This window comes from Mytilus californianus, unplaced genomic scaffold (assembly GCF_021869535.1).
Source record: "Mytilus californianus isolate M0D057914Y unplaced genomic scaffold, xbMytCali1.0.p SCAF_11, whole genome shotgun sequence".
Classification (NCBI taxonomy): domain Eukaryota; kingdom Metazoa; phylum Mollusca; class Bivalvia; order Mytilida; family Mytilidae; genus Mytilus; species Mytilus californianus.
In genome coordinates this window covers 9,404,741-9,548,919 of record NW_026262593.1, presented here as the reverse complement: position 1 = coordinate 9,548,919, position 144,179 = coordinate 9,404,741, and the positions used below count along the sequence as shown (strand labels likewise).

The window sequence follows — 144,179 nt, the reverse complement described above, 5'->3', positions numbered from 1 at the left end:
ATGGTACCCCCAGATAGACCTTGTACTGACAAAAAAACTATAAAAATTAAGCATATCCTTGACTGGCCATTGTCGGTTATTACAGTGACACCATTGTATTGTTTTAAAAAGTCTAACCAAACTTCTAAATCTGCTTTCATCTGCTTGTTTACTCTAATTTTGTTGTATGATTTTCTAACCCCCATTGTTATATTTATGAGTCTGCGGCAGAAGGTGCGGCCTAGAGCAACCACCTTGCAAGCAAAATTCAGGGGCCCAAGAAGAGGTAGCATGTCTTTAAGAGTTATTTTAGAACTGTCTAAGGTATCTCTGATTTTTTTGTGAGAGTTTGACAAGTTTTTCATTTGGAAGCCGCATGATTAAATTTTGCGTATCTATACTAAAAAAAATGAGTAATGTAGTAGGCAAAGTAGTCCTGTCACTACCAAGAGGAATACCGACTTTATCGCATACTTCTTGGAATATCTTCAAAGTATTGCTAACTTTTGATGTTTGGCTCAACTCGACAAAAAGAAAATCATCTAAATAATGGAGGATATTATCAGTTCCACTTTTTTGCTGTATTATCCAATGCAAAGCTTTTGCAAATTTCTCCCAAAGGGCACAACTTATTGAGGCCCTTATTGGCAGCATTGTATTAAGATAATATTCACCCTGAAACTTTATCCCCAACAAGTCAAAATCCTGCGGAGCAATTGGCAATAAGCAAAAAGCCGCCTTTACATCACACTGACTTAAACGGGCAAATGTTTTGTGTCTATTAATCAAACATGCTGCTTCGTCTACTGAACTGTACTGCACTGAACAAGGATCTTTATCAATAAAATCATTTATTGAATTATTCTCAGGATAGGATAAATGTTGAATAAGTCTAAAATCCAAATACTTTTTTGGCACTAGCCCCATCGGTGATACCTGAAGTGTGGGAAAAGGCGGGTATCTGAAAGGACCAGCAATGCGACCAAGTTTAACTTTCTTCGTAAATTTTTCTTTAAAAATGTTGGATAGCTGTATTGCAATTTTTAGATTGGAACTCTCCCTTGGTACCCTAGAGCCAAAATATTTTAATGAAAAACCATATTTGAAACCAGATATAATTTCATGTGCTACATTGTTATGTGGGTAAAATTCTAAATAATTTTTCAAGACAGATACTTTAACAGGAGTATTTCCTAATGAATAAAAATTAATACTTTTTGTAACTTCTTCCTGGGGCCCGGTTATTACATTGGGCCTTTCTGTGTTTATTACTGCATATTTCACATACATGTTTAAACCTACAACGAGGGAAGTAGGGACAGTCATTACCATTATTATAGTATTTACATGACATATTTGCACTACCACTAGTTACCTGTGATTGCTGATGTGTTCTCGTGTAAGTGTTTGAAAGTGTAGCTGCATTTGATTATAATGACCACGATTTTGTGTATTTGTTCTATAACCCTGTGATTGCACTGACACATTGTTTTGTACTGTGGGAGATGTGATGTGTAATAGCCAATATTCACCGTGTGTGTTTCCCCAAGATAAATTTCTTTTCTATTTTTAGCCTAAATTGCTCGTCATAGGTGGCCCAGTTTTCCGACCTCGTTGCCGCTAATCTTATATCACGCATATATTTTAACAATTCCTGTGCCCGAGTTCTGTATTTCTCAATGTAAACACTCATACAAACCATAAGTGCTGAAGTCAATTTATTTATGGACAAATAAACACCCGACGATCTTTTTTCAATGCAAATTTTCCCCTTTTTAATTTCTAATCGCCCTCGTCAACCTCCTCCATTTCTTTTTGCGTTCTCGAAAGATAATGTAGCTCAATAAACATTCCCTCCAAAATCTTTTCCTTAATTTTGAAAGGCACGTGTTCCCCCACTGTGTCACGAATGCTAGCCTCTTGTGTCGGGGTGAAATCAATTGAATTATTTGCCATTTCAAAATTTTTGTGTGACGGGTCGTGTCTAAAAGGGGGAATGCCACGCATCCTCCTCCGACTCATTACCTGATGATATTTCAGCATTTTCTTCTGGTCCTTGTGTCTCCACGTGATCCAACTCCTGTCTTTTCCTTTCCATTCGTTTACGTCCAACTTCGTCCTTCTTTTAAGTGACGTCTACGTTCCGTACCCCCTGTCCTTCTTTCCTGCTGGTCGTCCTCCTCTTCTTTCCAATGGCCCTTGATGGCGATCCCCTTGCATTTTTTTGTTTGATATCTTTTAGTTTTTAATAATTAAACTATTTTCTGCAGCACCTGCTTTGTTGTCGACAGCAAATTAACAAGTGCCCGATACGGGAATTCCAAAATTCAAATTCCACCTGAGAGCGCCATCTATGGCCATGCCATACATGGCAATGAGCTAAAGGCTGCAACACCCACACACCCACACAAATATTTGATTGAAATAAACCAGATTATTGAAAATATAAAATTTTGATAATTTCTATTGTTATAGTTATGACAAAAAATATGGAGGTTTGTAGAATTCTATATTTTACCTTTTGCCTTCAGATAAATTTTGATAAAAGTAGAAGAACAAGTTACTGCCATGTTTAATTTACCAACTAACACGTATAATCAAAAGTTCATGGTCAAAGGTATGTCAATCTAGACAAAAATATACTGCACCCAAAGAAAGTTGTCGTCATGCAACAAACAATATTCACACTTATAAGTAACATAACAATAGCGAAATCAAAAGGTCACAGGAGTCCAGATTATACTTTCCTTTGAAGTTTTGAAATGTATGTCAATCTGCAAAAAAGAAATTGAGGTAGAAAAAATAACCGTTAAATGGAATCATAAAAATAATTAATTGAAAGAACCTTATTCAAAATTATAAATAAGAGGCAGCGGTGGTTAACCGGTTTTCAAATCTTTAAATCTCGTGAATCCTTTAACAATATACAAATCACGGTCAAAAACAAAAAACTGAGGAAATCACATGAACTTAAAGAAGACAAGAACAGTTGCTTCAACAGGATAAGCGTATCTTGCTATGAATACATTAACTGCCATGTGAATATACTAATTTCGAAATGTCACAATCGACAATAGGACACAAGTGGCAAATTTACCGATCAAACTATTGTTCTGTTATCTAAAGATCTAAGACTGCGAAAGCATATAACTAGTGTCTTGAAATAGGAACTCGTCGTATAGGTCATCTAATTCCTGATGATGACCCTTAAACGTATTTAGCGTCGATTTCAGTCGTTTTCTCAAACCTCTGTTTTTGTCAGGAGCACACCCCTGTTAATAACATCAGTGTTATGTAAATATACATGAACTACAGTGTAGACATACTTACATACAAAGAGCAGTACTTATATATATTCAATAACTATTTTACAAATATCACTAAAAAAATCCTAATTTACTTCAGACTCCAGCAACATTTGTTCTGCAAAACTTAATAATTACATTTCATGACGCATACCTGAAATTGTCCTTTTTACCATACCACAAATAACTAATGAATGTGTACTTTATCAGTTATTCACATTTGATGAGCAAAAAGCAACAGGTCTTTATAATATAAGTGCAGTTCCAGTATGTCACATTTTTAATTTAAGCATTAGAAAATATGTATACCTATCGTTTTTCAAACTGGCTAATAAAAAAGGGCAATAGTAGAAAATTATACCAGTTTTAAGGATGAAGGTTCAAAAACTGATGTATTTAGTTACAGACGTATTGTAATTTTACCATTAATATCTAAAATTCTTCAGAGACTCGTGAAGACTCATTTAATGAATTTTCTAAACAAGTATAGTTTTTTGTATGTCATGAATCGGGCTTTCGTACAAAACTTCTCTGTCAAACTGCTATGACATCTTTGTAAGATTAATGGTCAAAAGCAATTGATTAAGGCAATTTAGTAACGGGTGGTATTGTTTGATCTCTGCAAAGCTTTTGACCTTCTAAATCATGAACTGCTCCTTCCAAAATTACAACAATACACATTTTCTTATACATCACTACAAAGGGTAACTTAGTAAGGTTGGTATTCATTTCAAATACTTTTTAAAAATGTATCAAAATTAAAAACAGTTGAACCCCACGGGTCAGTTTTAGGTTCTATATTATTCTTTATAATTATTAATGATTTGCCATTATACAATCCTAATCATAACACTGATCTTTTTGATGAGGAAAGCACTATTTCTGTGATTTAGAAAAACAAACGTTATATATAAGCTATTCGAAAACAATATATTCAACTATTTAGGGAATCTGGAACTATTCCCGTTACTAAGAGAATATTAAACCAAAAGTCATTATCCCCTATAATGGCGGTCTCCATGTAATTTTTTGGAAGCTAGGGAAAATCAACAAAATACCCATTTAAATGTAATTGAAAAAGCTATAAAGTTGCAAAAATCAAATCAAACAATGGTTTAGAGGTTTTGCTCAATTAGTAGACATTTTTTATGCATTTTCAATCGTGATATTCATTATTGTGACATTGTTTCATCGTTTCATACATTGTTTACCTGTTTACATCATACATGTACATGTTAATCAAAAGATAACATTGAAATTGATACACGAAATACTGGTATCATCATGACAAACATTTCAATTACAACATTCGAAGATTTGAAAACTCTTATTTTGGGAGAAGACACAAACGTAAACAATTTTGTGATAAATTAGATACAATCGAACATAAATTTTCAAATCTAGTACAGGAGGTAAAACAGGACAAAGAGGGATTGTAGCTATGAAACTAAATGTAAAATCTCTAGAGGTAGAAAAATTGTAGTCAATGAGTCATAGTTTTGAAACAAAAACAAGAAATTTGCAAGAAACGCAATTACTGCTTGAAAAACTTGACCGAAAATATAATGTTTAGTGTATTGCATGCCAGAAGCGAGTGATGAAAACATCTAGGCAGTACTTGAAACCTTATTATCAATCATTTAAAAAAAGATGCACCTAAGGTAGATAGTTCCCATTGGCAACTATGATAATAAGATTTATGCCTTATGCTGATAAATCATTTTTCCTATCGCATGGGTCTAATTTAGCTGGGAAAATGTCTGGATGAATGGTGATTTCCCTCCGTGAATGAAAGAAGCCCGGAATGAACTTCGCCTAAAAGATTAGATCAGAAGAAAAACTCAAATCACGTATCCGTTTCTAGGGACTCTGAAACTATTCTTATTACAATAGGGTTTGGGCGTTTTCTTTCTCTTGTATTCTCTAAAACTAATTTTGTGATAAATTAGATACAATCGAACATAATTTTTCAAATTTAGTACATAAGGTAAAACAGGATGTGACACAAGTAAAGTTGATAAATCATTTTTCTTATCGCATGGGTTTAATTTAGCCGGAAAATTGTCTGCCTTAAAAATAATTTGCTTCCGTGCATGAAAGAATCCTGGAATGAACTTAATAAATTCGCGTATAAGATTAGGTTAGAAGAAAAACTCAAAACACGTATTCGTTTTTAGGGACTCTGAAACTTTTCTTATTATAATAGGGTTTGGGCTTTTTCTTTCTCTTGTATTCTGTAAACAAATTTTGTGATAAATTAGATACAATCGGACATAACTTTTCAAATTTAGTACATGGGGTAAAGCAGGATGTGACACAAGTAAAGTTGATAAATCGTTTTTCTTATCGCATGGGTTTAATTTAGCTGGACAAATGTCCGCATGAATGATAATTTGCTTCCATGCATGAAAGAATCCCGGAATGAAAAAAACCAAATTCGCCTCTAAGATTAGGTCAGAAGAAAAACTCTTACAAAAAGAAAACATCATGGAAACCAAATGTTTCTATAAAGATTTATATTCACAGAAAGATACAATATAAAATGTTGATCTCAGTAAGGAAATTCCATATTTACATGTTCCAAAGCTAACAAATGAATTAAAAGATATCCTTGAGGGGAAATTTCTTATTCGGAATTAACAGCAGCTATAAAAAGAATGAAAAATAACAAAAGTCCAGGATCAGATGGATACACCATTGAGTTTTCTAAAACGTTGTGGATAGATTCAGGCAAATTTGTTCTACGGTCAATCACCTATGGGTATAATATGGGTGAAATGACAGTTTCTCAAAAGGGGTAATAATCACTTGTATACCAACGGGGGCTAAACCAAGACAATATATGAAAAACTTGCAACCTTTAAATCTTTTACACACAATATATAAATTTGGGTCTAGCTGTATTGCAGAGCCATTGAAGTCTATCTTGTCACTTCTTATAAAAAATGATCAAACAGGGTTTATTCCTGCAAGATATATTAGTGAAAATACTAGATTATTTTATGATATTTAATTGTAAACAGAAGAAAATGACAGACCTGGTATTCTTCTCCTTATTGATTTCGAAAAGGCTTTTGACTCAATTTCTTGGAATTTTATAAAAAGCGTATTGGACATTTTCAATTTCGGACCATCTATTAAACATTGGATCATTACTTTTGATACTAAAATTCAATCTGCAGTAACACAAAATTGCCATCTTTCAAAATGTTTTGAGATTCAGAGAAGATGTAGACAAGGGAATCTATATACTTATACGAATTAATGACCAAATTAAAGGAATCACAATAGATGACTCAGAGTATCTCATTTCACAATATGCATATGATACTTCTCTTACTCTTGGTGAATCACCAGAGTCTTTGTGTACTGATAAGTCGTTGAGAGATCAACAGTTTATTGGTATACAGACCCCCGGAGAGGGTGAAAAACTGAAAGTACAAAATAACACTAATAAGCTTATTATTTAAACAACACTTATACAATAAATATCAAATAGTAGTACATTCACAAAGGAAATGGTTATACAGTTCAATACAAGTAACTCTTGTTCACTACACTTATGATAAATCAGAAAAACCTTCGAAATACAACATAAATATATCAGAAAAAGATTGCACACACGTATCTAAATAGGCAAGAAAAATGATACGTTGCATCTGTGCTTGGCTGTACTTTTCATAACACGCACGATATAAATGTGTACGCACGTTGAGACTGTGCGGTACTGCATTTCTAGAAAATTCGAGCGTGACCCTTGTCTACATGTATAAATCACAAAAATAAATCCTAACTTGTGGGATTGTCAAATAATGAATGGAATTTAAGAGAAAAATACATACATAAAAAATACAAACATTACTGTTTACTCACAGCGGCAACATTTACTCATGGCGGGTGTAAATGAACACCAATAATCAAATATGAAGGTACATACAATGTATTATTCAACAATTTGTACTGTGTTCTTTTATATTGCACAACGATATAAAAAATAAGCACAAATATAAAAGGTTAACTTACTCTAGTGGTGGATTAAACTCCAAGTAAAAAAAATCAACGTGTTTCATTACGATATAAAAAATGAGCACACATATAAAAGGTTAACTTACTCTAGTGGTGGATTAAACTCCAAGTAAAAAAAACAACGTGTTTCATTACGATATAAAAAAAAATGAGCACAGATTTAAAAGGTTAACTTACTCTAGTGTTGGATTAAACTCCAGTTTTGACAATAATCGAGGGATTCATGAGACTGGGGAGTGAAATGATCAGAATGGGACAACTATACAAATTTAGCACTCAGACCAAAATAGTACACTTTGGATGTATCTCTCCGTACTTTAGACAAATATGCAGGTTTATCAGGCCTTAATATAAATTTAGACAAGACCAAGGTTGTTTGGATTGAAAACAAAACAAAAAGTTCAGCCAAGAAACTATGTGTGTAAAGTGGGGATTGGAGTGAGGTTCCTCCAGATTACATTCCTTGTGATAAATTTCTTTGTGGATCTTAATGAAATTTAAAATTAAAATCCCAAGATGAAAGAAATCGAAAATACTATAAAAACATGGATAAACCAAATACTCTCCCAAATTTAAAAAAATAACAGTAATAAAGCACTTTTAATATCAAAATTAAACCATTTATTCCTATCAATACCTAGTTCAAATAATACAAAACTTAAATGTTTTACTGATAAAATATTGTTGTTTATCTGGGATAACAAACCAGATAAAAATAAAAGAGATACTTTATCCAAACCACAATGTGCAGGAGGTCTAAAAATGACAAAAAATTGAAAACTACACGAAAGGTTTAAAATTAAATCTGGATAAGTTTTAATAGAAACAATTCAAAACTTGTGAAATTGTTCCTCTTTTCAGAAATTTGAAATTTGTTTGGAAATGCAATTTCTGAAAAATCCAGTTTGGAAAGAAGTATTTGATGCTTGGAATGAATCTTCAAAATATACAAGATAAATCGTAAACTAACTCAAATATATGGAAGAATGATGAAATACAGATTGGTTATCAATCAGTTTCATATAAAAATTGGACTAAAAAAAGGGGTTCGGCTGAATAATGACTTGTTAGATGAATGTTGAAATTTATTGACTTTTGATAACTTTAAAAATGTATACAATATCAAAATTAATTTCGTTGCATATCAAGTCGTCTTAATTTCTGCAATAAAAAGTATTTAAAAGAATAAAATATATGTCCCAATGATTTAGTGAGAGAACAATGTGAACAAAAACGGTCCTTAATTCTCAATACAAACTGCAATTGGAAAAATATCCATGTATTGCCCTTTTATATTACCAAGAATTCAAAACTGCAGTGGTTTCAATACAGAATAATACATTGAATTTTTGACACGAATGAATTTCTCTTCAAAATAAAAGTGAAAGATACAAATAATTGCAGTTTTGGGTGTGGAGGGTCGAAACAAAAAACATATATACTGGACTTTTCCGTATAAATCAAAATTTTGGGAAGACCTTAACTCCTGCATATTTGAAAAGACAGAAATAGAACTAACTTTAAATATAGATTTGGTTTTATTTGGGTCTGCTAACTAAAACCGATAAAAATGACATAAGAACTTAATAATTCTGTTAACAAAATTCTACATTTGTAGAAGCAAATTATCATTGGAACAAACAAATATGATATCGTTTAAAAAAAAATTAATTAAAAGAAAATCGGTTTACAGAAAAATATATATATAATTAATAAATAAAAGACCCAGTGTGGTGGAGAATTGCTGGAACCCCTGGACTCTTTTAGTGACATAACAACAAAGATATACAACAGACACCATATGTTGTATAAATTAAAATATGTACTATCCATCAAAGCAGCCGTTGTCTTGCAATCATATTCTGCAAACTAGTTTTTCCTTACAATGTCCTGTACCAAGTCCGGAAAATGGCCATTGTTATATTATAGTTTGTTTCTGTGTGTGTTACATTTTAATGTTGTGTTTCTGTTGTGTCATAGTTCTCCTCTTATATTTAATGTGTTTCCCTCAGTTTTAGTTTGTAACCCGGATTTGTTTTTTTCTCAATCGATTTATGAATTTCGAACAGCGGTATACTACTGTTGCCTTTATTTAGCTGTGTTTATATAATGTTACTTTCTTATATTCGTTTATTGATGGTTGACTATTAATATTCATATATTATATTATGCATAAAATGTGTATAACTTACTATTATGTTCATGTGCAAATAAAAAAGAAATTCATTATAAAAAAACATGCCATTATTAATGTATAAATCAAAACGTGAGCTTGCACCGAAATATTTATCAAATCTAATTGGGTCTACAAATAGCAAACAATCATACAATACTCGACTTTCATGATCAGACAAATTTACTGTTCTTAAATCAAATACAGAATTATACAAATAGAGTTGTTTTTCTTTTAGTGATCCAAAAGTGTGGAATTCACTATCCAGTGAAATAGAAAGTCAGAAAATTGTATCTACATTCAATATTCGTACACGTCATAGTATTTTTATATATATTGTTCATAATTGTGTATTGGTAGATTGATTATGATTTAGTTATGTAGTTAATGTTGTATCAAAATGAACTACTCTCTTTAAATAACGCTATTATCATCATTACACTATACAATGGAGCAGAGGATTTCGTACTGTGGCAAAATGCGAAGTTGACATGTGAGAAGTCGAAATCATTACGTTTGTCATAGAAACTATTTCGAGTCGTCCGTCTGTGTCAATATCGAGCAAAATATAAAGATATGAAGCAGACCTTCTAGTTTCAATAATAATCTTTATCGCAATTTCACTGCGATTAATGAGATATAAGCACTCGCTGAAATAGGGGTTATTGAATGACCGGACATCATCAATATATCTGAAAGTGAAATTGCAGAACTTTGGAAGATGTTTTTGCCGTTTGTCTTTGAGCCAGTTCTGTATGAACAAATCAATATGAAACAATGCTTTGATATATAAAAAAAAGCTTGACATTAAATAATGCCATTTACTCTTCTTGTTTTTTCATTGACAGCGTACCAACCTATTACAACGATGACGACTCCAACGACGATTACAACAACAACTGGAATGGATATGATAAGCGGCAGATTAGCAGTATGTGCTGTCTGCAGAGCTAGATGCGACTGCAATTGTTTAAGACGCACTTGTGTTAATACTTCCAGCTGTTGGCAGGCAGGAAGATTGAGACTAGTAACCGTATCTACAACACTGCAACCAACGGATAATGGAATAACTTTAAGTGTCCGACTTCAAACTTTCTTGTATTTCTGCGAGACGGAATTATGGCAATTTATCATAACTAATAAGTATTTAAAAAGAGATCTGCTTGTCTTGTTTAAAATTGTTGTTCAAATAGGTTTTTACAATGTATTTATAAACAGGCATTTTTAATCAACACATGGTATTCACTGAACTGGATATACGATAATGATGTATGATGTATTATGTTGCGTATTATGTGATAACAATTATTCGGATAGTCAAACAACTAAAACTATGGGTGATTTCCCCTTGTTAAGTGAGGTGGTTGAAAATACAGGGGTCCCTAAGTATGCGACTTGGGCTACTTAAGTATTTGTTTTCTGTAAAAATAAATAGAAAGAAGATACTACTGGATTTAGATTAAATTCACTGGGCAGTTCGGGGCCAAACATGACATTTCAATGCTATATCAATCTGATTAAAATACAGATCTTGTATTCCAGCTTCGCTCACTAAAATAAAAAAAACACTCCCTCTTGTAGTTCCTGGCTACACATATTGAAGGAGTTTATTAATACGACAAAACCAGAGGATTCTGAACGGTCTTTGAAACAGAAAGATTAACAGAGCGTTGTCAGATCCTTGTTAGCCAAGCACTGAAACATGATCTTTATTTTATTCAGATTACTGCTACATTTGACTCGTCACTGATGAGTCTTTTGTAGACGAAACGCGCGTCTGTCGTACAGAATTTTAAACCGGGTATCTAAAATGAGTTTATTGACAAAACAAAAGATATATTTATTTTACAATATGAGCACAAGATACATAACAACCAAAGATATATAATAATATTACAATATTAGCACAAATTACAGAGGAAACAACGTCAGGTGCTTAGAGTATGGACCTTTTACTTTCTGTGCTATTGATCTTTTCAAAAATCATTTATTATAAGAGTAGATTGGACTGGGAGCACAAACAACAAATTAAAGAAAGGGTGTGTTAGTAAGAGCAAGAACACATTAAATAAGGGAAGATTAGCTGAAATACTACAGGTTTTTATTAAAAATATCTATATATTAGAGGCAACAGCAAATTGTCGTTTTCAGATCTCGTAAATCAATTATGAGGATATACATATCAAGAGGAGTCCAAACTTGGTGCCTCGACGCGGTAGGAATATCATGGTATGTATACACCAACGGCCATGCGCAGTCAATTATCTTTATAATATTTTTTTTCAAAATTTTTGTTTTCATTTCCTCATACTAAGCCACACCAGTAATTGATCATACAAGAGTGACATGGTACTGAGATTGGGTTTCTTCCAAAACATGAATATGTATCATGAAATTTGGGTGTATTGTATAAACGTAATAACTGTTTACAGAAACGTAAATGAACTTTATCAAGAGTATTGTTATTTTCGAATCCCCATTACACCCACAATAACATGAATAAGTATAGCAACAATAGCTTTATCATATATGTCTAGTACGCGATCGACAAGATATTAAGTCGCATTTTATAGATTTATCTGGGAGTGGGGTCAATTTTTATAATTGAGTAGGAATTTTTCAACCCTTCAGCGAGACTTGGTCATTCCATTTTTTCGTTGTCGACATAACAAAAATGTTCAACATATCGTTATATTTAATAGTTAACTTGTCTTTTTAACTATGATGGTGTTGTATTTCATTACTTAAAAAATTGTAATATCACTTTAGTAGACATGTATGAAAAAACTATTAGAAGATATCAAGTGGACTATAAAAAATCATGGGCAAAAAATACGAATAACAAACAAGTTCGTTTTCAATATCTAATGTCACAGACTTATTTCTTCCAATATTAAAAATTTCCATGCATCTTCGCAGATCGTTAAGGTTCAAAGAAAAAAGCAAAATGTTTTCCCCATGTCTAAATCCTGTTTCAAAGAAAAACTATTTTAAACTTCCGTTTTGATTGCATCTACATACTTTGAATACTTCTCAATTATTGAGAATTGAGACACGGGCATATACTTTCGTTCAACTAATGTGTGCGTTGGTGACAGTACCACTTATGTAGTATCGATTTCAATTGTTTTTCTCATAGCTTTGCTGGAGCAGCTTATGCATCTGGATCTATCCCTTTTCATTAAGTTTTATGATATATAGAAAAAGCGAAAGTTACCAAAGGGACAATCAAGTGGTAAAGAAAACAGAAAAAAGGACGAGAAAGAACACAACAGTCAACAAAACACTACATCAAAAGCAAAACGCTGAGCAACAAAAAAAACATTAAAAACCGGCCATGATCTCAGGTGCTCTAGAAGGGTCTTCTTCCACGTGTGTCACCTATCGAGAGATATATACTCCATATGCAGGAGCTGAAGGACTGGTGTTTTCATAGAAATGAGATGAAAAGTTCACAATAGAAAAGCTGAAACCATATCTTTTGCCGTAAAGTTTTGTTCCCAACCGACACTTGTTGTCAATGTTTAGATTTAAGTCAAGATATGAGGCTTTTTATATAGATTAGACCGTTGGTTTTCCTGTTTGAATTGTTTTACACTAGTCCTTTTTGGGGCCCTATATAGCTTGCTGTTCGGTGTGAGCCAAGGCTCCGTGTTGGAGGCCGTACTTTGACCTATAATTGTTTACTTTTTACGCATTGTGACTTGGATGGATAGTTGTCTCATTGGCACTCATGCCACATCTTCTATTTATATTAACTGTATGCTTACTTCAAATATGATGGGAAAGATGCGTTCAACATAGGTACAAAACTATGAATTATTTAATCAGAGGACATCATTTATAAAGCAGAACGTTAGCGAGCGTAATTTATCAATGCAGATATGTTAACGCCATACGATTGGTCAGAGTTTGTACTGCTAAAAAATAAGGAGCTGCTAATGGGAAGGTTGAAATACCATTAACGATACCAAGTTTACTGTATCAAATGCGCATTTCGACAATCAATGTCTTTTCGTTTATGCTGGAGGCCAAAATATTTGAAAATCCAAAACCTATTAAAAAAAATCGTCGCGTTTGAACAATTACCGTTGGAATAAATACTGTTAAAAACACACACCTATCAGATTCTCTAAATACAATACACAACTTGATTATGGAATTGTGACAACAAAAATATGTTAGGGATTCACAAGTAGAATACTATTTTTTTTTCAGATATTTCAAAATTATGTCTCATTTAAGTTATGTACTATTAACTATACTGTTCAATAAATCAAAATAATACTCAATAAATTTTGTGCGTCCGAAGCTCTTTATGGATTTAACCTAACATTTGAAAGCCAATGATGTATAACACATGACTGCGTGAAGAGCTACTAGTATATGACCAAATGTTCAAATATTTCTAGATATTAAATACTTTCAATTTTTTAGATAATGATTAATTATTATTGCAATTTATTTAATGTTTTTTTTTAAACATTGGATAATTTCAAAACGTTTAGCAATTAATCACAGACAGAGAGTAACAAAATTGATAGAACGAGATGTCACTGGACACGTATTCTTATATTACATATACAATAGTGCAAAAAATCTGATACTAGAAAAAAGCTAACTATATATAAAAAATTGTCAAAGCTGATTTGTGCCTTCTTATTTGTGACTTTTTGTCCTCTGACTTTCGATCCTAGGTTCTTCATCAGAATGTTATTTTACCATTTTGGATAAAATTCCACAATTGTTAATATGTTCATGACACTGCTATGCTATTTACCTCATTTTATTCTAGTCATGGGTCACATGATTCTAAAAAAATAACAAAAAAAAATAGAAAATGTATGCGAGGGTATCACCAGCCCAGTCGCTGGAAACTAATTAAGACTAAGGAATGTATCCCCTCATGCAAAGCTTTTATTCCTTGCCAGCTTTTGCTATACATTTTGTTCTTTTTGGTTTTATCAGCTCTTCAATAACCCGGATTTGTTTTTTCTCAATCGATTTATGAATTTCTAACAGCGGTATACTACTATTGACTTTATTTATTCAATATTTGAATACGTTTTGAATTATCGGGTTTTTGTTTTGGCTTCGAGCATCACTGAAGAGGTATTATTTGTGGTACAGTAAAAGTGGTACCGTTATGTTGTACCTGTCTTTTTCTTTTTTTATGATTTCTGTTATACTCTTGTTTGGGAAACCTTTGGTAAAATTTGCATTCTTCAAAAGAGGAGAAGGTATGATAAGGCCACCTTTTTGACCACTTGAATTCGAAAATAAAAAAGTATTACGTTTTAAGAGTACTCACAGTTACGGAAAGCTACAAAGCCAATTCCAACTAGTAAATAAACCATGTTTTCCCAGACTAAAACTTCAATCGGCACTTATACAAAGGATACTTTGGAATTTTCACAAAAACTTTTATACGAACATAACTGGCCATATTCCCTTCTAACGGATACTTAAAACAAATGTCTATTAATATTCGATATCTCTAAGTGGCTCAATCTATGTTTTGGTTTTATTTTAATATTTGGGTAAGGTTTGTTTTTTTGATATGTTGATTATATGATCAATAGTCTAAAATATTACTTATTTAAAATAATTGATTGTATTACATTGGTTGCAATGAATTACCGTGATTTCCCAGTGAAATAAAAGCCGATAATTTCACTCCTCTGACTTTATACAACAATGAAGTTTGTCAAGACGTTGTCGGTGACGTTGCATCAATACAATTGAGAATGCGGACAAAATATATATTTCCTTTCATTTTTTTACTTTATTTCAATCAAAAAGACCATGGTGAATGTAATAAAATGAATAACTAATCAAAGAATTAAAATATCGAAAAATATTCAACTCGTTACCGAACAACTATGTTAATTAACGCATGCACTACACAGGCTATTTTTTCCAACATGTGCTAACGTTTATGCTCATCACGTGAGAACTACGTTTTCCCCACGTGTGTTTCACACCGGTTAAATGTTAATACAACATGTAATTTACACAAATAAGATTCTCACGTGATCTGCTCACGTGATTTTCACGTTTAAATTTAACATTATTATCACATGTAAAATTCTTAACGTGATTTTGTTTAATGTGTTAATATTGTGTAATTTCACATGTAAATTTTTTCACGTTATTTTAACGTGTAAAAGAGGGACGAAAGATACCAGAGGGACAGTCAAATGTAAATGTTGTGTTATTTTCACATTTTTATTTTTGACGTGATTGTGACAAATTAATATCACATGAATAACATATGTAAGTGCAAGTTGTTTTTGCATTGGCTATGTTGGATGTTTATGTTTCAATTGAATATTTATAATAATGAATCTGTCAAATAAATGTTCAACCTTAAAATATCTAATGAGTTATTTTGCTGAAATTTGATTTGATATGGGCTGATACAGTAATTCATTCATAGAATCAATTTCATAATTTCACAATTAACAAACATTATCTACATTTCAACAGCATATTAAGATTATTTTACACTTAAGCATCACATTCAGTATCGGAAATGGTGTTAATAATATATACTACTGTCACAGGAAAAGTAATAGCCTACATGTACATGTACCTCGACCTTCAGTGCAAGCAACACATGTTATTATCACTAGTGCTGTGTTGATTTTAAGCATAAGTTTTAATTTCTGAAGTTTTATTAGTATTTGATTAAAAACAGGCAAGTGTAACCATAGTTATCTGGTGACTATAGTAAAACATAAAAATTCACCAATTGCAAAAAATGACATTGTAAATGTATTGTATGTTGTTTACTGTATAATATTATTCCTTCACATGAGTAATTCTGAATTTTAACTGACTAATTAGAAATATACATTGTGCTTTGTTATGCTCTTAGTGATCGAGTCTTTTCCTTTGTTTCCTGTTCTATTCTTTAAAATCTTCCTTTACTTGAAGTTGACAATGGTCTTCAATAGAATCACGAGAGATATATTCTGTAACAAGTCTTTTAACTGAAAGAATTCTCATAAAATCAAATTTAATTGATTTAAAGTTCTGATATCTTCTTTTCACAGTCCTGTTGCTATGATTGACTGCTTCAGACACTTATTTCCTCGTTTTATTCCTAAAAGATGTTTCACTCTGCCAATTTTTCCTGCAAACATAAGAAAAGTAGTAAGAACAAAGAAATTGGAATAAAAGGTTATCAATTTTCTGGTTGAATAAACGTATTTACACTTTTGGTATTTAGCTGAATTTTGTCACCGAATGACCTTAGATCTGTTTCCGAATAACCTTCTTAAGTAAAGCAACAACCACGTTTTAATTATGACATCATATATATGTTTTATTTATTGATTATTTTATTTGAACAACTGACTCAAATAGGATAATGATATGACAGTAAATGGAGTATGCATTATTTATTTAATTCTAACACGAGTATAAGTTAACCCATTTGAAAAGTAGGGCTCAGCTTGATACGACCGCAGAGGTCGAACGCTGAACAGTTGGGGCAAGTATGGACACAACATTCAAGCTTGATACAGCTCTGAATTTGGATTGTTATTAAATATATGACACAGCATAGGTTTCTGACACAAAATGAATGTGGTTTAAGAACTTAAAAATTTGAAATTGGACATTTTACGGTGGACCTAGGTTTAAGTCGCGTTATGAGGAAGGCTCAAGTTAAGTATTGACTCTTTAGTTTTTTCAGTATTGTTTGTAGTATACATTGTTTGATTGCTGTAAAAAAATATTCTTTATAGAAACATCTGAAATTTAAAAGAATTCTTGAGAACGTTATTGTTTATATCAAATCTAAAATGTTTGTGTACTGTTTTTGAAGAGTTAAAGGAATCTAGTGTAGATGTCCAAGTTTAGAAATTATTTATACATTCTATTTCGATTCAATGTAATTTATTTCTATCGTTTTAAAAAAAGTAACTAAACATAAGTAAAAGTATAATTCTTCTTAATAAATATTGAGACTCCTTAAAATAGATTAAAATACCTGGAATTTGTAGTTGTGATATTATATATAGTATTTTCAGATATTTCCAAAACTATATTCCCTTTTACTAAAGTTATTATTCCCCATACTGTTGAAATGATGTCATATCATAATGAAATTTAATTGCTGGATAATAATTAATTATGAGTGCAATTTATTGATACGAACAACATGATAAAATGTGTGTTCGACAATTATAAACCCCATCAAAATATTAAACAATCACAACTAGTAAATTTCAAAACTGTAAAGTAATTGAACCAACCACGTGCATGCAAATGCCCTTACAATTCGATAGACAATTATGACGTTTCGATTCTCTATACTAAATTTCCGCACAATCTGGAATTTTTCTTCTGCTATTAATTAGTTCTTTAAAAGTTGGACTCCAAAATTATTTGCTGTAACTCATATAAAACTTTCTTCTGTTATCAAAGAGTCAATATGCAAGAAACTTTTACAAGAATAGATGGGATGAGTGAAGCTGTTGATTAATTTCTTGATAATATCTATGTACGTTTCGACAATAAAATTGGTTGACATGTTGTAGTTCTTAGGTTTCATAATAGCACACGTATGATAGTAGACTTGTTCAGTACAGTTTAAACTGAGTAAAGATCCGTTTCAATTTCATTTCATAAAAAAATCTTCGTGTTTGGTCTTAGTTTTTTGTCGTTTTTGGTTTTATCGACTCTTCAATGTTTGTTTCAAGTTTGGGACTTTCGAAAGTTTTTGCTTCGAGTAGCACTGAACAGACATTAATTGTGTTATTTTAACACTGATCGTAACATCGATGATATGTTTGCTTCAAAAAGGCAAGTATTAATCATACTATGAGGTTTACCCAAATCAACTGACTTTAAACAAAAGTAATATAAACAACAATCTAGTTTAAGATATTACAGTTTCACACGGGAAACTCTATGCACAAATTTACAATTGAGACTTTGTGTCTTTTTTTTATGATTTTCCTTTCTCGAAATTTTGTGTCTTTTGTCTTAAAGTTGTTTTTGTTTGTGCTTCGCGTCGATCTGTTGAGTGAATTCCTTTCCAAATTTATTTTTTTATCGTTTGTTCTTATATTCAGCTGTTGCATGACCCACGATAGAAACCTGATATATAGTGGTTTTCGTTCATTTCCGTCTGTCATATTTGTTTATCATAAATGAGGATGTATGCAAAAACCAGGCTGTTGGTTTTATATACTAGTATTGAATAGTTCCAGATTTTCTTAAGCCGGGGACTTTAATAGCTTACTACTTATATGTATGGTATGGTTTTGGCTCGTTGTTAGAGGCAGTGCAGTGACCTTAGGCTGTCCGTTAGTCATTGGTGGATATTTAGTTGTCTCATATTCAATCGTACAACATATCTTAATTTTTATCTTTACCACAATGTTTCAAATCTTTTTATTCCGTACCGAACGCACGTTTTATACCGGCATTTGCAATTCATGACTATATTAACGATATTAAAAATTTTATCATATTTCTATCAAGAAAGTTTTAAAACATTCAAAAGATAATCCATGGATGTCTAGTTATGCGTTTTTATAACGAGAAAATATGAAATTAACTTTATACAAGATATTCGATCGATCAAAATAAATTCAATTACAAAATAGCGCGACATGATGAAATACAACACTATGAAACGATATGAATTAAGTGTCATCAGCAAATTCTTAAACTCATGATTATATTGCAAGATTTAATTAGATGCTGGTCATTAAAGGAGACATTACACGATTTTCAATTTGTGTTTCAAAATGTTTATTTATACTTAACTTTCCCCAATAATACATCGATAACAATATAAGTGTCAACTATTTGGTAAAATATGTATTTTAATGATATTTTAATGCAACGATTTGTCGACCTGTCAAATATGCATATTTCCATCCCGGAAGTCACTCAGAACGAGGCTACTACGTCACTGGTTATATTCATTCATATTGACATATGGGTACAGCACAAATTTAGTTTCGATTATTATCCAACAAAACGCATGACAGTGATAAACAATGATTATGTGTGATGCCGATGGATTCAACAATATAATTAAAAAGAATATTGACATAATATTTTCTGTTTTTCGAATGACACGAAGACTTAAAAGGTGTAAAGATGGGACTTTTTAACAACCCCAAACTACACTTCTTTCCGCCCACTTTCATAAGGAATCCACAGTTGGGGTCTCGGGTGCCATGCCATGAGTTCATCGTAGGTACAGATGTACGGTACAGGTGATTGAGTTTTTCAATTTCAGGTCTCTTTTGAAGTTGCAAACTTCAGGTGTCACGCCACATGAGGGATTGATAAGACATAGTTATTACGCAATATTACTTATAAGCTCTTTGTGTACATCCTGGATGTTGGTTTTGCCGAGGGCACAGGTGAACTTTGGAATATATTATTGTTACAGTAATACAGGTACAACTACTTGATCAAATGTTTAATGAATACCTGTAGTACGACCATACAATACCTTATGCACCACAAATTAAATACCTTAACCAGTGTTGATAACTAATAGACAACCTGTATATAGATCTAATTTTAATTGCTTTTAAGAATATGCATATATAAAAAGGTTTATAACAGACGCATTTTTTTAATTGACTTCTCGAGATGGAAAAGTAATATTCCTGTATGCTTGCAAGTCTATAACTTCATAAGAAATTGTTAGACAAAAAGCATAAAAAGAAAACAAGGAAATGATACGAGAACGTGAATCATAAGTCTTTTACATTCCTTTTCTGCTGTTTGGTCGGGTTGTTGTCGCTTTGACACATTCCCCATTTCCATTCTCAATTTTATAATATTGAACATCGAATATAATTATTGACAACTATTTAGTTGGTAAAGATTCAGATGATGAAAAACATTTCTTTTTAAAATGGAAACTTCATAATGAATGAAGAAAGTGTCGTTTACAATGCCGCCTCCAACAATGAGAAAACTCCTACCGTATATTCGGCTATAAAAGTTCTCAACGTGAAAACGTAAAACAATTTTAACGAGAAAACTAACTTGTTTATAACAAAATAATTTCCGCAGAAAAAAATTTGACAGACACGATCCAACGATAACCACTGATCTATATGCTCCTGATTTAAGACAGGCACATTCAAAATGTGTCGGTGGTATATGTTTGTGAGTGACTACCCTCTCCCCCATTCCAACGTGTGACAGTGGCCTTACAGCAGTATATAACAACTATAAAAACCAGTCTAACTCAAACGCTCGGTACGAAGTAGAGAAACAACTAACGTAAAAACAACGCACAAATACTGAACATTAGCTAGATCAAAGCCAAGTACAGCTAATACACAACTCATGTTCTCGAAGACTGAAGTATGTTACATGCAAACATTTTCCTGCTCAGTCCGATTGAAAATCTAACATTTATTCAAATGACCCCTTTTAGAAGAAATATTTTGAAAAAGAACATTGTGTGTTGCGAATATTTTCCTGGACTCAAGCGTTTTGCTGGTAGTAATAAACAAATTGATTGCTAAATGATATTTGGAAGAGAGGGGTGGATTAGTGAATTTGAATTTACTTTGTGTAATTCCTTAAATTTGAAGTTAGATTTATAAGGGTCTGGATTGAATAGCATACTTTAGAAGTGTAGTATAACTATATTAATTATTTCAACATAAGATAGTTTTTCTTAAAAATGTATGGTTTTAAAAGGTAAATAACATAGATATATGGAACGCCACAGCTGTCTTATGTGGAACTCTGATATTACTTTATGTTGTTTTATTATTACTTGATGATATTTTGTCTTTACTTAATATGGTTTTGACATTACATAATAATGTTTTGATATAACTCAATATGGAATAATCATTACTTAATGATATTTCGATATTACACGATATGGTTTCGTATTGACTTGATATAGTTTTGTCATTACTCAATATGGTTTTGTCATTACTCGATGTGGTTTCACCATTATTTAACGTGGTTGTGTCATTAATCAATGTGGTTTTAACATTACTTGATGTGAATGTGATTTGACGTTATGTAGTTGTTTCATTACATGATGTGGTTTTGTTATTTCGTAATGATGATTTGCCTATTCTTTATATGGTCTTAACATTACGTAATGATGATTCAAAATTTGACGATTTTACACTACATGATGTGTTTGTTTCATTATTTGATATGGTCCTGTCATTCTTTGATGTGGTTATCCCATTACTTGATGAGGTAAAATCACGTGACCAATTCGGAAAAACCTGTTCTATTTTTAGATAGATTTCCATGTTGTATGTACGTGCCTTGGATGAGTGTGGCCGTCCATCGAATCAGAGTTCAAATTAAAGTTCAGGTTACTGTTTGAGTTAAACTTTGAGTTAGTCTTCGATTTCGAATTCAAGTCATTATTAGAATTAAGGTTTTAGTTAGCAGTGGGTTTCGAGTTGGACTTCGAGTTTGAGTCACATTTAAAGGTAGAGTTCTAGTTACAACATTAAATTTGAGTCACTTTTTGAGGTAGAGTTTGAGTAAGATTCGAATTTAAGTCTCATTTAGATTAATGAAGATTTTGAGTTGAAATTCGAGCTATCTTATATGAGTTCGTAATTAAATTTTCTATCGCGGAACAAGGACTTTTGCTCGGGCTTCCGAAAAGAGAGCTCCGGGGTATGCGTACAAAAGATAAACAATGTTACAGTATACAAAACGCAACATAGAAGTTGAAATAAAGTTAGATGTGGTGTGATTGACAATCAGACAACTATCCACCAGAGTTTAAATGCAGTAGGTGTAAGAAATCATGTATAGGCAACCGTACAGCCTTCAACACACCGTATAGTCAGCTACAAAAGGCCACCATGCACCATGTGAAAAAATTCAAACGAAAAAACAAACGGTCTTATTTATAAATAAACAATCTACAAAAAAAAATGACACACATTTATACAACGACAACAATTGAACTTCATGCTCCTGACTTGGGGCAGGTACATAAAGAAAGTGCACGTGGCAGAGTTTAACATGTATGTGAGCGCTAAATCCTAGCCTTACATCGGACTGTTACAGTTGTGTAACAGCACAATACGATAAAAAAGTGTAAACTAGACAAAGTGATGCCCCGCACTCAACTCATTTAACCGCTTATACCCCAAAAATGACAAAAAAAAAGTTCAATTATCTCCCAAAAGAGCAAAAGATAATAAAAATAAAAACCCTGACCACAAACTGTAGGAGGAGTTATCTGGAAACGCTCTTCTTATGTAAGTAAATTTCCCAAAAAATTACAAAGTTCAACTATCTCCCAAAAGAGCAAATATTATTAAACATTAAACCCTGACCACATGCACACCTTCAATATATGTACAAACAGACAGTAAAGAGAAAACTTCCTAGGATTCAAACTGTAGGAGAAGTTATGCGGAATAACTATATACCCATAATGGGACGGACAGACGAACGGACGGACAGGGGTAAAACAATATGCCCCCCAACTTTCAGTTGCGGTGGCATACAAAACAGCTTCATTTGGCTGATTCAATAGATCGGTATGACTGGGTAATATAAATCCATCGGGGTGATCTCGGATGCTCCAGAAAGGCACCCGTTGTGTTATTCGAGAAAGTACAAACCCAGTGAATTGGTTTTATTTGGTAGTTTACAAAGATGACGGTATTATGGTTACGACCACTGGAACATGTCCGTCGTCACATGCGAAACAGATATTCCAAAAAGTTATTTTTCAATTAGTGCGAGGTAGATCAGGGAATTCAATTGATTACAAATAAAAGATTGATATTCGTATAAGTTCAAATGATCATTTACGCTAAAAAAACAAATCGGAGAATTCTTATTTTATAGTATTGATGCTTTGTCGCTTAGTCCGAGCCCCTCTCCCCCTGTTTCCCTGTAACTTTAGTGTGAGTTGATTTGAAGTGTTTCATTTGTTAACAATAAAGTTCAAGTCTTTTGATTTGTGTCGAGACTGCGACATCAATGTAGCGGCAGTGAGACACAACAAACCTATATTTCGTCGTCGATAGTGGCGTCGGCGTCTCCATCTCCATTTTTTTTATTTCTATTGAGTTTAACCTTTCATTATACATGTTACTAAACATGTATGCCATCATAATTTTGTACTTTTAGAATATCATACTGCATTTGTTTACCTCGACTATTGTATCTGTATTTATATTGTATGTTTCTCTGTAAACTTGTATTTAGTTTTTAGAGAATAAAGTATCTATCTATTTATCTATAGATCGTTAGGTTTCTAGTTTTTTTACATTTTTCATTTCGGGACCTTTTATAGCTTACTATAGGGTATGGGTTTTGCTCATTGTTGAAAACCATACAGTTTTGTTTTAGTTTAATAAAACCGAATTAAACTGTTTTGACATGATAAATTTGTAAACCTCCATGAAGTGTTTTAAAACTTGTATAGGAGTTATTCCTCAATTTCAAGAAAAAGCATCTACAGAAAAACATTTTTTTTAATTTTGTTTTTACCGATAAATGTATAGATAAATGTACAGCCGATCAACATGACGCTTTTACACTTATAGCAGCAATATCAGGCGAGACACAGGGTTCCGTGGAATTTTTACAAATTTATTACAAAAATACTGCTTCCGTTTGAGAACTTAGTATAAAAACAACAGGACCAAGTGGTTTGGGGATATCCCAATTATGTCCGAAATACTGTAAACACTGTCCACTCTCAATGGATAGCGATACCCATCCAAAGCACATCAAACAAACGATATATTGAAATCTGTTTAAAAATAGAACATATTTTTTTCCGAATTGGTCACGTGGTTTTACCTCATCAAGTAATGGGATAACCACATCAAAGAATGGCAGGACCACATCAAATAATGAAACAAACACATCATGTAGTGTAAAATCGTCAAATTTTGAAACATCATTGCGTAATGTTAAAACCATATAAAGAATAGGCAAATCATCATTACGAAATAACTAAAACCACATCATGTAATGAAACAACTACATAACGTTAAGTCACATTCACATCAAGTAATGTTAAAACCACATTGACTAATGACACAACCACATTAAATAATGGTGAAACCACATCGAGTAATGACAAAACCATATTGAGTAATGACAAAAATATATCAAGTCAATACGAAACCATATCGTGTAATATCGAAATATCATTAAGTAATGACTATTCCATATTGAGTTATATCAAAACATCATTACGTAATGTCAAAAACATATTAAGTAAAGACAAAATATCATCAAGTAATAATAAAACAACATAAAGTAATATCAGAGTTCCACATAAGACAGCTGTGGCGTTCCATATAGATAGTTAGATAGATAGTTTATTAACGTCTCACCATTAATATACACAATAAAATATTTACATATATCATAAAAACATAAATAGATATTAATGCCAATCTTAAAAGAATTATGAGAGACAAAAAGTAAAATTTCATCAAACAATAAAGGACTTTATAAAACTATGTACTTATTAAAATTTCTAAAACAAATTACGAAATCTTTAGTCTAAAATTTATCGATATAAAAAAACGTCTCCTTCTGTCTAAAATACGAACCTTCTTACCTTTCACCTGGTCAAGTATGCTATAGGTGTCAACATTTAATTACTAAAACAACAGCCTCCAATAAATGTTTTCTATTGTGTAATTTTATACATAAGGTGAGACGTAAATAAAATATTGAATTGAATTGTTTACATAAAGGGGGGGGGGGGGGGGGGGGGGGGAGTAATCAAATTGTTAATTGAATATTCTTATGCAGAAATAGTGTGATAAATGATTTTTCACTATACAAATCCTTTGTGTGATGTATAAGCATAACTTTTGGTGATAATTTATACCTATTCAAAGTCTCTACGTAACCAAAACAAAAAACAAAATAAAACGGACACTTTTACGAACGCCTAATTTGACTTTTACTATCGTTTTTTTCTGCTTCCGGCGCACACATAATTATAACATTACCGTAACAGAGAGAAAAAAAGAACAATGTGATCATCAATAATTAGAAATTTATATTTTCAATCATGATTAAAAGTAGTTTTATTTAAATTAAAAAAAAAAATGCAGAAAACGGTCTATTAAATTTATTCATCAGACAAATCATTTTTATGTATGGTAACAATCCGATCGGTACTGTCAGAAAAATCGTCGTTGTTGGACTCTTCGCATGAAGAATTAACATCATTTTCTTGGTTATTTTCCACACACAATGGCTCAAATTGATGAGGTCAATTGTCTTTATAGTTTGTCAGTAATCGGGAAAAGTGCTGGCTATACCGTCCATAGTGTCTCGACATCGTCCAGTTAGAGACATGTTCCCAGCTTGTAACCACTGACGTAAGCACGATCACGTGATCGTTATCTAATTAAAAATCATTCATTATGACAAGCGGTGGATTCTTTGACCAGAAAAATGCCGATTGAACAGGTTTTGACCAGCAAAACTGTACAAAACATGTTTTAAGACTAATATTTATTAATTTAATAAAAAAAAAAAAAAAAAGAAAAATCGTGGTGTCACGTCTCCTTTCAGTTAAACGATTATTGAATTTCAATCTCAACAAAAAATATAACCATAATATAGCAATAATATAATGGTATCGGCCGAGCAGTACAAAACTTAACTACTGTGGATTTATCTATTTTAGTGGAGGGAGGAAACATTGTATTTTCGTGGATATTTGATTCCTTTGATTTCGGTTGTTTTTCAGTTCTCTTCAACTTAATTGTTTTGGTTTCGAACTTTTTTTTATTTGAGCGTCATTGCTGAGTCTTATGTAGACGAAACGCGCGTCTGACGTAATAAATAATAAGCCTGGTATCTGATGATTATTTAGAATCAAACAATTGGTTATTGGGATGTGCCTCCCGATCATATTGCCGTCGTTTTTTGTTTTGTTTTATGTTTTTATTTATTCTTTGGTAAAATGGACGGAAATTAAGTTACCTACACCTACTTCCAGGTGTTAACCCCTTTTGGAAGATTTCTTGATCAGCGCTTAGAACCATGGTAGCAAGATTGTCTAAGAATCTAATCATGTGCACACCACTTAGTATCAAGTCAAATATACTCTGTAAAAAGACAAAACAAATTAAATAAATTGAAAATAAAGTAGATTATTGACTTTCAAACAACGAAAAGAATATTGTTCATTCTCCGAACTGGGAAGTACAGATAACGGCCAATGAGACCATCTATAAAGTTTTACACTTATTCCTCAATTATAAAGTTTTAAAAGTGCAATAAAAGTTAATATCTAGTACGTTTTCTGTCATTCTGATGTCACTTTCAGTCATACCTTCTCGTTGAAGAATGATGTTCGTGATTCTAATAAGACACGTGGAGCTGTCAACATATAGTTGTCCCTTGGAAACCTTGTTATAAACAATGCCATAATACGCGTTCCGATTCTTTACCCGTTATTCCATAAGGAACAATACTGTAATATTTGTTCCCGTGCAAATAATATGACAGAATATATATTCCGCTTGAAGCTTATATTATGAAGGAAATCTCGTTTCATGCCACAACCAATCATCATTGATTTGTTTCAAAATTCTCATTTTGCTTATTTGGGTAAGAAATAGAATCGAAAGATGAGTGTGGGGGTTAAATGCAATTCCTAAGATCGAAACAGTAAATGATATAATTCCCATGAGCACTCTGAAAAAACATCTAATGATTACAATGGCTTTGAGATGCCGATTTCCATGTGCGCGACACAGGTTTTAGGAATAATCATCGCTTGAAGATACCCTCAGATATGTAAACGTTCGAGAGCATTAAAAATAAAGGGCCTAAACAGAATATCAGAAAACTTATAAAAGATTATAAATTATTGTCATTCTCGTTTTAACTTGAAATAATTAGCTTATTAAAATTCCAAATTATTGTCATTCTCGTTTTTACTTGACATGATTTAGAGGTTTGAAGTTGTTAAATTGTAAAATGCTTTCTATACACGGAAAAGTATAAGAAAGTGACTTGAGAAATTAATGGTGTGGTAAATAATATTTTGACCGATGTATTAAAACAATAAATGTAATTTTGATGTTGTTGTTACAGCGCTTAGGAAACATATGTAATATCCTTGATTTTAATGTCAGTCAGAGATGGCTGAAACTAAATTTCAAATTATATTAGTTTTCATATCTATAATTTGTGGATTTGTCAATTGTTACTGTTATGATAAAAAATGTAAGTTTGTAGTATTCTATATTTTGAGTATATTATATTTTACATTTTACCTTCAGACAAATTTGAAAAAAGTAGAAGAACAAGTTGAGCAGGATCTGCTTACCCTTCCGGAGCACCTGAGATCACCCCAAGTTTTTGGTGGGGTTCGTGTTGTTGCTTAGTCTTTGGTTTTCTATGTTGTGTCATCTGTACTATTATTTGTCTGTTTGTCTTTTTATTTTTGGCCATTGCGTTGTCAGTTTGTTTTCGGTCAATGAGTTTGACTGTCCCTCTGGTATCTTTCGTCCCTCTTTTACTGCCATTTTCAATTTCACAACTAGCATGTATAATCAAAAGTTCTTGGTCCAGAGGTACGTCAATCTAGACAAAAAAAATAAACTACACCCAAAGAAAGTTGGCATGCAACAAACAATATTCACACTCATAAGTAACATTACAATGTTGAATACGAATGGATCCAGACATTCAGATCCTACCTTCCGTTGACTTTTTAAAATGTATAGACGTCGCGTACGGTGTTGGTGTTAGTTCTGGTAACGTTAATTTGACATTATTTTTCATGCATTGTATAAATAACTTGTCAAGTCATCAAAACGAGTAAAAAAGCATGATGTGACTTTACGACTAAACAAAAGTTATTGTTACACTTTATCAGCACTCGTTGGTTTATCAACGTCTTTAAGTACGGACATACAGTTGTGACAAGGACTAATTATTAAATGGAAAAAGTCATGTTTGAAAAAATGAAAATCTTTTAAAACGTATTGCCATTTAAGCTTTGCCATTAAATTTCAGCTTGGCATACACTTACTACAGACATTAAAAACATTCTTGGATTTTTGCACACACGGTAATTTGCTCAGCCATAGTTTAATGGTTAAGGGAAATGTTATGAAAACATAGGGAGTTTCTTTAATTTTTTCTTCTGTGGATTCCCGTTGGACAGGTTTATTCACTACAACCAAGGTTCTTCCAAGTCTATAATGAGATGAGTATCAAAAATTAAAATAGCAAAAATACCGAACTCCAAAGAAAATTCAAAACAGAAAGTCATTTAGTAAATGGAAAAATCAAAAGCTCAAACACATCAAACGAATTGAAAACATCTGTCATATTCCTGACTTGGTACAGGCATTTCCTTCAATAACTTCCTCCCGTACACAAAACTCAGGACTCAAATATAATTTTTAGTAACTTTCAATAGTCTCCCATTCTTTCAAAGTTGGTGTGGTTATGCACATACACATCCTGTGTGTGCCTGTCCCCAGTCAGGAGCCTGTAATTCAGTGGGTGTCGTTTGTTTCTGTGTATCATATTTGTTTTTAGTTCATTATAATTTTGTACATAAATTAGGCCGTTAGTTTTCTCGTTTGAAATGTTTTACATTTGTCATTTCGGGGCCTTTTATAGCTGACTATGCGGTATGGGTTTTGTTAATTTCTGTTTCATTTGGTCTCTTGTGGAGAGTTGACTATTGTGTTGTTGGCAAGTATACCACATCTTGTTATTTTTATATTATCAACATTTTTAAAGCTATATTTTCATCAGATAACAGTACAACAACAGAAAATCATGTAAATACCATTCTTATAACGGAATTACAAAACTGTATATGCCAATACATTGAATAATGGAATAAAACAAAAGAATGAAAAATTACTGATTAGGCTCAGTATGCAGAAACTGTATTTTTTCATTGATTGTTACTAAAATTGCAAAAAGGCCAAAGCAGCTATAAATATTCTAAACGAACAGGATATTCAAAAACCATCTATTCAACCTTTTAATGAATCTGGAATTACTCCCTTAACTAAGAGAATACTATTGCACAAACCATTATTAATGTATATATCAAAACTTGAACTGACACCGAAATATTTATCAAATCTAATTGATAGGAAAAAAACGGATATAAGGTATCCATCCATGACACAAATCAGTATATGCACAGCAGAAAACACAAAAAGCAAAAAAAAAAACAGCGCTTTTATTGCTGTTCTTCATCTCAAAGTCACAGTGAGGCCTTCAACACGGAACAAAATTAATTTAACCTCATTACAAGTTACGACGGTCCCTAGCACCGGTTTGAGCGGAATTGTTTGCAAGCTGAAGAGCACGCCACAACTGTAAATAGAAGTACAATAAAATTGAGAATGGAACAAGCCCATGAAGTAATATCAATTACAAAAATCTGGCAAAAAAATCAAACATGTACTGTCATAGTTTAGCCCCACAATCACACTGAAGCGTGCAAAATACAATGCAAACATTTCGACAATCAAGGGACACATCAAGATATATGTTAAATAACTTGGCAAGAAATAACATACGTATAGTGCAAATAATTCGAGTAGACTATGTAAGATGTAACACCACCAACTTAACTGTATCAAATACAAATATCAATCAATCATACAATACTCGACGTTCATCGTCAAATGATATAAGTGTTCCTAAATTAAATACAGAATCATACCCATTTTTCTTTTAGCGGTCCAAAAGTGAGAAATTCATTATCCAGTAAAAATTTTAAAAAAACAAAAACTTATTTGCATTTGAATATTTTTACATGTCATCATATTTTCAACAATGTGTTTCATTCGTACCTTTATTTAACCACAATATATTCTATTGTTATTTTATTTTTGTTGTTTATTATTGTGTATTGGTAGATTGATTATGTTTTATCCATCTAGAGAGCCTTATTGAAAATTGACCAATCCAAATGAGCGACTCTCTTAAAAAAAATCTATTGAAAGTGATATCTAAAAATTTAGCAAGATGCTTTTCTTCATTTTGTCTTGGAAACGGTTCTGTATGAACACCGTAATTTGAAAACATTGTATTGTAAGAGAAAAAAACTTGACTTTAGATAATGCTATTTACTCTCCTTGTTTTTCATTGACAGCATACCAACTTAGTACATCAACGACGAGTACATCAACGACGAGTACAACAACGACGAGTACATCAACGACGAACACATCAACAACGAGTACATCAACCACGAGTACATCAACGACTGAAATGGATAATCCTATTCCCAGACGCTGGGAATGCGCTCTCTGCAGAGCCAGATGCGCATGCGATTGTGTAAAACGAACGTGTGTTGATACTTCCTGCTGTGGGAGGGAAGGAAGAAACGCTATACTACCACTACAACACCACAACCCACGGATAATGGATTAACTTTAAGGGTCCAACATTCAAATTTTCTTGTATTTCTGTGAGACTGAATTTTGGCAATTTATCATAACAAATAATTATTCATAAAAGAAAATGCTTGTCCGATTTAAAATTGTTGTTTAAATAGGTTTTTGCGGCGAAAGATACCGAAGGGATGTCCAAACTCATAAGTAGAAAACAAACTGACAATACCATGGCAACAAACGAAAAGACAAACAACAATACACAAAACACAACATAGAAAACTTAAGACTAAACAACACGAACCCAACCAAAAATCGTGGGTTATACAATGCTTTAAGAAGGTGTCTTCAATTTCCAATGTTACGTTCAACATATGGTAGTCACTAAACCGGATATACGATCATGATGTATGATGTATTATGTTGCGTATTATGTAATAACAATTATTCGTTTCTTTAAACAACTAAAATTAAAGGAGTTTATCCCTGGTCAAGTGCGGTTGTTAAAAATACAGGGGTCCCTAAGTATGCGACCTGGGCTGCTCTGGTATTTGTTTTCGGTAAAAAAAAAATAAGATCAAGAACAAGAAGGTACTACTGGATTTAGATTATCTTGGTGGTAATAGGAAATCAAAGGCTATGGGGTATCTATCCATGACACAAAATCAGTACATGCACAGAAAAAAAACACACAAAAAGCAAAGGAACAGCGCTTTTATTAGTTCAGATTTAAAAATGAAAACCACCTAATAGGCCAACATGACAATTCTATGCTACATGCAGTAATATGATTGAAACAGATCATGTGTCCAAAGCTTCACAAGGATCTGACCAAACTCCGAAACAGTGGTGACGTTGCTTCGCTAAACTATCAACGTAGCGTCAGTAAGGAGGACGTAACCGCTGTTTCGGAGTTTGGGATCTGACAGAACTCCCTCTGGTAATTATTATATCAGCCAATGAAACTCATGGCTACAAATTTGTAAAGAAGTGTATAAATACGACAAAACCAGAGGATCCCGAACGGTCTCTAGAACAGAAAGTTGTCAGATCCTTGTTATCAAAGCTTTGACACAGGATTTATCTTTTCATCAAATTGACGCTACATTTAGCACGATAAAAGATGCATTTATATAACAATATAAATACAAGATACAGAGGAAACAACGTCAGGCTCTATTGGCATGGGCACCTCTGCTTTCTGTGGTACAGATATTTTCAACAATCATTTCTTATAAAATTAAATGGGGTTAGGGCACACAAATATTGTTCTCTACAAAGTTAAGTTAAGGTGTGATAGTAAGAACAAGAACACATTAAATAAGGGAAAAAATAGCTGAATTACTACAGGATTTTTATTGCAAATATCTATAGATTAGAGGCAACATCGGTTTACCGATTTCCAAATATCGTAAATTAATTTACAATATACAAATCAAAATTGAGGGAATTACATAAACTCCAAATGAGGCGAAACGTGGTGCATCGATATGGCAGGAATCTCCTTTCTTATCGACACAAGAAATGAATTTTACGTGACATCATGGTACTGCGAAAAAGGTATCTTTCCAATTCTGTATAAATCATGAAATTTTGGTATGGATTGTATAAACGTAATATATGTTTACAGCAACATAAATAGGATCTATCAAAGATATCTTTATTTTCGAATCCCCATGCAGTGACGGATCCGGGGTAGGGGGAGGGGGTTCCGTGGGTTGGAACCCCCTTTTTTGACGATCAATGCATTTGGATGGGGACGTATATTTGGAACTCCCTTTCTCCTTGGTTAGAATTGGGTAGGAATTTTTCAACCCTTCGGCGAGACTAATTCATGTCATTGCATGCGTTGGCGACATAAAAAATAATGTTAATGTTGGTGATTAGGTAACACAGACAAAACATATCTCTGTGTTTCACAGTTTATTTTTTCTTTTCAACTATGATCTTGGTACATTTCATAACTTAAAAAGTTGTATGCTAACTTGTGTAGGCATGCCTATATGAAACCAAATAAGAATACACAAAGTCGACGATAAAAAATCATGGGTAAAAATGTACTAATAACAAACAAGTTCGTTTTCAATATCTGATCTCCCATACTGATTTCTTTCAAAAATGGAAATTTCCATAGATACTTGCAGATCGTTTAGGTTCAAAGAAAAAAGCTAAATATTTTCCCCATATCTTAATCTTGTTTCAAAGAGAAAAATATCATAAACTGTACATGCATGTGCATACATGTGTTGAATTCTTCTCAATTATTGTGAATTGAGAAACAGGCACATAGTTTCGGTCAACCAATGTGTAACTTTGCTGTGGCAGATTTACGTCTGGGTCTACCTTTCTTTTTGTTTAGTCTATATGATATAAAAAAAAGCGAAAGATACCAAAGGGACAATCAAAATGCAGTTGTCGAAGAGAAACCGACAACACTGTGGTAAAGAAACCCATAAAAAACGACGAGAACAGTCTACAAAACACTCCATAGATAACTAAACGCTGAGCTACAAAAACACCACCAAAACCGGTCACGATCTCATGAATGTGCTCCCGAAGGGTCACAAGATCTAGTTCCACATGTGGCACCCATCGTGTTGGTCATGATAAGTTCAATGCCAGTAATAAGTCTCATTCGGCAATGCTACAATCGAGGAAAAGAGGAAGGGGATGGTTACGACAATTGGAACATATTCGGGGCCAGATATTTCATATCAATCGATAAACTCATGATTCCGTAAAACTTTCAAAGGGATATATAACCTCATAATTGCTAAGCAACAAACCTGTATCAAGAAAACCATGATTTGGAAACGCAAGCTCTGGAATATCGTAACAAATGAGAGGTATAAACTCAATATGCAGGTGCAGCTGGACTGTTGTTGTATAGAAGTGGAAAGTTCACAATAGAAAAACTGAAATCATCTCGTTTGTCGTTAAGTTTTGTTCTCAACTGAACCTTATTGTCAATGTTTAGATATAAGTCAAGATATGAGACAGACTTAACTGTATCTTTATTTCAAGTGTGATGGGATAGATGCGTTCAACATAGGTACAAAATCAAGCGTAACGTGCGCGCGTGTAATTTATCAATGAAGATATGTAAACGCCATACGATTGATCAGAGTTTATACTGCTGAAAAATAGGGATTTGCCAATGGGAAGGTCGAAATACCATTAACGGTACCAAATTTACTGTATAAAATGCGCTTTTTGACAATCAATGTCTCTTCATTGATGCTCGGGCCAAATATTTGAAAATCAAAAACCTAGTTAAAAGACCGTCGCGTTTGAACAATTAAACCATCCCTTCGTAAATTTTACGGACGCCATCACGAGTTGGTCGACCGTTATGGAATATCTGTTACACAGATCACGGATATGTTCCAATTTTCGTAACTACAATCCCGTCCCCTTTTCCCCGAATGTGACCTACCAAATTAAACTTATTACCGGATTTGTACTAACATGAGCAACACGACGGTTGCCATATGAGGAGCAGGATCTTCTTAACCTTCGGAGCCCCCAGGTTTTGGTGAGGTTCGTGTTGTTCAGTCTTTAGTTTTCTATGTTGTGTTTTGTGTATTGTTGTTTGTCTTTTTCTTTTTTAGCCATGGCGTTGTCAGTCTACTCTCGACTTATGAGTTTGAATGTTCCTTTAATATCTTTCGCCTCTCAGATTCTCTAAATACAATACACAACTTGATTGTGGAATTGTGACAGCATAAATAAGTTTGGGAATCTCAAGTAAAATACTATTTTGTTTTTCAGATATTTCAAAATTATGTTTCATTTACTGTATGTATCATAAACTATACTGTTCAATAAATCAAAATAACACTCTATTGATTTTGTGCGTCCGAGGGGCTTTTCTTGATTTTCCCATGGTCAATGGAATGGTCAAACCCAAACATTTGAAAGCCAATGATGTATAAGACATGACAGTGTGAAGAGCTACTAGTATAAGACATGACAGTGTGAAGAGCTACTAGTGTATGACATGACAGTGTGAAGAGCTACTAGTGTATGACATGAAAGTGTGAAGAGCTACTAGTGTATGACATGACAGTGCGAAGAGCTACTAGTATAAGACATGACAGTGTGAAGAGCTACTAGTATAAGACATGACAGTGTGAAGAGCTACTAGTGTATGACATGACAGTGTGAAGAGCTACTAGTGTATGACATGACAATGCGAAGAGCTACTAGTATAAGACATGACAGTGTAAAGAGCTACTAGTATAAGACATGACAGTGTGAAGAGCTACTAGTATATGATCAAATGTTCAAATATTTCTAGATATTAAATAATTTCAATTTATAGATAATGATTGATTATTATTGCAATTTATTAAACATTTTTTTTAAATGTTGGACAATTCCAAAACATTGTACAATTAATCACAGACAGAGAGTTACAATATTGATAGATGTCACTGGACACTTATTCTTATATTACATGTACAATAGTATACAACATCTGGTTCTAGAAAAAGCAAAGTAAAATATTTTTTTTATTATTTTTTTGGTTTTGTCCTCGACCTTTTGTGCTGTGAATTTTGATCCTGCGTTCCTAATCAGAATGTTAGTTTACCATTTTGGAGAAAATTTCGCAAATGTTGACATGTTCATGACACTGCTATGCTATTTACCTTATCATATTCTAGTCGTGGGAAACATGATTTTGAAAGAATTTTAAAAAAAATAAGAAATTTATGTGTTAAGTCATTGGGGAGTCAAAATGGCTCTAATATACCTCTTTGTAATTACTACTAACAGGCTGATACCTCTGCTGGTGGACTGTTAGTTCCCGAGGGTATCATCAGCCCAGTAGCTGAAAACTATTTAAGACTAAGGAATATTCCTTATGCAAAGCTCTTATTCCTTGCCAGCTTTGGCTATACATTTTGTTCTTTTTGGTTTTATCAGCTCTTCAATTTTTGAATTCTCAAATTTGTTAGCTTCGAGCATCACTGAAAAGGCATTATTTGTCGAAATGCGCATCGGGTACAGTAAAAGTGGTACCGTTATGTTGTACTCGTCTTCTTCTTTAACATACCATACCATACCATACACTGTATATAACTGTTTAGAAATGTAAATGTTTTAATGCTCTTTGTTCAATGTTATGTCAATTGCTATAAGATTAACTAGATACTGACAGTAATGCATAGTTACACCACTATCCCACGTTAGGGGGGCGCGTTCAAGCTAATTTAACCCCGCCACATTCTGTATGTGCCTGTCCTAAGTCAGGAGCCTGTAATTCAGTGGTTGTCGTTTGTTGCTGTATATCATATATGTTTTTCGTTCATTATTTTGTACATAAATCAGGCCGTTAGTTTTCTTGTTTGCCTTTCTACGGTGACCTATAGTTGTTAATTTCTGTGTCGTTTGGTCACTTGTGGAGAGTTGTCTCATTGGCAATCATACCACATCTTCTTATTTTTATATAGTATTTATAGCTAATAATAAAACATCAGCTATGTATTATATTAGTAAAGCATGAATTATACTTGGTACGTTGTCTTTAGATGTGGTATGAGTGCTAATGAGACAATTCCCCATCCAAGTAAAAATTTGTAAAAGTAAATCTTTATAAGGTCAAAGTACGGCCTGTGAGATTTTAATCCAGGATTAATTTGTGTGATTTGGGTAATACTCTTGTTTAGGAAACCTTTGGTAAAATTTTGATTCTTCATTGAAATGAAAAGGTATGATAAGGCCACCTTTTTGACCACTTGAATTCGAAAATAAAAATGTATTTCGTTCTAAGAGTACTCACAGTTACGGAAAGCTACAAATCCAATTCCAACTAGTAAATAAACCATGTTTTTCCAAACTAAAACTTCAATCGGCACTAATACAAAGGATACTTTGGAATTTTCACATAATTTTATGTACGAACATAACTGTCCATACTCCCTTCTAACGGATACTTAAAAAAAAAATCTATTAATATTCGATGTCTCTGAGCGGCTCAATCTATGTTTTAGTTTTGTTTTAATATTTGGGTTAGATTTTTTAAGATGTTGATTATATAATCAATGGTATAAAATATTACTTATTTAAAATAATTGATTTTAACACTTTTTAACATTTTATTACAATGTTAATACATACTTACAATAGGTTACATAATGATCAAATCAAATTCTCAAGGATATTGTCACCAACAAAGTCGAAAACTTGTGCAGTTGTTAATAAATTAAACACATGGCATATTTATTAGCATACATTGCACTTGGTTAGCACATGTTCAAGAGTAATGCCATAAAGTTCAAATTGTTATTTCATTGGACCTGAGGAAAAATCAGATGGAACTTTCTGATACATTTTTTTTAATTTCATATAAAAAAACGCACACATTCAAAACACACGATAACGAAAAGCAATACATAGAAGATTTACCAAAATTTTCAAAAAAGGGACACTTAATTTCAAAGTAACAATGTGAAAAATAACATATGGGCTTAATGACACGAAGACAGTACATTAACACCAGAAAAAATTCAGATTAAAAAAATGTGTGAAAAAATCAAGACATTTAGAGAGAAAAAACGCCAATCTAGAATATTTATTGTTTCGTTTCTATAGAAACCACATATTGAACATATATATTTTCATCAACAACAAGATTGTTATCATCAAGATACATTTTATTCAGACCTGAATTATTTATAGAAAATACAATTTTGAGATCGAACTCATTCAATACACTCAAAATGCCAAGCAGATAATTTGTCAGAATTTTGTTTGAATTTCCATATTTTTCGGTTAAAATATTATGTACGCAAATGCATACTAAATTAGAATATACTGTATTTTCGAAACCAGTTGAGATATCATCATAACATTGTGTATACATGGTAAGCATATTAGTAGCATTGAAAAAAGGCAAAAACAAATATGTATATAGCTCATCTGGACCCATGTTGTCAGTCACGGTCACATATGATTACTATAGACGCAGAATAATGGATAATTTTAAGTGCGTTTTTTTTCACTGAATAATATGTTTATGTATTCATCCATTCATCCATTTACTTTCGATGCAAAGCTCCATAATACAAGATTGATTGTCGTTTGCTTAACGTCCATTGGGAAATATTTCATGCATATTAAAGACAACAATAAACTAAAAATAAATCGGAAAGGTATGTTTACATGTAGAGATAGCGGACGTCAACTCTACCACTGGAAAATGAGAATATGTTTGAAAAACCATCTACGAAATCTTCAACTGAGAGTCGTCCAAATGACGTGGATGTAAGGAAAAATGTTTTATTAATCCTTTTTTATTCCTGGACCAAAACTATCATAATAATTATTATATTTTGGGAGGAGGCATGATGTCATGCATTAAAAGTAAGAAACAATTGTCACTGTAACAAGCATATATAGTATTCTGTTTGTGGTCACCTCCAATCCCGATCTGACAAATATTTCATCTACTGTCCTGTCCGCAAGCATTGGCATCTTATTCAAAATGACTCTTCCTCAAAAGAAATTTTTCGACCACCTCCAGTTATTGCTTATCGCAGACCCAAAAATCTCAAAGACATACTTGTTACATCTAAATTAAAAAAACAAGAGACCTCTAAAATCTAAAATCGGGTGTTACAAACAATGCGGAAGAAGTAATTGTAAATGCTGTAAAGTCGCCAACACTGAAAACTCTTTCACCAGCACAGTAACAAATCATCGATACAACATCTGTGTAACATCTAATTGTAAAACGGAAAATAGTATTTATATTCTTACTTGTGGGACTTGCAAGCTGCAATATGTTGGCGAAACAGAAACTAAATTCAACATCAGACTTAATGATCACCTGTGATTTTTTATACCAAAGGAAGAAACTGCCCAATATATATATACATGTCAGTTTTATTGTTTTCTGCTTTATTTAATAACAATCTGGTTGTTTGGATTTAAATTATATTCTTTTTCTTATGTGGAGAAAGCGCGGCAGGCGTCGGATTTTACTGGCGTCCCCTTTCCAACTGGACGTGGATTTGTATTAAATACATCTCTCACAACCAAACGGAAATTCTCTTTAGCCTGGGTTTAACTGCCGGTTTGGAAAAATTAGGGAATAACCATTGTTGTGACTTACCCTTCCCGAGCATATGAAGGCTCAGACCTAATGGAGTTTATGTTGCAAAGTTTAGTTTTCTGTGTAGTGTTTTGCGAACTTAACTATCTTTTCGATGTATTTCGTTTTTTTTGGTCATGGCGTTGTCAGTTTCTCTCGACTAACGATTCCTGAATGTCCCCTTGGTATCTTCCCACTCTATATTATAAGATGTAAATCGTGTTAATTATCGATGTTAAGTCTCATAAATCTTATATTAACTATTAAAACAGCATGTTTCAATAAACATTTTTTTAGCCTAGGTGTACTAAAAATTGTACTATTTTTAAATGTTTAAGAGTCAATGAACTATGACTGAGGGGACGGAACCAAATACTCTCTATGAAATGAGGTGTGCCAATTGCTAATAAAACAGCATACTTAAAATTGTACCTACTAGCAATAGTAGTAGGCCCCTTTAACTGACCTAATCGTAAACTGTAACACTTCAATACTTATACTTATCGATCTGCATACTAGATATCATTTACAATTGAAAAAAATTATTATGCTATGATTACCGTGCGCACAATGTTTCTGGTATAGCCTCCATCTGGTAGGCTCGTGACCAACAAATTGGAAAAAAAACAAAAGGGCTAAAAACGTACAATTAGATCTTGAAAATAAGCTGATTTACAATTTACCAATCGTACATTTAATATAAGCAGTATTTGTGTTTTAAACGTTTTCATTCTTACAGCACCATGCTTGAAAATGTACTTTTAATTCAGGTTGTGTGTTGTTCGTAACTTTGTTGTCATTGTTGTGCAGCGATTGTTGTGATTAAAGCTAGCGAACAATAACTAGCGAACAATAAGCCAGCGAACAATAAGGCGATATATCTAAAAACCGAAAAAATGAATAAGACAGCAACGGCCGTTAAATGAAAAATATTTAAACAGGCAGAAATTCCGTCCAAATATTGCAATTTCAACTCTATCATGAAATGGTATTTATCCCATCCATTGATAAAACTTGTCACATCTCTTTTTAGGCTAATATTCAGTACCACAGTAAATCTGCATCTGTCAACGGATTATTTGTAGGTGTAAAACCACCTATGCACCCGCTTCCATTTAGTACGTATGTAAAAGTAGTCCTTCCCTGTAAAATACAGCACCTTTGATGTCATTGTTTAATTGAACTAAGATACACATTTGCAGAAATGGGGGTTGGCCTATTCCATGGCTTCTTGAGAAAAATAATGAGGGGTGTCACGGGGTATGACTATATAGGTCTTGTAGAGGAGAAACAGGCGCATCTTTTGCGCAAGGTATTGAAGGGCGCTATGTTCAAAAATCTGAAACTAGAGCTCAAAATTTGAAAAAAAAAAATTGTTAAAAACAGGGGGTTGGCCTATTCAATGGTTTCTAGGGAAAAATAATGAGGGGTGTCACGGGGTATGACAATATAGGTCTTGTAGAAGAGAAACGGGCGCATCTTTTGCGCAAGGTATCGAAGGGCGCTATGTTCAAAAATCTGAAACTAGAGCTCAAAATTTGAAAAAAAATGTTAAAAACAGGGGGTTGGCCTATTCAATGGCTTCTACAGAAAAATAATGAGGAGTGTCACGGGGTATGACAATATAGGTCTTGTAGAGGAGAAACAGGCGCATCTTTTGCGCAAGGTTTCGAAGGGCGCTATGTTCAAAAATCTGAAACTAGAGCTCAAAATTTGAAAAAAATTGTTAAAAACTGGGGGGTTGGCCTACTCCATGGCTCCTAGAGAAAAATAATGAAGGGTGTCACGGGGTATGACTATATAGGTCTTGTAGAGGAGAAACAGGCGCATCTCTTGCGCAAGGTATCGAAGGGCGCTATGTTCAAAAATCTGAAACTAGAGCTCAAAATTTGAAAAAAATTGTTAAAAACAGGGGGGTTGGCCTATTCCTTGATTTCTAGAGAAAAATAATGAAAGATGTCACGGAGTATGTCTATATAGGTCTTGAAGAGGAGAAACAGGCGCATCTTTTGCGCAAGGTATCGAAGGGCGCTATGTTCAAAAATCTGAAACTAGAGCTCAAAATTTGAAAAAAAAAAATTGTTAAAAACAGGGGGTTGGCCTATTCAATGGTTTCTAGGGAAAAATAATGAGGGGTGTCACGGGGTATGACAATATAGGTCTTGTAGAAGAGAAACAGGCGCATCTTTTGCGCAAGGTATCGAAGGGCGCTATGTTCAAAAATCTGAAACTAGAGCTCAAAATTTGAAAAAAAATGTTAAAAACAGTGGGGTTGGCCTATTCAATGGCTTCTACAGAAAAATAATGAGGGGTGTCACGGGGTATGACTATATAGGTCTTGTAGAGGAGAAACAGGCGCATCTTTTGCGCAAAGTATCGAAGGACGCTATGTTCAAAAATCTGAAACTAGAGCTCAAAATTTTAAAAAAATTGTTAAAAACAGGGGGAATGACCTATTCCATGGCTTCTAGAGAAAAATAATGAGGGGTGTCACGGGGTATGACTATATAGGTCTTGTAGAGGAGAAACAAGCGCATCTTTTGCGCAAGGTAACGAAGGGCGCTATGTTCAAAAATCTGAAACTAGAGCTCAAAATTTGAAAAAAAATTTATTAAAAACAGGAGGAATGGCCTATTCCATGGCTTCTAGAGAAAAATAATGAGGGGTGTCACGGGGTATGACTATACAGGTCTTGTAGAGGAGAAACAGGCGCATCCCTTGCGCAAGGTATTGAAGGGCGCTATGTTCAAAAATCTGAAACTAGAGCTCAAAATTTGAAAAATAATTGTTAAAAACAGGGGGAATGGCCTATTCCATGGCTTCTAGAGAAAAATAATGAGGGGTGTCACGGGGTATGACTATATAGGTCTTGTAGAAGAGAAACACACGCATCTTTTGCTCAAGGTATCGAAGGGCGCTATGTTCAAAAATCTGAAACTAGAGCTCAAAATTTGCAAAAAAAGTGTTAAAAACAGGGGGGTTGGCCTACTGTGGATTCATTTTTATTCGTGGTATACCAATTTTCGTGGGTTTCGTGGGTCACAGTGAACCACGAATTTAAGAATTCAACGAAGAATAATCCCGAGAAATGTGTATGGAGTCGGATGTTTATTTCCGGTTATGTTATGCAGTTCTAGTATAGTGTTGACTAGCGATAAACATTGTAACATAACACGTGTTTTTATTGAAAGAAGATACTTGTATTTTGATTAAATCAATAATAAATATATCGAATATCAGTGATAATTTACTTTTTAAAATTGATTAAAACTCTTCATGGAAAATAACTGCAAGTTGTAATTACCGTGTCATAGTTTGGTTTACTGGTGATTAAAAATCAATAGGATTAAGTACAGGGATATTGCCCGTAGGTAATATTGTTTATGACAGGAACATTTATTTTCACACCTTTTACTTAAATGACTGTTTATTATATCGTGATTAGGGAAATGAGCTTTCAATCATAGAGTTTTGAATGCCTTATAAAATTCCGACAAGAATTTTTAAATTGTAAAACAAACAAATAATTAGTTGTCTCTGTCCATTATTGTAATAGAAGTTTTCAATAAACACTTTAGCCTAGAATGACCAAGCGAGGATTTTGACAATTCAAAACTTTTTCAATGAATTCCTTCTTTTTTGTTTGTTTTATTATTGATCAAACTAAGGAGGTTATATGATCTCCTAAATCAAAAAGAAATCCACGAATTACGAATCTGAATTTATTTTTTTTTTGTAATCAGCGATCCACGAATTTACGTATACCACGAAACGTCTTTTTTTCTCTTTCCACGAAAATTGATACCCACGAAAATAAATGAATCCACAGTATTCCATGGCTTCTAGAGAAAAATAATGAGGAGTGTCACGGGGTATGACTATATAGGTCTTGTAGAGGAGAAACAGGCGCATCTTTTGCGCAAGGTATCGAAGGGCGCTATGTTCAAAAATCTGAAACTAGAGCTCAAAATTTGAAAAAAATTGCTAAAAACAGGGGGGTTGGCCTATTCCATGGCTTCTAGAGAAAAATAATGAGGGGTGTCACGGGGTATAAGTATATAGGTCTTGTAGAGGAGAAACAGGCGCATCTTTTGCACAAGATATCGAAGCGCGCTATGTTCAAAAATCTGAAACTAGAGCTCAAAATTTAAAAAAAAATTGTTAAAAACAGGGGGGTTGGCCTATTCCATGGTTTCTAGAGAAAAATAATGAGAGGTGTCACGGGGTATGTCTATATAGGTCTTGTAGAGGAGAAACAGGCGCATCTTTTGCGCAAGGTATCGAAGGGCGCTATGTTCAAAAATCTGAAACTAGAGCTCAAAATTTGAAAAAAAGTGTTAAAAACAGGGGGGTTGGCCTATTCCATGGCTTCTAGAGAAAAATAATGAGGAGTGTCACGGGGTATGACTATATAGGTCTTGTAGAGGATAAACAGGCGCATCTTTTGCGCAAGGTATCGAAGGGCGATATGTTCAAAAATCTGAAACTAGAGCTCAAAATTTGAAAAAAAAATGTTAAAAACAGGGGGGTTGGTCTATTTCATGGCTTCTACAGAAAAATAATGAGGGGTGTCACGGGGTATTACTATAAAGGTCTTGTAGAGGAGAAACAGGCGCGTCTTTTGCGCAAGATATCGAAGGGCGTTATGTTCAAAAATCTGAAACTAGAGCTCAAAATTTGAAAAAAAAATTGTTAAAAACATGGGGTTGGCCTATTCAATGGCTTCTAGAGAAAAATATTGAGGGGTGTCACGGGGTATGACTATATAGGTCTTGTAGAGGAGAAACAGGCGCATCTCTTGCGCAAGGTATTGAAGGGCGCTATGATCAAAAATCTGAAACTAGAGCTCAAAATTTGAAAAAAAATTGTTAAAAACAGGGGGGTTGGCCTATTCTACGGCTTCTAGAGAAAAATAATGAGGGGTGTCACGGGATAAGACTATATAGGTCTTGTAGAGAAGAAACATGTGCATCTTTTGCGCAAGGTATCGAATGGCGCTATGTTAAAAAATCTGAAACTAGGACTCAAAAGTTAAAAATAAAAGGAAAAAACAGAGGGGGTTGGCCTATTGGTGTAATACCTCCATTGATTTTCTTTTTTTTTTTTTTTTTAAATATGCAGTTTTCAAAAAAATGTGGAGAATTTATCTTTGTTTCAAATTAAAAAATTAACATAACATTTCATTGCATATAAGAAAATAACTATCACTGTCAGTTAACCAATCAAATTTGCCCCTTATTTAACCTGTGTACAAGCTTTAGTAACCATGCAACCTCAAGTTTCCAAAATATTCTATAGAAACCCCAAATAAAACAATAATGATTCTTTGAAATACCCAAGATACATGTATATGTTTATGACCCAGAAATATTTTACTGCAATAAAATGATGGATTAATTACCTACAACTGTCAAATTCAAGGGAATATTTTTTTCGACCTATTTTTGTATGCAACCGGATGTGACGTGCCATGATTTGGTGGTATTACACCTGAAGAAGACATTTTTATTCAATAAACTGAAAGGGATTTTTTCCTTTGTAATACTGTTTTTTTCAAGCATTCCTGTCATGTTTTGTCATAATCATTTCAATAGTTTGAGAAAAATCTAGTATAATGTACGACGACATCTTCAGCGATTCGTGCAAAATTTCTTCAAAAATCCAAACCAAGCCGCATCATGATAGAATATAGTGTGGACCAATAATGATTAAATATTTATCTCATCTGTCTACAAACAGTTGAATTTGATACAAAAGATGACTTTAGGATGATAAATACCACTAATGGATCCTTTGTCTTCTTGATAAGGTCTCTTTTGGTCCATTTATACATGTCATTTCCTCAAAATTTCAACTTTTCAGGCCAGTAATTAAAAATAATGAAGTAACTTTCACTCATTTATGATAGAAATGTTATAATAAATTACATTGAGTAATTGAAGTATTCAAGCAGAATGAACAATCCATATAAAAGTTTACTGGAGGTTTTAATAATCCTTACGTAAAACTTAAATTTACGCTGCGTTCCAGAGAGGGACATAAAAAGCTTCTCTATTAGTGAATAATTTGTTGGTACTGCTTTAAAAAATAATCACATTTACTTATAATTATATATTTATTAAAATATTTCTGAGAGAAAACTTTCTAATATAGCAGAATATAAGAAAAAAAGGAGAAAAAGCTCCCCAAAACACCATGAAGTATGGCTTGTTCTGTTAACTAATATTCATGGTAGAGTTCAATTTCAAGGAAATGTTCTCATAAAATATGTTTTGGAGACTCAATCCACTCAGAATATTTCATTATTTGTAATATTTCACTTGAATAGCAAGAAATTTTAACACATGAGAGTACTCACAAGGTCAAAGGTGCATATACAGCACCCCATATTAGGTATAATACCACCATTGATTTTCCCCTATTAGTCTTTTTAAAATTTGCACTTTTCAAAAAATTGTGCAGAATTTATCTTTGTTTCAAATTAAAAAAATACTTGGGATGAGTAAAGTTTTATCCTGTCCAGTACTATAGAAAAAAATTCACATAAAATTTCATTGCATATAAGAAAATAACCATAACTGTCAGTTAACCAATCAAATTTCCCCCCTTATATAACCTGCGTACAAGCTTTAGTAACCATGCAACCTCAAGTTTCCAAAATATTCTACAGAAACCCAAAATAAAAAAAAATGATGCTTTGAAATACCCAAGATACATATATATGTTTATGACCCAGAAATGTTTTACTGCAATAAAATGATGAATTAATTACCTACAACTGTCAAATTCCAGGGAATATTTTTTCGACCTATTTTCGTATGCAACCGGATGTGACGTACCATGCATTAATTGGTGGTATTACACCTATTCAATGGCTTCTAGAGAAAAAAATAATGTGGAGTTTCACGGGGTATAGCTATATAGGTGTTGTAGAGGAGAAACAGGCGCATGGTTTGCGCAAGGTTTCGAGTTGCGCTTTGTCCAAAAACTGAAACTAGGGCTCGGAATTTCAAAACAAATTTGGGAAAAACAACTGGAATTTGCCTATTCCATAGCCTCTGGAAAAAATAATGAGGGATGTCGCGGGGTAAGACTATAAAGGTCTTGTAGAGTGCACACAGGCGCATAGTTTGCGCAAAGCTTCAAGAGGTGCTATGTTTAATTATGTCGAAAGGAACTAAAATTTAGTGAGGAACAAACCCAACTCAAATGTCAGACAAGAACGTGAAAATCGTGAAAAAGACATATCAGAGTCAGCAAAGAAGAATTTCTTGTCATATGAAGTCGAAATGAAAATCCAAATTCCCCAATCCGAATTATATGATGAAAGAGATTGTAAAATGTGTTATGTAAGTACTGATAAAAAGAAGGCTGAACACTGGCTGAATTTTTTTCAAGGGTATTTCGAAAAAGAAAACGATGAAGATGAAAGAACTTTAGTGCGAAGGCCAGCTGGTATACAACCTAAAAATCTATATACTATTACAGACTTAATAGACAGTCTACTTTGTATTATTTTCAAAAGTCTATTTATATCAGAGGTTTTGTACCAGAATAAAACAAAATCGACAAAGAGTACTGAGTTGTTAAAAAGATATGATAGTAAAACTACATACAGACCAGTTAACTTAATCATTGACAATCCAAGCGCCACATTCTTAAAGACGGTATAAGTACCATCGTCCACGTGCGTGCATTGTCTGATATAAATAAATGTTTACTAGGCAAAAATAGAAACGTTACCCTGGTTTTTAATTAAAAGAATTTACATATATTAATTTATAATATTTTCAAGATTAAAACTAGTGACCTGAATGATTTATCTATCATTTACTAATTTGTTAAAAATTCGAAGACGACGTTACGTCATTTTCTGATTTTAATCAAATAAGCATTTTTTCAAACATTTACCTGTATCAAGATGGAATTGAGTTGTCCTTTTGGTCATTAAATGTGTCGAGCACTATTGTTAACAAAAGGCCGCATTAAAAAATTGAAAAAGTTACACGTAAGTCAATGCCACGTCTACGTCATAATGAGAGAGAACGAGCTATTGTGTTTTTGGCAGCAAAAATGACTCTAATACAGGTTGCAAATCATCCCAATGTCTCTAGAATGAATATTGAAAGGCTTAAGACTCGTCTTAGAGATACTGGCACGACAAATAATCGTCCCCGAGGTTGCAGGCAACGTGAAACGAAGTTACGGCAAATCAGTCACATCCGCATTATTCATCTCCGGAATCGATTTGTAAACTTGTCACAAACAGCACGACAAACTCATGGAAGAAACAAAAACAGGCTTTATTCTCTAACAGTTTGTAACCGACTGCATCAAGTTTGCCTAAGAGCTCATCGTCCGTTTAAAGGGACCTATCCTTACGCAACGTCACAGGATGTCACGACTTGAATGGACTCGGATACGGATTCGATGGAATAGGCTAACATGGAGACAAGTCCTTTTTACCGATGAATAGAAACTCAACTTGACATTTAGCGACGGCAAAGCCAGTGTCTACCGGAGGTGCAATGCATGATTTTCTGATGCGTGCGTACAGGAAACGGATCTGTTTGAGGGTGGCGGAATTATTGTATGGGACGGAATAACCTACCAGGAACGCACCGATCTGACAATTATTGAAAGTAACCTAAATACAAAAAGGTATAGGAACGAAATTCTGGGTCCACTCGTTCTCCCGTTTCTCCGAAGGCATCGTTTTGACCACGTTTTTCAGCAGGACAACGCCCGTTGTCACGTGGCACACATTTCAATGATTTTTTGGAGAATAATCACATTCGTGTGTTGCTGTGGCCAGCAATGTCTGCAGATTATCGCCAATGGAACATTTTTGGGACGAACTTGGACGACCCATCAGAAAGAGCCAAAATCCATTGGAAACGCTCGCCAATCTCCGAACAGCATTTTTCAGGGAATGGAACAACACAAACGGCCATTGATAAAGAGGGATGATCATGGGTAGATCCTTCAAATACTGGAACATGAACGACAACCATATCACCATTCTGAAAGCTCCGAGGGCCAGTTCGGATGCTGTAATGAAATGGTGGGTTATTAAAAAAGTAAAAGACAGCACGTATGAAACATAGTGCGACCAGATTTAAACGGATATAAAATGAATGAAGATAGAATATGATGCAGCAATCAAAGAACATGAGAAAAAATAATGGACAAGCTGGAAAAGTGTGACCACAAACTCAAACATGCAGAACCATTTGATTAGTTAACTTCACGAAAATAAAATGGCAGAGGACAAGGTGATGAATTTTGGTATGCAAAGAAATAGTAAGAACAAGAAAGAGAAATTCAATAGATTGACGGAGTGAGATGTGTTAAAATAAACTAGAGTAGATATCGAGATCTTAAAAATTGAGGGTAATACGTTGCATCATAATCATACCTCTCGTAAATACCACACACATGACGTTTACTATGTGTCGCACTTAATGTAATGTCACGTCACTTTGACATGTTACTATGACTAGTACATCTATCACATAGTCAAGAAATCTTTTATTTCTATCTTAAGAAGGGAAAATGGATACAAAGCTGAAAGCCATTCGTTTCGGACATAAACGAGCACTTACAAGACTTTGGAAGAATTTTGGAGACATAACTGCAGAGATAGTTTCGATATAGAAATTGAGGAAGTCACAGCTATTTTAGATTCCGTGTCACAGAAAAGTGATATTCAGAAAGGTCTTAATGATAGAAGCTTGCTCAGATGAAGACGTGGTGGAAGAAATTCAGCAAACAGATCAGTACATGTTCGTTTACATTAAAAAAAACCGTCAAATTAAAAACTCATTCAATCCTCACAATCAACTAGTCATAATTTACCCGTCAATACTACCGTTTTTCAAGCTAGTCATTTTACTCCCTCTGATACACCCATACATATCATGATTTCACCTACAGGCAATAATGTAACCGCAAGCGACTCCTCTCAATAGAACCCGCACGCCAATTGATTCAGGTCGACACCTCTTGTACAATAAAATGCAGCATAGTTTTATACTAGTAACCCTGCTATATCAGAGAAAACCGTTAAACCCATTGGTTACTAGTAACCTTTACATTCTCATAACCTTTACAGTCTTGGAGAATCATCAAGAATAAAGACCTTCTAGAGAAACTACCAACGCCAAATGAGGGTACCATTCATAATCTATGCGGATTTTGAGTGCTTTACGGAAAAAATGGACACCTGCCAGCCAGATCCATCACGAGCCTTCACCAAGGCATATCAACTGCATCAGCCATCTGGATTCTGTTACCGCATAAAATATGTCCACGATGACTACAAAGATTCAGTCGTTTACTGTGGAGAAGATGCAGCCAAGACATTTGTGGAGTGTATGAAAAAGGAAATCGGAGAAATTGCCAAAACCTATGAAACCAAAATTGCGATGGTAATGACGGATGAAGATAATGAGAATTTCGCGGCAAGCACACTCTGTCACATTTGTGGTAACACTTTGGGTGGGGATAAGGTTCGGGATCACAATCATCTTACTGGCAAATATCGAGGTGCAGCACACAATGAGTGTAATTTAGCGTTTCAGCTACCCAAATTTGTCCCCATCGTATTTCATAATTTGAGTGCGTATGATGCCCATTTATTTGTGAGGGAATTAGGATTCGGAGAAGGAAAGATTAACTGTATCTCCAATACCGATGAAAAATATATTAGCTTCTCCAAGAAGGTTGGAGATATCGAGATGAGGTTTATTGACTCCATGCGATTCCTACTCTCCTCCATTGAAAACTTGACAAAGAATCTGACCAAGGATAAATTCAAGGCAACGCAGAATTGTTTCGGTGATCACACCGAACTGATGATTAGGAAGGGAGTATATCCATACGATTATGTAGATAGTCCCACCAAGCTGGAGGAAACACAGCTACCACCTAAGGAGGCGTTTTTCAACAAACTTCGCGGTGAACATATTTCCAATGAAGATTACGCCACCGCCCAGCTGGTGTTCAAGGAATTAAGTTGCCGGACGATGCAAGAGTATCACAATCTTTACTTGGAAAGTGATGTCGCCTTACTAGAAGATGTTTTCGAGAATTTCAGGGATAACTGTATGAAAACTAACAAGCTCGATCCCGCACACTATTTCACATCCCCAGGGCTATCGTACGAAGCGATGCTAAAATACAGCAGGATCCGACTGGAACTTCTGGCCGATCCGGATATGCTGTTGATGTTCGAAAATGCGACTAGGGGAGGTGTGGCCATGATATCTCACCGACTCGGAAAGGCCAATAATCTATATATGAGTAATTACGATCCATCGCAGCCAACCAAGTTTATGACCTACCTAGATGCAAACAATTATGGTGGGGCTATGGCACAACCCCTTCCCACAGGAGGGTTTGAATTGGTAGATCCAGAGGAGATCGACGAGATGTTAAAATATTCAGAAGATCATAAATATGGGGCGTTAGTAGAAAGTGATCTAGAATATCCTCAACACCTTCACGATAGTCATAACGACTACCCTCTCGCGCCGGAAGCCATGGAAATCGACGGAGTTCGTAAATTGGTACCTCATCATCTAGGCAAAAGCGAAAAATATAGCCTTCATCTTCAGAACCTCCAATACTATATCTCCCAGGGAATGATCTTGAAAAAGGTTCATCGGATCATCAGATTTGAACAATCCCCATGGCTTAAACCGTATATCGACCTGAATACCGAACTCAGAGCTCAAGCTACAAGCGATGCTGAGAAGGGTTTTTACAAACTCATGAATAACTCAGTGTTTGGAAAAACGATGGAGAATATTCGAAAGAGGGTCGATGTTCGACTGGTGAACAGTGAAAAACAAGCCGTAAAACTGGTGTCTAAGCCCAATTTTGATCGCCGGGTCGTATTCAATGAAAATCTGGCAGCCGTTCACATGAAAAGAACCAAGCTGAAATTCGACAAGCCAGTCTACTTAGGAGCATGTATCCTGGACATCTCAAAGCTCCTGATGTATAAATTCCATTACCGTTTCATACAGGAGACGTATGGTGATAACGCCCGGCTACTGTTTACCGATACAGATAGCTTGGCCTATGAAATTCAGACCGAGGATTTTTACAAAAATGTTACCCCCCCCCCCCCCCCCCCCCCCCATGTTCAGGAAAAAATCGATACCTCGAACTATCCAGCTGACCACCCTTCAGGAATTCCATCCGGCGTCAACAAGAAGATAATTGGAATGTTTAAGGACGAATGTGGTGGTAAAAGTATGACTGGCTTCGTGGGACTTCGACCAAAATTATATTCGTACAAAATGGATGATGGAGACACTACCAAGAAAGCAAGGAGTTACAAAGGCTGTCATCAAGCAGCATATTACCTTTGACAACTATAAGAGATGTTTTGACACCCAGCAGGAAATATACCGACCGATGAAAATTTTCCGAAGTTACCGCCATCAGATCTACACTCAGGAGATCAACAAGGTTGCACTTTCGGCTAAAGATACCAAGCGACACATTCTCCCCGACGGAACTAGCACCCTTCCTCACGGACATTATAAAATTGAGGAGCAACACCGCCTGCAATAAATAAAGTATGGGTAAAACTCAGAAAAGAATTAAATACCTCGAGGTGCAAAATGTAGTTCTTCCCCACAAGCCTCTGTCGAATAAGGAATTGGAGAACGCCGTCACAGCCCTAAGTTTTAGAGGGGTGTTTTTGCGAGATACCCTACCACCCAGTCCGCGCCGCATCGAATGTGGAATCTTGAATCATGATAGATGGGAGGGTCCTGGAACGCATTGGACTTGCTGGTATAAACGTGGACCGGTAAAGTATTACTTTGACTCTTATGGATTGCCACCGCCTGCAGAGATGGTGAACTACTTACAGCCTGAAATTCGATATAGCACCGACAAATTACAGCAACGAGGCTCGGTGGTGTGTGGTCACGTTTGCCTATTCGTGTTGAAAGTGTTGGCGACTGGAAAATAGCTGGAAGATACAATCTTCTCACTCTATAAATAAAAGGATAAGTTTGGATCTCATGCAAGAAAGCGCGCATCCCTTTGGCGAATGCTGCAGGATTTGGATATGAACGACAATCGCATTACTAGCCTAGGATATCCCAAGGACAGCTCGGATGCCGTGACAAAACGGTGGTTGACCCAACAGTTGAACGATGGTATACAAGACATCAATGATCTAGAGGCTGCGCTAGAAGCAATCTCGAAAGAGCTTGAGGTGGAGAAGAAACGTTTAATCGGCATCGAGAATGATGTGGCGAAGTGCTTGCCTTCGACCGGGGGAAGGGTAAATGGTGAAATAGATATGCTGGGACACCCAATCACCAATCTCCCAACTCCAAAATCAGCCAATGAACCTGCGACTAAAGGCTGGTATGCAAAGAACTGGCAGGAACTTGTCATGAGCCTCACCGGTATGATAAACGATCTCGAAAAGAAGATTAAGAGAGGAAGGTCACGGCGCGAGCTTGATGTTGCGTCTGAAGAGGATAAACACATTAATAGGATTAAGGAACTCTTGGGGTAACCTCAACAACCTTTCTCGTCCTGATTGAAAGGATGGGAAAGCTTGAAAGCTTGACATTATTGTACATCTGACTTTTTGATCCAAGAGTTAAACTCTGCAGGATAACCCTTCCACTTCACAAACACCTCATTAATCCTGTTCTTGGTTCGCCTGCGGAGGATCTTTTCTATGCGGTAGACGTCCTGATCAGTCTTCTGAAGTTCAGGCTCATAGAAGGATCCCTGAATTTCCTCCCCATTTAAATCCTTGAGATGATAAGTGGGTGGCTGGGTGGAAAGAACTTGAGACACCTCGAAAACTTCCTTGGTCCAGCGCGGTGTGTGACCCTTCTCAAATGTGCCTTTCTTCTTGGTAATTCGAACCTTATCACCTATACGAAACCGTGCCTGCTGCATGGGAGGGAGGTCTCCATACAAATTCCAATACACCTTGTTTTCATGTTTCTTGAGGCTTGCAATCACAGGAGTCATTTTAATGGATCTATGTTTGACGGTATTGTACTGGTGAACAAGATCATCCAACACATTGATGTAGGTGCGTGTAGAGTTGGCTGAGAAATATTTGAACATTTTCTCTTTCATGGTGCGATTCCAGCGCTCGACAACACTCGACTTCTCTTCATTCTCAGTGGAGTAGAGCTCAATATCATGCTTTTGGAGCAGCTGCTATACATCCTTGTTGTAAAACTCAGTACCTGTGTCTGTCCACAATTTCTTAGGAACGCGCTCCTTGAACACCGCTTGAAAGGCATCCCGCACCGTGACCCCCTTCTTGTTTTTGAGTGGTATCAACCAGCCATATTTGGAGAAGACATCGATGATGCTCAGGATGAACTTATTTTCTTTGCTGTCCCTGGAAAAGGCACTCATATCAACAAGGTCGGCCGCCCAGGTCTCATCCACACAACCCACTACCACACGGCGTTTCTGAAACTTGCGTCGAACAGGTTTGTGCAACTCCTCAGCTAAATCATCGGTCCGGTGAACTTTTTTTTTTTAATACCCAGACCAAATCGAGCTTTGGTACCGATGATGGGTCCGACGATACTGCGGTCCATGCGTTCGCGTGTGGTAGGGTTGGAAATGGTGTTAAGCGAGGCTAGCATAGCTTTGTCACAGATGGAGTTGCGTGCGGCTGTATCCTTGTGCTGGGCATAACAGAGATCGTGGTGATATGCAGCATGGTGAACTCGATTAATGGGTTTTGACTAAGCCTTCGGTGTGCCATCGGGAAGTAGCCGCTTGCTAAGTTTAGTCCCTGGTCCGGTGAAGTTGTGTCCGGGCAGATGCATTTCCATGGGTAATCGGTTGATTAGTTTGTTCATGAACCCTGCACCGGTTGTAACAACAAACTGAGACTTCTTGGCACCGCACACCATGCAGTTGCCAAACTTCCTCCATCGCCCGTTGCTGGTAATTGTCTCGCCAGGGTTAACTGTGTCCGTCTTCCTACGATATTTCACGCAGAAGATCATCGCTATTTTATTTAAATAAATGAACGTCGAAGACATTTCCTACAGTACTAAGCCCCCAAAATGAGCAATCACTACCTCCTACCGCAGCGGTCGATCAGAGTGTTGATCATTGGGAAGTCGGACTGTGGTAAGACAACGCTGTTGAACAACCTACTCCTGCGTGATGGATGGCTCGACTACGATCGATTGTACGTTTTCGGAAAATCGCTTCACCAGCCCATCTACCAGCTGTTGCAGCAAGCGCTGGGAACAGGCTTCCCTAAGGAAGATATCCGAGACCTCCTACAGTGCAAGGGCAAGTCACTCTACTCGTTGATCGATGTGGTCAACGCCTTACCACAACCACGACACCCAAATGGTATCGACACTTTTTTCTTCGAGCAAGGGAGCGATGTACCAGACCCCCGGGAACTTGACCCCAGCTGCAAGAACCTCATAGTGTTCGACGACTTGATGCTAGGCAAACAGAACACGTGTGAAGATTACTACGTGCGCGGTCGCCACAACAACGTCGATTGTTTCAACCTGTGCCAGAACTACTTCAAACTGCCCCGACAATCGATCCGAGAAAATGCCAACTTTATCTGTCTCTTTCAGTAAGATGCTAAGAATCTCGATCATATCCGGCGTGACCACTGCAACGATCTTACCAAGTAACAATTTGACGCTCTGTGTAAGCATTGCTGGTCCCAACCCTATGGATTTGTAACCATCGATCTCACGAGCCCCAAGTCAGCAGGGAAATACCGATACAAATTAGATGAGTTCTATGAGGTATAAGATAAAGAATGGATCAGTTTGAAGATTTCTTCCTGGAAATGGAGTATGAAGACACAGAGGAACCCCAGCCCTACAAGTTTTAGTTGCCCTGCAAATGTAAGTTCGAGTGGGACTGAGTCGATATGAGGAGTATGTGTTGGAAGTGTGGTCGCGCGATCCCCCGCCCGATGGATAGCGGTGTAGGTGATTTCGACGCATGAAACTCTGGCCGCCAGTATGGTAAGGTGAGCGCTTTCCTCTACCCCAATGCCCTACCAAGACGATTCGAGGCCACCAGTGTACACACCCATGCCAACCGCGTAAAGACCTATGCCTAAGACACTTGAAGCTTTCGAAGAGAATACAATCATACTCGTTACCCCCATTGTTTCAACAACTTTTTAAACGCTAAATGAAAGATATTTTTTCAAACGCTATAAGGTGTTTGGAAAAACGTCTATAAACGCTATGGGGCGTTCACACCAAGGCTATGAGGCGGTTAACAACGTTCGCTCCTATAAATAAATGACGTTTATCAAGATTACCGACCCTTAGCAGCGTGAGGCGCTTGCCAGGGAGTTGCAAGACACCAAGCGGAAAATTCAAGCCAGTAATATGCAGCATCGCCTCGACAAGATTGGACTTAGCCGAGACCTTTCCAAGGTGTTTAAGCCTGTGGTTGAGGCTCCGCGAGAGGGAGCTTCACAGATCACCAAAACGATCGCAGACCTTCCTGCAGCAGTGCCAGCCATTCCTCCTCCACCGCCCGAGTTTGCCGACCCACTACCCATCGCACCAGCTACATACACCGTCCTTGGACCCCGAGCACGGCAGTATTTGCAGCTCAGTATGACTCCTTCCGCCGACCACACCTCTGGATTGCGATCTGAAAACGATAGTATCTTTATCGGAAGCTCACCAGTTACTTTTGACGGTGATGATATTTTCGTGGATGGTGTGAGGTACAAAGGAACCCTTGGTCTCTGGTAACTCATGGTGAAAAAGAATTCTGAATCGTTCGAGCCCGACGACCTAGAGGACTATGCACAGATTCTAAAAAGTTCCGGTGCCATGTATCAAGGCAATTCCACCCTCTCGAGAACCCCGAAGGGGAATAAGGGTTACAAGTGGAAGAAAATCGTGTCCCACATCTACCAAAAGAATAAGTTTGGCAGTGGGCTGCAAACCGTGTTTTTACCTTCAAACTTCAAACAGCTTCTCGATCGCTTGATACTGTGTGCCGCAGCATACCGAGCAGGAAATAATGGTGTGCGCAACGAAATTGTGTCGATTATCGATGCTATGAGAAAGGGTAGACATATCAGCATCGAGGAATATAAGGCGCTTCATCGTAGCATCCTATAAATAAATGTTGTAAATCAAAAAAGGTTACGCTCGAAAGTACGCCTACGGTGGTAGAGGACTGTTTGACACAATCGCCAGTTTGGCTTGACGCATGTTTACTTCCTCTGCCGCCAAAACCCTAGGAAGTAAGGCCGTGAGTGCTGCCACCAATGCAGCCTTGAAAGGTGTTGAAAATGGGGCCTCCAAAGCCGTCGACCATGTGGTTGATAAAGTGACCCGCAAGAAGCCAGAGCAAGTTCGGTCTTATCTCCGGCCCTGGTATCAAAACCATCCACGACTTCGTCCAACGCTATAAATAAATACATTATGACTGACATCCTTACAATCACCGAAGGGTTGACCTTCCAAGAAAGTCTTCAGGAATATCAGGTTCGAGAATACGAACCACAAGCCGGTGCCCAGCTGAACAGTGCCGGTTTTGAAATCCGAATCAACATCGAAACCCAGGATTTGTTCCTACACCCCGACGAGAGTTATCTCTTGGTAGAAGGACGGCTCCTAAAGAACGACGGCACTGCATATGCCGACACTGGTCTCGTGTCCCTCGTCCATAATGGTATCATGTATCTCTTCAGAACCATCAGCTATCGACTCTCCGGCCAGCAAATCGAGCACATCAACGACTCCGGCGTCGCCACCACCATGATGGGAATGTTGACCTACCCCGACGACTTTTCCATATCACAAGGTCTCAACCAACTGTGATTCAAGGATTCCTCCATCGACGCCCATGCAAACAACACCGGCTTTGTAGCGCGCCGTGGCTACATCATTGCCAAACAAAGGGTCGTTTTCATTCGCCATCCCCCTGAAGCACATTTTTGGGTTCGCTGATGACTACGACAAGATCGTGTACGGGTTCAGGCATGAAATCACACTCGTGCTCAATTCCACGCCGTCGACGTGTGAAAAGTTGTCCTGCGTAAGATCTCATGGTTCGTCCCCCACGTCACTCCTTTAGACGAAAACAAGATGCAGCTATACAAAACCATTCAGAGTAAAGCGAAGATCAACTGTGGATTTCGAATGAGACAGTGCGATTCCATAGCCGTCCCCCAAGCCTCACAGTTCAGCTGGCGCTTATCTGCCAAGAGCGGTCGTGAGAAGCCCAGGAACATCATCGTTGCCTTCCAAACCGAGAGAAGTTGGAACCAGGAGCGCAAAGTTGCCGTGTTCGATTTCTGTCGATTGCAAAACATCCATGTCACTCTCAACGCTGAACGCTACCCGGCCGTCGACTACAATGCCGTTTTCACCGAAAATAGGGTAGCCAGAGTGTTCAAAGAGGCTGCTGACTTCAGGAAGAAATTACACAACATGGACACCCTCCTCAGCAACGGTGGCATCAACCCCTCTGACTTCATCAATCTGTACCCCTTGTTTGTCATTGACGAGAGTCACCAGTCCGAGTGGCAGAAAGAATCCACGGTGGACATTCAGATCCGGGCCCAGTTCGAGCGTAACGTGGAGGCAAACACCAGAGCATTTGCACTTATCATTTCCGACAGAATCCTACAGTTTGAATCCGATGGTCAGAAGATGAACGTTGTGTTCTAAAAGTAAAAAATGGATAAAATTTACTCCTCTTTGCAGCCGCCCTGTCGAAGTCTATGCGATCGTGGTGAAGGCTGGTAGACAACTCAAGGAGCAGTATGACGGTATCGAAGAGTGGAAGCAAACATATGTGACAATGGTGTACCATAAATAAATGGATAAAACATTTTTGCGACGAATTGCAAACAACACTGACCCCAAACAGGGGTTCTCGTTCATCGTCTCTGGAAACGATAGTCAAATCCTTACCTGGTTCAACCCCCCACTGGAACTCAAGGAATCCAAGACCTATGAGATGACATTAGTGAACCTGGAAACCTATAACTCCATCCCCAACATTCATACAGGTAACAATTCCTTCCGCTACTCCCCCGACGATGGTGCCAACTGGTTTCCCATCGCACTGAGCACAGGTTTCTATGACATCGAAGACATCAACAATGAGATCCAACGGCGGCTACGGCTCAACAAACACAAAACAAAGATCATCATCGATTTCAACCGGGCGACCCTAAGAGCAACGCTAACCCTCGCCAGACACTATCAAGTATACTTCAACGTTGTCAATAGCATCAACACCGTCTTGAGATTCAAGCGGCAGATTTAAACATTCGATATGATCACAGATGGCTATACAGAAGGTGAACACATTGTAAATATCATCAGCATTTCGTTCTGCTTCATTTCACGATGTGCTCCGTTTAAAGCATAAAAAAAAAAAAAAAAAAAAAAAACTTTCCGATCCGGCAGAAATGTCGGATTGCAAAATTTTTTTTGGGGTTTTTGTACCTCACCCACCCCATTTTTTATTTATTTTTTTGAATTAATTTCTCACAAGATCGCAAGAAAAGTACTCCTGTTTGGTCTTTTTACTTACTTTTAAGCCTGTACTTCTCACGAAGGCTCCTTCCAAGGGTTCCTTCTCTCTGTTCAGACTACTGCAGGCCCATACCCTTGTCGTTTCTCCTTCTTTGTTTTTCAAGGTGAGGATCTTACTCCTCCCAAACTTCCCATCTACTTCTACCACTTCTAGGATTTTATATTTTACCCAGGTTGGGAGTTCCTTCCATTTTAGGGTTTCCAGGCTCTGGTCCTTTGCCTTTTCCTCGAAAACATTATCATTAATAAAATCGTCGTCTACGATTTTTGAACTTCTGAGTTCCTCCATCTTTTGTACGAAAGCCATATTTTTGTATCTACCCCTAGGATTACATCCCTTTAAGGTGTCTCTACTATTGTTTACAAAAAGCCATATTCTAGTTTCCACCCTTAGACTATTTGAAACACAATGCATTTGCATTTTATGTTTGCGGTTGAGGTCCCTATGCAGGATTTGTGTTTAAAAATGGCAAGTGCGGCAGAATCCCCCTTTTTACACTACAATCCACCATTATTTTTCTGTAGAAGCCAAAGAATAGGCCAACCCCCTGTTTTAAACATTTTTTTTTAAATTTTGAGCTCTAGTTTCAATTTTTTTTAACATAGCACCCTTCGATACCTTGCGCAAAAGATGCGCCTGTTTCTCCTCTACAAGACCTATATAGTCATACCCCATGACACTCCTCATTATTTTTCTCTAGAAGCCATGGAATAGGCCAACCCCCCTGTTTTTAACAGTTTTTTTCAAATTTTGAGCTCTAGTTTCAGATTTTTGAACATAGCGCCCTTCGTTACCTTGCGCAAATGATGCGCTTGTTTCTCTTCTACAAGACCTATATAGTCATACCCCGTGACACCCTCATTATTTTTCTCTAGAAGCCATGGAATAGGCCATTCCCCCTGTTTTTAACAAATTTTTTTTCAAATTTGAGCTCTAGTTTCAGATTTTTGAACAAAGCGCCCTTCGATACCTTGCGCAAAAGATGAGCCTGTTTCTCCTCTACAAGACCTAGATAGTCATACTTCGTGACACTCCTCATTATTTTTCTGTGGAAGCCATGGAATAGGCCAACCCCCCTGTTTTTAACAAATTTTTTTTTCAAATTTTGAGCTCTAGTTTCAGATTTTTGAACATAGCGCCCTTCAACACCTTGCGCAAAAGATGCGCCTGTTTCTCCTCTACAAGGCCTATTTAGTAATACCCCGTGACACTCCTCATTATTTTTCTCTAGAAGTCATGGAATAGGCCAACCCCCCTGTTTTTAACATTTTTTTTTCAAATTTTGAGCTCTAGTTTCAGATTTTTGAACATAGCGCCATTCGTTACCTTGCGCAAAAGATGCGCTTGTTTCTCTTTTACAAGACCTTTATAGTCATACCCCGTGACACCCCTCATTATTTTTCTCTAGAAACCATGGAATAGGCCAACCCCCCTGTTTTTAACATTTTTTTTTCAAATTTTGAGCTCTAGTTTCAGATTTTTGAACATAGCGCCCTTCGATACCTTCCGCAAAAGATGCGCCTGTTTCTCTTCTACAAGACCTATATAGACATACCCCGTTACACCCCTCATTATTTTTCTCTAGAAACCATGGAATAGGCCAACCCCCCTGTTTTTAACATTTTTTTTTTCAAATTTTGAGCTCTAGTTTCAGATTTTTGAACATAGCGCCCTTCGATACCTTGCGCAAAAGATGCGCCTGTTTCTCTTCTACAAGACCTATATAGTCATATCCCGTGACACCCCTCATTATTTTTCTCTAGAAGCCATTGAATAGGCCAACCCCCTGTTTTTAACAATTTTTTTTTTCGAATTTTGAGCTTTAGTTTCAGATTTTTGAACATAGCGCCCTTCAATACATTGCGCAAAAGATGCGCCTGTTTCTCCTCTACAAGACCTATATAGTCATACCCCGTGACACCCCTCATTATTTTTCTCTAGAAACCATGGAATAGGCCAACCCCCCTGTTTTTAACAATTTTTTTCAAATTTTGAGCTTTAGTTTCAGATTTTTGAACATAGCGCCCTTCAATACCTTGCGCAAAAGATGCGCCTGTTTCTCCTCTACAAGACCTATATAGTCATACCCCGTGACACCCCTCATTATTTTTCTCTAGAAACCATGGAATAGGCCATTTCCCCTGTTTTTAACAATTTTTTTTCAAATTTTGAGCTCTAGTTTCAGATTTTTGAACATAGCGCCCTTCAATACCTTGCGCAAAAGATGCGCCTGTTTCTCCTCTACAAGACCTATATAGTCATACCCCGTGACACTCCTCATTATTTTTCTCTAGAAACCATGGAATAGGCCAACCCCCCTGTTTTTAACAATTTTTTTCAAATTTTGAGCTCTAGTTTCAGATTTTTGAACATAGCGCTCTTCGATACCTTGCGCAAGAGATGCGCCTGTTTCTCCTCTTCAAGACCTATATAGTCATACCCCGTGACACCCCTCATTATTTTTCTCTAAAAGCCATTGAATAGGCCAACACCCCTGTTTTTAACAATTTTTTTTTTTCAAATTTTGAGCTCTAGTTTCAGATTTTTGAACATAGCGCCCTTCGATACCTTGCGCAAAAGATGCGCCTGTTTCTCCTCTACAAGACCTATATAGACATACCCCGTGACATTCCTCATTATTTTTCTCTAGAAACCATGGAATAGGCCAACCCCCCTGTTTTTAACAATTTTTTTCAAATTTTGAGCTCTAGTTTCAGATTTTTGAACATAGCGCCATTCGATACCTTGCGCAAGAGATGCGCCTGTTTCTCCTCTACAAGACCTATATAGTCATACCCCGTGACACTCCTCATTATTTTTCTCTAGAAACCATGGAATAGGCCAACCCCCCTGTTTTTAACAATTTTTTTCAAATTTTGAGCTCTAGTTTCAGATTTTTGAACATAGCGCCTTTCGAAACCTTGCGCAAGAGATGCACCTGTTTCTCCTCTACAAGACCTATATTGTCATACCCCGTGACACCCCTCATTATTTTTCTGCAGAAGCCATGGAATAGGCCAACCCCCCTGTTTTTAACATTTTTTTTCAAATTTGAGCTCTAGTTTCAGATTTTTGAACATAGCGGCCTTCGATACCTTGCGCAAACGATACGCCTGTTTCTCTCCTACAAGACCTATATAGTCATACCCCGTGACACCCCTCATTATTTTTCCCTAGAAGCATTGAATAGGCCAACCCCCTGTTTTTAACAAATTTTTTTTTCAAATTTTGAGCTCTAGTTTCAGATTTTTGAACATAGCGCCCTTCGATACCTTGCGCAAAAGATGCGCCTGTTTCTCCTCTACAAGACCTTTATAGACATACCCCGTGACACCCCTCATTATTTTTCTCTAGAAACCATGGACCCCTCATTATTTTTCTCTAGAAACCATGGAATAGGCCAACCCCCCTGTTTTTAACAATTTCTTTTCAAATTTTGAGCTCTAGTTTCAGATTTTTGAATATAGCGCCCTTCAATACCTTGCGCAAAAATGCGCCTGTTTCTCCTCTACAAGGCCTATATAGTAATACCCCGTGACACTCCTCATTATTTTTCTCTAGAAGTCATGGAATAGGCCAACCCCCCTGTTTTTAACATTTTTTTTTCAAATTTTGAGCTCTAGTTTCAGATTTTTGAACATAACGTCCTTCGATACCTTGCTCAAAAGATGCGCCTGTTTCTCCTCTACAAGACCTATATAGTCATACCCCGTGACAATCCTCATTACTTTTCTGTAGAAGCCATGGAATAGGCCAACCCCCCTGTTTTTAACACTTTTTTTTCAAATTTTGAGCTCTAGTTTCAGATTTTTGAACATAGCGCCCTTCGATACCTTGCGCAAAAGATGCGCCTGTTTCTCCTCTAAAAGACCTATATAGACAAACCCCGTGACACCCCTCATTATTTTTCTCTAGAAACCAAGGAATAGGCCAACCCCCCTGTTTTTAACAATTTTTTTCAAATTTTGAGCTCTAGTTTCAGATTTTTGAACATAGCGCCCTTCGATACCTTGCGCAAGAGATGCGCCTGTTTCTCCTCTACAAGACCTATATAGTCATACTCCGTGACACCCCTCATTATCTTTCTCTAGAAGCCATGGACTAGGCCAACCCCCCTGTTTTTAACAATTTTTTTCAAATTTTGCATTCTAGTTTCAGATTTTTGAACATAGCGCCCTTCGAAACCTTGCGCAAGAGATGCGCCTGTTTCTCTTCTACAAGACCTATATTGTCATACCCCGTGACACTCCTCATTATTTTTCTCTAGAAGCCATGGAATAGGCCAACCCCCCTGTTTTTAACATTTTTTTTTCAAATTTTGAGCTCTAGTTTCAGATTTTTGAACATAGCGCCCTTCGATACCTTGCGCAAAAGATGCGCCTGTTTCTCTTTACAAAACCTATATAGTCATACCCCGTGACACCCCTCATTATTTTTCCCTAAAAGCCATTGAATAGGCCAACCCCCTGTTTTTAACAATTTTTGTTTTCAAATTTTGAGCTCTAGTTTCAGATTTTTGAACATAGCGCCCTTCAATACTTGCGCAAAAGATGCGCCTGTTTCTCCTCTACAAGACCTATATAGTCATACCCCGTGACACCCCTCATTATTTTTCTCTAGAAACCATGGATAGGCCATTTCCCCTGTTTTTAACAATTTTTTTTCAAATTTTGAGCTCTAGTTTCAGATTTTTGAACATAGCGCCCTTTGATACCTTGCGCAAAAGATGCGCCTGTTTCTCCTCTACAAGACCTATATAGTCATACCCCGTGACACTCCTCATTATTTTTCTCTAGAAACCATGGAATAGGCCAACCCCCCCTGTTTTTAACAATTTTTTTCAAATTTTGAGCTCTAGTTTCAGATTTTTGAACATAGCGCTCTTCGATACCTTGCGCAAGAGATGCGCCTGTTTCTCCTCTACAAGACCTATATAGTCATACCCCGTGACACCCCTCATTATTTTTCTCTAAAAGCCATTGAATAGGCCAACCCCCCTGTTTTTAACACTTTTTTTCAAATTTTGAGCTCTAGTTTCAGATTTTTGAACATAGCGCCCTTCGATACCTTGCGCAAAAGATGCGCCTGTTTCTCCTCTACAAGACCTATATAGACATACCCCGTGACATCCCTCATTATTTTTCTCTAGAAACCATGGAATAGGCCAACCCCCCTGTTTTTAACAATTTTTTTCAAATTTTGAGCTCTAGTTTCAGATTTTTGAACATAGCGCCATTCGATACCTTGCGCAAGAGATGCGCCTGTTTCTCCTCTACAAGACCTATATAGTCATACCCCGTGACACTCCTCATTATTTTTCTCTAGAAACCATGGAATAGGCCAACCCCCCTGTTTTTAACAATTTTTTTCAAATTTTGAGCTCTAGTTTCAGATTTTTGAACATACCGCCTTTCGAAACCTTGCGCAAGAGATGCGCCTGTTTCTCCTCTACAAGACCTATATTGTCATACCCCGTGACACCCCTCATTATTTTTCTGTAGAAGCCATGGAATAGACCAACCCCCCTGTTTTTAACATTTTTTTTCAAATTTGAGCTCTAGTTTCAGATTTTTGAACATAGCGCCCTTCGATACCTTGCGCAAACGATACGCCTGTTTCTCTCCTACAAGACCTATATAGTCATACCCCGTGACACCCCTCATTATTTTTCCCTAGAAGCATTGAATAGGCCAACCCCCTGTTTTTAACAATTTTTTTTTTCAAATTTTGAGCTCTAGTTTCAGATTTTTGAACATAGCGCCCTTCGATACCTTGCGCAAAAGATGCGCCTGTTTCTCCTCTACAAGACCTTTATAGACATACCCCGTGACACCCCTCATTATTTTTCTCTAGAAACCATGGACCCCTCATTATTTTTCTCTAGAAACCATGGAATAGGCCAACCCCCCTGTTTTTAACAATTTTTTTTCAAATTTTGAGCTCTAGTTTCAGATTTTTGAACATAGCGCCCTTCAATACCTTGCGCAAAAAATGCGCCTGTTTCTCCTCTACAAGGCCTATATAGTAATACCCCGTGACACTCCTCATTATTTTTCTCTAGAAGTCATGGAATAGGCCAACCCCCCTGTTTTTAACATTTTTTTTTCAAATTTTGAGCTCTAGTTTCAGATTTTTGAACATAACGTCCTTCGATACCTTGCTCAAAAGATGCGCCTGTTTCTCCTCTACAAGACCTATATAGTCATACCCCGTGACAATCCTCATTACTTTTCTGTAGAAGCCATGGAATAGGCCAACCCCCCTGTTTTTAACACTTTTTTTTCAAATTTTGAGCTCTAGTTTCAGATTTTTGAACATAGCGCACTTCGATACCTTGCGCAAAAGATGCGCCTGTTTCTCCTCTAAAAGACCTATATAGACAAACCCCGTGACACCCCTCATTATTTTTCTCTAGAAACCAAGGAATAGGCCAACCCCCCTGTTTTTAAAATTTTTTTTCAAATTTTGAGCTCTAGTTTCAGATTTTTGAACATAGCGCCCTTCGATACCTTGCGCAAGAGATGCGCCTGTTTCTCCTCTACAAGACCTATATAGTTATACTCCGTGACACCCCTCATTATCTTTCTCTAGAAGCCATGGACTAGGCCAACCCCCCTGTTTTTAACAATTTTTTTTTTTAAATTTTGAGCTCTAGTTTCAGATTTTTGAACATAGCGCCCTTCGAAACCTTGCGCAAGAGATGCGCCTGTTTCTCTTCTACAAGACCTATATTGTCATACCCCGTGACACTCCTCATTATTTTTCTCTAGAAGCCATGGAATAGGCCAACCCCCCTGTTTTTAACATTTTTTTTCAAATTTTGAGCTCTAGTTTCAGATTTTTGATCATAGCGCCCTTCGATACCTTGCGCAAAAGATGCGCCTTTTTCTCTTTACAAAACCTATATAGTCATACCCCGTGACACCCCTCATTATTTTTCCCTAAAAGCCATTGAATAGGCCAACCCCCTGTTTTTAACCATTTTTGTTTTCAAATTTTGAGCTCTAGTTTCAGATTTTTGAACATAGCGCCCTTCAATACCTTGCGCAAAAGATGCGCCTGTTTCTCCTCTACAAGACCTATATAGTCATACCCCTTGACACCCCTCATTATTTTTTCTCTAGAAACCATGGAATAGGCCAACCCCCCTGTTTTTAACAATTTTTGTTTTTAAATTTTGAGCTCTAGTTTCAGATTTTTGAACATAGCGCCCTTCGATACCTTGCGCAAAAGATGCGCCTGTTTCTCCTCTACAAGACCTATATAGTCATCCCCCATGACACCCCTCATTATTTTTTCTCTAGAAACCATGGAATAGGCCAACCCCCCTGTTTTTAACAATTTTTTTTTTTAAATTTTGAGCTCTAGTTTCAGATTTTTGAACATAGCGCCCTTCGATACCTTGCGCAAAAGATGTGCCTGTTTCTCCTCTACAAGACCTATATAGTCATACCCCGTGACACCCCTCATTATTTTTCTCAAGAAGCCATGGAATAGGCCAACCCCCATTTCTGCAAATGTGTATCTTAGTTCAATTAAACAATGACATCAAAGGTGCTGTATTTTACAGGGAAGGACTACTTTTACATACGTACTAAATGGAAGTGGGTGCATTGGTGGTTTTACACCTACAAATAATCCGTTGACAGATGCAGATTTACTGTGGTACTGAATATTAGACTAAAAAGAGAAGTGACTTGTTTTATCAATGGATGGGATAAATACCATTTCATGATAGAGTTGAAATTGCAATATTTGGACGGAATTTCTGCCTGTTTAAATATTTTTCATTTAACGGCCGTTGCTGTCTTATTCATTTTATTCGGTTTTTAGATATATCGCCTTATTGTTCGCTGGCTTATTGTTCGCTAGTTATAATTGTTCGCTAGCTTCAGCCTGGTCTTTAAGGTCTTACAGAAGTGTTTCTCATAAATTATTGTACGTTTCTATAGAAGAAGATATTATGACTACATAGTTGCGTTATTTTATCTTATTAACACCTTAGATTGTACATGTACGTGTGAAGGTAGAACTTTGTTTAAATGTAATTATCAAATAGCCACTGGTCAACGGTTTACATCAAACGATTGTGTAATCTGATTTTCTTTGGTGAGTGAATTGAAAAAAAAATCGTTAATCATTTGTATAAATTGTTGGCTTACTTATCACCTTATCCTGGGGATTTAAAGAAGCCTGGGAATGAACATGGATTGTAGGGAGGATCGATCTAGTGGATATAATTTTTACTTGTTCTCGTCCTGAATATGCATGAAATATTTGTCCCTGAACGTAAAATAGTAATCAATCAATTAACCCAAAAAGGTAATAAAATAATGCACAAAAAAACAAACGAAATGCTTGATTTAACTCGTAATTCTAAAAATGTAATTATAATACTTAAATACTTCTGTATTTAATTTAATAGGGTCGAAAAGGCGTCGAACAATGTCCACATTGTATGTATGAAGCTCCGCGCTTCATACAAAATGTACTTCAGTCAACGCTTTTACGCCCACATAAAATTCCAAAAATAAGCATTTAATTTTTAAATACATATACGGGTAGAATTAACACTGATCATGCAAAGGATGAATTGCTTCATTACTTTCGGGAAATCATAAATTTTAATTGCTGTCACGATTACAAAAATAGAAGATTGTCCAAAGAAATAATTTTAAAATATATCCTATGAAAAAATTTAAGTCTTTTCAAGATGTATCGTAGGTGTTCGGAATTTTCAACCAGTCCCATAAAACACGACCGCAAATACCAAATGAATACTTAAAAAATTGAAATTTGACTCCGACAAAAAATAGCGTTTCATTTTTATATAAGAATATCTGTATATGGACCAACTATAAAGGTAAATATATGAGAATTTAATTTAATTTAAGTATCACAGATGATGAAATATTGCACTTTATATTGTAGTTTTGTTTTTCAATGTCAGCACATGCTACCATGGTCGCCAAACATTATCATTCATTGGAATACTCATAGAATTTGGTGAATTGTGACTGTTTGATGTTGGACTTTTGTTGTTTGCTGCGGAGTCACGGCCTCTAACAGGGGAAATTAAGTTTTTTGTTTCGCTGTAATACGTCAGTCTTCTTTCTGTAGATTGTTCTTCTGTTTTTACACATAACGACGAGTTGCTCGAAGAACATTTGTATCCCGACGAATGTGTAAATGAATCTCTAGTTTTGTTCACGTGGTACTGGATATTGTTACTCAAGTGACTTACAAGTCTGTTGTTTATATTGCATTCATTGTGACTAGATGACTCCGTTACTGGACAAAAATTGTTCTGATTATGGGTGGATGGAACATCCGGGTATCTGGTTTCCATTGTACGACAAACAGCATCTTGTTTATGGCTGACATGCATATCAATCTGTTTATCTTCCTGAACACGTGGGTTTATTTCTAGGAAACGAGCTGCTTGTCCTGTACATAAAGTATATCCCATTTGATAAGGTGTTGTTATGGTAGAAGTTACGTTCGATCGGTTTGATAGTGAACTCTTGTGAATGCTTTCCAAATACTGGACCGTCATTTCCAAAATATCTGCTTTTTCCAGCTTTGAGTTAAGTGCACTCTGAAGATAGATGCAAAAATTAAAGATGAAATACTTTAAAATATTATATACAGTTTTTGATAAAGCGTAATGTATAATCAGAAGAATCAGTCTATTGTCAAAGACCTTATGCTGACCTATAGATATGTTTGTATGTTAAGTATATCGCTGGATTGTCTTATATTTCCTTTTATTCGCATTCATTAAAAAAAAATCAAAAAAAACTAGCACTTCGTGGCTTTGTTATATCCCCCTTTTTATATATGTGGCGGCTGTGCGGCTGGCGTAGCAACAAGAGCACTAGCACAGTACTTCATTTAGAAATGTGTATGTGTTGACGTACCAAATTTTTGTTCAATTTGATATACGTTATTCTGATAATAACTGAAATTTATCGGATAGCAGTTTTGAGCCAAATGTACATCCACTGAAGACAATTCATAATAGGAAAACAAAGGATATGGGGTATCATGTTTACATTCTAAGGGAAATAACTCAAATTAAATTACTTAACTAGCATCTTACGCAATTCAAATTCAGCAATGGTTATGACCAGAGTCCGGAATATAATCTAATAAGCTTGATAAATACAAGTGTTAAGTAAAACTATGACCAAAAATTGTTTTGACCTCTTCAAATTATACTAAATACAACATTTGAGCTGTTAGATATTGAGCTCATAGTGTTCATAGATACGGCGTAAAGCAATCACCAATCAATCAATCATAGTGTTACTACTGTAAGATGTATGTTTTGTGCCAACAACCAAACACTTTTGTTTGTTGTAATAAGAACTTATTTCCTTTTTAGAAAGTCATTGTCCTCTGGTCATTGATGGAAACCGATAGTTGCGAAATGTATAATAAAAATACTATAAAAAAATGTTTTAAAGTTGTGTAATTGAAGTCATTCTTACCTCATTGTTTCTTCCTGTTGCCTCGAGCACCAACGTTTTCAACTGTGACAAACAATTGTTGATTCTTGCTCTTCTCTTCTTCTCTATCAGTGGTTTATTTATCTAAAATAGAATTAAAATTTATTTTTATAGATTGTAATCATTTTTTCACAATAATTACCTTTTTAATGATACCGAAATCAATCGCTCCATCCTAAAACCGCATTTAAGCCTTTTATCTGGACCTGCGGCATATATTTCTCATTTTTAAAAACATCATTTGCATGTAAATAAATTCGTTCTATGGGACACGATTTTACTAGAAAATGCAGACATAAGACCCTAGAGATCATATAGACTCTGCACGCTTTGCGATATATCAGAAGATGGAAAACATTTCTTCTTAAGTTGTAAAAAATATAAAGAAACTTTAGAGAACTAATTAAAGTACTAGTATTTGAAAATTGTGCATAATGACGTCTTCAATTTTGATAAATCAACTAAAATTTATGCTTAATAACCCTACATCTCACAGTCAAAGTAAAACAATATTTTTCTTCATAAACATCCATTGAAACTGAGGTCAGGAAACTATTTTTTTTTTAATATTCACGAAATTATATATTCAACCTGAGACTACAATAACACTGTTATAATAGTCTCAGACTCAACTAGCTACATATACATGCTATATAATGTAAGTGATATATATTTGTTGTTATTTGTCCCAAACCTAAATGAACTGTCTAATGGCAATAAATTATTGAAATGGTTTGAATTGCATACATATTCGTACAAAAATGTGTTCAAATTGATATATTAAAATATAAGTTAGCTGCCTACAGGAATGTTTTGTTATTGAAATAAAACTATAAAATAAACCTTACCTTTCTTTTTCCAGATGTGGAATCTACTTCAACAATATTATTCACCATATTTACTCGATCTTCGAAAAATTTGTTTATAAACTTTTCTCGGTGCTCTTATATATATATCACTAAAACGCGTGTGACGGCACGCGTCAAAAGACACGCCCCTTTATCAGAAATCAATTGGAGATTGAAAATATTTACTTAAGTGATCTTTAATCTTTTTATCAGATTATCGGTTTACATCTGATTGCTTATTAAGTGATAAAACTAACAACTTTGTCGGGAAATAGTTAACGGTCCTTTAAAGTTCCGACCAATCAAATACGGATTAGGATGTACACGTTTTAATGCCGGTAAAAAAAGAAAAGAACCGCCAATCTTCACTTACCAGTAAAACTTAATCTCACGTTAAGTATATGAAAGTTCTGTAAATATAAGCAGGAACGTAATATTTTCTCATTAAATCGGTAAATATTTACGAAAGAAATATAGTTTAAAGCAATTTTTGGGGGGGGGGGAAACAAAAGACATTACAAAATTTAAAATACTCAACTTAAGGTAGACCAATCTGCAAGGTTTAATTGTTTATACGACCATTTTCGTCTTAAAATAAAAATATGATTTAATGATACAATTTTCAATAAATAACTACATTAAAATCGTTTCATAGCATTGAAATAATATTATTAGTTTTTTAGGCATGGTTTTTATTAATTCAAATTTTCCTTTCTGAACATTTTTACAACCGATTTACTTTTTAACCTCTTTTTTTGTGGTTCAGCAATTTAATTTATTTTTATCATATTATTCTAAAATATATTCAATAAAATCTGTCTCAATAAATTTAATATCATAAATTTCTATTAGAAATTTACTTTCCATTCAAACAAGTTTTCCGATATAAAATAGATTTTGCACAATCCATAAATTGTAGCTTAAACTCAGGAAAGCGAAATTAATGGATAAAGCATATCAATATCAGTTTTTGAATAAATAAAATTGAGAATGGAAATGGGGAAAATGTCAAAGAGACAACAACCCGACCAAAGAGCAGATAACAGCCGAAGGCCACCAATGGGTCTTCAACGCAGCGAGAAAATCCCTCAGCTGGACCCTAAATAAAATTGTGTACTAGTTCAGTAAAAATGGACGTCATACTAAACTCCAAAACATATAAATGAACTAAAATAAAAAAAAAAACATACAAAAATAACAAAGGCCAGAGGCTCCTGACTTGGGACAGGCGCAAAAATACGGCGCGGTTAAACATGTTTTGTGAGATCTCAACCCTCCCCCCTATACCTCTAGCCAGTGTAGAATAAGGAAAAACACAGCGATACGCACAGTAAAACTCAGTTTAAAAGAAGTCCAAGTCTGATGTCAGAATAGGTAACAAAAGAAACTAAGCAAAATGACAATGATACATAAATTAACAAAGGACTACTAGCAGTTACTGACATGCCAGCTCCAGACCTCAATTAAACTGATTGACAAATAATGTCTTCATCATATGAAAATCAAGTACAATCCCTCCCGTTAGGGGTTTAGTATCATACCATCATAAAATATATGAGAAGAACATAACCCGGTTTTAGAATAAATGTGTTTATTTCCGATGCAAAGACCCTATGAGTGAATCAATATTAATACCAAAATATGCAATCCTTAATGACTTGACAACAGTATCGTATCAATATATATGAATTTTGGCAAATTATGAAAAAAATCAGTGAGAGTACTTAAGTCATGATATCAAGCGCTATTTCAATCACTTTGATCTTTAAGAAAATCATAAAAGTAGCTTGCTTTTCTCGGTGAATCGCAAATATGCAGAATAAGAGTCTTATATTCAACGTATAGAACAGTTATTAGAATTGATGTTACAAATATTTTGGTCTTTTGGAAAATTTTGTTTGTGCTGTATTCAGCAGGGTTTAAGAACATTTGGTGTTCGACCTGTTAGTCAAATGCGTTTTGTTAAAATATACTTTTTCACTTTTTTGGTCTTTTGGAAAATGTTGTTTGTGCTGTATTAAGACCCCTCTAACAAGAAATTTGTTTTGCATGCACACGTATAAAAATTGCGGTTTTTATCCAACGCAATCATAGGTTTGAACGTTGTTGTCAATTTAGACTTAAGTCTAAATTGAAAACAACGTTCAAACCTATATATATATATACAAATTTAACAGCTTCAGTGATTTAAACAAACAAACAAACAAACAAACAAACAAAGAAACAAGAATGTATATATGCCTTTCCATTCGCCAGAATTAAAGTTGTAAACAGGAAGTCATAATTTTGCAAAAAACATTAATAACATATATTTATATGAAATAGTTGCTATGTCCATTTTAAGACTTATAATGACCTCTAATGAAATGACTAAATCGATTGTATCTCAAGTGATATTAATTTGAGAGACACAGTATTAAAAACTTGTAGCAGTTTGTTTATAAGTATTTTGTATAAAGTCTTGGACCAATAGTATTAGTCCCAGATAAAGATTTGTAACAACATGAAATTATTACATCACTTATATCGCCAATATCAGAAACCATATATATTTTTTCTTTTCAGTTGAATTTTACAGTGAATGCCTCTTTCCCACGGGTCAAGTGTAAAACTCGTCAAATATTTATTGTGTAGATTAACGGTTCCTTTTTATTTCACCGACCAATGAAAATCGTATTAAGAATCTAAAGTCCGCGATGCCCCGTGGTTATTTGATAACTACATGATAATTGCATCTTAAGGTAAATATTAAAGTGTTAACTTAACGGACAGATAAGGTGTTAATCAGGTAAAATAACACTTTTCTGGAGTGATAATATCTTCTTAATGTAAAAGCAAATGGAACGGTACGAAATTTTACACTTTATAAAATGTCGGAATATCTTTGATCAGTACGTCTAGCATTTCGTCACCAATGTCTACTGAGACTAATAGATAACATATTAGTCCCATGTTTCTTCAAAAACAGCTCTTACTTATGGAATTCGAATTTATTTAATATTTTTTATTCAGATTTTGATTTTCGTTTCTATATAGATGTGGCGTCATGATTTAAATTCAAATTCAAATATTTAATTGGATAAAGCACATACAATATATATGACAATGAATCCAACTGCATGTACATAATCAGTATATAGGAGGATCTGAAAGGTGTTTACAGAATAGAGAATAATGGGCAAAATGTGCCAAATAAAGTCTTAAATAATAAAGAATAGAGAAAAAAACAGGACAAAAAAATAATGAATAGAGAATAATGGGGTGCTAAAATATAAAGAATAGAGAATAACAGGCAAAATTTATAAAGAATAGAGAAAAATAGTCTAAAATTTTTTAAAGAATACAGAAATGAAGGATCCCCATCCACACCCTCATATTGTCTTCGGAAAAATACCTGTGTATATACTAGGTTTTTTTCAGAGACAAGTGCCCGTGAGTTAAGGTTATCATATCTGTCCTCCACTATAAAGTATGTGTCGTTTTTAAAATGTGTATGCGGAATAGTGGTACATGTAGTTAACTGTTAATGGAAATAACCATCTACGAATTTGAATCAAAAGCGATGTTACCATTATTTTTTCTTAAATACTGGGAGTTAACTTTATGGCAAAATGTACCATGCCATATTGATGAAAATGTAGTCAGGAGTTATCAGAAACAATCTGAAACACATAATTATTTTTATTTGTATTCTCATAGTTTTAAAACTTTGTTGAGTTACTGTTACTGCTTTCTCACAATCAGTCGCATAATCCCTCTTTTAATTGGATGGAAAATATATAATTTTTTAGCACCAAATCGTCCAACATTTTTTTGCATCGCTCCGCTCGGTGATATATATTTCGTTATAAATGAAGCTGGTTTAACATAACAATTATTTTAGGATAAACTACATACGCATAAACAGAAAAACAGCCTCAGTGGTTTCGTGGTAGAGTGTTCGCCTCGAGTGCATGAGGTCATTGTTTCGAATCCTGACTGGGTCAAATCAAAGACTGTTAAATTTGTAATTGCTGCTTCGACATTAACAAGGAGGCTAACCTCCTTGGACATTTAGGAGTAAGAGAACAGACTGGTAGACTAGGAGTCATAATAAAGGGTCTGGATGGAGAGACCTTCGTTTTTGTATTCTTTAATTTTGGGAGTTTTTTTTTATTTTTAGGAATAACGCTTAATCTATAAAATGTCCATAACAATTATATTACTAATAAATTTATTGGTAATTATATGATTTCTTTATTCTGTTCATCGTTCATTTCTGTAATCAGTATTATATTGACAAATTCTTTTATTTTCCACAGTTATTCTTTATTCTTTTACACCCCATTATTCTTTATATTTTGCTCATTTTTCTTCATTCATTGTTTTTTATACCCTTATTCTCTATTCTGTAAACCCCATCCATACCTTCATAATAATGTGTCCAGGTAGGGTTATAAATGTCTTCCTACGACCCATTGTGTCGGTCTGGTACAAATCCGGGTTCATATTCATATCGCACTAACATGTTCTCTTCCTGAATATACAATTAATTAACAACAGCTATCCATCCATCCACAAACAATATAGATGTTTTGTAGTGGAACTTTCCTATATTTAGATATTTCAGTTTTACACGGGATACTCTACACAAAAAATTACGACAAAAGGGACGATTTTTCTTTCCCTATATTAATAATTTTCCTTTTTTGGACGGCGATGTTTCTTTGTCACCATCTTACGGTGTTCATATATCACAGTGACAACTCGTTCGCTATTCCCGTGTCTGTAGTGGCATTTTGAATTTCAATGAACGTAATCTATGTATTACTGGTAAATTATTCTTCCATAGATACACAGATTTGGTTTGGAAGTTTGGCTGTATACCTGCAGAAAACTTATTTCAAACGGGATAGCACATCTCAATTTTTACGGAGATGTTGTTTAATTACCGAGCCCGCCCCCGGAAATTGGGAAACAATCTGGGTAAACTTATCGATCATTTAAATAAACTAATTCTAAAAGGTTACCAATTCAACACTGTAATTAGATCTTTGAATATTGTTTTTATTGCCGGGTATAAATAGTGATTTTGCTATCACTGAATTAAAACCAAAATGATATTATTTTTATATACATATGCACATTCCCGGTTATACGATCTATTGATACCTGTATTTTGGGATTGCACAAGGTCATGTTAATGACGTCTTTACACTAAACGCATTGGTTGTTGGATGTGTACTGACTGATATTTTAGTCTTAGATACACGATTTTTTATTAGTTGTCATTGGCTTTGGACTAGGTGTCCGTAACTGAGAGTACTCTTAGATCTGTACTCAGTGTCTTTTTTTGTTGTTTGTTGTTGGGATGTTGTATAGATCTGATGAGTTTTTCAACTGATATTTATATATTTATAGGTTATAACGACAGAAACAAACTTTCAAATACAGCTGCATGTATAACGACCAGATCATAAAATCATAGTAAAAAGTTATGTATTTTGGCTTAGACATTGACCTATAATTGTCAGTAGAAAATATCAAAAAGGTAATGCCTATAAATTGAAATTTATGTACAGTAAAGTAAGCTGTTTGTAAACTGAACCCCGCAAAATTCTTACAACGGCTCTAATCCAATTTCATTTGTCCTATTCGTGGTGTGCCAGGGTAATACAGACTCTTAAAAACAAACTACAGATTGCCCAACCGTGAACAAAACTTAGATTTATGAAAAAAAAACTTTGGTGCAAGGTCAGGTGTTCGCCAACCAGAACTAGAGCGCTGGCGTTCTAAAAGGATACAATAATTTTTGTTCCAAACAAAACAGGAGTGGTTCTACAACTTTTTTGTTATAATCAGTACATCTATATATTATAGTGTCTTAACAAATCTTAATCTTTGATATAGTCTCTGTATAGTATAGTATATAGTCTTATATGCAAATTACTACAAAAAAACTAACTTCAAATACTTGCAACATGGTATGTGTGCATACCGGCCGACAAAGCAGCCAACACTGTGGTGGTGGTATGACGTAAATACTACACGGAAGTTTTTAAGAATGAAAATGTTCAACTTTTCCTACATTCAGATCCATACGCTCCACAGAGAGTCTAATAATAAACAATCATAGCATTGCCACATCTCAGCTTAAGGCCTTCTCTGAACATTTGAAGGTCACTACTATGTATTAGCTATCTAAACTACACAAAACCTCGTCAAATGACTGTGCCGCATCTCGGCCTCTATAGTAGGGTTTCTGCAACTATTAACTTATGTAACTTGAAAAGCACATTAAAATGATGGTACTTATTTTTCCTAGAGTATACAGCCGAGTTTTTACCCAACGGAACTAACTTTAGATAAACATATACTTAAAAACCACAATAACTGCATGAACTGTTCTTTCCTAGATTTAGATAAATTCTGGGCCAACCCAAATATTATTTGAAGTCAGAATATGACAACCAGTTTCAATGACAAAGTATGAAGCAGTGTAGAACAGAATAAAATAGAATATTTTTATTTCCCAAATTACAGGGCCCATAAAGGGCATGATCAGTTACAATTGATTGACATAATTGATAATTACAACAATAAACATCACAGTGTACATGTAAATGTATATTTAGTATATAAGCATTGGTCAGAATCAGAGCCAACAACAATATATATTATGAATGCACAATTAAATAATAAAATTACATTATATGGGTCATTTTCAAAAAATGTCGAATTTTCAGTACACCCATGCTAATTCTTTTATTTCTTATGGAAAATGCAGTTGTAAGTGTTTAAATGAAAGTTTGTAGGATTTATGAGTCAGAACATTCATAATAAACACGATTTAGATCTATTTTGATAAGATTAAAATATATTTAAGTCCGATTTTTGCGTAATTTATGAGCGTACAGTGTCCGAGTAACACATTTCAAATGATGTTTTTGCTATTTTCTGATCGCCTTGATATCTGCAAAAGGGACTTTTTTAGAACGTAAATAATAACTCTAACGAAAAATCGTAGCTTCTTTGTTATTATATGTAACATTTTTTCTACAAACTAAATTCAACCAGCGTACATGAAGTTCAAGTCCATCCTGTTACCGCTACTTAAACCAGCCGTTAAATTTTTCTACCTATGAAAGTTGAACTAGTCAGTGTTGATTTCAAAAGCGCAAAGTAACCTTAACATTTAACACAGCACGTTTCTTGTATAACAGTGTAGAGAAACGAAATTTCAAGACATTTAGTGAAAAAAAAATAGTGGGTACTTTTTTGTCATGTCTATGCTGTTACCAACATATTGATTAATTACACCAATATTATACTTGTAAAAAGTGCAATAACGTGTTGGAAACAAAAATCACAACAGAAAAACATTATCACTTCATCAAAGGGAGTAGTTATTTCACAACAGCATTCAAAAATGAAGAAATGTGTCTATCCTGTTATGTCTATCCTGTTGCTATGGTTGCTATGGTTACAGTAACAGGAGACACAATAGTAGACAGAAACGTCTTTAAAAAGTTTATAATAACATATAGTTGCACACATAACGAAATGTTTCGTTGTTTGAATTCATCTAAAGGTTATAACGTCTTAATCTTCGCAATTTAGCATTTGCAGGTGCAATACTGATATTGGTAACATTATAGACAAAAAGGTAACAAGATAGAACTTAATATAGTGATATATCTTTAACGTACGTTCCTGTTACCAATAAAATAAAGACAAAAGTAAACCAACGTGCGAGGGATTCACTTGATGTTGGGTTTATTTGAAAGAGAGAACAAATGCTGATCATTATTAATTGCTATCTTAGACTTGCATTACTGGTGGTTATTTTTATAACCTTTGAAAACCAATTTTTAGAGGCATTTTTCAGTACAACATGGAAAATTGGCAAATAATCTATTATTTCATAGAATGAATATATATAGAAGTTTTTACTCTTGAAAACCATCTTATTGGCTACGAAAAACAAGCTTAAAATTTTATCGAAACCTTTTCTAAATAACCCGAAATTTCTTTTGAACATGGTAACAGGAGAGACAAAATATTGCACCACCTATCAAAAAATGTTTCAATATATTCTTGTATGACATTATCAAGATTTCATCTTTTTATATGTTGTTCTATAAGTACTGTTTGTTTTGATTTGCTTATGACGAGGGTTGCTTGAATAAGTAACTTTAAATCAATTTTTCAATTTCAAAATTCGACATTTTTTGAAAATGACCCATATGCATTCGTCACGTTCTCAAATTATTTACTAGACTTAGTATCAATATTCAGACCTGATCTAAATTCAAAACACTCTCCAATATAACAGCCCATTTTTCCATAAGAGATACATTTTCTTGTGTCAGGAGCCATAAAAATTTTGAAGATTTATTTATATTGTTGGTACAAAAGTACCAGCGTTATGAAGATCTATGAAGAATCATATAGGTGTCCCTGTATTATATTGGTCCGAGTTTTTTTCAGGCCGAGTTGTGTTTGGTCCGATTTATACACATGCAGTTACTTCCGGTTGGAAAGTGCGGGAACTACAACAACAAAGAACAGGCGGGAACAATTTTATCACTGAAAACATGGTCCGAACAAAAGCAGACAGCAGCGGCGCTTCGAGAAAGGGTAAAATGACTGCAGCTAAGCTTTTTTATTCCCGAAGTTTGATTTTATATATATATTTTGATGATCTTTTTTTACAGAACAACTTTCGCTTGTTTTCTATTGTTCCAAGCATAGATATAATAGCCATAGATAAAGTACTCAGAATATATCACACTGAGCCCCATGTAGTTTCCTTTGAAATATCAAACGCACGGCACGGCGCGAAGTGGCCTGTGATGTAGATGATATCTGCCGACATCCTCCCAATAGACTAATTTCTTATCATAATTATATTTAAATTATCGGGCACGCGTCTTATCAGCTGATAATTAATATGCGTTACCTGTCTCAAGTAAAAATATGCCGTGAGGCGGTAGCAATGAAAAGCGTCTGGTTGTAAAAACTGTTCGGATTGTAATTTATTTGGAGAAAATCGGTCAACAAATAAAAAGGTTATGCTGTTGTTGAAATAATAGAATAGAGAAATTATGGAAAATGGACTTAACAGGCACGTAAAATTAAATTGCCATAGCACTTGCATCGGTTGCACTCGGGAAATAAGACCTGTATGATTGACAAGAGGAGACATATCAACTACTGATGGTATACGTGGTTAAGAGGTCGAACCTGGTCGAATTTTTCTATGGCGAGTTAAAGACAATTCTTTTTTATCGAGATTCAAAACAGTATAATCACATTTTAGACCAGAAAAACGAAATTATTATATTTTAGAACACAAAAAAAGTGTTGAAACTTTCTGTCGTAATACGAAGTTTTTGAAAAAATAAAGAGAAAAAAATGAAAACATTATAAATTTTAAAACACCGTTTGGTGAAGAAAACGTAAGTGGTGGACATACTGAATACATTAAATAATTGGGAAATAGCACAATTATCATGTCTCTGATTTTTTTCTTTTATATATATAATACTTTGCCGCTTACATTTTTGTTGTTGCTTGTTTTGCAATTAAATAGCGGATGGTTTAATCTGATTGTCGATTTCATTTTTGAAGTAAACAATATATATCCTTCTTAGAATTGTGTTAGGGGTGTTATTCGTACTATAAATACGGCTATATAACCCTCCGTAAGTCTGCCCGTTTAGTTGTCAACGTACTTTTTGTGTACTTTATTTTTATAACTTCTTTGGTTTGGTATGAAACTAGTTGTGTATTTTCTATTACTGTGATTTATTATATGATCGTTGATTTCACAACGTTCGGTGGAAAATATTTGATGAATATTCAGGACTTATAAGAACAATGTAATTATACATCGATCACCTTGACTTGTATTTTAAGCACATATATAAACATTCCATAAACAAAATGATGTACCGGAAGATAAAGATAACTACCGAACTTGTCCGAAGAATGACATATTACTCTCCCGATTCACAATTTATTAGATATCGATAGACGGCAATTGCCAATGAATGCTAATTAACACCAAGCGTGACATGTATATAATAAGAGGGTGATAAAATTTCGGCAAATATCATCTGCTTTTGATGTGGGTTCAGTACTTTATCTATGGCTATTATATCTATGTTCCAAGCAAAATATTTACATGTTTTAACCCACCCCCCCCCCCCTTTTTCCCCCTCCTGTTTGTGTAAAAATTTTGGAAGTCAATATTATTTTTTTTTATTTTTGCAGACCCACAAACTTGACAAATAGAAAGTTTTATTTGTATTTGATATAGCTGCTAACTACTAAACATTAGCTCTATATTTTATATATTTTAACCGAAATGACAAAATGCATTACAGTGGAGTCCCCAAAAATAAAAGTATGGAATGAATTGTTTCACACAATATTATCCGATTATTGGTTTTATCATTTTAATAAAGTGAAGTCATAAGTCTTAGGTGCGCGGATACACCGGACTGCACCGTACCTAATTTGTAAATGTAAAAAAAGATGTGGTATAAATGCCAATGAGACAACTCTTCACCAGAGACGAAATGACACAGTTAACAACTATTATATATAGGTCACCGTACAGTCAGAGCTCGTTTTTGTTTTTGACTTACAGAAGTCAAAAAATGTATTTATTATAAAAATGTGTTTTTATTTTCAGACTTATTTAAGTCAGAAAATGACAGACTTGTTTAGGTCTATTTATGTTTATGAAAAGACTTGATTTTAATTGGTGGCCAAAGTGCACCACCTATGACATCATAAACCTGTCTGAGAGTGAGAGTTCACAAGGACCTGAGCTATCTATATTTAATTATCTAATTGAACATTTTTACTTGACATAAGATTATTTTCCTCATTTTGTGTGGTTATAGATGGTTGCATTGTGAGTCAGGGGACTTACTGAAATGAGTGATTTATAAATCACTGATTCAAGTAACATTTTGTCCACAAACGTGGAAGTAAGCAGAGTTCGCGAAAACTTATTTTGACCCGTCAGTCATGGGACCGACAAAGCATGATTATTTGTCAGTCCTACAAAATTTTAGCCAGTCCTACAAAATCTGTCAATTTTATCCTGAGAAAAAATTGATAACATATTTTATCGAAAAATAACTTTATTAATATTAGTTTTATTCTTCGCACCCACAGGCAAATTAACAATGAAGGACCAGTTCAGGTCTTCTGATTGTTCTTATTTAAAGTCATCTTCACTATCCATTTCATCATCTGAATCACTTTCTCGGCTGTTACAGTATTTGTTTGCTCCATTGTAGGGTTCAATCGCCGATTGTTTGCCAGGGATGGCTCTATGGACAAATTAAGTAGGCCACGTGTAGATCGCCGCTTTGGTTTGTTTATAATAAATCCGTAAACCAGTACCGGAAATTGGCAGCGGATACATCTGATAACCGATGTAAACACTTGTTGGAAACAGTTGCGGTACATATAATAACCGATGTAAAAAAGTGCCGAAATATGCACTACAACGGCCGTTTTTACATCGGTCATCGGGACCAGCAATAGCCTTCAAAATACTGGTCCGAGCCTCATTTTGACCGACAGGACCGACCATTTTCGTGAACTCTGAGTAAGAGTTGTCTTTCTTTAATAATCACCTATTTAAGTAGTACAAATAAATCACTAGACTAAGTGATTTAATTTTATTGTAGCTTTGAATATAGAATACTAATGATCCAGGGACTTATTATGTTGCTAAAATTATCAGAACCAACATCTGTTATGATAGGATGACCGGTCATGTCAGGTAATGACCCTGTACTGAATCTGGGATAATGACATGAAAATCAATTGTTTAAGTATCATACCTCTATTTTCTTCCAAAAAATCACTTCTTACAGTATTATTATTTTAATTATCCCCACTTATTTCAACACCCCCGAACAGTGAAATTTTTATCGCGAACAGTAAAATTTTATTTCATAATCTGGAAGATGAAACCTTGAATTTTACAGGAAAATTACTCCCACTGCTGGGAAAAATCTGTTAAGAAAGTATTAGTTCATTATTAAGAGCCTTTATTTTAGCCATTTTTTCAACAAATATCAAATTTATGGCTGAATGATTGCATCAAAGGCTAAAATCTTGCTATAAAAAAAAAAAGCAAAAAGTTCATTTTTTTCAATTTTACTAATAATTAGATATGATCTAAACCTGTAATGTTTGAAATTTTGGTAAAACTACAAAATAACAGATTTTCTAATTTGCTACATTTTTGTACTTAAATGAGTGATTTATAAATCACTCATTTCAGTAAGTCTGCTGACTGATTGTAAAGTAAATAAACATTATCTCTGTTTTTTTAGGCTCTCATGCATATTTTTCTTTAGAAGACAAAGCATTGTCTTTCAATGTTGTCATAATTTCATATAGATGCTTGACCTTTTTATAAATATGCTTGGGTCTTGAAGTTGACCAATTTTGGTAACTTATCAACTTGTAGCTATAGGAGTCAATATTTGCAACTTTTTAATTCAGGTCAAATATTTCTTGCTTAACACTAATTGACTTATTGAAGTCATAATTTGTCTTAAATTAAAGGGACACAAATCTTGAAACCTACAAATTTAGACCTCTACGAGTCAAAAGCAAATTTAGACTTATTATGTCTGAGCTCTGACTGCCGTACAGCCTTCAACAATGAGCAAAATAAAGGCAACAGTAGTATACTGGTGTTCAAAACCCATACTGCATAGTCAGCTATAAAAGGCCCTGAAATGAAATATGTATAACAATTCAAACGAGAAAACTTACAGCCTGATTTATGCAAAAAACAATTTTTCACTTTACAGTTTTGGTTTTTAAATGCATGTAAACAAGTAACGCTACCAGAGGAACGACTGGAAAACAACTGTAATATATATGTTTACTCCCAACTTGAAGCTTTTTTGCATATTTTCATATAATTTTTGATAAACAAAATACTGAAATAAAGAAAAGTCTTTGATGTTGGTTACAGACATACATGACATAGGTCTTGATTTAGAAATTTATTTATGACATTATTTTCAATGTTAACAAAGAAAGACTATCTTCAGGTAACGTTTATTTCATAAACAAATACTATTATTTTGTTATCTTATTATCATATATTGTTTTGTAATAACGATGGTTATTCTGCTCAGTAATGGGGGTCGTGATATTGATTTGCACAATAAAGTATCTTGTATTTAATTAAAAATACAATAATTTATACCTTGAAACGACAAAGATAAAAGTTTGGCTTATTAACAATCTTCTTGTATCCCATTACAAGAAACAAATTAAACAAATTTGCCTGATTGATCAGGTGACTTTCCCCAGACAAGTAGTTTTGTTTGCTATAAAATCGTGTGTTGAGTAAACAGGAGACTCATATTAAAATGAAACAGAATTTATTTTTATGTTTATCTGCTAATACTCTTTTGGTCATCAAGCAGGAAGCATAGCAATGGTGATCAAAGCATGGCTGCAGAAATTAATGTGTACCTGTAGCTATTATAAAATAGCCTAGAAAAAACACTGCCTACCTGATTATGTAAGGCCAAATTAAATAAATAGTGTGTTTCCGGTTTCAAGACCCTACCTCCGTTTCTGACGTCGACCCTAAACATTTTATTGACAAATATAAAAAAAAATATTAAAAATTCAGATTTTTCAGTCTGTCCGGATCCGATTATTGGTATAGAAAACCACAGATCTTCAAAACGTTTGAGAGCAATGACCAATATGGATAAGTAAAGCGTTTCAAGGACCAAGATTTTAAATAAGCAAGCATGGCTTTTCGACAACCGTGCAGAGTATTAGCTGTCAAATATACGAAATGTGAGAACATGGACGCAAAATATAATGACGTCGCTTCCGAATAGTTACGATATGATGAATCTTTTTGAAGAACACCATGATGGACATATAGAAGAAAAAAATACGAAGTTGACGCATTTTGCTCAACTTCTTTGCACAGGTACAAGACGAGATTTTTTTTAGATTTGTATATATAGTGAATAATGTATTCAGTATATATACATATATTAACAAAATCTCGTTTTGTACCTGTGCTTCTTTGGACCAAACATCAGAATTGTTTCAGGTTTGACAGACTGTATCTTATTCTGTCGGTTAATTGACAAATATTACTAATAAGTTTAGAGTAAAATGAGTGCAATTTACTGCTAAAATCAATCCAGCTTTTGTTATAAAAAATGCTCTTATGAATGTTGTAAAAAAAAAATTCTGATGACGCAACATAAACGGCTGTTAATTCTTTTTAGCTTTTGACAGTTTGAGTTAATGACGGCAAGGGGGCAGACAATGTGTAATGAGAAATAGAAAGCTTTCCACAGTAGGCAGACATGGTGTATGATTCATGTTTATTTATAAATGAATCTGCCCTGGCACCATGTCTACTTTTATTTTTTTATATTTTCTCTGGTTGGTCACACAACAGTTTATACTATTACTAGAGAAGGTAAAAAAATCATGTCATATTAATATCTACAATTGTTTTGCCATCGATTTAATAAGACAAAGATTTTGCAATCTCACTCTTCTCAAAACCTAATTTTAATATTGTCAGAACCGCCTACTCTTCAAGGTTAAATTTTGTCAAACATCAAAACACATCCATATATTAAATAAAGAGAGTGCAAGAGTACTAGTATTACCCCTCGAAAAATCATAATAAGTGTACCTAGTATGTCTTTGTAGGTATATATATATAAACATTTTATTCGTCATTGTGCGAAGTGCTCCTTTGAAGGAGGGATTTTCTTAACCAGAACAGAACAGAATAAGCCATAATAATTATGTTAGGTTCAACGAGACCAAACAATAATACCATGCCGGATTTTTCACTGCCATTTTTGCTTTAAGATAATTAATCGGCAAGAACATATTCCTATTAAGACCCATGAAAAGCATAAAATTTGCATTAAAGTTTATTTTCATATTTCTTACACAGAACTAAACCAGAAAATTAAAAAAGCTGTAGATTTAAGTACTATTCTAAATATCAAAGAGGCAGGCACATCAAACGATTTCATTTGGAACCTTTTTCTGCTGTCATCGATAGAGAAAAAAAAGTTTCAGAAAATAAAATGTTTTACCTACCTACCCTACCTATTTTTTTTTCAAGGTGAAATAGGAAACACACTATTAATTTATTTTGGCCTAATGCATCTGTTTGAGTAATTCTATTTTAATACTTTATATGACATGTCCAAGTATTATATAAGGAAAATTCCTACATTACAATGCATTTTGCATATCAATTAAATTAATATCTGAGCATCCTGTCATTGATTATTCCAATGTGACAATTATAATTTTTCAGCTAATTCCCAAAATAAACCGGGCTAAAAAATGGACACTTTCTTTTTATATTGGCCTAATTTCTCGATGCATCAATGTGCAATTGTTGATAATTTGCGCTTTTTGTAAGAAACAAATAATTCTGGTCACACAAACAATCCAGTTTTGTTCCATTTCAAGTACAATGTAATAAGTTGGAAAGTAGCCTTATGGGAGAGAATAGTAGTCATAGTAGTTTACACATGGTCACTTTATAGTGTCAAGTACATTTATAAACATGTGTACCAGACAGTTCTATATATTCTATATTGAATGTTTGCAGTAGCATTAAGCTACAGTGCTTAAAATTATTTTTTTCACTTATTGTTTTTGCTTTTGAATATGTTTATCTGGAAATTTTGTCATTAGATTTTACGTTTTATGATTACAGTTGTTGCTGCACGAGCTCCAAGGAAAGCTTTGGGTGGCAGTAGTTCTGGTAATACCTCATCATGTTCCTCACCAAGTAGTAGTAAGTACAAAAAAGATATGGCCAATAGTACAAATGCATTACTAAGATACAATAGTTGAAAATCCTAAAAACTCTCTGAACTGTGATAAAAGTGATATTTGTAGCTGCTCCTGGTAACAGATTTACATGTTTGTCATGCATGGCTCATCTGACCTTTTGATAAACCAACACTGCATAATTTAAAATTCAATGTACCCTTAAAAAGTACTGAAGAAATCATCTGCAGCCAAATAAATTTTTGAAAAATTGAGACCATGTTGAACAATGTATATCTACATTTAGCATTGTTTGGATGCTGAAAAAATCATTAATGCACATACACTGTTTGAAGTGCTAAACAAAATGCGCACTCCCATGTTGGCTAGTAACATTTTGATCATGTTGCAGTAATTTCTGTGTGTCAGTCTGAAGTGAATAACCATTTGACATGTTAGGCGTAGACATAAAATTGTATGTTTAGGATAACATACTGAAAAAGATGGAAGGATTACAAAAAAAAATGTGTTAACATACATGTAGGATAAATTGGGGAAAGGTTCCCACTTTGTAACAGTGCTTGTTGAGGAAAGCTAATAAAATATCTTGGATAGATACAAAATTCTATGTACTAAGGGTCATGATCAAGAAACCATTATTTTCTATATACATGCAAATACATCATAAGATTCATGTTAAACCATGTCAAATGATTTTAACATATAGAATAGTTTCTAAAATTAACATACTTAATTTATACCAAACAATAATTCACATTACTTTTCGATAAATTATGTTGGTAAGTAAACAATATTGCCTGTATTAAGGGTCAATGTTTTGTATTTTATTTTAACAGGTAAAAATAAGTATGCAGGTGGTAATTCAGTCTGTGATCAACCTACTCCTGATTGGCAAAAAGGTATTGGTGGCTTTTTGATCCAATCACCAAAGGGAAAAGGAAAGGAAAATACCCTTGAGGACAGTGAGGCTGGGAGCAGTAGTAGTAGTAGTGGATGTGGTAGTAGCCAAAGTAGTGAAGGGTAATTACAATGACATTTCAAACATTCTTTATTATACTGTTTTACCCCCATCCGTGTGTCTGTCTCATTAAACTTCTGTCACATTTTTAAAGGAACTTCAAGTTCCTGTTTACCAAATACTTATGTTTTATAAACGTAAATGACCATACATGTATATCAAATTTTCATCTCATTTTTCTAAGGAACTACAAATAAGTTTTCTGAAATGTGTTGTCATGCTTCATAAAACTATACCATGTGACACTGTTTCATATTCATAACTCTTCCACTTCATGTTTACTGAATATGTATAAAGATAAAAATAAGAAGATGTGGTATGATTGAGTTGTTTCAACTCTCTACCAGAGACCAAATGCCCTAACATGTGACACGTTTTCAGATTCATTGCTCATCAACTTCCTGCTTACACCATATCTAGTGTATGGAATGATTGTGATGTCTTTCTAGCAGGGTTCATCTGACCTTGACCTCATCTACATGGATCATTGATTATGATAAGTTCAGCTGATACTTGTAGTGAAACCTTTATCTTTATATATAATTAAGACAAATGAAGCCAATGAAGATAATTTAGTGCATGTGCTGTTTTAATTTAGGTTTAATTTTTAGTTTGCTTCAAGGTTATTAGCCCTTGACTTCCATATGTGATATAGGAGTGAGGGCTATTTTGCATTCACCTTGTCTGTCCGTTTATCCAACAAATATTTTTCATCACACTTTCCTAAACGATTGAATAAGACACTTTCAGATTTGGTCATCAGCTTTACCGTGATGAATTGTAACCTGTGAGCAATGGTGAGCACTTTTTCTGGGTTTTCAGACTTATACTTCCTGTTAGCAGAAACCTTGCACATCACATTTTTTCTAAAGTATTACAGAACACTGAAATCAAAACATCTTCGCGAGCCAAGGGTTACGATCTAGTTCCCTCCTCTCCACCCTTGGCAGATTAAGCCAACATTTGTGCTTACAATGCCATCTACAGGTAAATAAAAGTCAAGCCCATTATGACTACATCATTCTTGACCAATGGCAGCACTTGAACTCTCTTTAGTGGTGAGGTGAAACAGGTAACGAAAACATATGTTGACATTTCCAACATTTGCACGAGAAACATACCCATGAACCTCAATTAGTTGAGTAAGAACTTTATTGTTGCACAATCAGCACGTGGCAATTGTTTATATATACATTTTCTAAATTTACACGTGATCATCTTAAAGGCACTTTTGATTGGATGCAGCCAGTTACAACTGCGACCAATGGAAATCATTACTTATCTGAATCCGCAAAGGGTAAAGAGGAGGGAACTGGATCGATAAAACCTTGGCTAGTGAAGATAAGAACATAATAACATTTGTATTTAGTCAGCAGCTTGGCAGTGATGAGTTGTTAGGCCATAAAAAAATATATGTCTGTTTAAGGTTACATACTTTAAAAAAAATAGGGTAGGTAGGTCGGTATTTCCATTTTATTTTATTTTTTCATTTTATTTTTTGAGTCATGCCGTTTCGTCTTGTCGTGGTCCGAATTGATTATGGGCCGAGTTTACCCGTATTTTTAATGATTGGATTATTTCCCTTGGTAATTGGTTGGAAAAAAATGGCGGCAAAGTGTTTATTTCATCACACGAGTTGTGAATTTCCTTAAAACAGCTGTCATAATCACGATTGTGAACATAGGGATGTATCAGGCAATTGATTAAAATTATTTGCAACACTAACTTCGCGTTTGACATGAGTTCAGTTTATTTTTCACTTTACGACGGAAATAAAATGACTTGGGGTCGGCGCTCAAAAGTAGGGTCGGTCGTGTAACCGTAAACAGACATATATTTTTTTTTGGCCTTACACTGGCAGACCTATTTGGAAAATCACCGTGATTTTTGTAAAAACTCCGGTGTTTTTTGGCTAATCTCATAAAACGGATAAAAATTAGAGGTTCATCGTAAATTTGCTGTATTACAGTATATTTTGCATGTTATCCAGAGATTTTCCGAGTCGGCGGGAATTAGCCGTTTGTCCGATAAAACTGGTGTGTATTGAGTCATTGATAGAATCACTGATGCGTGAGCGACGGTTATTAATAGGTCGTTGTATAATCCGTTATGCGTGAGCGACGGTTATTAATAGATCCTTGTAGTGTGGTACAAATTATGATATATAGATGTTTACAGAATTAAAAACAAAGTAACTATAATCATTTGAGATATAATGAATTTTCAAAAATATATCATATAATGTTTCTGTAAATTTAGAGAGAAACAGATTATATATATCTGGGGATTAGATGGTTACTTTTTTTAATTATATGTCAGAGGCCGCAGATCATTTAATTGCTTCTAGAACCGTTTATTGAAACAAAAATTAAATGAACGGCCAGGGGAAAGTCTTTAGTAACCTTAGTTGGTATCAGGGGTCAACTGGGTTGAGTTCAATATCGTAGCAGCTACGTAGCGGCTATGTAGTTGCTATCAATATCTATGTAGCAGCTTATCTATAGCTACACGTTCAATAGTAAAAATCTACATAGCACTACGTAGCCGCTACAATATTGAACGCAACCCTGGTAATACATAGAGTCAGACCGTCGTTGCATAATATGTATATGTATTTACACACGATGCAGTGCATTCAAACTCGATTTCGCAAACTCGTGGGTTGTCTTTTTAGACAAAAAAGTTCAATTTAAAAGATATGATAGTTGCGTACATGTATACAAAGAATTGTATATTTAACGTAAATGCCTGTCTTGTAAACTAATCTGTTACACTTTGAAATGTAAATAAGTTCTTTTTAAAAGATTGGACGGTTATTTCACATGAATAAAAGTTCTTCTGATCATTTTTGTTTTACAATGATTTTTGAAAGTGCAATCTTAAAACTAAGTTTGTCCGGACTTGCATGGAATATTTGCCACTGGAAGTTAAGCAACCAACAATCAATCATCTTAAAATAAAATAAATATGCCTGAGCTATAATATTCTTAAATTTTTTAATGTGAAACACAGTTTCTTCATTTATTAGAAATCAGGTCTAATGGTAAAGTGAATATACATTCCGGGATGAGATTAATTTACTATAATTGCCAAAGAAAAAGAAATGATATTACGTTTCTTTTAATTAAATTTTAGACTGCAACAAATGTAGATCGAACATTTTTAATAATGAAATAATGCACGTCAAAAATTTCGCTCACAATAGAGATGTTAAAAATAGATTTTATCAATTGTGTCACTGCACGAGATTTTCCAACGGCGGGAAATATCATGTAGCTATAAACACAGGTGATGTTACTGACCGATTGTGGAATGTCAATTTAGGGTTAAATTTGATGTGTAATGATTGACATTATTGTGCGCGTTAGGTTGAGGCTCTAGAAGGTTCATTTCAATTGATAACCAAAATTATGAAATCAAGTTTTTTTTTCAAATCAACGTTTAAGTGTAAAATTTTGTGGGAGGGAAACTTTATTTTGTTTGTTTTTTAGGGGCACAGGGAGTTACCATAAAAATCTATAGGAACATTGAATAAAACAATTTCGAAGGTCACAACTTGTAAACTAATGAAAACAATGATAAACACTGCTGACAAGCGTAAACAGTTGTACATTACTTAGAAAATAGAGAGAGTGAAAAAAAAAGGACGTTGATGATGGTTACTGTTCATGTTAATTTTGAAAGATCGTGGTAACTGATTTCTGGGATGGTGGTACTTGCCAAAAGGTTGTATAAAAGGACAAACTAAGTACAATTTTAGCCGTGATATATGGGGGCCCCTCACGCTTGAATTAATTTACGTTACGTATTTCGTCCTTTATTATGACCTACAGTTGATCATAGTTGAGTACTACGTATCGGTCAGGGGCGGATCCAGACACTGTGAAAAAAGGAAGGGTGTGCTAGCCAGGGTTTCTCAGAAAAAAGGGGGTGCTAGTACAGTTGGCCTAATGTATTTGAAGGCCAGGATTGGAAGATTATCAGACATTCTGTGGCTCAATTTTAATTTTATTTTTTAACTGTGAAGTGCTACCTAAGCCGTGGCCTGGAGAACCATACCCAATTTTTTAAAAGGGTGTTCCAAAGGCATATTAAAATACTTCCAGCATTATACAGGTCCTGAGGTACAATTTCTTGGGGAGGAGATTTCAATTGCTGTTATGTGGGTCAATTTTTTGTTACTAGGAATTTTCGTTTTTTTTTTTCATCAGATTTGCCCCAATTGTCTATTCTGTTAAGGTTTCACAAAAGTCAAAATATATAACACTTCATAAACATCTGAACTTTGCCTGTATTTTTCAACCTATAATGAATAAAGTCCTAAACTATATGCAAATATCTTCATTTAAACATACTTAAACATATGCACACCGTGTAAATTGTAAATAAATTTGATTGAAATTGTTATGTTGTGGCCAACCCGGTTCTTGGGGTGAACACCAAATTTTCCAAAAAAAATCTGGAGGCCTATTCTGATCATATTCTGATCCCCAATTTGATGAGAGAAAAAAATATTGTGGTCTGGCAGTTGACAAAAAAAATCGGAATTCAAGAATTCCCCATACCGTTTATTTCAAGAAAAAAATGTTTGGTGCATGGCAGTGGGGAATAACGTTGTGTTCCAAATTATTTCCGACTCAGAACAAACCCCTAACCCTTTGAATTTAAATGTTGCTCCTATATACCTTACTATCGTGAATTTTCAATGTTTCATGTATATTTCAGGTCAGATCCCAGGGCATACTATGTGTTCAAAATTATAAAAACGTAGAAAATTCATGATTCATGTACGTGTAATATGTCTCAAGAAAATGGATTGAAGGCATATTAATTATCAAATTATTTATTTGTACAAAAAAAAACACATAGGCAATGAAAACCGTGTGTGCGCCAAGAAAGGTCAATACGTATGACTCATCTCGGAGGCTGATTTAGGGGCAGGCTGTCCAGATCCCTCCTTATGGAACTACATATGGTTAATTTTGACTTTTATTTACTGTAAATTCAGAAATTATTGCGTGCATTTATTATTGCGATTCGCCGACCACCGGCAAAAATGCGAGGTTTTATTTTTGCGATTTGCCGACCTCAAAAAAAATATTTTTAAGCTAAATATTATTGTAAGTCACAGATATTTACATTTTTTATTCGCAAAATGTTTATTTTAATCTATGGATCAAGTTACCTTCCGTATGTTTTCTGTGATTGAATACACAATTCTTATCTGATATAACTTGTAAAGGGGATCTAGAAACTAAGTTCAATTACTAGTACATGTACTGTATTTGTTGTACATGCCTACTTTGGGGATCTAGAAACTTAATCGAACATTGACCACGTGCTGAAGATTAGTGTAGAGCGAGGCCCGGCTTGGGTAATTATAGGATATTTTTAGCTTCAAAGGAAAATAAATTAAAATATTAAAAGTCAATAATCACAATCACCTGGAGTAAATTAGGTTTGGCTTCCGAGTCCTTTTATGCATACAAGCGAAGTTGAGAAAAATAAGATTCATCATAAAGTGTTAGGCTTGTGGCACATTGTTACAAATAAATTTAATTACACATCTAATAAATCAGCGTTGATTAGCAAAGACTCATTTAGACATAAATAGGAATGATTTTTTTTAAACGCCATTAAGGTTAAAAAAATGTCCATGTGGAAGTACGTCACAAAGAAACGCTCCCCTGACGAAATTGTCTTGAGGTTGCCCGATCCTGATAACGCTATCAACAAAGATGCAGCTGATAAGATAAAAGCCGCTAACACTGAAATTGTCAACTCTCTTGCTACTGATGAGTCAACTACCAGCACAAAACGATGGGTCAAGAGAAAAGCCAGCAACAACTACTACACACCAGAGACCCGTGCTAAAATAGCAAAATACGCCACTGAACATGGCAATGTTGCCGCTGCCCGCAAATTTAGCAAAGACCTCCAACTTGACATTAAAGAAAGTGCAGTACGAGCCATGAAAAAGAAATATCTTGTAAACTCAAAAGAATCTAAACACCAACCTGTCAATGCGTTGACACCAGAAAAACGTGGTAGGCCACTACTTCTTGGTGATTTAGACAAAGATGTAGGAGCCCACATACGCAGCATCAGAGAAGCCGGTGGCATCGTAAACCAAGCTATCGTTATTGCAACAGCCCGTGGACTTGTCAGACACAAAAACCCCACACTACTCAGTGAAGCTGGTGGATCGATACATATCACCAAGACATGGGCCGTATCCTTCCTAAAAAGACTTGGGTACGTCAAGCGAAAAGGTACCAAAGCAGCCAGAAAACTGCCAGATGACTTTGAGCACCAAAAAAGTGAATTTCATCGCATCATCACCGAGACCGTTACCAAGTACAACGTGCCTCCACAACTGATCTTCAACTTTGACCAGACTGGGTTAAAGACCGTCCCTGTATCTAACTGGACATTAGAGATGGAGGGCTCAAAGCAAGTTGACTTTATTGGTTTAGAAGATAAACGCGAGATTACAGGTTTACTAGGTAGCACATCAGATGGTTGTCTCTTACCACCTCAGATTTTATACCAAGGTAAAACAGACCAGTGTCACGCAAAATATCCGTTTCCCTCTGACTGGGACGTTTTCCACACAGAGAGCCACTGGAGTAACGAACAGAGTATGGTGCGTTACATTGAGACTGTCCTTGTGCCGTATACCGACAAAGTTAAAGAAGAGTTAGACCTGCCGATACGACAGCAGTCAATTGCCATATTTGACGTTTTCCGTGCACACAGGTGTCAAGAAGTCCTAGATGCTTTGTCGAAGGCTCGGATTCAACACGTTTTCGTACCCGCGGGTTGTACTGGGGAACTTCAGCCAATGGATCTCAGCGTGAATGGTGAACTCAAAGCTGCTATGAAAAACGAATTTACAAACTGGTACGCAGATATGGTTGCTGAAGATCTAAAAGATTCATCCACCATCAACAAGGTTGACCTAAGACTTTCTGTTCTCAAGCCGTTACATGCTAAATGGTTGAGTAAAGTGTTCCACGAGTTGAAGTCAAAGAAAGACATTATCTTGCTAGGTTGGAAAAAGTCTGGTATAAGTGACTGTATAAAGTGTTAAATTGTATTTTTAATGAACTACATGTAGTGTTGAACTTGTGCTTAATGAACAATAGTAGCTTGTGATGACTTATAAATTGACTCTTGAAAAACTATTGCTGTACTTGTGCTTTATGAACAATATTATCTAATGATGATTTTTGTTATTTTATTGTCTATTATTTATTTATTGTAATAAATATTATTAGATAATTTTTTATTTCTCACTTTCTAAAGGTGTTTACTTATACCGAAAATACACATGCTTCATTGAACAGTTACAAACAATATTAACAAAACAAAGTAACATCGTAATTTGTCACTGGATACATGAATCGAACAGCATGTCAATAGTAATTTTCTCATTCATAAAAATTCCCGGCAGCTTTTGATCAAACATAAACAAATTACAGGCACATTTCCAATTAAAAGTCAAAGTGTTATAAAAATGTCACCTGGCTTCACTGATTACACAGATTAGCGGAAATAAGTTGTAAAAACACATTACCCTTAAATGCCCCAGGTGAAAGGTTACTTACATCACACCACTGAACAAAGGGAGATAAATCAATCACAAATTGACGAGGGGAAAATGAAAGTAAGAATGCGAGGTTTAATTATTGCGATCGTAGGCCGCTCGCATTATTCGCATTAATAAAAACCTCGCAATAATTTCTGAATTTACAGTACTTGTTTCACTTACCCGAATAATTCAGTCGTTATATTCCGCTGATCTACGATTATTTCATTAACAAGTATATAGAAGAGATCGATTACGGAGAGAGACTGAATTTTTCGGGGTTAGTTCCACTCCGACCTTTTTTTAGTTTATACAATAAAGCAAGTCTATTTAATCCATTTCTCCGCTGTTTTCGTTATATATAGCACTTTCGTCATACTAAGGTTAGGTTTCAAAGAGTGGATCATTAATATGAACATGTCGGGGTCTTTTAGAGCTGACAATGCGGTATGGGCTTTGCTCATTGTTGAAGGCCGTACGGCGACCTATAGTTGTTAATTTCTGTGTCATTTTTGGTCTCTTGTGGAGAGTTGTCTCATTGCCAATCATACCACATCTTCTTTTTTTATATATAATAACAATATCATAATTACAAATACTAATTCTCCTTACGCCAAAATAATGGTATTTAACAGAAAACAAAAAAAATAACGCACTTTGGAGAAAAGGGAGAGGGCTTGAAAAAAATTGTCCCGTCTCCAGGAGTCCCTATGAATTTTGATACCTTTTCTGAAATTATCCAGATTTATAAAAAGAAATGGACCATTTTGTACATATACCAAGAGGAAACTTCGTGCAAAGCATTATTATTTTTAGTTTAATTGAATTTAGTAGAAAAAGAAAATTTGGTGAAAATAAAACCAAGATTTTTTTAGAAAATCCACAGATTTTAAGACCGTGATTTTTATACGATTCCAATTTTTTTTTGGGGGGGGGGGGATCGTATAATGGTATGATGTGGTTGTTGTCGTCTACGTCGTCCGAAGACACATTTGTAGTTTCTGGACTATAACTTGTGTGTAAGTGTATGGATCTCTCTGACAATGTACCACAAAGTTCCATATCACAAAAGGAAGGCTTGGATTGAGTTTGGGGGTAATTGCCCCATTCATGAAGGAATTCGGGGCCATAAAAGGGCCAAAAAACATTTTTTTAGTTATTCTAGTTTTTCAGACAATAACTTGTGTTTAAGTCACTGTATGGATCTTTCTGAAATTGTACTACAAGTTTCCATACTACAAAGGAAAACTGGGATCAAGTGTTGAGGTTATTGCTCCAAAGGGCGGGGGGGTTGTGAGTTCAAAAAGTTTGCAGGTTTCCAATTTTTTTAAAGGGGTTTAATTTTTTTTTCAAAATTTTTCAAATTTTAAAATATTTCAAAAGTTTCAAGAAGAAATCTTTAATTGCACAGTATTGCCCAATAGATTTGAAAGACCTTTACACATGTTTTGTGTCAGAAACCTATATTATGTCAAAAATTTGATCACAATCCAAATTCAGACAGTAATTAGCTTGAATATTGTGTCAAAATTTGCCCCAACTGTTCATGGTTCAACTTCTGCGGTCATATCAGGCTGCGCTCAGCGCCGAAGCATTTTATTTTTGTTATAATATTTTAAACATATATAACTCAATTAAAAAAATCATTGCTAGCACTGAATGCAATAATCCTTCATCAATAAAGCATCGAATCGCCAAATATGACAGTACAAGGGAAAAGCTGTGGATTTTCTAAAAAAAAATCCATATGTTTAGCATTTAATCAACACAAGGGTACATAATCCTTAAAAGCCTTTGAGAACGTAACTTTATAGCAAGGAACTATAACGTATGCAGATTTTCTTTGAACACATACGAAGGTCTTGAATATTGGGGGGGGGGGGAGGTCTTTCAATCCTAATTGTCTTTTAATTTGTTAGTCATCTGTTTTTCTCTATTCTTCATATTTTTTTCTCATTATTCTATATTCTTTATTTTCTTGGCGTCTATTTTTCTTTACTTTTCTGGTCCTATGTTGTGCACTTTTTGTCCATTTGTGTTCTCTATTCTTCTATAAATCCTATCCAGACCCTCACAAACATACATAATCAATAAGTTCGCTCCTATTACCTAACCCCACTTGACATGGATATAGATAATTGTCATCCATGGGGTTTTCTCATCCGTTTTGAATATAACATTGCTATTAAAACGGGCACGTTATAAAAAAAGAAGACGTGGTATGATTGCCAATAAGACAACTCTCCACAAGAGAAATGACACAGAAATTAACAACTATAGGTCACTGTACAGCCTTCAACAATGAGCACAGCCAATATTGTATAGCCAACTTTAAAAGGACAACATACTAGGAGTCCATTACATCAGATATAACATATAGAGATGTATAAATACGCAGTCACGTATACGTCCGATGCTAAATTGTTGACTTTGTTGGAAGGCAAAATGATTAGCCCTATACTGACTGGAACTAGTATATATATAACTGAAACTAGATGAAAATCAAGGAATCTACACATGCTGTAATAACAAATCTGAACGGAATCAAAACGCATGTTTGTAAAAAAATAAATAATATACAACTTACATTTCAGCAACTGTTATATTAGTAATTATTAATGATGTAGTTCGTGAATAAATTGTCCTACACAGTGGAACAAATGGACAGTCTAAGTACGTTAATGTCTAGATTAATATTTCTGCAAAGACGTTGTCATTTTATTGTTTCCATTAACCGACTTAAATAAAAATCAAATTATAACTTTGTAATGATTATAAATGTTTACCTTTTGAAATAAATTTTGGTTTATTGAATATATTTACGGGAAAAAAAGAACTCAAATGTTTTATTTCCATGTATTTTATGACATATTAAAAAACATCTTTGTGTAAAAGAAAAATCGAATCACATAAAATTTTGATCGGCCGTAAAATAAACTTCACATCACTTTATTTATATCACAAATCAATTTACAAAAACTTCTCAACGATGTCATAATAGAAAGCACGAGTGATCTATCTGGCGGACCAACTTGTGGCTAATCATTGACAGGTATGATTAGATCTTGAGGCTCCTATGGGGAACGTGGTGTCGAAAGGAAAATAGAAGATTATTCAATTATAATTTTTAGGACTCGTACGAAATGTGATCTGATATGGAAAATTTTGAGTTCTTTCAATAGCACAATGAAATAAGACGTTAGAAGGGTAACAATTGTGTAACTATAAACCAATGACTCGTATGTAATTTACGGGAAAGATTTTATCAAAAGTTTGTTGAAAACTTTCAATTTCAAACCTTCTTGGTTGGAATGAATATGTTCGATTTATATGCAAATAGGTCTTTATTATATAATGTATTTAAATTATCTTCATTAATTACAATACAATATATAACATGTATCTATGATATCCTCCGTAACGACTAAATATATCTACAGGTAAAATTAAATTCTGATCAATCGGGTACAGATTGATTTACGACCTTCCACTGGTATTGCACAAGCAATATCACAGCAGGTGTTAAATACACTAGGACAAGTGTCAGATCAGTTTGACATCCTGCCCGATTACGGTATCTTCCGGAGACTCTATAAGTACAAGGACTGATTTTTTTTCTAAACATGACAATTGTGAAGAATTTTTTAAAGTGAGAACAAAGTTTCTGACCCAAACAATCGATTCACATTATGAATCTATCATGAATAGTAGATTAGTTTACGTTTTTTAACGTAAATACGATTTCCATTCATATATTAAAAAAATTGTAGTTGTCTATAGCAAAGATAACACGTGTATTCATCTTGTTCATTGGTCACATTAAAATAGATTTTTCTTTAATGAACAATGACAACATTTGATATTTAAATCGTAAGTAACTTTATTATCAAAAACCGTTTTATCTCGACCGAAAAGGGAAATAAGATAGTTTTTTTAATCTGACTGTAAACATTGTATATATCACAACGATCTATTAATAACCGTCGCTCACGCATAACGGATTCTATAATCATCTATGTACAATGATCTATTAATAACCGTCGCTCACGCATCACTGGTTCTATCACTGACTCAATACACACCCGTTTTATCGGACAAACGGCTAATTCCCGCCGACACGGAAAATCTCCGGATAACATGCATAATATTCTGTAATACAGCAAATTTACGATGAACCTCTAATTTTTATCCGTTTCGCGGAGATTAGCCAAAAATCGCGGGCATTTTCCAAATAGGTCTACCAGTGTTATGTGTTGCATGTCAGACAACTACTTTCTGTTTACCAATACTTCAAATTATAAGTGTAGGTATGCTAAGCCTAAGCACATCAATACATGCATTCTTGTTTTAAAATTATGTTCTTGTTTATTTTCAGACAGTCTTCAACAGCAGATAATGACTGAATGAATCAGAGAATAAAATAGTGCATATATTTTTCATCACAGCATGAAAGTGTTTGATATTGAAAAGGACATTTTTTGTGAACTATTGAAAAAATGAAGTCAGTATGAAGCAATTCTCATGTATGGACTATAAAAATGTAATGGCTTTGTTAAATAGTGCAAAGTTGTTGGAAGCATTTAGAATTTTCACTTGATTTAAAATCATTGAGGTTGGTCAACTGGTCAGATATGTACATCAATATTCATTTGTCATTTATTTTAATAGAGTGATCATGTTAATGCAATGTTTTATCATGTGTCATGCAACAAATTTGAATTGAAATTGTCACAAATGTAAATATTGTACAGAAATTAATTATGATAAAATAAACAATAATTTTATGAGTTAAGTATCAAATGACCATAAGAGCCTTTGTCCATCCCAGTTCCAGTTTAAAGATAATAATGAAAAAAAATATTGAATGATTTTTCTTGTGCTACTTTAATGGCCTAATCTTAGACATACACTTTGCATCTTGCATTGGTTGATTATCAAGTGTGTAATTGATTCAGCCCACATTTAAGTGAAACAACTATAGGATAAAACATGAGATAGAATCATAACAACTACATCCCTCTGGTCTCATAGTAGCTTCCTCGCCTTGAGTGCTGGAGATTGATGGTTCAATCCCTGACCAGGTCAAACCAAAGAGTCAAAGAGATTTTTATTTGCTGCTTCTGAGATAACTGCTAAGCATCATGTAAGAGCAAACACTGGTTGGCTTAAAGTCCAGCTTAGCATATTGGTCAAGTGCATTCAAATCACTAACATGCTTTCGTCTGATAGGCATGTAATAATTGTCACTGCAGAATAAACACAATTTTCTCAGAACCTAAGAGTACATGTAAAAGGTAAACTTTATTTGATCCACAGAATGATTTAAAAGTTTACATGTCCATTTGACAGGGTGCATCTAACCTTGACTTCATTTTTGTCGAGCCTTCGACTTTTGTTGAAAAAGCGAGACATAGCGATCCTACATTCCATCGTTGTCGTCGTCGGCGGTGGCGGCGTCAACAAATATTCACTCTGTGGTTTTCATATTTTAATAACTTTCTTAAATTATCCTGGATTTCTACCAAACTTGGACAGAAGCTTGTTTATGATCATAAGATTATATTCAAAAGTAAATTTTGTAAAAAAAAATTTCCCATTTTTTCTGTACTTTTGTCGAGCCTTCGACTTTTGTCGAAAAAGCGAGACATAGCGATCCTACATTCCGTCGGCGGCGTCGTCGGCGGCGTCCACAAATATTCACTCTGTGGTTAAAGTTTTTCAAATTTTAATAACTTTCTTAAACTATCCTTGATTTCTACCAAACTTGGACAGAAGCTTGTTTATGATCATAAGATAATATTCAAAAGTAAATTTTGTAAAAAAAAAATTCCATTTTTTCCGTATTTTACTTTTAAATGGACTTAGTTTTTCTGCCAAGAAACATTACATTCACTCTGTGGTTAAAGTTTTTGAAATTTTAATAACTTTCTTAAACTATCCTAGATTTCTACCAAACTTGGAAAGAAGCTTATTTATGATCAAAAGATAGTATCCAGAAGTAAATTTTGTAAAAAAAAAATTTCATTTTTTCCGTATTTTACTTATAAATGGACTTAGTTTTTCTGCCATGAAACATTACATTCACTCTGTGGTTAAAGTTTTTGAAATTTTAATAACTTTCTTAAACTATCCTGGATTTCTACCAAACTTGGAAAGAAGCTTGTTTATGATCAAAAGATAGTATCCAGAAGTAAATTTTGTAAAAAAGTAAAAAAAAAAAATCCATTTTTTCCGTATTTTACTTATAAATGGACTTAGTTTTTCTTCAGTTAACATTACATACAGTCTGCACTTTAAGTTTTTAAAACATTTATTAGATTCATAAACTATCCTGGATTTTTACCAAACTTGGACAGAAGCTACTTACAATCAAAAGATAGTATAGAGAGGAATATTATAATTAATTTTTTTCCTCATTTTTGTTGAGCCTGCGATTAACAACAAAAGTAGGCGAGACACTGGGTTCCGCGGAACCCTTACGAATTTTTCTTATAAATGGATTTAGTTTTTCTGCCAGGAAACTTTACATTCACTCTGTGGTTAAAGTTTTTGAAATTTTAATAACTTTCTTAAACTATCCTGGATTTCTACCAAACTTGGAAAGAAGCTTGTTTATGATCATAAGATAGTATCCAGAAGTAAATTTTGTAAAAAAAAATTCCATTTTTTTCTTTTTACTTATAAATGGACTTAGTTTTTCTGCCAGTTAACATTACATTAACTCTGTGGTTAAAGTTTTTAAAATTTTAACAACTTTCTTAAACTATCCTGGATTTGTACCACACTTGGACAGAAGCTTTTTTATGATCAAAAGCTAGTATCTAGAAGGAAATTTTGATAAAATTTTGTTTCATTTTTTCCGTATTTTACTTATAAATGGACTTAGTTTTTCTTCCAGTCAACATTACATACATTCTGCAGTTTAAGTTTTTAAAACATTTATTAGATTCATAAATTATCCTGGATTTTTACCAAACTTGGACAGAAGCTACTTACAATCAAAAGATAGTATAGAGAGGAATATTTTTATTAATTTTTTTTCCTCATTTTGTCGAGCCTGCCATTAACAGCAAAAGTAGGTGAAACACTGTGTTCCGCGAATTTTCATAGTTCATTGATCAACATTAAGTTTTAATTTTATGTTTGGTGTATGTGTCTGTATGACAACGATTTTTTTACCTTTACTTCATCGTCGTAATTGATCATCTTCAAGTTTCCTTGTTTGTTAGATTAGTTTCTCACTTATTATGAGTAATAAGATAACTATATAATTGGTATATAGGTTCCTTGCAATGTCTACATATCCATCAGTTTGGGTTCATCTGACCTCTACCTCATTTCATAGATCAGTGATCAAGGTTGAAGTTGTGTGGTCAAGTCCATATCTTGGATACTAGAAGCATAAGCCTTAAGGTCAACTTTATTTGGTGTATGGAATGATTGTTAGGTGTATATGTCAGACTGGCAGGTTTCATCTGACCTTGACCTTAATTTCACGGTTCATTGGACAATGTTTAGTTTTTGTCTAGCCTGCGACTTCTGTCACAGAAAGCTCGACATAGGGATAGTGATCCGGCGGCGGCGTTAACTAACTACTTTAAAAGCTTTATATTTTAGAAGGTGGAAGACCTGGGTACTTCATACTTTGTATATAGATACCTTAAGTTATGAAGTTTCTGTCTGTCATATGACTATTGTAATGCATGTTCTTGACCTGATTTTCATGGTTCAGTGACTACTTGAAAAAAAAAGTTGTTTTTTTGTAATGTAAATTTTAACTCTTGTTATGAGTAATAGGATAAATATAGTATCTGTGTACATTGAAAGGTCATTGTGCCTGTCGGACTGTTCTCATCTGACCTCGATCTCATTACATGGATCAGTGAACAAGGACAAGTCCATAAATCAGATACTATTCAGCTATAGGTCTACTATATTTGGTGTATGAAATGATTGTAAGATGGACATGTCCAACTGGCAGGTGTCATCTGACCTTGACCTCATTTTCACTGTTCATTACTCAGTGTTGAGTTTTTGGGTTTGGTCTTTTTCTTAAACTATATTAAAGCAATAGGTCAACAATATTTGGTGTATGGAATGATTGTAAGGTTTATATATCTGTCTGGCAGGAATCATCCAACTTTGACCTCATTTTCATAGTTCAATGGTCAATGTTAAATTTCCATGGTTAAGTTTGTTTCTTGGATACTATAAGCAATAGGTCAAATATACTTAATGCATAGATTGATTTTAAGATGTACATGTCTGTCTGGCATGGTTAATCTGACCTTGAACTCATTTTCATGGTTCATTGGTCAATGTTAAATTTTCCTGGTTAAATTGTTTCTTAGAAACTATAAGCAATAGGTCAACTATATTTTGTGTATTGAATGATTGTAAGGTGTGTATTTCCGGTTTGGTTTACCTGAACTTGGCCTCATTTTCTTGGATCAAGTTAAGTTTATGTGATACTTGTAGTAAAGCTTTATATTAAGGACTATCAACATAAAATCAATGGTTCATTGGACAATGCTTAGTTTTTGTGGTTTGGTCTATTTCTGAAATTATAAGCAATCATAGATCAATTATATTTGGTGTATGGAACGATTGTAAGGTGTGCATGTCTGTCTGACAGGGTTCATATGACCTTGACCTCATTTTCAAGGTTCATTAGTCAATGTTCAGGTTTAATGGTTTGATCTGTTTCACAGGTACTATTAGCGATAGGACCACTATATGTGGTGTATTGAATGATTGTAAGGAGACATGTCTGTCTGGCATGGTTCATCTGACCATGACCTCTTTTTCGTAGAACATTGATAATGTTAACCTTCTTGAGGTAAAATTTTCATATTACAGACTTTCAGCATGAATTCAATTATAAGTAAAACAGGTGAGACATTTCAGCGAGTGCACTCTTGTTTCCTTATAAAGATAAGCAAACTTGTCCTTTTGTCTCGCCTGCAATGAAAGTCACAGAATGCGTGACATAGGGATTACAATCTGGTGGTGAAGGGGTAAACTATTTGTATTAAGCTATATATTTCAGAGGGTACTAGACCTGGACGCTTCATACTTTGTATACAGATGCCTTATCTTACAAAGTTTCCGTCTGTCATTTGTCTGTTGTCATTTTCATAGTTAAGCAACTGCTTGAAAAAAAGTTAATTTTTTTTGTTATGTGAATTTCTCACTTATAATGAGTAAAATGATAACTATTTGGTATGTGCATTCCTTGCAACGTCAACATGTCTGTCAGACAGGGTTCACCTGACCTCTACCTCATTTCATAGATCAGTGATCAAGGTAAGAGTTACATGATTAGGTCTGTTTCTCCGATACTGTAAGGTGTAGGTCAACTTTATTTGGGATATGGAATGATTGTAAGGTGTACATGTCAGTTTGGCAGGGTTCATCTGACTTTAGGGAGCTATCATTTGATTTTTATGGGGGGGGCTAGGATGAAAAATTTTGTCCTGCATTTGTTTTTAGTTGTAATCTGTCCTGCCTTTTTATTTTTTACTCTACTCGGTCCTGCCTTGTTTTTTATTAGTTTATCCTGACTTTTTTTTACATAAATTGTCATCCTGCCTTTTTTTTTTGCCAAGTTGCTCATCCTGCCTTTTTTTTTTACTCAAAACTCCTGTCCTGCCTTTTTTTCAAATTTCATCCTAGCCCCCCATAAAAATCATATGGTAGCTCCTTTGCGCTCATTTCCATGGTGCATATTACGTTTTTGTGTTTTGGTCTATTTTTCTAATACTATAAGCAATAGTTCCACTATATATGGTAATAGGTGTACATATCTATCTATCAGGTTTCATCTGTCCTTGACCTTATTTTCATGGTTAATTGGTCAATGTTAAGTTTTAATAGTAAGGTCCTTTTCTAAGATACTACATGTACATGCATAAGCAATACCTCAGCAATATTTGGTGTATGGAATGAGTGTTTAGTGTACATGTCTGTCTGGCAGGGTAAATCTGACCTTGACCTCGTTTTCATGGTTCATTGATCAATATTTCTTGATTAAGCCTGTTCCTCAGATACCTTTTTGTACCCTTAAAAAAGCCATTTCATAATCTGACCAATTTGTACTTCATGGAATATTTATATGTATGCCATTTCGTACTTCATGGAATATTTATATGTATGCCATTTTGTACTTCATGGAATATTTATATGTATGCCATTTCGTATTCATGGAATATTTATATGTATGCCATTTCGTATTCATGGAAAATTTATATGTATACCATTTCTTACCTCACGGAAGATTTATATGTGCCATTTTGTACCTTACGGAAGGTTACATGTACATGTACACTATTTCGTACAATATTTCTCAAATTGGAAAAGCCATAGCAGGTTCTTTGATTGGTCACATAAGGTGCAAATTCTTATGCAAACCTTTTTATTAATGGCTTTCTTCTTGAAAGAATATCCCATTTCACTTCATTTCACGACAAAACAACTGTTCATAACTATAATAAACTGTTAACACAGAGTTATGTCTTGCCTTTTTGTAATTTTGATAATGCAAATGTTGAAAATTAAAATAAGAAAAATTCTTTAACATGTAAGTTATGCAAATATTCAAAGTCAATGAATCATGACTGAAGGTAGATGGCTAAGCAATCCCCATGGAAATGAGATGTGCCAATGCTAATACAACTGCATACCAAATACCATTGACTTATGATAATTCGTTCCCTTTAAACAAACCTAAACACAAATCATTATCTTGTAAACTATGTAAAAGTTTCGAAGTCAATGTACCATGATGAGGGGATGGGGCTATAATTTATAATCTCCAAGGAAAAAAGAATGCAAATGCCAATAAATTTGCATACCAAATATCACCGACTTAACATTTATAGCGGTTCATCTTTAACTGATCTAATCACAAACTAATAAATGTAAACTAAGCAAAAGTTTCAAAGTCAATAGACCATGAGTGAGGGGTGGGGCCAAATATTCACCATGGAAATGACAGTGGCGGATCCAGGGGGGGGGTTCCGGGGGTTGGAACCCCCCCCCTTTTTTTTTTGACGATCAATGCATTTGAATGGGGACATATAGTTGGAACCCCACTTTGTCCTGGGTTGGAAACCCCCCTTTTAAAAATGGCTGGATCCGCCCCTGAAATGAGATGTGTAATGCTTATTATACAACTGCATACCAATTAACATTGGCCTACCACTAATGGTTCCCCTTGAACTGACCTTATTACAAACTAATATATGTAAACTAAGTAACAGTTTCAAAATCAATAGACCATGACTGACGGGGTGGAGCCAAATAATCTCCATGGAAATGAGATGTGCCAATGCTAATACAACTGCATACCAAATATCATTGACCTACCACTAGTGGTTCACCACAAACTAGACCTATTCACAAACTAATACATTGTTGAAGCCCCGGCCGCTGAAAACAGCATACCTATGTCTCGCTTTTTGACTCCATCAAGGCGAGACACAAACAGTTGCAGACAATTAGTCCTTTGTTGGTTAATCATTAGAGTTGAAGATAAAACCCGGAATACAAAGTGTAATTAAAACTATTAAAGTTTCCATATATTGCTTAATTCAACCCATCATATGTCTTTAGAAATTTTCTACTGTTGAGCATTTAATTTGTGTTATAATATTTTTTAATAAATAAAATTATCTCAAAAGGTTTTATAACATATTTTACCTATTTATGTGAAGAAAAAAAATTAATAACATTTTTTATATATATATTTTGTTGAATGGAACAGTATGCATCAAATATTAAACATTTTAAAAACTTATAATGGGGTAGTATGGAGGATCTTTCCTTTTTTGAATTATACAATTTTGTTTTACAAAATCTCTGATACTGATGTTAGGACAAAATCTCTGATACTGATGTTAGGACAAAATCTCTGATACTGATGTTAGGACAAAATCTCTGATACTGATGTTAGGACAAAATCTCTGATACTGATGTTAGGACAAAATATCAATTTCAATGATTTATAAATATATACGATACGAAATAGTAAACATGTATTTAGTCTATGAGGTACGAAATGGTTAATACAGTTGGCCCTTAGGGTACAAAATGGTAAATGTTGGGTACGAAATGGTAATTTAGGGTATGAAATGGCAGCGGTAAGAAATGGTCAAGGTATGAAACAATTTGCTGCCAAATTTTCAACCCAAAACATAAACTGCTTTAATTTTAGTCTTAAAAACTGTACATCCCTTCTATGGAGAATTTTAGGAATTTTATCAACTTCAATCACTATTATAAAACCTCAAGGATTGCAAAAGGGAAATAAAAAGAATTTTTTTCAGAACTTGAAATAAACAGATAAAACATGGGCAAATGATTGATTAATTACTTTGAGTTGTTTTGATAATATTCATTAAACTGAAACAATCTACAGCCTATTTAAAAAACATGCAAATGATTCATTAATCAAATTATTTTGATAATATTCATTAAACTAGTACTGAAACATTCAACAGCCTATTTCATTGAAGAAGTGAAGAAATAAATATATAAAAATTCCTTCCATGTACTTTGTGCCAACAGCGGTGCATGATCTGTTAGGTTTCAAGCAAAATTATTAGGGTTGGTTGAACGATTTTGATCATGTTGCCTTCAATAAACAGCTGCGCCATGAGCGCATGATACACCCGTCGCTTTTTCAAAGAATAAAGTTCAATAACTTCTCAATGTCATATCAGAAATTTATAAAAAACTAAAGGGAGGTTATTTCAATAGATATAAACCAGTCACCAAAGTTTCATGAAAACTGCTCAAAGCACTTTTAAGTATATATTGTTCGAAAACTTGAAAATCACCCCTTTTTTAAGAATAAAATCCCATAACTCGTAAACGCAAAATCTAAAATTAATAAAAATCGAAAGGCAGCTTACATCAATAGATATAAACAATTCACTAAAGTTCCATGAAAACTGCTCAAAGTAATTTTGAGTTGTTGTCCGAAAACTGGAAAATCACCTTTTTTTAATGAATAAAACCCTATAACTCAGAAACATAAAATCTAAAATTTATAAAAATCAAAAGGGAGCTCAAATAAATAAATAAAAACAATTCACCAAAGTTTCTTGCAAATTGGTGAAAGTGTTTATGAGTTTTTGTCCGAAAACTAGAAAATCCCCCTTTTTTAATGAATTTAACCCCATACTTCGGAAATGTAAAATCTGAAATTTATAAAAATCGAAAGAGAGCTCTAGTCAATATATATAAACAATGCACCAAAGTTTCATACAAATTGGTTAAAGTGTTTTTGAGTTTTGTCTGACATGTTGACGACAGACAGAAAGATGGTCAACTTAATACCATAATACGTCTTTTAAAAGGGAGTATAAAAATTGAAAATAAACTAAATACAAAAAATGGTTCATGTTTAATATGAGAAATTATTGTAAACACAATAATAAATATGATTGTATACAATTTTCCAATAAAAATGTTACAAAAGGTAACCATGGTAACAATACATTATCTTTTTAAATTCATGATAACCATAATCGTAATCGAAAAGTTTTGTTCATTTTATATTAGCCCCTGTCACCAATATACAAAATTTCTAGGCACAATGACACTGCCTTAACTGGCCACATTAATTATTCTAATAATAACCCTTTTTAAAGAACTATTTTTCTCAAAGACAAACCGTTTTTTTTCAACCTTTAGAAGAAAAAAAATTGATAGCATACGAGTATCTTTTTTTAAATACAACACTGTTTTATTTGCAAGATAGCAACCAAGGGAAAGGAATGTACATTTGTTTCTCACCCTAAAATGCATATAATAAATAAAAGATGATTTTAACCAATAAAATACACATTAGAACATTACTTTCACATCATAAATCTTTGTACATGAACAGGATTTGTAAAGAAAAGGGTTCTTTTTTAAATTTACTGCTTTATAAAATTCCATTTTACTGAAATTTTGACTTTGAAACTGAATAGGCACATGAACTCATGATTCAAAGTTTACTTCATCAATATTATTCATCTTTTTGCATGTTCCAATACATGTCAGCAAACTGTTTGGAAAAAGGACTATATAGCTAACCATACAATGGACTATGTTTCAATTCAATGCCATATACAACTTCAATTTTTCCTCAATTAGTATCACATAAGATGCATTAATAAACACTATTTATTATTTATATTGCATAAGATGCAATACAATTCAAGAAGGTGAGCATTTGACATAGACATATTGTGAAGAGCGCTAACATAAGACAAATATGATAAAGCAACAAACTTAAAAACAAAAACAGAATATTTAACATATTTAAGGCAAAAAGTACATCACATAAGTTTTGAAAAATTTTCATACAGAAAAAAAATAAGCAGGGATCTACTGATCTCAAATACTATTGATTCATTTATTTTTGTTAGTACCAACTTTTCATGGATTGAGGAAAAATTGTACTTTTGTGGATATACGATTTCATGGTTTTGCCAAAGTCTGCATTCAAGCCTATAGAAAAAGTGTTATTCGTTGAACATTAAAATGTGGTTTGCCTTTACCAACAAAATCAATGAAAATTGACATCCCACAAATAATAATGAATCCAAACTACTGCCTAGCTAAATTTTAACAAAATAAGCAGGAACAGCACCAAAATTTAAGATTTTTAAGGGTATAGGAAGCCATTTTTTTCAATTGCCTTTACATTTTAGAAATAGAAAGGAAAAAATTAGAAATTATAAATATTGATAAAATCACAGTTACGTTTGATCATAAACATGATCATGGTTTAAATTTGTCACAGACTTCATCAGGATGGAATACTTCACTCAGAGCTGTTGCTATGTGACCAACTGTTGCAGTGTCAGGATTTTTCTGTTTCCAGTATTTGAGACACTGGTAAGATATTTCTTTGATACCTTGAGAATAATAATCCTGGTATTTACTCTCTATTTCTATATCTTCTAAGCCTACCAATCGTACTGTAAGGAAAAATTAAAAAAAAGAAACAAATCAGTTTGTTGATTTAGATCCGGTGTCCATTTATTTAAGAAAGCAATCACTAAATTTGGTATAGAGTTGTCAATCTGTATTAAGGAAAAAAGAGTAATAATCTTGAAACATTACCCTTTATATCAATGAAGACCTAAATTGACAAAGACAAGTAAGTGGACATCCTAGGCAAGTTCAGAGTGTAACAATGTCAAAAACTTCGGAGATTATTGTTAATTGGGAAGATGCATCTTTTGCCTATTTTGATACACCATAGGCAATATTTCAATGTTTTTCCTGCAAATTTTTACCATTTGGATCAATCTATGGATTTTTAACTTTTTAATGTGCCTGTTCCAAGTCAGGAACCTTGTCATGCTTGTCAGTTGTCCTATGTCATATCTCAATGTTTTTTTTAGTTAATTGGAGTATTAGGTTTTAATGACAGACATGCAGATCTTTGATTGTTTCTGTTAAACTTATATACAACATTTAGAGATTGACATATTGTATAGACATCTGTCTATTTTTGAAGACTGCTTGTTGCCTTCTAGATGTCTTTTATTTCTGTTGTTGGGTTGCTGTCTCGTTGGTGTATACCCCACATCTCCATTTATTCAAAAATTTAAAAGGTAAAGAGTATCGGAGTAATTTTAGAAAAAAAGGGGAGCAATTACTCTTAAAAACTCATGGTCATCAGGTCTTCTTAGATGCTTTGATGGAAGTTTCAATAATTGATTTATGCGTCTTAGTAATTGTTTTTTAGCAAATAAAATTGTGCCAATTTAACCATATACAGCACACAATTTTTATATGATTAACTTACAAGTTCTTCTCCACTGCTTTCCCATAAATTTGGTTGCAACCATATTCAACTCCATGTCCTCTAATAAACGTTTGGATTCTAAAAAGATATTAACATTCAAAACGGTTGAGTATAACAAACAATGTCCAAAGGAGCACATCACCTAAATTTTTTTTGCCTCAATTAGGCCCGAGAACACAGTTATTTCGTAGTGCATTTCTTTTAGACAGTAAATTCAAATTAAAAAAATCGCACCTGCTCTATCTCAAAAATATTTTTACAGTGTAGTGTACTACTATTGATACAAATAATATCAAAATTATAGAAACTTCTACCAGCTCTAACTCAAAATATTGACAATTCTGTGTTAAGGGGGGCTAAAATTCAGTTTGACAGCTTCAGACATTCTAATTTTTGACCTTTTTTAACTGGACCAAATCACTACTTAACATAAAGATTCAGCACCCAAATTTTTTTAACATGTAATTTCATCCCCTTACTTAATATTTCATGCATAAAATATCAAGAAATAAATTGGGAAAGAGTATCAAAAAAAAATGCAAGTTATACACTGTTCACACTAAGGACTATATTCGTAGACAACGAAAACCAAAGGATGATAACTGTGTCCTTGGACCTAATAGGATAGAAAGACTTGACCAATTTTAATAAAACTTTGCATGACCTAAGCTTAGGCAATTATAAGATAGTTGGCCAAGTTTCATGGCCATAGGATATATATTAAAGAAACTAGGGCCATTTTAATATTGAAATTTGGATGTTTATTTTTGACGTTTAAATCAAATATTTTCAACTGTCAAGATTTTGGCCTAAAAAATTTAAATATTGCAAATATTTGCTTTTTAAATACTCTTGAATTTAATATAATAAGTATTAAAAGCAACGGAACACTCATTTGATTTATCAGATTTATTTCAGTTATTCAAAAGTCAAATTTATATGAGCCTGTGCCTGAAAATAGAGATTTTCGAATTAAGGGAAGTCTTACATAAACATGCATTTTTTTCAACCAATTTGAAGTTTTTGAAGTTTTTTAACCATACATTTTTCTTCCATATATATTAAATGTACTTTAAATGTAAAGAAAAGTTACAAAAAGCATACCACATGAGTATAAAATGGTCTTAGGCCATGTAAGACTGAGAATTATTTAGAGTCGATTTAGGCCGTAGCCCATATTTACATATAAAAATGCACACAGAGGCTATAAGAAATTGAAATTTGTTACTTTTTGCTCATTTCTATGCTAAGATATCATGATACAAGAAGTCTAATTGCAAAAGGACTCTTGAATTCAACTTTTGTTTGCAGACAGTATGGTTTGATGACCAGTTTTTCACTTTTCAATGGAAAACTTGCATGTAGTTTTAGTCTCATTTGGCATATATTTGAACCACTTACTATCCTAAAGAAGAAAATGATGGTAGCATATGAAATGAATAGGGTGTACTGATCATTGTAAAGTGTTTTTTTTACAGATTTAGTGAAATATTTGTGATCGACTACAGATTTTATGTACAAAGCTCTTCACATTTCACATACATCAAACAGGCCGTTTAACCAGGGACATAAATACAAATATTCTGCACATTTTTTCTGTGATAATCTACTTTTCTCTAGATTCCGAGTTCACAAATGGTTAATTAGATTTGATTTAAGCATAGAAACACAAATATCAGGAACATAAAAAGCTGTCAGATAGAAAGTCAGCATGGCTCTTAGGCATAAAATGGAAACTGCTTTTAAATGCTTATTTTAGCCGTATAATGCCAAAATGCTTATTTTAACAGAATTTCTGTCAAACAAAGATGTAAATCCTTTACTTTTATTGAGTTTGACAAATTGAAACCAGCAAACCATTCAGGAAAGTTGCCAAAGTACAGAATCTACATTTACGGAATTCATCTCTTAGGCCCGAGAACACAGTTATTTCGTAGTGCATTTCTTTTAGACAGTAAATTCAAATTAAAAAAATCGCACCTGCTCTATCTCAAAAATATTTTTACAGTGTAGTGTACTACTATTGATACAAATAATATCAAAATTATAGAAACTTCTACCAGCTCTAACTCAAAATATTGACAATTCTGTGTTAAGGGGGGCTAAAATTCAGTTTGACAGCTTCAGACATTCTAATTTTTGACCTTTTTTAACTGGACCAAATCACTACTTAACATAAAGATTCAGCACCCAAATTTTTTTAACATGTAATTTCATCCCCTTACTTAATATTTCATGCATAAAATATCAAGAAATAAATTGGGAAAGAGTATCAAAAAAAAATGCAAGTTATACACTGTTCACACTAGGGACTATATTCGTAGACAACGAAAACCAAAGGATGATAACTGTGTCCTTGGACCTAACCTATTCTAGGTACTTTTTTTTGTGCTGATTATAAATAATCATATATCATTGTTGATGGACATATGGTTGCCTTTACTTAATTGCTTGCATCCACTTCATTTGAACTTTGGTGGGTAGTTGTCTCATATGCAATCATACTACATCTCCTTATGTTTTATATGGTAAAGATTCTGTAAAAAGTTCAATAAATTCTAATAATACAGGAGTTGTAGGTACTAAATGGGTACACCTATTTAAAACAATTGTTATTTCTGAAACAGAAAGATACATACTCCATGAATATACATAACTAATGTATTTTTCAATTAAATAGTTTTCTTGATAATACAAAATAAAGAGATGAGGTATGGTTATAAATACACATCCATGGATAATATTTAATTAATGTTTACCTCATTGCACTATGTTTTGTGATCTCAAAAGTAGTGTTGAGGTCCTGACAATATAGCTATCAAGCAAGTCCCAAGCGAGTGCTCATTGAGTGAATGCAATCTTTATCCCCAAAACTAATACCCTATATGGTATATTCCAAGTTTGAGTGAATACAATATCTATAAACTCACCTAGAACTTGTTTGACTATTTCTTTGTTTACTTTAGCTGGCTTTGGTGGTGGAGATATATCACGAGTTCTCCGTCTAGTACTGCTACTGTTAATTATCATTGTATTATTATTACCAATTTGAATGTTCTGAGCACTTTGTATGTTAATAGTGGTACTAGAATTTCCAAATAATCCTGGCTTCTTAATTTGTATGGCTCCTCCTTTTGTTTCTATCTTTGGTTCAGATGAAACTACAATAGAATTGTAAATAAAAGTTTTTCATTTAAACTAAGTATGTAATAGACGTCATCTGTTTGGGTTAGTATTTCTCACATCATTGATCACTTTTCTTTTTAAAACCCTATTGCTGCCCCAAACTCTATCCTATTCAGAATTTTACATAGTCTGTCATTATAATTAGAAAACCAACTTTGGGACATACAGACGGACAAGGGTAAAACTTAATGCCCCCTCTGCTACAGCGGGGGGCATAAAAACATATTTTTAATATAAAAATAAGATGTATGATGCCCAATGATTCAATAAAAACCAACAGACAAAGATGAGAAAAATTACTAGTCACAGTGCAACCTTCAACAATGGGCAAAAGCACTACTGCATAGTTCGCTATACATGGACCTACATGACAAAATGTGAAAAAATAAAAGATAGAAAATCTAATGACCTGATCTACTTTAATAATGGTAATAAGTATTGTGTATAAGTTTCATAATATTTGGTTGAGGCAAACTTAAGTTAGAGAACGGAAACGAAAATTTCAGCAATTTTTTTATTTGTAAAGGAGCATAACTCTAAAACAGTATGAGTGAAACCACCTGATCTGTATTTTGTGGTAATAAGCATTGTGTATAAGTTTCGTAACATTTGGTTCAGGCAAACTAAAGTTAGAGAACGAAAACGAAAAATTCAGCAATTTTTCCATTTGTAAAGGGGCACAACTCTAGAACCGTTAAAGTGACGCCACCGAAATTCAAATTTTATCTGTGTTATGTGGTAATAAGCATTGTGTATAAGTTTAATAACATTTGGTTGAGGCAAACTAAAGTTAGAGAATGGAAACGAAAAATTCAGCATTTTTTCCATTTGTAAAGGGGCATAACTCTAGAACAGTAAAAGTGAAACCACCAAAATTCAAACTTGATCTGTATTTTGTGGTAATAAGCATTGTGTATAAGTTTCATAACATTTTGTTGAGGTTAACTAAAGTTAGAGAACGGAAACCAACTTTGGGATGTACGGACGTACGGGTAGACAAGGGTAAAACTTAATGCCCCCTCCGCTACGGCGGTGGCATAAAAAAACAAATATAAGGCAATCCAACTACAACAACTGGATAATAGGTTCCTGGATTGGGACAAACACATAAAGAATGTGGCAGGGTTTAGCTTTTTGTCTTGTGAGACCTCAAACCTCCCTAACCTGGGGCTGTGTATTTAAAAAGTAGAATAAAATATTTTTGTATATCCTAGAATCTAGAATCTCCACAAATAAAAGAATAAAAGAAATTTCTCTCAGAAAAATAAACACATGATGCTCCAACAAAAATCATTAATAAAGAAAATAAATATGAGAAATTCTAAAATTGCCTCTATAGATGGTTACCCCATTTTCAAACTGCATTCCCTAGGTTCAATGTATGTTTAAATGGAATAACCCTAACCTTGAAACACTGCAATATTAACATAATTAAAATAATACATATGAATGAAAAAAGTTTTTGTTAAGATGTGATTGAGACGACAACCCAATAGCATAACCTTACTATATCAGACATCAAAAGATCAATACAGGAATCACCATATTACAAGGTGTAAATTAATAATAGTGTGTACAAGTTATGTATTATGAAAATATTCTAATTAATTCAGCAAAGTAGACCTGAAATAACAAGCAATCTGTGAGTATTGCATGGCAATACATATGTCCCCTACCGGTTACAACAAATTCATTGTAATGGAATGAAATTCTAACTTGATCTATAACTTGTCATGGTGTAAACTACATAAAAATATGAAGTCAAAATCTTCAAGCACGAGGAAAAAAACTGTTGAAAACTGATTATTTAGGTGAATTTTCTATGTCCAAAGACCATAACTCTGCACAAAATTATCAGACTGGAAGAAATTCCAACTTGATCTGTAACTTGTCATGATAAAACTATATACTAATTATCAAATCAATATCTTCAAGAATAACAAACAAACCTACCACTAAATTCTTCAAACAATTTACCAAAGAAAAGGAAAAAAATCCAAAATGTCATTTAGTCTTTTAAAAGTCTTTTAAAAATTGAGTTATTTCCCTTTGAACAGAAATCTACTAATTAATAAGTATTTCATCAAAAAATTAATTCTAGGGAAAGGGCTTTAACTGAACAAAGAGAAAAGCTGAATTGTGTCCAATCCACAATCATAAGTTTCCTTCATAAATAGATATTTTTAAAAACATATTTGCACAATTATACTTTTGACAGGTGCAAATTTAAAGATTGCAAAGTCTTTTGGTCTTTGATAGTCATGATAGTTGTCTCATTGCGAATTGGCAATCATACGACATCTCCTTATTATTGAAGAGATAACAAGTGTAAGAAAATTGCTTACTGATGTTTTGTGCATGGTTAGGGGAGTGACCATTTGATTCTGATCGATGGAAGGGCTGACAAATTAGATGGGGTCAGGAGATACTTACAATGTATATTCAAATTTTTATCCGACAGTTATTTAATTAAAATTACAAACCTGGTTCATGATATGGTAATGAATCTGATTCAATATCATGTAAATTTTTATTAGACATTTTTCTTAATGGTGCAGTAGCTTGGGCAACTTCTCTCATTGCCATATTAACCTGCAAATATAAAAGTATTCAAAAATAAAGCCTACACATGCTACAGGAGAAACTTTGGAACTTTTATCAGATTCTTTTGACTAAATTTTAAACCTGTCTTATTTAATCTACTGATAAAAAATCTAAAAATAATTGTCAATTTTCATGTTCTCTAACATGTTTTCAACATACATTTGTTCCGCCTAACAAACCTTCCGCTAGAAACTTTGATATAAACATTGCCATAATATCTATTCCTGTTGGAACAAGTATATTCTAGACCATTTATTCCATTAGGAATAATCACTGTAATATTTGTTCCAGTGGAAATAATATTCCACAGTGGAAATAATATTCCGGAATATGTTTTCAATTTGGAACTTGTATTACATTGTATTACGAAGGAACTTCTATTTCATGACATTGAATGCAAGTTGGTCCATGATTGACCTTCCAACTCTGAAGGAGTGCCCTAGCTGCTCTTAAAGATGAATATATGTATTTCGCTATATTGTAACGTTTATGGGTCATCGTAAATCCCCTTTTTCTATTTTTAGATATAGTATATAACTAGGTTTGTCCGTTCAGTTTTTGCGGGGATCGTTTTTCTTGTGCTTGAGACTCAATGTCCAGACTTGGATATTTAAACCTCGACTGGACAATATTTCTTTAGATTGGGGAAAACTTTCATACTGGTAAGTTGTACATTGTACTTTAATTTCATTTCATTTGTTTTCAATGTTTGACTTAAATATTTATTTCTTTACATTCATGACATTTGATATATTTTTCGGTTTTAGAGTCAAAACACTTCTAAATTCATAATTTACGTTTCCGTTCCAAAAAAATAGAAGGAATTGTACACTAGCTAGATATTTTATGATTTCAGATTTATAAAGAGATTGGGTACATTTTGGTAGCGATATTGAAGAAGATGGTTAATCCGAGAGGGATATTTTAGAGTAAAGGTCGTCAATCTACGGAATTGTTCGAGCCTTACTCTGGAATCGAATTTTGTATTATCGCATGTTTTTTTTAAGGTCTTGAACTGGTCAATGCTACTGAATAATGTGTTTCAGACATTGCTCTGGTTGGACCGAGAATTAATGCGATGTGTTTTTTTTTTACAAGACTGACTTTGGTCCCTGATACATAGAATTACGAGGTTCATGTTCTAGTCTAACAAAGTCGGTGGGAACCAGTGGGTATATTTATTTTATCTCAGAAGGTGGGATGTCACAAACTTGATTGATTGAATTTAGTTTTTGTTAAAAAGGACGACTAATGTACAGCTCTTAATATTTTAAGTAATCAGTCACGTCTAAATTTCTAGTGTGTGAATTTATTTATCTTAATCAATTTTATAGCACTAAGGCCAAACACTTTCTTGTACTTGGTTAATTCATTATGTGTATTTTTCACTGCAAATGCATTGCCTCGTTTTATCCTATAACATGTACATGATGTATAAGGTGAGGTTCGAAAATGTATTGAAATTTTAGGATTAAAATTTCATATGGAGATGCCACAATATTGTGTAATATTGTCTTTGTCTGTTAAATATGAAACTGTTTTATGAATCTTGGTTATTTGTTAAATGAGCGAAAACATTGCTTGGGGCAATCATCATTTCTAGATTTCTGACACCTGTCATAAGTTGAATTGATTGGTTCTTGGTATTGTCAGTATGCTGTCTGACGACCTGGAGCGAAAGCACAGGACGAACCCTCTCTACCAGTAACATAAACGGTTGAGCTAGTGGGGTATAATGTCATGAGACAAAATATGAACGGAACATCTGTTTACTTAGAAAAACCCATTTACGTTGCAATATGTCTTTATACTTTTGTTATTTTTCCATTTATACAATATGACAAGACTTTTAAAAATGTATGTCTGTTGTAACATAGCTGTGAGTGTCTTACTTCTCTCATGGCCTCTGCTACAACAGCCTCAGTATCATTCTTCTTTTTCCTGCTGTTTGACATGATGTCATGGTTTATGAACTAATAATCATCTGTAGATAGACAAATACACAGTATTCCTAAATGATGTCATGGCTTACAATTTATATTCAGTCTCTGAAATTAAGACCATTTGATTCACTTTCCCAAAATCTCAAAAATTGGTTTAATTATGTACAACCATACAATTTTTTGAAAAATATTAAAAAAATGACTGGCATAAACAGATTTTTTTTTTGGGACAAGCCATAGGACCACTGCTTAAGTTAATAAAATGACTGTTATTAAATGCATGAGCAATAACACATTTAATTACATATTCTTCAATACATCAGTTTAAATTTATAGTACATTATATAACAAGAGAGCACATGCTGAAATGTCTCGCCTACTATACTGACCATTGATTTTATGTTGATAGTCCTACATATAAAGTTTTACTACAAGTATCACATTAACATTTATGATCCAAGAAAATGAGGTCAAGGTCAGATAAACCAAGCCGGAAATACATGTACACCTTTAATACAATCCCTCCATACACAGAATATAGATGACCTTTTGCTTATAGTATAAAAGAAACAGACCAAACCATGGCAATTCTATATTGACCAATGAACCATGAAAATGAAGTCAAGGTCATTTGAACCCTGCCAGACAGACAGGTACACATTAAAATCATTCCAAATATACTTGACCTATTGCTTAAGGTATCTAAGAAAAAAAGTTAACCAGGAAAACTGAACATTGACCAATCAACCATGAAAATGAGGTGAAGGTCAGATGATACCTGCCAGACAGACATATACACCTTACAATCATTCCATACACCAAATATAGTTGACCTATAGCTTAAAGTGTAAAAAAACACAGCCCAAAACACAAAAACTTAACATAAGCAATGAACCATGAAAATGAGGTCAAGGTCAAATAAAACCTGCCAGACTGACATGTATATCATTAAATATTTCCATACACCAAATATAGTTGACCTACTGCATACAGTATTAGGAAAACAGACCAAAACACAAAAACTTAACATTTAGCAATGAACCTTGAAAATGAGGTCACGGTCAAATAAAACATACCAGACTGACATGTACATGTACATCTTAAAATACTTCCATACACCAAATATAGTTGACCTACTGCATACAGTATTAGAAAAACAGACCAAAACACAAAAAATTAACATCGAGCAATGAACCGTGAAAATGAGGTCAAGGTCAAATAAAACTTGCCAGACTGACATGAACATCTTAAAATATTTCCATACACCAAATACAGTTGACCTATTGCATACAGTATTAGAAAAACAGACCAAAACACAAAAACTAAACTATGACCACTGAACCATGAAAATGAGGTCAAGGTCAGATGACACCTGCCAGTTGGACATGTACACCTTACTATCATTACATACACAAAATATAGTAGACCTATTGCTTATAGTATCTCAGATATGGACTTGACCACAAAAACTTAACCTTGTTCACTGATCCATGAAATGAGGTTGAGGTCAAGTGAAAACTATCTGACGGGCATGAGGACCTTGCAAGGTATGCACATACCAAATATAGTTATCCTATTACTTATAATAAGATAGAATTTAACATTCCAAAAAATCTGAACTTTTTTTTCAAGTAGTCACTGAACCATGAAAATGAGGTCAAGGACATTGGACATACATGTATGACTGACGGAAACTTCATAACATGAGGCATCTATATACAAAGTATGAAGCATCCAGGTCTTCCACCTTCTAAAATATAAAGCTTTTTAAGAAGTTAGCTAATGCCGCCGCCGGATCACTATCCCTATGTCCAGCTTTCTGCGACAAAAGTCGCAGGCTCGACAAAAACCTCCCAAAAAAAGGAAATCCTAATACAGTTATATTTGAATTACTTGCTTTTTTGTTTGAATTCTTCAACTGATCAATACAAAAAATTGTGAGGAAGAACAGAAAAGGTTTAACGATTATGGAAAGATAATCCAACAGGGGACGATATTTAGGTCCTTTACTGAGGAATGATTTTAACTCGGTCTTGAACGATGTTAAGATCTCTTGTTATAACATGGGAAATGGGTCCATAAATGTATTCGGAATTACTGCAATTACATGAAGTAGGTGTATTTTCACTGATATTAACATCTTTACACAATTGGCTATAATTAAACACAGATTTCTGGGTAGATTTCTTGTAAATACATTTTTGTACAACAAATAAGAGGGAGCTCAGTATTATCAAAATATCCCGGAATTTGTTCTTTAACAGAATGGTCGTTAAAAATACAGGCAATATTTACAAAATCAAAACCTTTATTGACATACTTTATTTTAATAAACTGTTTTTTATGATCTTCAGGGCGATCAATTTTGGGAAAAAGTTTAGAATAACAATATACCATTATAATTTGAACGATTTCATACTTAGGACTGCTATATGAAATTGTGTTGCAATCCAAGACTTTACGACGAGAGACTGTTCTTCAAATTCCAAATTTTCCTCACCCCAAGGATGACTTGAGTATAAAAATATGTTAACTTTTGGTTTTTTTTTCAATAAATTAAACCTCTTCCCAAGTGGGGTGTCCTTTGGTTGTGCTGGATGTATAAATATGCAGACACGTTTGGTCTGAAAAAGGACATTAAAACCAATGCCTCGTGTAGAGAGAGTGGCACGGTCTCTACACTTTAAGAAACTTTGCAAAAATAAGGTAGGTCCGTAGGTGGTACTCACACTTGTTTACCTATATTTGTTCCTCCTAACCATGCTAACAGAAGTTCCACTTGAAACTTTGTTATAAACAATCCTATAATATCTGTTCCTTATGGAACAAATATTATACCTTTTATTTCATCGTGAACAAGTTAAGTAATATTTTTTCCAGTGAAAATAATATTCCATATATATTTAGAACATACATTATAAAGTAATGTCTATTCCATGAGTCTGTTGCAAGGACAAATTTCTATGCCTATCCTCATTTTCTGTGTTAGTCCAAATTGTCCGCCCTCAATCCCAATCGATAGCTTATTACAGGACATACCTTTTGCATGTGTTTTATATTAATAATTAATTTGTTTTCGTCTTTAACATGCATGAATTATTTGACACTGGACGTAAAGAAAACAGTAATCAATCAATCAAATTCCTTTTTCAGCATAACGTTTTTTTTTTTTAAAGAGCTAAGGTCACACTTTGTTTTTGTAAAGCAAAATATTGCAAGGTTGTCGATTGCCTTATATTTATAGGATAATGGTATTTTTTACATACATGTACATGTAGGAAAGTGCTGTCTTTTCCATTTGTTTGTACGAAGTAGATTTTCAATTACAGCTTGTGTTGGACTATTGGGGTGTCCGACCAATGGGGTGTCAGATTATTGGAGTGTCAGACTAATGGGGTGTTGGAAAAGCGGGGCGACCCTGTAAGTTTTAAACTCGTCACTCACTCATTCAACCTCTAGTTACTACATTAAAATGAAGACTGAAATCTTTCTTGCATGGATTACTCACAAAAACAATAATCATCATAAATAGACCTTATTGCTATTTCGGAATCTGAGTGTGACACTTAAACGATTAACATTGTACAACACTCACTTAAATGCATTGTTGCGTCAGACATTTTCTTGTACATGTTGTAAGATGTCAAAATTTTACAGGAATGTCTGTGATGGCCATGCAGTAATGGCAAACAAAAAGGGAGCAGGTGTATCCCTATTATCAGTATTAAAACAAAATTAAAGCTAAAATGGGATTTTCAACTTACAATGACTTAGAAAAATCATCCATCATGTCTATATGTAACAAAAATGAGTGTCAAATGGTAACAGCAAATTGTCTAACAGTCTGATTTAACACGATACCAATACTTAATTAATGATTAAATATACATTTATGTAACACTAAACACATACTTCTTCTTGTGAAATTGTTCTGTTTTTCTTGATTTTTCTTTGGGAAATTCCCAAATTCTAAAATTAGAGTCAATTTCGTGTATTAATTTTCCGGATTCTATTTTCGTTTTTATATTTTTGATAAGAACACAAGAAAAATCATTAGTCCCTGTGGAAGAAAGTTTGAGGACTTCATTTTCATAAAGGTTATGATATAAAATGTACCGATATAGCTTTGTCTCTTCTCTTCCCTAACATTCAATGACTTTCGGTTTCGACTGACGTAAACTTCCGGTTTCTTTCCAAAATGTCCGAAAGGTTTGGGAATTTTATCATCTTTATTTTCGTTTATTGCAACGATAGGAGCATTGAACATGTATTCAATTATACAAAACTGTATACATTGTTCTGATCCATCTACACTTAAAAATTACAACTTCCTAAAACAAATTACTAGACCAAATTGTTAAAAATTATAAATTGTTTACATTGACAACCATCAATCGGGCATCATGCCATTGAATTTTTCTTAATTCAATAGAAGAATTAAGCAGGAACTTATGTTATAGACTCCATCTAAAAAGAGTGTCTTCTCTTAATGTCTAGTTGTCACAAGGTCAGTGTGGTTGTACCGCGCTAAACCTTAAACAACTATCTTCAACTTCATAAAATAAAATATGGCTTTTTTCTCTAATCTAAGGAATAATCATTTATGCTTCTTCGACAGTACAACTAGGTCAGTGTGGGTGTTCCGCGCTAAACCTAACATCAATCTTTTACACAGAATTAAATGCTGCGAAAATCTAAATGTTCAAATCTTCATTTAATTTAGGTTAATATGGCTGTTCCGCGCTATACCTTCAATTGCTTTCTTTAACTCCGTAAAATGAAACAACTGAAACAACGTTTATCTTTAATCTAAAGTCATCATAAAGGTTTTTGGACAGAGCAACTAGGTCAGTGTGGGTGTTCCGCGCTAAACCTATCAATCCTTTACGTAAAATTAAATGCTGAGAAAATCCATGAAATTTTAGAATAACTGGTCAGTGTGGTTGTGCCGCGCTATACCTATAGTTGGAATAAATGTACATGTTTATCGTTAGCTTTAATACCCAGTAGCTTCACATATATATATATATAACAGATAGATAATGGCTATGCATAATTAGATCGCTTAGGACATATAAGCTTATATGCATGATTTTATTGATTTTATATCGCCTAGTAGTGCTCATAGACAGATGTAGTAACTCCAGCATGTAGCAGGCAGGAAGCTGAAAACTCGTTATTTTTTACCTTTAAGTAACATTGTTTAGTAAATGTAAAGATTTTTTACTATAATGCATGCCCTGTAAATAATATTCAAAACTTTTTTATTTTTAAAAATTTTATTAATAACTTTTAAACTGTGACCCATTTTTAATGTACATAGAAGTTATTATTAGTATCTTTGCAGGGATTTAACTGTACATAATGTTATTTTTAAATAGTTAGGTATTCACTTAATAATTTTTATAAGGATTAACCAACCTTAATTCAGTAAGGTTGGTGTACTCCAACTATTGGAGGAAGATATAGAGGAAAGAAGAAGAACATGAATGTATATTTTATAAACTATTAACATGGTTAATCTCAGTGTTCCAAGTATACTGTGTCCAGATCCGTGATTAATCTCCCTTTCCAAACCCTTTGATAAATTACAGCATGTAATAGTTTCAGTTATGACTGAGTGGAGTAATTTGAAGAACAGAAGACTAGGTTATAAAATTATTTAATTTCACTGTATATCCATTTCCACTAAGCAATGCATAGTACAAACGACATAAACTTCAATGTGTTGAAGGCAGTCACTACAAACTAGAAGTAGGTTAATATTTTATTACAGTCTACACTGAGAGTGGTTGAGGATTAAGGGCAAGAGAAGACCAATCAAACAAACAAAAATTCAAGACCGTAAGACATGAACCATTGTGGAAGGCAATCACCCATAATTGGTACATGTTTCTTTAAAGTTCCCATGGATATTTGAATTCTTCTTGTGCCAGTCAAAATCTCATCCTAAGGCTTGTTTTCTGTTGTGGTTTATTATAATAAGATTTTTTAAATGAGCAATATTAGATTTTCTTCAAGAGTAACTGAGTTCATCTGAGAGTTAAATCAGAGACATATAACATGTATAATACAATTGTATTATATGTCTCTGGTTAAATAGGATTGAAATTGCTCAATCTTCTTAGGGTAATTGTTTTGTGGGACATTATTTTAATTAAATATATTTTGTTTGGCCATGGTGTCAGTCCTGAAGTTGATGCTTTCATGCAGTCATTGTCACCATGGTACAAAAAAAATGTATCTTCAATATTTTGTTTGCCATGATCAGCTAATGATAAGTTAATGCCTTTACCATAAAAAAGAAGAAAAAATACAAACTAATTTATAGAAACAAGATGTTCCAAATTCCAATGAGCCTGTATTGCACCCCTGATACAAATGAAAATGAGAGTGCATGTAGCATTTATGTGTGTTATTATGTACATTGTACTAACAACTTTATAAATAGCATGAATAAGGAGATGTGGTATAACTTAATAAATAGCATGAATAAGAAGATGTGGTATAACTTAATAAATAGCATGAATAAGAAGATGTGGTATGATTGCTAAAGGACTAGGATATAAAAAACTATGTACAGCCTTCAAACAATTAGTAAACCCATACCCTACAGTAAGCTATTAAAGCCCCAGCTTTCATTTTGGGCAACAAAATCACACCTTATGTAGACAACCATATGCATGATATGAGGATGTTTAAACCTTGTAACATATATGATGGGTCATATCAGTGGGCTAAATAGTTTCGAACAAAATCTCTTAATTTACAAACAGAATTCACTTTTGGCTCTGTTGAAATGGAAATAACAAATATTGGTGTAGATAACCCAAGAATTATATAACGCCAACTTGGTTCTATTAGACTTAAAAGTTTTCAAGATAAAGCTATTAAATTACAAAAAGTTTATGATGGAGGATTGATGCAAAACAATGAGAAAAGCTTTAATTCATATCATTTTGGATTAAGCTACTAGTTAGGTTAACAGGCTGCCAGAAAATAATGATTTTTGTCGCACAGGTGAGACAGTGAGCCTACATTCTGTCAATCATGTCGTCCGCCACATCAACATTTAATAGGTTCAGACTGAGGTTCACATTTTTCAGACATCAATAACTTTGTCAACATGGTCAAACTCTCTTGAAAATTTATGAAAATTGGACAGATGATTTTTTAATGATCAAAAGATAGCCTCCAGAGTAAAATTTTGAATCAAACTTTTTCTTTAGATCAACTTCTTGATCTCGAAGAAAAAAGTTTGATTTTAATTTTTTTTTCTGTTTTTGGCATGTACAATGTATAGGCTTTGTTTTTGTCAATCAACATTACACCTTTACGCTGACAGCAGAAATTGCAGACAAGACACAGGGTTCTTTGGAACTCTTTAATAATTGTTTTATAATGAATGTAGATGAGAAGAGAAGTTTGTTTACATTTATTATTTATTATTCTTGCAGCTCACTTCAGACAGATATTAGTCATGAAACAGGGACAACAGACACTGGACAGCTAGCTAGTACCAGTATACCGTTAGCTATAGTACCAGCTTACAAACATCTTAAACAAGCAAAAGACAGTCCAGGAAGTGTTCCTCAGGTACCCTTACACACAAAATATACACAGCAGCACACAGTGTCACACATTTATCATCAAGATAGCTGCTTGTGATACATTTAGCTCCAAAAATCATGGCTTCAGACTTTAATCAACACCTTTTTCTTACCGACTGTGTGAGACCCTCATGGGTAGTCAAGTTCGTTAAACACCCCATAGTAGTAGTACACCTTATGATTTTGCTTAGATTTCAAATTTAGATCTGAAAATTTGATATTAATGAAATAAGCTCAGATTTATATTTGACAGATTGTACAATAAAATACAGTATATCGGGTTTTTTACGCGTCAGCTTTTTTTCACGATTTCATGAGAAAATGGGCAGGTTAAATTTTCACTGTGTATAATTATCACTGAATGAGAAAATACATGCGAAAATATAACTGTTTGCATTGTTAAGATGTGAATAACACAAAATCCATCACAAATAAATACGAGTAATACAAACAAAAGTACACAATTTAGAGAACTTTTAAGGAACATAATTAAGAACATTGGGGCATGCTAAAAATAGAATTCTGATCAATACAGATATACAAATAACAATGTAAAAGTGATTTATTTTTATTTTATTTTTTATTGTTTGGGTTATGACACCTATCAATACAAAAGCTTGTCACTAATTAACAACTGATTGCTGTGTTTTCATAAGGTGTGACACGTATGTTTGCCAATTTAATTATTATGAAAACAGAGATTTTGATTAAGTATGCTCATTCTTGTGATCTGTTGAACAACACAAAAGACTCCATAATTAACAGTATAATGTATAAAACTTTCAAATTTTAATTAATTTTGGAATATGCAAGGAAATTTACGTGGGGTCAAATTTTCGCATTTCTCTAGCTACCGCGAACAAAGCGAAAATTATAAACACGAAAAAAAAAACAATATATGGTAATAAGATTATAGTTATTTGGCAATTATTATAATATTAATGACTGTTTTATATTGCAGCTGCCTTCCCACAGATTTCAGTATTCAGTATGGCATGACTTGAGAGTAGTATCCATTAAAGGAACGGATCTGAAAGCACCAAGAATAAGAGAAGGTTTGTCAGTTAAATGTTGAATATCAATCAAAAGGAATTTATAATATGAAAATTGACATATCAAATTAATTATATACTGGTAAACCTAAATTATATTACTCAAAAGGCTGTTTGCATTTCTGTCATAATTAAAACAAAGAAAATTTACGCCAATGAGTTTAAAACTAAGAATTTTGGGCTATTTAATTTTTTTTAACAATCAAGATATATTTGATTGGTTGATCATTTCAAAAGTTTAATATTGAGATCTAGGGCCATGATGACATACAAAATATAACAGACTACTTCACTTAAGTGCTTTTATTAGTCCACTACCGGACGAAGTCGAAGGGGACTTTAGGTTTGCACTCCGTCTGTCTGTCAGAATGCTTGTTTTACTTACTTTAGAAATGAATCCATGAATTGTTATCTTAACCTAACAAAGCATTACTTTTATTATTTTGACATTGAAAATGCACAAATAAGTTGAAAGTCTGTATTTCATTGTTAATGAATTTACAATTTATTAAAAAATAAATAACCTTTGTCAAAGAGCAATGTGGCTTAAACTACAAAATTTATCTGCATGTGACACATGTGTGATGTATACAGTCAGTTATTCAAGTCAATTTAACTAAATGTCATTCCCATTCAACTTTAAAACTTGTTATGTAACTATTAAGGTATGTAAACAGTTGCATTACACCATCAACCAGATTTGAATGCCAGTTAAACTTTTTAAAACCTTATCTTGAAATTATTCAGATAAGGAAAATGGCATTAATCCAATCAACCAAAATGTCATTCCAAGTCAACTTTTGAACTTGCTGTTTTTAAAAATGATACCAGCAATAAAGTTCTACTAATATTTATAGAATGTATACTAAATTACAGGACCTGATGAAAAAGAAGAAGCATTTTATAGTCTGAAGGATGAAGATAATCAGTATATACATCACAACTTACATGGGAGGAGAAGAATAACACATCAAACTACCATGGAAAACTGGGAACAAGCAAAGGTATATATGATTGGTTCATGATTTTGTGTATACACATGTAAAATTTAAACAGTTGTCAAAATTAAAGAGTGAGAATTTAAGAATTAACACCAAGGAATATAATTTTTTTTAATAAAACAAGAATATATGTGTGCAGAGGACATCATGCCCTGTTCCCACTATGACATTTCTATGTTCAGTTAACCTTGAATCAGGGTCAAAACCCTAATTTGGCATAATAACTTTTTTAATTTACATTATAATGAACATTTCTACAAATTTCCAAGTTGATGTGATCACAACGTTATCATAAACTACCTTCAACCAAAACTTTAACCTGATAATACAATATGATATATTTCTTGATGGTTATACAAGTAATTCCTGTCCATCTGTCCATGTATCTTATAAGAGCAACTCCTAAATGAATAGAATTAGATTGGTGAAACTTTCTACGGTGATAAAAGACTACCTGAGAATGTGCAGATAGCAAAACAATCCTTGTCCTACATGATAAAGGGGGAGATAAAAAAATATATACTGCAGCTGTGCTATTTGTGTAGTCAAATTGCATTGACCGTATAATCATTTGTGATATACAGTCGCTGACAGTATATCTCCTTGTTTATGACGTTGACAGTGCGTTTCCGTAGAGTTTTATTTATGACGTCATTAAAAGTACAGGTTTGCAGAATTTTAACGTCGTTCGCTCCAAATTAAAAATTTATGGTTTTTGTCGAGCCTGCGACTTTTGTCGCAGAAAGCTCGACATAGGGATAGTGATCCGGCAGAAAGCTCGACATAGGGATAGTGATCCGGCGGCGGCTACGGCGGTGGCGGCATTAGCTAACTTCTTAAAAGCTTTATATTTTAGAAGGTGGAAGGTCTGGATGCTTCATACTTTGTATATGGATGCCTCATGTTACGAAGTTTCCGTCAGTCACATGTCCAATGTCCTTGACCTCATTTTCATGGTTCAGTGACTACTTGAAAAAAAAGTTCAGATTTTTTGTAATGTTAGATTCTGTCTTATTATAAGTAATAGGATAACTATATTTGGTATATGCGTACCTTGCAAGGTCCTCATTCCTGTCAGACAGTTTTCACTTGACCTCGACCTCATTTCATGGATCAGTGAACAAGGTTAAGTTTTGGTGGTCAAGTCCATATCTCAGATACTATAAGCAATAGGTCTAGTATATTCGGTGTATGGAAGGACTGTAAGGTGTACATGTCCAACTGGCAGGTGTCATCTGACCTTGACCTCATTTTCATGGTTCAGTGGTTATAGTTAAGTTTTTGTGTTTTAGTCTGTTTTTCTTATACTGTATGCCATAGGTCTACTATATTTGGTATATGGAATGATTGTAAGGTGTACATGTCTAGTGGGCAGGTGTCATCTGACCTTGACCTCATTTTCATGGTTCAGTGGTCAAAGTTAAGTTTTTGAGTTTTGGTCTTTTTTTCTAATACTATATGCAATAGTTCAACTATATTTGGTATGTGCGTACCTTGCAAGGTTCTCATGCCCGTCACACAGTTTTCACTTGACCTTGACCTCATTTCATGGATCAATGAACAAGGTTAAGTTTTGGTGGTCAAGTCCATATCTCAGATACTTTAAGCAGTAGGTCTACTATATTTGGTATATGAAATGATTGTAAGGTGTACATGTCCAACTGGTAGGTGTCATCTGACCTTGACCTCATTTTCATGGTTCAGTGGTCAAAGTTGAGTTTTTGAGTTTTGGTCTTTTTTTCTAATACTATGTGCAATAGGTCAACTATATTTAGTATGTGCGTACCTTGCAAGGTCCTCATGCCCGTAAGACAATTTTCATTTGACCTCGACCTCATTTCATGGATCAGTGAACAAAGGTTAAGTTTTCGTGGTCAAGTCCATATATCAGATACTATAAGCAGTAGGTCTACTATATTTGGTATATGGAATGATTGTAAGGTGTACATGTCCAACTGGTAGGTGTCATCTGACCTTGACCTCATTTTCATGGTTCAGTGGTCAAAGTTGAGTTTTTGAGTTTTGGTCTTTTTTTCTAATACTATGTGCAATAGGTCAACTATATTTAGTATGTGCGTACCTTGCAAGGTCCTCATGCCCGTCAGACAATTTTCATTTGACCTCGACCTCATTTCATGGATCAGTGAACAAGGTTAAGTTTTCGTGGTCAAGTCCATATATCAGATACTATAAGCAGTAGGTCTACTATATTTGGTATATGGAATGATTGTAAGGTGTACATGTCCAACTGGTAGGTGTCATCTGACCTTGACCTCATTTTCATGGTTCAGTGGTCAAAGTTAAGCTTTTGAGTTTTGGTCTTTTTTTTTCTAGTACTATAAGCAATAGATCAACTATATTTGTTGTATGGAAGGATTGTAAGGTGTATATGTATGTCTGGCAGGTAAGCAATAGGTCAACTATGTTTGGTTTATTGAATGATTGTAAGGTGTACATGTATTTCTCGTTTGGTTTATCTGACCTTGACCTCATTTTCTTGGATCATGTTAAGTTTATGTGTTACTTGTAGTAAAGCTTTATATTTAGGACTGTCAACATAAAATCAATGGTTAGTAAAGAAGGCGAGACATTTCAGTGTGTGCACTCTTGTTACCCTAAATATTTCATTTGGAACAGTTGTAGAAGTTGTAGTATATAAAGAATAACCATACATTGTCTCAAAATATAAATTTTATATGTACTTGGCTCAAAACAGGATAGAAATGCTCGGCACAGCCTCGCTTTCTACCTGTTTCTAAGCCTTGTACAAATAACAAAACAGCAAGACAGATTGATGAAATTTTAATCATTTGCAGAATGCTACCTGAGGATATGCTATAAGGTATATGATCTTGGTCCCATGTGTTAAAGGGGAGATAATTCAATTTACTTACCTCAATATTGCAATATGTGTAGTAATGATCTCTCATAAGAGGAACTCCTTTTAGACAGCTTAACATATTGATGAAACTAAACACAGGTGTAGAGCACTAACTAAGGATATGCAATGCTATATCCCTGTCCTACATATTAAAGGGGAGATAATAAATATACTAACAGTAAAGCAGTGGTTTGTGTATCCCTCCCTAAGTTTTATTTTTTATTTTAGTCTGCCAGTTTTTGCTACCAGGACTTGAGTGATGCCTATCAACGAAAGCATTTCCAGAATATTCTTGGACGCCTTCGTAATGTTGAGCAGCTCTACCTCGTGGACAATGGAATGCAGTACCTCTACTCATACAGCTTTCCAAAGTAATTATACTATTCTATCTCATAATTGAAAAGAAAGGATATAGTGTATTATCATAACACAGAACCACTATACTCACACTTGACAGAACAAAAAAAAAGCTTTTATTGTTGTTCCTCATCTCAAAGCTGCAATTCATGTTATGGTCGTACTCCTAAATGCTGTGTGCTTAGCAGAGAAACAGCAAATACCAATATTTAAGTATTTAGTTTGACCTGGCCAGGGATCCAACCCATGACCTCAACCACTTGTGAGGTCACAATACAAAGAGACCACTGAAGCAGTTCATTGTGATTGATGATGAGAGCAAATGTTTGATATATATCTTTTAAGTAACTCAGCATTCACCCTTAATTCAAACATTAAATTCATATAACCACATACTAAGTTAATTCTTAAAAACTAACTGCAATACATAAAGAATTAAAGTCTCATTGTTCTAAATATTGAAAATTAAATGGAATGTTATTTAATAGCTGATTATAGGGCTTTAGGAATCATTTTTTAATCTCTTCAAAGTCATATCTGTATTCAAAGAGACTGCATAATGATATTGAGTAAATATCTTCTTCTTTTTCAGATGTGAAGTTTTGAATATCAACAATAACTATATTTCTTCTTTTAAGGTATGTTGATTCATGTGAGTTTACCAAATTTAGGCATCTATTGCCTTGTCTGCAACAAAAGAAGGCAGGCAAGGCATTGATGTTGGTATGTTATGTTGTATTTCTGGCTTAAACAGCAGTAGAGGTGATTTTAATAATTGTTTAAAGTTTGTGTTTAGGTCAGTTTAATAGGAAATGCATTATATATGTCAATACTAATTGGTATTTAGTTGCATTAAAATCAGTCAAACCATTTATTGACTGAAAAATGTTAGTAAATAGATCAATTTAATCATTGCAAGGTGTAAATGCCTGTCTGGCAGGTTTCATTTTACCTTGGCCTTTTTCTAATGGTTCATTTGTCAATGTAAAGTTTTCCTGATTAGTATAAAAGTAAGTAGATGTGGTATGATTGCCAATTAGACAACTTTCCACCAGAGTCCAAATGGCATGAATGATACCATCTATAGTTAACCTTACGACTTCAACAAGGAACAAAACCTCAAAGCCAGCTAAAGAAAGCCCAAATATGACAAAATGAGAAAACCAACTGGCTGTTACTTGTATACTATATATATCCCTATATGGTATCATGTCTTCCAACAGACTGCTACTTTGTAAACTAATATGTTAAAATGCCTGCTCAGTATGTTAGTCTTATACACATCAGGGTTAATATTTGACGCTGGATATTAAACACTAACCCGTCTATCCATCTTGTTTCTATAGCAACATGTAGTAGATAAATCTGTTATGAGAATGTAGAATTATTAACGAGGAAATATAAGCCATCTTTTTTTCTGTACAATTGCAGTATTTACCATCCATACCTAAAGTTAAGTTACTTACAATGGAAGATAATGATGTGGATAACTTTAAAGGACTGGGAAACCTAAAATCGGTGGAAGATCTGTATCTACGTGGAAATCCAATCACTTTTTTAATCAACTACAGACAGAGGTAATAATGATGGACTTGATATTTATATACTGTGGATTCATCAGAATTCGTGGAATACCAATTTTCATAGATTTTGTGGGGAAAGGCAAACCAGGAACTTGAGATAATCAACAAAATACAAATTTTCTTAATGCTTGAATGCAAACTTTGGCAGAACCACGAAATCAAATATCCATGAAAATACAATTTTTCCTCAATCCATGAAGATTGGTACCCACAAAAATAATACCCATAAAAATAATCAAATCCATAGTAACTAGAATTGACTAAGTTTCTTTCACAATGAAGTTTTTTACTATCAATTTCAGTATTTATGGGTATGAATACATTTAGTGAACAGTTACAATCACAATGTGGCACAAAACAATTGGTTATTTTAATACAAAATTCATTTTTTATTTGTGCAACACTTTTATTTTTTTTTAGCAAATCAGTCCCTTAGAGCACTTCCTACTCTTTAATATTTACCACAGTCGTTGACCTTGGTGAATATCACATCTCTGGGGTTGAGAAATCATTGTATCAATCTCAGCAAAAATCATAAATTGTATATTATCAACCCCAGAGATATGTTACTATACCCCATGAAACAAAGTTCCTTAGGGTATAATGTTTTTGACCCGTCCGTCTGTCCATCCATCCATCAGACTGTCTTTCTGTCAGTCATCGCAACTCCTCTGAAACCACACAACAGAATTTCATGAAACGTTGTAGATAATAAGGACATACTATGTAGATGTGCATATCGACAGGAAATTATGATTCAAATTTTTTCTAGGAGTTATGCAACTTTGAACTTAGAATTTTGGCCTATATATACTACTGCAACAATTTGTCATCGCAACTCCTCTGAATCCACACAACAGAATTTCATGAAAATTTGTAGATAATAAGGACATGTATAATATGTAAATGTGCATATCCACAAGAAACTTTTATCAGTTGACTTTTGTAGGAGTTATAAGTCTTTGATCTGAGGAATCTGGTGATACTTTGTTTGCCCACGGCCAACGATAATGTGGGGGTGTGGGGTATGTGAGCGTGCTCACAAAGGTTCTTTAGTTCACCTCAGTCGTTGGCCTAGGTGAATATCACAGCTCTAGGGTTAATAAACCATTGTATCAACCTCATCAAATGTGAATAATTGTATAATGTACACTTGCATATAAGAATATACCTTGAATGTTAGAACTTGCATTATTTCTTTTTCTTATTTTTGACCGAATTATTTTTATACAGAGTGTTCCAGATGCTACCTCAGCTGAAACGTTTAGATGGTATCCCACGGTTACAGAGTGACCTTGAATTTGACCCTGAGTATGGAGACATGGATGATAGTATGAATGATTCAAGCTGTGTTATACTGTAAAATTAATTGATGCAATCTGATGATAGACATTATTTGGAGAACATCCTTGTTTACTTGATAGATGGTCCTCTGCATTTATCCATTTTGTAAGTTTAGGAATTTTACAAAAAAAGTGTGTCAAAATATAGAAATCCTTAAACTTCTGTGATATTTATAACATTCCGTCCTTGAAGACACAATATAGCATATATTTTCTATATTGTATAAATTCTACATAAATGAATATGTGATTAGTTTTTAATGGGAGAATTTCTTGTTTCTTGTTTCACATTAATAAGTAACATTTTTTTAATTTTAGGATTTGTCATTTTAATACTGACTTGTGTAATATTTGTAACATTCCATTGTGAAAGATATATTTTCTATATTGTACATTTTTTTCTGTACCTTTCAATTTGTAAGGGCTGTTCCATGATTGGAAGGGCTGTCAGTATACACTTTAACTAAAATTGGATGGGAGGTTGTAATTTAGGCATCAAGAATCATGTAGAATCAAAAATAGAGAAACATTTTATGTAGCTGGGGTAAAAATGGTTTATCTCAACATACACACAAATCATATTCTGGAACAGTCTTTCAGCAAGTTTGATAGGAATATACTTCTCTTTTTTTTTGTATGATTCATATTAAATAATTACATTTTAAGAGATATACTAATGATATGCAATATATTGTACATATTTTTACATATTTAGCTGGTTCTTTATTATTAATACGACATGCTGGTTGTGTCACAATAAAATATGTTATTTGTTAGTTGTATGTTCTAACACAAAGTATTTGAAGCCTTAAGTTATATTAATTCTGCATTCTAATAAAAGTGGCCAGACTTCAGGTTAATGGAAAGAAGGAATGTGGTGTGCAATTCTCCATTCAGGTTGGCATAGAGGCTGATTGATTGGAAAAAAATATCATTTTTTGGCATATACTTCTCCAACAAAGAAATTGATTGCTATGTTTACCAATTACGCACACAGCCCCGACTTAAACAAAATTTGTTGCTCTATGTTGAAAATGCTTTGGCTGTATAGTATCACAAAGGTTATAAGTTTTATAAACATTAAGATAAATCATACTAAACAATACAATAGATGTCTGTCTTGTTTTCATGTTGTCAGGTGTCTGTCTCATTGCCGTAGACCCCTAATCTCATTTATTTTATACTGTACCCTGGTAGTTTATATTCCCTTGTCTTTGGTTATTTCTCTTCAAATGAAAATTAGGATTAACAAAACTATTTGATACTCAGGATATCGACAGTGTGGTATCATAAGTTAAAAAGAAAAGCTACACATCTGTCCCACTTTTATCTGCAAGCAACTGGTATTTAAATTGCATGCACTTCCTAAAGTTCAGTTTAGCTGATCACCATGATGGTTTGGTTATTACAAAAATCCAGAAATAATCTATGAGGGTATGGATGGTGGTCTTTTATTTCTGTATAATTACTCACTATTCTTTAATTTTTTCGCTCATTATTCTTTATCTTTATAAGTAATGGCTATTCTGTAATTACTTGATAACTTTATTTTGGACACTTTTCTTTTCTGTAATCAGTATATTTTTAACCAATTCTTTAATTTTTGCAGTTATTCCTTATATTTTAGCGCCCCATTATTCTGTATTCTTTTTTTTTTATCCATTATTCTCTATTCTGTAAACCCCATCCACACCCTCACTTATGGTGGCCTGCTTTGAAAGAAATTTAACAATGCATTTTAAAACATTTTACCCAGATTGAAGTGTGGCAGAGCAAAAAAAGTAAACCTAACCATAGTTATTTCATAATTAGTAATTTGATACCTTAAATTTTAAGTCTAAGTGGAAAGTGTTGTAAAACCGTTGAAACATTTGGAGAGAGTTATCTCCTTTTAACATTGAAAAATTCATTATGTTATGACTATTTTATGCATATCATTGTCTATTGAGTTATTTTACAGGGCACATAGCCCAAACAGAACATAAGATAAATTAGAATTTCAATACAATGGAGATACCCTTGAACTTAGGTTTGATAATTTTATTATTTGAAACAACTGCTTTATAATTTGACATTGTGTAAAACAATAGGGATATACATGATATATGTATATTAATTCCTTACATTTGATTTTTAATTCATGTTCATTGAAACCTGAATTTAAGGTGATGTTGGGGCCTTGGTGAAGAGAGGTCTAAGTAGTTCATCTACAATCATCACTAGTCTGAGGTTGTGAGTATGAATTCTGCTTGTGTAGGTGTACTTAAGGTGGTACCCAACACCTTGACTAATATTAATTTGGCTCATTAATTTTCATGAAATTTTGACAAAATGTTTACTTTGACCCTTTGACAAAAATATAAAAATTTCAAAAAATTTGAACCAACCACTTTATCAGAAAAATTTCGTTGGTTATATAGCAGTTTGACAAACACTAATTTTGATCATTGAGAAGCTTAATATTTCCTTAACAATACAACGTAATTAAAACGTTTAGCTGATTTTTACAGAGTTATCTCCCTGTAGTGTTAGGTACCACCTTAACTAGGATTGACAGTTTTCCTGTCAAAGGTCATGGTTCTCTACAGGCATTCTGATTCCTCCGCCAAGAAAAATTGGTGGCAATGATATAGCCAAAAGTGCTGAAAGTTGGGTTATTCACCATAACTGTGATGTGAGAATGAGACCAAAACCAAAGAAGACATCTGGCAGTTAACATTGGTAATAGGTCACCGTATTTACCTAGTGTTTGTATGATTACCTCCAATTCCTCCATTCTAGACAACTTATGTGTGAATGAATTTGAAGAGAGACTAACCAGGATTTGCCATCAACATTAATACCTTAATGGACAGCAAACATCGAGATATAAACAGTCACAACCAGTGGCGGATTTAGAGGGTTTTCCGGGGGGGCCCGGGCCCCCCCTTTTTTGAGAAAAATTTGGTTATTTAGGGAATCACTGAAGCATGACTGGAGAGGGCCCCCTCTTGGGCAGTCAGTGGGCCCCCCTTAGGAAAATATCTGGATCCGCCACTGACAACGGTTGTATATGTTCCATACTTGAAATGGTCAAATTTAAATATATAAACATATGACTGAGTTAAACTAATTTTAGTTAGTGTTGAATGCTCCTCCTTTTTTTATCCTTGTCAATTGAATAATTAAAGGTAGACAGAAACAATTTTCAGGGCAAATCCAGCCATTTTTAAAAGGGGGTTCCAACCTAGGATAAGGGGGGTTCCAACCATATGTCCCCATTCAGAAGCATTGGTCGTCAAAAAAGGCGGATCAAACCCCCAGAACACTGCCACTGACTGTATTGTATTTCTCTAGTAGAGAGAAAAAGGCAACATATAAATCAGTTTGAAAAAATCATCTAGATAATATAATATCTATGTAGTAAGGATGATGAAAACACAGATTCAAGTAAAACAAATATTTATATCTGTAAACCTTATTTCTGCCATTTTCACTGGGTAGCTTAAAAACTGGAAATTTGAACTCATTTTTGTAAGTTTTCCAATTCTATTTTAAAAGTTGTCAGATAAATTATAGAAATAATTTCTTCTGCATGTTTTATGTCAAAACCCACACATCACTTAATTTACGTTTCCTATATGTAGTAAAACCAGAGACATTAATTTGTATTATATGTCTCTGGTAAAATGAAGACATTCCAAGAAAGACAAAATGCAAAATGACTTGCTTTCCCCTTTCTATAAAATTTTTAAGAACAATTGTTTGAAAGATTTTACATTAAATTAATACATGGCTCATGCAACACGATACTGAAATGGCCTATTTAAGGAAAATAAAGCCTCTCCCTTTAACACTGAAAATTCTTTTGAATTCCCTGCAAGACTATGTAAGTTGACTTAATATCATTACAATAGGTATTATGACTGTTGTATGAGGTAACTGATGTTTAAACCACAGGGACTCTGTTAACAGATTAACAAAATTTTGTAATCAATGTTTTTTTTTGTATTTCCGTTCTATTTGTGTTACTTTAATAAGGAATTTAACATTGGCATTCAGTATACGGATATGGAAAGTAAACTGCACATTGTTAGAATAAAAAAGAAATATTGATGCCAACGTTAAATACGTTAAAAAAGTAAAAAGAAATATGAAAACAAAATTTAAAAACTGATTTTTTTAATCTGCTAACCGAGTCCTTGTGGTTTAAATCATCCATTTAAAATGCTGTCATTTAAAAAAAAGACAATTTTCTAGTAATGGTAAAACAAGGATGTGCATGTATAGTGTGACTATTAGTCCCAGATGTATAGTCTTATAGAATTTTGGCGAGTCTCAGTTTCAAATCTAACAAGACTAAATACAACACCTTAGAAAATATTTAATATACCTTCTCACGTGTCATTTTTGATAAACAAACTTTTAAAAATATATCTAAATAGATGAACGAAGTAAATTATTTTTATTTAAAGTTGTTGATTATAAATCCGATTACATTTCGAGAGGAAACTAACACACAACGATTTCCAGTCAAATTCTTGAAGTGTAGAATAGAATCATTATAATTCAACTGTTATTCTTGTGACACATTAGAAGTCCATTTCTGTTCATACACAAACGTAAATCACAACATTGGGGTCTGTCCAGTATCGCCGTTCAGTTCTACCTCTTACCCATACAGTATATTTGCATACACATAGAATTGTTTTCGTCTATACACATTGTACATGGTAAGTCATTACTTCCGGTTGATTTGATGGCTGAAAATAATTGAAAAAGAGGTTAACAGAAGTAACGTGCATGACGGGTATCACTAGTGGAGCAGGAACTGTTGACAATTGCAGCAGCCTGCGCAATTGTGTGATCAATTTATTTTCCTGTGTGGTTTTCTATCAAATTATGTTAAATTTAATTTCACTTTAGAATTTCAAATTATACATACAGCTCCGAAGTTTGATAAAATACATTTTCTTCTGAACTGCACGAAAGAAGCAACCTATTACTGTATGCTAGGGACTATCGTGAATACTTTCATAAGTTGATTACCAATGATCAATTTATTTGGTTAATGAATGATAAAATAAGGAAACCTTTATGCTTTGTTAAAAAATAAGGAATAATCCTCATGATTCATCCCATTGTCTTAAATCTCTTAAATCAGTCATTTCATGAATTTAATCCCCCCCCTCCAAAAAAATCTAAGTAAAGTTTGCACACAAATTTCAACAATAGATATTAGAATTTAATTTGAGCACCTTTGCTTTGTGTCTCGCTCTTTGATCTGGATGAATAATTTTTTAACATAAGTGTATAGTTTCTGAAGAAAAAAAAAATGGGCAAACATCGTTTCTCGCGCGGGCTTAAAAAATATTGCCCGTCTACTAAATATGGAATTTTGAACTGATCCTACACAAGGAAATAACGGATCATACTCAAGGAATCAATTCGGGTGGCTGATTCACTTTTTGGTACCTTCTGCTATTACTAATGAAAATTCGACGAGCTGAAAAATTAGATTCAATTTGCGAAGGTCGAGATATCTTAAAATATGGATGCTGTGGTGAAAACCGATTTGAATCGATTAGATGTGCATGTAGAATAGAAGGACAATTGTACAATAGTAGATCGATCTGTGTTATTCAAATTTAACGAACACTTAACATTATGGGTTGTTTGTATAGTATTTTCTCATGTTAAATTATATATTTCAGCTGTTTTTTGTATTATCTTTATGATAAATTATGAATGTGTTAACCATACTTATTTTGTCCATAAAGGGTCCTCTATTGGAAATAAAAGTTATCTTATCTTTAAACTTTAGGAAGTAACAGATCGTAAAATAGTTCTAATCCTTGAAAAGTGTTCTTAATCCATAGAAGTAAACTGCATAAAAAGTCCAATCTCAAATCATATGAAATATTTTCTAATAACATAGCATGGTTAAAATTATGACCGATCAAATCATGCACTAATAAAATTAACAGCAACTACAAAATACTTCTATTAAATGAACAAACGAAACCTACCCCAATCTTTATCTACGAAAGACAGTAAAACGAGAACTTCCCCAAATGAAATGTATCGTTTCTGAGCTTCTACCATAGTCAAGAATAACATCAACGCCATCCCTACCATAACGATCTTCATGTTGATGTATACACTACAAAAGTGGCAATGAATTTCTCTGGGAACATATCTAATGACATGGTGGTAGTTTTAGGAAAACATGGATTATTTTTTGTAGTCCATTAATTTGTTGTTTATTTATATCTTGGTAATTAGTGATGCATGTTTTTCGATATTTACATGTGTTGAGAACCATTTCTTAGCAATAACTATCATCTTTACACTGAACAACATGCACATTTTCACTCTGTTTTGTCTTAATAGAAACACATTACTATAGATAATTTACATGCAAAGCATAAAAGCGTTGTTTTTCCAGATGGGTTTATAGTTTGACTAAGTTTTTGCAGGTAAGGTATACATATATACTCCCTCGGGTATTGGAAATCATGATGATTATGATAGTTATCTGAGGCGCGGATTTACGGTCAAAATCATTGTATTTAAGGAGCCCCTAAAATCGAATTATGGAGATCCTGGTATATTTCAGGATAGCCTGAAATTGAATTATGCAAGTCCTGAAATATTTCAGGAGGTCCTAAATGATTAATGGATATCCTAAGTTCGAATTATAGAGGTCATCAGAGGTCAGTCCTGGAATATTTCAGGAGCTCGTTGCATTGGCGGGCGGATCCAGAACTTTTCATAAGGGGGAGGGGCGACTGACTGATCTAATGGGGGCCCGCTCCAGTCATGCTTCAGTGATTCCCTATATAATCAACCAAATTTTTCCCACAAAAGGGGGGCCCGGGTCCCCCAGGCCCCTCTGGATCCGTCTATGCATTGAATAAAATAAAATTGACATTTCTATTGCAACAGATATTTGATAAACATTTTGGTCGAAGTGCTTGTACATCTATAGTAATGATACTTTATTTCCAAAAGCAATACAGCTTAAAGCATATAATAAAATATACATTAAATAATCTATTTAAATCGATGTTGATATGTGGTATTGCTGTGGGTGGTGGGACTGGCTTGGATCGTACTCGCATCTATTATTAAAAAGCTTCGAATGTTTCAATTAATTTCTTAATAGTTAGCTTCATGTCATTTTCGTTCTATCTTAAAAAAGAGAAAATAAAAGCGTAGACAATTCACACTTGCGCGACGCAACTTGTAGCGTTTGTATGATACATACATTGTGTATAACTAAGTAAGACATCAAGTGACTTTGATGACGTGACAATCACCGGTCCTTTCTTCATTTTAACAAAAATACAGGACAGAAGGACACAGAGTCTTAATAAATTATAAAAAGATTAAAGTCCAAGTTGTTTCTTGAGATTTTCGAATTTGAAATACCTCTGTTGTTTCATCTCCAGTGGCTAATATTACAGCGTTACACCTAAGCTGGCAGGACAAGAGAGAACAAAGACTGAAAAAGAACAAGAAAAAAGAGAAGATGGAAGAGCAGAAAATTCATACAACACAACCTGTCGCGTGTGTATGATAAAATGGTTTATGCTTAGGGTTAACAAGTGACTCCAACACTCGAATATCAATCACTTTTGATTGAAAATCAAATTTTATACAGGAACATGGTCCCAATTAAATGGACACCTTCTTAATAAGTTAATACCAATATGGCCGAGAACTGGGACAATTACAATATAGTCGTCTCAGCCAATATGCTCAGCCTGATAATCAAGAGAAATTGGTCTGACCTCTGAGTCCTAGAAGTGAAGGTTTGTTTCTAGTGATTACAAACACATATAACTAATAATATACACGTCATTAAGTTATTGATTTTTTTTATTTGTCAAATGTATATATTTGGGGGATGTTTAATTCTCTTTCCTCTAAATGTAAGAAGGAAGATATATCTTTTGAAAAATTTATATTCAGGTTTACCCTGTGAGAAACTTCATATAAAATTTTGTAAATTTACACTTGGGGTACACAAGAAAACAACAAATGCTGCAGTGTTATCTGAACTTGGAAGATTTCCAATATATTTTAATATTATAAAAGGAATGTTATTGTACTGGTATAGATTAGAGAATTTAGGTAATAATTTTCCTCTGTTAAAAGAGGCATATACACAATCAAAGACACTACATCACATGAATATAACATCATGGTATGGTTCAATAAATGTTATTTTTAAAATACTTGGTATTGACTATACAAATGCCATACATGCTCCATTTTGTGAATCCTTATACAAATTTAAGAAATATATACAAACCAAGCTATCGATATTGTTTATTAGCTGTTGGAAAAAACAAATAGATAAATTTTCAGACAGTAAACTGAAAACCTACCTTTTATATAAAACAAATTTTGGTTTTGAAAAATATCTAACATTGATCAAGAATTTTGAACTTAGAAGAAGTTTTACTAAATTACGTGTATCTTCTCATAGATTACAAATAGAATTAGGTAGATATCAGGGTATTTCCCGAATTAACAGAATATGTAATAAATGTTCTTCCAATACTGTCGAAGATGAGGCTCATTTTCTATTTGATTGTAACAAATTTGAGGATGATAGAAATTGTATGTTAGCTAGTATTGCAAAATATAATTCTTATTTTAATCATATGAACAGTCAAAGCAAAATTATCTGGTTATTTAGTGTAGAAAATGTTGAGTTACTTAAAATAATATGTAATTTAATATACAAACATCTTCCTTAGTGAAGATTAGTTAAAGGAAATCTATGTGTGTATATACATTTGATTGGACATAGAAAATTATATTCATCTGAATATCACAAACATACTAGCCGATTAAAAAAAAAAATAATTGTTTAGATATATTATTTATTCAAATGTTCTCTTATATCCTTGAGGCATCGTCCCCTGGTATCAACTGCATTCAAGTTACCTATGATGCTTCCTTGTTTGCTTTTGATACAGGTAGGAAAGAGACATTTACACACATTTTACATGCCTATGGCCCATAAGGTATCGCCCCCTGGTGTCAGCTGCCTTTAGGAAACCATAATGCTTTCCTATTTGCTGCTGACACAGGATGAGTCATGGACATGCTTAATTTCTACTTTCTTTTTGGCTAATTATTATATGTTTAATTGATCCAACTTTTTGTGTACTATACATATATGGATATCTATTTTTCTTTTTTTTTTTCTTTTTGGGCTGCTTGTTTGTTCTCTATATCAACCACACTTGCAATAAAATGCATTAGTATTAAAAATTTTGAAAATGAAAAATTTATTAAAAGTTACTTATTCAAACAACCCTCTACATAAGCAAATCAAAACAAACAGTACTTATAGAACAACATATTAAAAGATGCAATCTTAATAATGTCATACAAGAATATCTTGAAACATTTTTTGATAGGTGGTACAATATTTTGTCTCTCCTGTTACCATTTTCAAAAGAAATTTTGGGTTATTAAGAAAATGTTTAGATAAAATTTTAAGCTTGTTTTTCGTAGCCAATTAGATGGTTTTCAAGAGAATAAACTTCTATACATATTCATTTTGTGAAATAATAGATTATTTGCCAATTTTCCAGGTTGTACTGAAAAATGCCACTAAAAATTGGTTTTCAATTGCAAAGGTTGTAAAAATTACCACCAGTAATGCAAGTCTAAGATAGCAATTCATATTGTTCGGCATTTTTTCTCTCTTTCAAATAAACCCAACATCAAGTAAATCCCTCACATGTTAGTTTACTTTTGTCTTTATTTCATTGGTAACAGGAACGTACGTTAATGGTATACCACTATATAAAGTTCTATCCTGTTACCTTTTTGTCTATCCTGTTACCGATATCAGTATTGCACCTGCAAATGCTAAATTGGGAAGATTAAGACGTTATAACCTTAAGATGAGTTCAAACAACGAAAGATTTCATCCTGTTTACAACTATATGTTATGATAAACTTTTTAACGACGTTTCTGTCTACAATTGTCTATCCTGTTACTGTAACCATAGCAACCATAGTAACAGGATAGACAAATTTCTTCATTTTCGAATGCTGTTGTGAAATAACTACTCCCTTTGGTGAGGTGATAATATTTTTCTGTTGTGAATTTGGTTTCCAACACGTTGTTGCACTTTTTACAAGTATACTTTTGGTGTAATAAATCAAAATTGTTGGTAACAGCATAGACATGAAAAAAAGTACCCTCTATTTTTTTTCACTAAATGTCTTGAAATTTCTTTGTAAAGGTTACTTTGCACTTTTGAAATCAACACTGACTAATTCAATATTCATAGGGAGAATAATTTAACGGCTGATTTAAGTAGCGGTAACAGGATGGACATGATCGAACTTCATGTACGCAGATTGAATTAAGTTTGTAGATAAAATGTTACATATAGTGATAAATAAGCTACGATTTTTCGCTAGAGTAATTATTAACGTTCTTAAAAAGTCCCTTTTGCAGAT

The 144,179-nt window shown here is 34.0% G+C and overlaps 3 protein-coding genes and 4 long non-coding RNA genes across 18 annotated transcripts; 4 read left to right on the top strand and 3 right to left on the bottom strand.

Moving 5' to 3' along the window:
- The first annotated feature begins 40,078 nt into the window (after positions 1–40,078).
- On the top strand, positions 40,079–43,583 carry LOC127719513 (uncharacterized). The gene is made up of 3 exons (XR_007990346.1): positions 40,079–40,612; positions 41,674–41,812; positions 43,009–43,583. It is a non-coding gene; the product is annotated as an uncharacterized LOC127719513 (long non-coding RNA).
- Positions 43,584–59,475: 15,892 nt separating this feature from the next.
- On the bottom strand, positions 59,476–66,195 carry LOC127719512 (uncharacterized). Of its 9 annotated transcripts, none has more exons than XR_007990342.1 (6): positions 65,967–66,195; positions 64,160–64,336; positions 63,457–63,984; positions 61,661–61,837; positions 60,563–61,133; positions 59,476–59,497 (listed from the first exon to the last, which is right to left on the bottom strand). It is a non-coding gene; the product is annotated as an uncharacterized LOC127719512 (long non-coding RNA). The 9 variants fall into 9 exon arrangements; XR_007990340.1 differs by lacking the exon at positions 59,476–59,497 and adding an exon at positions 59,558–60,068 and having other exon boundaries at positions 60,425–61,133; XR_007990341.1 differs by lacking the exon at positions 59,476–59,497 and adding an exon at positions 59,558–60,030.
- Positions 66,196–78,399: 12,204 nt separating this feature from the next.
- Positions 78,400–99,119, top strand: LOC127719511 (PCNA-associated factor-like). The gene is made up of 4 exons (XM_052225662.1): positions 78,400–78,505; positions 85,647–85,727; positions 86,560–86,743; positions 98,708–99,119. Exons 1-4 carry the CDS (start codon positions 78,463–78,465, stop codon positions 98,733–98,735), a joined length of 336 nt encoding a protein of 111 aa, XP_052081622.1. The 5' UTR covers positions 78,400–78,462; the 3' UTR covers positions 98,736–99,119.
- Positions 99,120–105,970: 6,851 nt separating this feature from the next.
- Positions 105,971–107,920, top strand: LOC127719510 (uncharacterized). Its single transcript, XR_007990336.1, has 2 exons — positions 105,971–106,456; positions 106,489–107,920. It is a non-coding gene; the product is annotated as an uncharacterized LOC127719510 (long non-coding RNA).
- On the bottom strand, positions 107,729–122,054 carry LOC127719509 (uncharacterized). 4 transcript variants are annotated; one of them, XM_052225659.1, is made up of 6 exons: positions 121,993–122,054; positions 117,826–117,917; positions 115,813–115,921; positions 113,074–113,304; positions 110,144–110,221; positions 107,729–109,307 (listed from the first exon to the last, which is right to left on the bottom strand). In XM_052225659.1, the coding sequence occupies exons 2-6, from the start codon at positions 117,886–117,888 to the stop codon at positions 109,108–109,110; spliced, it is 681 nt and encodes a 226-aa protein (XP_052081619.1). In that variant the 5' UTR covers positions 117,889–117,917; positions 121,993–122,054; the 3' UTR covers positions 107,729–109,107. The 4 variants fall into 4 exon arrangements, with proteins under 4 accessions (XP_052081619.1, XP_052081618.1, XP_052081620.1 ...); XM_052225658.1 differs by lacking the exon at positions 121,993–122,054 and adding an exon at positions 121,789–121,894; XM_052225660.1 differs by lacking the exon at positions 121,993–122,054 and adding an exon at positions 121,765–121,837.
- On the top strand, positions 122,047–134,479 carry LOC127719508 (acidic leucine-rich nuclear phosphoprotein 32 family member A-like). The gene is made up of 8 exons (XM_052225657.1): positions 122,047–122,085; positions 125,334–125,472; positions 126,448–126,541; positions 127,415–127,542; positions 130,649–130,791; positions 131,370–131,415; positions 132,209–132,354; positions 133,594–134,479. The coding sequence occupies exons 1-8, from the start codon at positions 122,075–122,077 to the stop codon at positions 133,721–133,723; spliced, it is 837 nt and encodes a 278-aa protein (XP_052081617.1). The 5' UTR covers positions 122,047–122,074; the 3' UTR covers positions 133,724–134,479.
- Positions 134,480–138,124: 3,645 nt separating this feature from the next.
- On the bottom strand, positions 138,125–139,906 carry LOC127720955 (uncharacterized). Its single transcript, XR_007991003.1, has 2 exons — positions 139,712–139,906; positions 138,125–138,445 (listed from the first exon to the last, which is right to left on the bottom strand). It is a non-coding gene; the product is annotated as an uncharacterized LOC127720955 (long non-coding RNA).
- Between the last annotated feature and the right edge of the window lie 4,273 nt (positions 139,907–144,179).

Bases quoted from the DNA above. Each gene is read 5' to 3' on its own strand.
- LOC127719511 (XM_052225662.1), top strand. From the start codon at position 78,463: ATGGTCCGAACAAAAGCAGACAGCAGCGGCGCTTCGAGAAAGG. The intron at 85,728-86,559 runs GTAAGTACAAAA...TTATTTTAACAG, and splicing joins ATGTTCCTCACCAAGTAGTA to GTAAAAATAAGTATGCAGGT. The intron at 86,744-98,707 runs GTAATTACAATG...GTTTATTTTCAG, and splicing joins AGTAGCCAAAGTAGTGAAGG to ACAGTCTTCAACAGCAGATA.
- LOC127719509 (XM_052225659.1), bottom strand. From the start codon at position 117,888: ATGTCAAACAGCAGGAAAAAGAAGAATGATACTGAGGCTGTTGTAGCA. The intron at 110,222-113,073 runs GTGAGTTTATAG...ATATCTTTTTAG, and splicing joins AATAGTCAAACAAGTTCTAG to AATCCAAACGTTTATTAGAG. The intron at 109,308-110,143 runs GTAAGTTAATCA...TTTTCCTTACAG, and splicing joins AAAGCAGTGGAGAAGAACTT to TACGATTGGTAGGCTTAGAA.
- LOC127719508 (XM_052225657.1), top strand. The intron at 126,542-127,414 runs GTTTGTCAGTTA...ACTAAATTACAG, and splicing joins AGCACCAAGAATAAGAGAAG to GACCTGATGAAAAAGAAGAA. The intron at 132,355-133,593 runs GTAATAATGATG...ATTTTTATACAG, and splicing joins TTAATCAACTACAGACAGAG to AGTGTTCCAGATGCTACCTC.